The 144,179-nt window shown below is 35.6% G+C and overlaps 7 protein-coding genes across 8 annotated transcripts; 4 read left to right on the top strand and 3 right to left on the bottom strand.

Annotated features, from left to right (window-relative positions):
- Positions 1 to 41,651: 41,651 nt before the first annotated feature.
- Positions 41,652 to 45,086, bottom strand: LOC120637233. 2 transcript variants are annotated; one of them, XM_039908956.1, is made up of 2 exons: positions 44,644 to 45,086; positions 41,652 to 42,838 (listed from the first exon to the last, which is right to left on the bottom strand). In XM_039908956.1, exon 2 carries the CDS (start codon positions 42,833 to 42,835, stop codon positions 41,834 to 41,836), a length of 1,002 nt encoding a protein of 333 aa, XP_039764890.1. In that variant the 5' UTR covers positions 42,836 to 42,838; positions 44,644 to 45,086; the 3' UTR covers positions 41,652 to 41,833. The 2 variants fall into 2 exon arrangements, with proteins under 2 accessions (XP_039764890.1, XP_039764889.1); XM_039908955.1 differs by having other exon boundaries at positions 41,652 to 42,835.
- A 9,079-nt stretch (positions 45,087 to 54,165) lies between these two features.
- Positions 54,166 to 59,646, bottom strand: LOC120637422 (extensin). The gene is made up of 4 exons (XM_039909261.1): positions 58,797 to 59,646; positions 57,274 to 57,471; positions 56,535 to 56,732; positions 54,166 to 55,604 (listed from the first exon to the last, which is right to left on the bottom strand). Exons 1-4 carry the CDS (start codon positions 59,430 to 59,432, stop codon positions 55,089 to 55,091), a joined length of 1,548 nt encoding a protein of 515 aa, XP_039765195.1. The 5' UTR covers positions 59,433 to 59,646; the 3' UTR covers positions 54,166 to 55,088.
- Positions 59,647 to 61,263: 1,617 nt separating this feature from the next.
- Positions 61,264 to 62,975, top strand: LOC120637247 (probable 26S proteasome non-ATPase regulatory subunit 3). Its single transcript, XM_039908977.1, has one exon. The coding sequence runs from the start codon at positions 61,417 to 61,419 to the stop codon at positions 62,902 to 62,904; it is 1,488 nt and encodes a 495-aa protein (XP_039764911.1). The 5' UTR covers positions 61,264 to 61,416; the 3' UTR covers positions 62,905 to 62,975.
- A 1,521-nt stretch (positions 62,976 to 64,496) lies between these two features.
- On the top strand, positions 64,497 to 66,139 carry LOC120637326 (dynein assembly factor 6, axonemal). The gene is made up of 3 exons (XM_039909118.1): positions 64,497 to 64,584; positions 64,967 to 65,175; positions 65,881 to 66,139. Exons 1-3 carry the CDS (start codon positions 64,497 to 64,499, stop codon positions 66,136 to 66,138), a joined length of 555 nt encoding a protein of 184 aa, XP_039765052.1. The 3' UTR covers position 66,139.
- Positions 66,140 to 67,672: 1,533 nt separating this feature from the next.
- LOC120637220 (cysteine-rich secretory protein 2-like) lies at positions 67,673 to 82,682 on the top strand. Its single transcript, XM_039908939.1, has 6 exons — positions 67,673 to 67,780; positions 71,749 to 71,861; positions 73,538 to 73,671; positions 73,811 to 73,956; positions 79,898 to 80,092; positions 82,450 to 82,682. Exons 2-6 carry the CDS (start codon positions 71,771 to 71,773, stop codon positions 82,676 to 82,678), a joined length of 795 nt encoding a protein of 264 aa, XP_039764873.1. The 5' UTR covers positions 67,673 to 67,780; positions 71,749 to 71,770; the 3' UTR covers positions 82,679 to 82,682.
- A 1,285-nt stretch (positions 82,683 to 83,967) lies between these two features.
- Positions 83,968 to 110,220, top strand: LOC120637217 (protein phosphatase PHLPP-like protein). Its single transcript, XM_039908937.1, is given in 9 exon segments — positions 83,968 to 84,487; positions 84,748 to 84,938; positions 86,919 to 87,059; positions 87,947 to 88,185; positions 105,944 to 106,055; positions 106,895 to 107,017; positions 107,621 to 107,774; positions 107,852 to 107,977; positions 108,389 to 110,220. Coding segments are annotated over 9 exon segments (3,438 nt in total).
- A 1,054-nt stretch (positions 110,221 to 111,274) lies between these two features.
- LOC120637232 (LIM/homeobox protein Lhx3) lies at positions 111,275 to 127,892 on the bottom strand (the record flags this gene model as incomplete). The annotated part of the gene is made up of 7 exons (XM_039908954.1): positions 111,275 to 111,492; positions 112,294 to 112,464; positions 113,150 to 113,307; positions 122,130 to 122,313; positions 123,765 to 123,967; positions 125,349 to 125,523; positions 127,781 to 127,892. Coding segments are annotated over 7 exons (1,161 nt in total), but the record flags the coding sequence as incomplete, so codon positions are not given.
- Between the last annotated feature and the right edge of the window lie 16,287 nt (positions 127,893 to 144,179).

Raw genomic sequence — 144,179 nt, 5'->3', positions numbered from 1 at the left:
TAGGTGATTATAGAGATAATATTGCTTTAGTTTATGTTGACGATATTCTGGTTGTATCTGAATCCGTGCAACAGGGTTTGATAAATTTGAATCTCATTTTGACTAGATTAACTCAGGCTGGATTTTCTCTAAATATTGCCAAATGTTCTTTTCTTAAAACTAAAATTGAATATCTTGGTAACATTATTGAAAATGGCACTGTTAGGCCAAGCCCAAGGAAAGTTCAGGCTCTTACTGACTCTTCAACGCCTAAAAATATAAAAGAAGTAAGGCAATTTAACGGCTTAGCAGGTTATTTTCGAAAATTTGTACCCAATTTCTCTAAAATCATGGCACCTCTATACAACCTAACTAAAGCAAATGTTTCTTTTAATTGGACTGACCGACATGAAATTGCTCGACGAGAAATAATTAACATACTCACATCTTCCCCAGTTTTAACTATATTTGATCCAAATTTGCCAACTGAGCTACATACAGATGCCAGTTCAATTGGTTATGGCGCCGTTCTGATTCAGAGACAAGATAGGAATCCTTTAGTAGTAGCTTATTTTAGTATGAGAACTTCAGATACAGAGAGTAAATACCACTCCTACGAACTAGAGACTCTTGCAGTGGTAAAGGCTATTAAACATTTTCGCCATTTCCTTCATGGCCGGTCATTTAAACTAGTCACAGACTGCAATTCATTAAAAGCTTCGAGTCACAAACGAGACCTAACCCCCAGAGTGCATAGATGGTGGGCCTTCTTGCAAAATTTTCAATTTGAAATTGAATACCGTAAGGGCGATAAACTTGCTCATGCTGATTTTTTTAGTCGTAATCCAATTAAAAATTCTAATGGACGTCAATTAAAGCGCTGTTTAGAATTTAATAAATCAAGACCCCTAATTTGGTCCATTAATACCACTACACTTGATCATAACTGGCTCCTTGTAGAACAAAAACGCGATTCAACTCTATCTAGTATTGTAGAGCAATTGAAAGGTGATTCGATTCCCAAGAATATCGCAGATACTTACGTTATACTTCAGGATAAATTACTGAGACGTAAAGTACAGATTAATAACAAGACACATAAGTTAATTATAGTTCCACGTAATTATAGATGGAATCTTATATCCCATTATCATGATAATCTTCAACATTTCGGTTGGGAAAAGATCCTTGAAAAATTGCGAGAGCAGTACTGGTTCCCTAATATGACCAGATTAATCAGAAAATTTGTAGAAAATTGCGTCATGTGTAGAGTTAGAAAAGGAGTATCTGGTGCTAGACAGGTTACTTTACATCCCGTTGACAAAATAGCTGTTCCTTTCCATACCGTTCATGCAGATATAACTGGAATAATGAACGGAAAACGTAGTGAACCTGAATATGCTTTTGTATTTATTGACGGCTTTACTAAATATGTCCATATGATTTACACAAATGATCGTACTAGTGAAACTGCAATCAAATGTTTTCAAAATCTGATTACAATATTTGGCTCTCCATCGCGATTAATTACTGACCAAGATAAAAGTATGACTTCAACAGAGTTTAAAAACTTCTGTCAACGAACAATATTTGGCTCTCCATCGCGATTAATTACTGACCAAGATAAAAGTATGACTTCAACAGAGTTTAAAAACTTCTGTCAACGATATGGGATTCAACACCACGTAGTAGCAAAGGGAGCTAGTAGGGCCAATGGTCAGGTTGAACGATTAATGAAAGTTATAAAGGATAACATGTCTGTTATAGAACTGAGTAGGCCATGGCACACAGCTTTACAAGAATTACAATTAGCTATTAACTGCACAGTATCAAAAAGTACAGGTAAAAGTCCCATGGAATTATTATTAGGAAAAAGATGTTACCCACCTGCCATTAAAATATTGCAAATTGACGATGACATACTAACAGACAACTTAGAGGAAGTTAGATCGATTGCTAAAAAACGGATGGACGAGCGGTCCCTTAGCGATAAAACTCGTTTTGATAAAGGTAAAGCCACAATCCGTCCATTTAAAGTCGGTGACTTCGTCTTAATGCGGCGCCATGAACGACACACTACTAAGTTAGGCTCAAAATTTGAAGGTCCGATGGAAATTTTAGAAATATTACCAAATGATCGATATAGGCTTAGGCATGTTAACCTTCGTGGTTGTTCAGAAAAGATTGCAAGTCACGATGCCTTACGTCCCGCTCCCATAGCTCAATCAGACCCTTTCAATGATTCTGACAACTCAGACGAATTGACCGTATGGGCGGAGGAATCAGTGGAGACCGAGGGTGCGTCCACTTACTTTTCGGACAAAGTTAGTTCTACATGATAACATACGAGTGAATTGATATGGTTTATAATTTGAATTTTGTAATTATTAATGTGTTAATAATTGATATGATTTAAGATTGTAATTATTAATGAGTTTGCGTGAAACTTATTTTTCCTATCCAATATCCTTCCTTAAACGCTGGCTGGCCACCATGCGTATCCTTTTAAACCTGGTCTTGTTGGCTAGATCCCAGGATGGGGGATGCCTTGTGTGTTGGCTAGATCCCAGGATGGGTGATGCCTTGTGTGTTGGCTAGATCCCAGGATGGGTGATGCCTTGTGTGTTGGCTAGATCCCAGGATGGGTGATGCCTTGTGTGTTGGCTAGATCCCATGATGGGTGATGCCTTGTGTGTTGGCTAGATCTCAGTATGGGTGAGGCCTTTGAAATTATGTCATAAAAACAGCGCAAGGGACGCGCTGGAGTCAGTATGGCCGTATGGGCGCAAATCGCCACCGGTCGGCAATAATTGGCGACTATTGATATTTACGTTTTAGTTTATCGTTAAAGTGAATATTTTATTATAAAAATATCTGAAATATATCAGATTTAAATTCAAATAGTTATTTGTAAACATGAAACCGCTACTTATTAGGGCCTGATATTTAATAGACACTGTTTTGACTGTTTGAATGTTTTAAAGATGTTTGATGTTCCATTTATTGTTAAACTACTTTATTTACTGTGAAAATGTTCAAATTAATATCTTATAGAATTAATATCATTATTCTGTATCAAACTTTATTATTTTATGCAATAAGTCTTTCTTTAATTCATTTTAAATCTGGCCTGCAGCGCCATCTTTAGACTGACTAATGTTTGTTGCAATTAAATGAACAAATCTCTGTATTATATAAATGATTAATCATTTTAAGTCATTTAAATTGATTAAACATTTATTATAAATATTAAGGAATATTTTAAGGATTATTTTGCAGTACCTAATTTTATTTGTTTGTTTCAAAAGAAGTTGTATTTACTATATCCGTTTTAGCCATTGTAAGGAAACTATAAAAGCGTTTAATTTATGTAAATCGGCTCTGTTCTATACTAGCAATTGTGCGAAAATAAACTACGTGATATTTTGTGAGTTATTTTATTATAATGGACACAGAGCGTGAAAACCCTGGCGTATCGCCGACATGTACAACAGCGCATGAAACTTTGTATTGTACTTATCAAAGTTGCGAGGAACCACTCGTTATAGAGGACAAGAGCCTGCGTCCAACAGAGGTCGATTATCGGTTTTAATGTTGACAATTATATGATATTATGAGATATTATTTCGCAAAGTTACTTCATTAACTTGGCTCCACCTACAAAAACTCCATTATGTATTGACGGAATATTAAAGCAAGTAAAAAGTTACAAACTTGAGATGACGAGACGGATTTTTCTGTATCACTATAGCTTGATATAAAATGAGGTAATCTTTTTAAAGTTCAAATTTTGCGGGGGCTGTTAAAAGCCGCTGCTACTTTGATGTTAGCAAATATTTTAGGAAAAGGGAAGAGTTTTAACAAACTTAGGAGGATTTTACTAAAAGAGAATTCGTAGGATTTTTGCGTTACTGATATTTTGGATTTAATATTTACTCTACAGCGTCTTTCATAACATCTCAACTTCTCAAGCTTCCTTTTAGCTGAATATCATGCTATTTGCAAACCAAGCACGTATTTCCACCTGGAAATTATGATAATTGCTAGAAAATATCATAACGAAATGATGTTATTCTACTAGTTCATATTGTTGTGAAAATATTACATTTTAACTTCTAACTAACTTATATTATAGCCTAAACTAATTAACAAACAAGCCAAAAGCCCGCTTGGAATGTTGCCATTGCTGGGTGTATTTCACCGCTGGATTTCACCCAGGCTGATTCTTTGTGCATAAGAATAAACCCGCCTTCTTACTAGATATTTAGACACAAGACTCCATGGCCCTAGGGTAACGGAATTTATATGTTACTGCATGATCTACGCAAATAGTTATGCCAACTTGCGCAATACCTGATTCACTTATCGAAACTGCGGCTACCGGTTGACATACTGTCTAATTTATATTCATCAACATCACCATCTTAACAACCTATTACCGGCCCACTACAGGGCACGCGTGTCCTCCAACAATGAGAAGGGTTTAGGCCGTAGTCCACCATGCTGGCCCAGTGCGAATTGGTGGGCTTAAGACGCCTTAGAGAACATTAAGCAGAACTCTCGGGCTTGAAACCCTCACGATGTTTTCCTTAACCATTAAAGCAAGTGATATTTTAATTGGTTAAAACACACATCATTTAGAAAAGTTAGAGGTGCGTGCTGGAAGTGAAGCCAAGGTTCTAACTACTAGGGTCACCGCTATACCTACTAGGCTCTCACCGCTAACTTATATAAGACAAAGTTAATGTATCGAAGCATGTTGTGTTCCATAAATGCGCCATCCTCATCTTCAGAGAACCAGCGTCAATCCGTAAGTGTTCTTTTCATCTACACAACTTATTGAGAGCAGGAATATGAATGGTGGCAAGCAAGTCTTTTTGATAACGTTTACCAAAGAGTTAAATGATGATGGTATCTAACACTTCGTTCACTGCAGGACATATGACTGTGGTTAGGATTTCAGAATTACAAGGTATTGTGCCACCTGAGTCCAGTGGCTCCCCGCTGGTTGTTGGATATCGTTTGTCTACCTATTTAGGGTCTACCAACGCTGTGTTTAGGTATCTATGCAGGGTGGTCATTTTGGGCTCTGGAGTCCATCGTTTTATTGAGCCAGTTTCCCGCCCGTTATCCGTACTAAGATTTTTATGACCCACTCATATTTATTAGTTCTTCATCTTACTATGAAAGTCGCGTCTGTTTTTTTGAATTCGTTTTTACATTTTTCTTAAGAACTAGGTACTGAGAGCATTTAATGCAACATATATTGTGTTATCCTTCTGAGCAGGCTATTTTTAATTTTGGATACTCTATTTGAAATCACAATATAGAAACTTTTTTATAGTTTTCGTCCAATTATTTAACAATATTGTATCCATAAACGTCCTAAATTTCAAAATGATCATATTTTAAACTTCAAAAATTAACCTATGAGTAAAATTTACTGGGATTATTGAATCCCGGAAGAGCATGATGGCCGCATTTAGCAAGTTTGGAAAGTTTTCAAAGTTGAAGTTTCACGGCTGTGACGCAACTCGAGTGGGAATTCTATTTATTAAGCGGCGATATTGTTTTATTACTGTATTTCATATTTTGTTTTTAGGGGATGCAAGACCTTTTAAACTAAGCAACGGATTTGAATGCAGTTTTCAAAAGAAAAGCCAATAAATAAACATATTTTCGTAAACTTACATTGCGAAAAGTATTTTCATCATTCACATTGTATCTTCATTGCATCCGTCCGAAGCCGAGCGGGTCGCTAGATGACATAAAATGTATATTGGTTAGTATAAAACCTAAATATTATTTTAGTAGTGATGTGATTAAAAAAAACCTTTATCTACATTTAGTTTATTAATAGGATATTATGAAATATAATATTATGTGCTATTTATATTATTAAGCTAAATAAATGTTCTGATAACGAAATTAAATTTAATCATATGTTATCAAAGTATTCATTACATTAGTAAATTTATGTCGTTTATATATTATTTAAGAGTCATATGATATAATCCGAATGAATGTATCAGTGAATAGTTAATTAAGTACCAATTTATAATAATTATAGATCGCTTTAGGATAATGATAATAGATGAACGCGTATAGGCGACATTTAACGGTACACTGACGGTTCAAAATTTACAACTTGTATTTATTGCCAGAGTGAAATGCGCATTTATTACAACACCATAAATTTTTAGGAGAGTCAACAAATACATCAGCAAATAAACAATAATTGTGTAGTATAACTAAGCAATCCATGTGTTATTAAATATTCTTCTAAAGGTCATACTCTACAGTGCGTATTTACAGTTTACAGCTCAAACTTGGAATGTGTAACATAATAACACCTGCAAAAATTTAAAACCATATTAACGTAGGTACAAATAAATTACGATTTGCTTTCCACAAACCTATTCAATAGAACAAAAAATATCAGACAACCAGCAAAATATTGCTATCCATAAAACGTGTATGAACAAAGGAACACTATATTAACGTCATATTCAAGGCTATTCTTTAAATTATAGTAATTTGGCTTAGTAATACAATTTGCCTGGAAATCGATTGTAAGGAATTTACGTATAGTAACGTAGAAGAGTAGCAGATGATAAAAGAACATTATGTAACAAGTGTGATAAAATTCTTGACGACCGATTGGCACTGCGCAAATCGGGCATCGACCCTGCTTTCTGAGACCAAGACCGTGGGTTCGATTCCCACAACTTGAAAATGTTTCTGTGATGAACAGGAATGTATTCCAGTGTCTGAGTGTTTACCTGTTATTTACAAGTATTTATGTATATGACGGCGCCTGCGCCGTCGTACGCAGCTGGCAAGAAATCTGTAAACAACACGTGCACCGATCTCGTCGTTATGAACCGTATATAAGGACCGAAACTACAGTGGCGAGGCAGTCTTGGCTCTGGCGTAGCACGGTGCACATGATGTACCCTGCTAGTAGCTTATCCTAGACGCTTTGGATAATTAAATTGTGGAAAACGAATTAATTATTATTCTCAACTATAAATTTGAATTAAGCCACAATTTATAGTTGATAACCATCTCGCATAATTACTATCTTGATTGAAGTAGTGGTTAGTTATTATTAACTAAGTGATTATAACTTCACTTCATTTCATCGAATTAAAAAAGACTATTTTCCTGACTTATCCGCTTCTTTTATTTATCATGTCCGATCCCCTGCCGACATATATTATTCATAGAATTATTCATCAGTCATCTTAGTACCCATAAATCGATTGTAGTAGTTTATTTATTATTACATATTTTACAACGACTTTGTAATGATCAATGCACACGCATTTCATATGACGATTTTCATTACGCTTCCGGAAAAACATGCTACACATTCAAATGAGTTTCGTTGCCGAAACTCGCTCTAAGCTTGGCTATTAACATTTATTATTTCACGTGCATATAATTACTATTGTTTTGCTTTCCAGAGAAATTGAAGCAAAGGTTTTTATTTCTCCTTCAGTCATGCGCATGCAAGCCGTGAAACAACCCAACATACAACTTTTACTAAACGGATAATAAAGGGAGTTTTCGATAATAATAATAAAAAATCGCAAATATTTAAGGAACAAAATAAAACTTCTATCAACATTGATATTGAACTCCTTAATAAACATTTCTCTACTTCTGATACAATTGATAATCGCCTTCAATTATTGACAATCAGGAGGGAAAATAATTTACGAAGTACTCACAAGATGGCGGCGCAACGCACTATTCGATGGTAGACGACAACATTACTTCAATCAAATGTGGCAATCGCCTTTTATAGGAAAATTGCACCCTCTTTGTTGCTAGGTTGGAATTGATTCCTAATAATATGTTATTTTGACCTCTTTCTGACTAAATTTTCAAGATAAAGTATAATTTTCTTGACAGAAACCAACAAACTACTATACCACTAACGGCAATTTTTAATAGATAAGGTTTTCTAGATATTTATATTTATAAAATTTTGGGATGAAATAAAAATAGGTATTACTGATCATTTTGATTCTTTAATTTCATTGCAGCAAATATTTTTTTTACAATTCCATTTATACCGATTATATTATTAAATTATTGTTTTTTAATTTAATTTGAGCAATAAAAATATCAACGGTGAAAGTAATACCTCAATTCTCAAGCATGCAGCCTAAGAATACTCCATGACGTCCTTAAAGGTGTGTCAAGGTCTACCAAGTGCGGATTGCCGCACTTGACCAGCGTTGTGGACAGCCTTTTCATTCTGAGTGTCCCTGAAGTAGGCCGGTAATAAGTTGATAATGATGAACTAAAATTGCTAGAAAGGTGGAAATAGAATAGTGCACTGAGCGGCCACGTAGCGTTTTAGGTGAAATTTTATTTTGCAACGATCAACGAAGTCGAGGTAAGTACTTGATGCTGGATTGTTCCACGCACAATGTTATTTGGCACAAAGGTTGTTCTTTTACCAATTAATTTGAATAATTAGTAATATTCAGGATTGTTACAGTAATTTAAAAAAGTGGGTAAATAACTATACTTTTGATAACTATAAATTCATTTTTGCCAAAATTTTTATTAAATTTGGTAAGGATTTTACGAATACCCTAATAATTATTAATAAATTAATGCATATTTTTCAAATTATATTTGATTACTAACCAATGTTCATGACATTGAGTTGGTGGGTGTTTTGATATAAATACGACTGCATTATCGATATACTTCAGTCCTACATGGACTCGAACGATGCGAAGATGGTGTCGTAGTCGTTTATCAGGATATCATTAATTTCTTATACTTAATATTCATATTTCGCCATCATAAAAAAAAATAAAAGTCATAATTTTTTGGAGATAATTGATATTATGTTGTTTGTTATATTAATATGATATTGTTAAGTTAACAGTTGGGTATATAATTTTATCCAAATAAATAATAATACATTTCCCTCGAGGGTGCGGCGGAAACTTCGCAGCGTAAGTGATTCGCACTTGGTCGTTTTTTCAGGTAACAAAATGGCCAACGAAAAGTAAAATGTTCATTAAACTTTTTGTTTATCAAACTTTTTGTTGATCAAGCTTTTTGTTTTTATTTGCTTAAAGTTCGCCTCGAAAAACGACAGACTGAAAGTAGAGATTGTTTTAAAAAATATTAAAACAATTAGTATTTAAATAATAAGTTTGAACATTTTTAATTAAGGTTCTAGTTCTAAAATCAAAGATTTTTACTATTTTTTCAAACAACTTAACTTATAACTTTTATAACTTTTAACTAATTATTTAAATTAATCATGGTCCACATTAGTATTTTTGTTTCCGCCATAATTGTAGTTTTGCTCATTTTCTATTATCATTCCTATTCAGTTAAAAATTATTGGTCGCCGTATCAACATGCTTTCGTTTGAATGTAAGTTATATTTTTGATAGAATAAATTATTATTTAATCAGCTGTGTACAGGCAGGTTACTGCATAGTATAAGAATGCATAACGTTTTACGTTTAGGCCTTTAGTAAAAGTTCGAAGAAAAAAAACAGTGTTGACATAATATTATGTTACACACTTTTTCAGACCGCCTAGCGTGCTCTCCGAGACACGGGGATGGATAGCGTCAATTAGAAGGAAACACTTTATTTTATATTACTAAAAGTCAGCTTTTACCTCTAATCTCACCTAGTAAATTGGTGGTAAGTGATGATTCAATCTAAAATGATAGAGGGCTAGCCGGAAGAAGTATGGCAGTTATATCCCTAATTGGATTTTACGCAGCATCGTACAGGAATGTAGATAGAAATGTATTGTATATGTGTACAAGTATATTCCATTTGATATCGAAAAATATATCATGAAATCTGGATATACCGAACTATGTACCTTCTATCTATATGTATTTTCTACTATGTATATTCTATCATCCCAATTTAACTGGAAACTTGAGCTTAGTCTATAGGGCGTCTAATTAAATATCAAATAAGTTGTCCTCAAAGTAGACTGATATATAATTATATGTATATTTAGTTAAATAAATATAAGCTTTTAACGTCATATTTTGAAACACTCGCAGAGTAATGAAATACATAATAATACTTTATGTTCATATCTAACCTGTTGGACGATTAAGTATTTAGTTCTTATTACTGAATCACTGACGACTGCCGCGCCGGTAGCTTGCAAGTTTGTGTCCTTCATGTGACCAATTATAATACGCTCCCTTTTGAAGATTTCCAAAGAGTTTCCACTCACCGTGTGACGTAAAAGCCACAGAAATGCTTTTGCTCTGCTATTTTACCTTATCATAGAACCAATTATACGCTTAGTAGGAGAAGAAAGAGAATAATATGATCTTGCTTATTATTATTTAATAATAATCATCACAATTGTCTTTATCATTACACCGATAGACGTAAACTCCTGTGAACATAGGTCTCTTTAGGGAGTTCCAAATACCACGCTCTTTTGCTGCTTGGGTCCAGTGACTCGTCTGTCGATCTCGTCGAGGATCTACGAATGCTGCGTTTACTGGTGCGTGGTCGCCATCCCAGCATCTCGGAACCCAAACGTCCATGGGTTCTCCGAGCTATGTGCCCTGCCCATTGCCACTTCAGCTTCGCGACTCGTTGAACTATGTGTTTAACGCTGGTTCTTCTACCCATCTCCTCATTACTTTCATTTGGTCCTCGAGGTTAGTAAAAGATGTCACGGAGTTTCCTGAACGCTGCCCATCCGAGTAAGATTCGGCAGTTATACTCTTTGTTGAAATTGGATCTCCGTAACCGTTGCGTGCTGAAATTTCGAATGCAGAGCTTTCAACGATTACTGTTAGAAGAGCATGAGCATTAGACATTATTATCGTCTTGCTCATGTTCATTTGTAGGCCCACCTGTTAAAAAACTCTACCCAGGTCATGGAGCAGCGTATTAGGGTCTCCCTGAGTCTCTGTCATTATGAATAAATTGTCATCGAAGTTGAGTGATGTACTCGCCGTTCAAATTGAAACAACGGAATCCCACTTCTGAAAATAGGTCTAAGGATTAACATACTCCCCGGTACTGTGCCGCTCGTATCTATGACTCATTGCAACTCGCTTGATAATGCCTGTGAGCTCTGTGGCTCGAGGGTCTAATACCATTTCGCTTTTCAGTGTCTGTTGTGTGTTGAGAGTCCAGTTTGTGGAAAATCCAATGTCCATAAGTCCTCTGTGCTACAGGAAGAAGTTAATTCGAAAATAAAAAACAACCAAAACTTGAATTGTTTTGTATTTCAATTTCCACACTTTAATAAAATTAAGTTAATCGGATTAACTTAATTTATTTGCAATAGACACCGAAAATAAACAAGGTTGTACATTTTGCCGCGTCTTGATGTGGTGTAAAAATAATGCCTAGATATTCGCGAAAAACTATTTAATGCATTGAATATTCCCTTATACAATAAAGCGGCCCCGCTGTAGACATATTCCACCTACAAATATGACAGAACATATTTGAAAACTTAATTTATGCCTATAAAAATATTATAAAACTTTTAAAAGAAAATGGATTGGAACATTATCAAAATCACAGGTAAAAATAAACTCGTAATGCAGTTTACTAGGCTACATAAAATTAGAAATTCATTCAAGGAATGAAATTTTCGAGATTTCAATGTTTTAAAACGTAATCTTATAAAAATATCCTATAAGAATATTAAGATTTAATTAAACGACAAAAGGGTATGAATTGCTATAACTTCACTAAATTAATATTAATTGACTTTAAGATGGTGATAACAAAAAAAAAATCCTGCTAAGTTTAAGCTTCGTAGACCAGGACGCGTTTGGAACGCTCGTTTCTTTAGGTTTAAGTTGGCAAACGTATAACTACATTTAAACCTCGCATTAAATATGAAAACATATTATGCTGCGGTGATAGCTCAGTGGGTAGGACTTGGACTTCACTTTTGAGGGGGCGAGTTCGAATCCCGGCGTGCACCTCAAACTTGCTAATTAGCTCGTTCGGGAAATAACTATCACCATGCTTATTTCTGCCGCATTGTTGCAATGCTGTGTTCCGGCTTGTAGGGCGTGTTTGCCGGTGTAATTACCGCCTCATGCGACTTAACACCTACGCCTAAAAATTGATGGACACACAGTCGCTAGTCGCTATAAGACTGATGTGAGAGGCATATACTAATTTCAGCATCTACGGTAGGAGAGCCGTAGCTTAATTGGAGAAAGCGCTCAGGCCGCGATTGCCAGACAGTCGCAGGTTCAAAGCCTGTCGGTTCCGAAATTTTGATATGCATTTTAAATTTATAAAATTGATGGACACAGTCCTGAACACATGTTTCAGGACGAGCTCATTGCATGCCCTGGGAAAAGTTGCTCCTTTTAAGGGCGATAGTTCCCACTATATTATATGGATAGTAAAATAAAGTATTACTATAAAAAAGGAGTATTAACTAAATTATTTCATAATACACATTCATTTGCTTTCAGTCTCTCATTGATCAGTGATCAAAAAATTTCAACTGAATCTAGTACTAATACTAAACCTAACCACTATAACGTTACATCTCTTTGTTGTATTTCACATGTATAAGGCTTTACCTCCAATCAGGAAAACGCCGTGACTAGAAATATGAAACAGCACTTTCCTTTACCTAAATCAAATTGCACTGTGCAGTTTTTATTGTAGGTAGTATTTAGCTATCAACAGTGGCGTATATAGAGGGTATGCACAGGGTATGCAGATGATATAAAATGAAGAAAATCTCATGTAAGAGTCATAAATACTTAAGAATAGGCATTGTAAGAGTTATAAAAAAACTTTAAGTATTTATTCATCGTACTGGACATTTTCTTTATTTTATATTATCTGCATACCCTGTGCATACCCCCAATGCACGCCACTGGGTATCAAGCGACTCATTGCTTAAAGACCTTTGTCACTTCGTTTGATATGTAGGACCTCCTGACGCAGTGGAAAGCGCTGTGGTCTTATAAACGAAAAGTCCCGGGGTAGGTTCCTAGCATGGACAATTTGGCAATTTATAATTCCTTAATTTCTCCAAGTCTGGTCTGGTGTCTAGTTACGATCCTATCGACAAAGCAGTGGCGTGCATAGGTATGCACCGGGTATGCAGATGATATAAAATGAAGAAAATCTCCAGTACGAGTTATAAATACTTGGGGGTAGGCTTTTTATAACTCTTACAATTCCTATCCTTAAGTTTTTTTATAACTCGGTCTGGAGATTTTCTTCATTTTATATTATCTGCATACCCTGTGCATACCCTCTATGCACGCCACTGCTACAAAGATATTTGACCAATGTATTTAGCGATTACAATGCCACGTAGCGAATAATTAGCCTATAATTACACTAACAACCACTCCTTTCAGTCCGGAACACAGATCAATAAAAATGCTTGGTAGCAGAAATAAGCAAGGCGGTTTTACTTCCCCGGACGAGCTTTCACAGAAAGCTTTACTACTACTAATTGGGGTGTGTTAAGAGTATCATAACTGACATATTTCCCCTTTAATTCAGTTGCAAGAGATATTGTAGTCAAAGCTAGCGTATTGTGAAATAAAAAATAAAATATCTTAATGTTCTTTGTTTAAAAGCTTTAATATAATTTACAGCACTATACAGGACACTATTATCCACTAATTGCGTTAGATGCTGCAAGCAATAAGATTGGATCTGCGTTGTAGTTCTCGAACTTTCTGAAGTTTTAATATAGCAGATCCGCGGAAGGCGCTCCAGCCCGGCGCAAACCGCAGCTATTTTAATCCACAACTTTATCCATTCATGTTGTCTTCTTCAAAGGGGCTCCCAAGTTACGTGCTGGCCACGGGATATTCGCGTCGCGGCAAACATCGCGCGGTGCGTCCATCGAACCGATTGAAACTAATGTATAAAGCTCTGTTAGTAGTCTCTGTTAGTAGACCTTTTTGTAACAGATCTTGTCCGGGGAAGTACTACCACCATGCTTATTTCTTCCGCAAACCAGGTTATTAAAAAAAAAACTTTAAAAAATTAAAATTAATATAAAAAAAACTGACGCGACGCGATTTTTCTTGTGGCTGATATTTTGCAGAGAGTTAAGTAATGAAAAGGACGGAGAGTAACAGCTATAAATACAAGTTTTCACCAACGGCTTCTTATCTTCAGCCTAGCATTATTCCACGGCTGGCTTTCTCTCTTTTCGGAAAAGGAATTTAGAGCCACGCTGTTCAAATGCCATTTGGCATCCGCCACATATACCGCGCGGTACCTATGTCTATTTTCCCACGAGACTTTGAAAATTGTGCTAAAAAGTATGTTAAACATCCAGGACTATGAACCATCCGTTCTTACTGTGTGCTTATCACATTTGAATAACAAATATCGATACTGAATGTATAAATATGAAGTGTGTCCCTCTATTCTAGCATTGCATCGATTATGATGAAATTTGGTATATAGGGCATCTGGGAGATGGGCAAAAGTAAAGTCTTTGTTACCCATACACGACTTCAAAGCTAAATTGATCTTGTTGAAACATTTATTAGTGATAACTTGAATCCTGTATGATACATAGGATACTTTTTAACATGGAAAAACTACTTGACGATTCCTGCGGGCTATTTAAGACATTAAAATGAAAATCGGAAGAAGTCACGGGCAACAACTAGTGTATATTAATTTTACATCCAATCATCTTTACAATTTGTCACATTGTTTCCTAATAAATAGGTACATAAAATAACATTATACCTATTAAGAGGCTGTACTAAATGCGGGCAGTTACAAGAGGACCACGTTACGAAAGCTAAATTAAAATGACTTCTAATAAAAATCTAGATTTTCACTTGCTTTGTAGATACGTACGAAATAGAGCGAAAATTTCAAAACTCTATATTGATTATGAAAGCTAAACTTGCAAAGCAATAGTCTCTTAATCACATTACGTACCCACATTCACCAATATACGCGTACGTTATCGCATTATTTTAGATGGAAAATTGCTTTCTTCGTGGAGGTATATTTCGTATTTTTATAAAATATTACCTTATTTAATAGGTTATTACAACTACATAAAACAGGGTGACTTTTTAGACATACGTGTACTGTGCTCACCTATGTCATTACATAGGTGAGCACATCAGGTGAGTTGATAAGTACTTCTTATCCATTGATAAGAAGTACTTATCAATCAAATGATTATTTATCAAAAGATTACAAGAAAGTTACAGGTTATTAAGGTTAAGAAGCAATGGAAATATATGTATTATACGAATTTATTGATTCTTCTTAACCGACTTCCAAGAAAGGAGGAATTTATCAATTCAACCGAATGATGTATGTTTGTTACCTCAGAACTCTATCGTTTTTAAAAACCGATTAGAAAAAGTATTTTTTTTTAATATACTTCCCATGTGGTCCCACTTTCATCAAGTCATGACCTGTTGGAGGAATCCTGGAGAAATCTAGGGAAGTCTAGAAATATTATAGGGACAACAAAAGTGATCTGAGTATTTTTTAAAGTAACTTGAGCATTTGCTTGCGAAAAGGATCTAAAGGTCATGTGAATCTGATGATGAAGACCAAGGATGGCCACGGTAACAACACAACTACTAGTATGTAATAAGAATTGTACGGGTTGCGATTCGATTATGGTTTATGGTTGGTAAAACTATTTATGTTCGTCATAATAAAGGAGAGGATGGTAAAGTGCCGGATGAACTCCTCGACCAGAGCAATTACGCCCCAGGTTAAGGAAAAAAAATTTTTCAAAAGATTGTGAGGAGTTGTCATTTGGTTATTGTAACTTAATGTCATTCGGTTATTGTAACATAATTACAAGTCCAGCCGCTAAAAACAGAGATTTTTTTTTGTCAAAAAAATATTTTCAAAAAATATTTTTGTCAAAAAAAAAAAAAAAGTCGGATTTCTTGGATTTTAGATGCATAACAAAATTTGTTTTGACTGTCAAAAAGTTCAATTTAAGCTGGTTTAAAAGTATCGCATGCAGTTTGAAGTAATTTAAACATCTTAGATTTTGTCTTTGTTAGTTATAGGTGTGTTTCTTTTTTAATGCCTGATGCAGTAGTAGTACTTTTTGTGAAAGAGCTTGGCCGAGGAAGCCGCCAAGTTAAGTAACAACAACTCCTCAGGAGAAGTTGACTTAACAATTATTCATTGTAAAGTCAACATCTCCTGAGGATGCTCCGGTTTCGGAGCGAAACGTGCGTAGAGGTACATTGCCTAGGATCTGTTTGGTGTGGAGTATACGGATTGAAGTAATTATAAATTACACCATACAGATTCTGCTGCTGCTATTTTTATTTATTTTTATTTAAAAAATAATATTAGAAAATGTATGTGGCAATATAATTTTTAAACTTACCTGATTCCTGCTTTAATCAGTTTCGCTAACAATGATGTAAAAAAGCGTTCAATTTCAGAATTTTTACTATTCTCTACTTTTTACCGACAAGTACTTCAGTCAGTAGTCACATCAACGTTTTATATAACGGAGCGTTCGTTTGATATTTATTCGCACGTAACATCCAATGCGGGCGACCGACGAAATATTGTGTTAGCAGTCCGCGTTTTACTCGTACGAGCACTAGATTCCAACCATCTGTTTAGACACAAAAATCGAAAGTTTTTCACACAATTGCTACACCAATTTATGTGATAGAGTTTTCTGCATACATGAATTCTACTTTTATTTTGAAACAATCAAGAACCTAGAGCGGCGATAGCCTTACGGTTATGTTTCGTATGGTTACGACCTCCTGTTCGGTGGACCGTGTTTGATGCCTTGATTCATCCCTAACCTTTGCCCATATTATTCACTAGCGGGTAAACTAAGCTCGGCTGCCTACGCAGTCAGAAAAATTAGACAGATTACTGACGTTGAAATAGCTAGGCTAGTTTATTTTGCGTACTTTCATAGTGTCCTATGGAATCTTGTTATGGGGTAAAGCAGCTGATATCGAAACTATATTTATATTGCAGAAAAGAGCTGTACGGTCAATATATAAACTTAAATCACGCGAATCCCTCCGTGAGAAGTTTAAAGAAATAGGCATACTTACTGTAGCTTCACAATATATTTATAACAATATAGTATTTGTAAGACAACATATTAGTCTTTATAAACAAAAGTGGACACAACAGTCGACTTACAAGAAATGGTCATAAATTAGTGTCATCTGCATATCGTCTGCGTAAGGTACAGGGATCATTTGTGGGATTGAGTATACGCTTTTATAATATGATTCCTAAGGTGATTTTGGACCTGCCAATGCACAAGTTTAAAGAATTTGTTAAAATACATTTATTACAGCGAGGTTACTATACAATTGATGAATTTTTTAATGACAAGGTTGCTTGGAAGCATCCGGCTCCGCTTTCAGCTCTCACAAGATAGAAAAATGAATGTTAAAATGCAAAATGTAAATTGTTGATGTTGGAAAAGAGCAACTGCTGAGTTTCTTGCCGGCTTCTTCTCGGTAGAATCTGCCTTCCGAACCGGTGGTAGAATCACTACAAACAGACAGACTTGACGTTTCAAAAGTGCTTATATTAGGCCTACTTGAAATAAATGAATTTAAATTTTGAATTTTTTGAATTTTGGAGTTATATGCATTTTTAATTTGAGCAATTCAAGAATCTCTTGCTTTAACTAGAACGCAAAGGCTTGTAGAGTTTACTGATCTGCACCGCACGCAAGCGGGTTGGCCTACTAAATACTTCCAATTCAGAGAAGAGACCCGTGCACTGTTATGGGTTAATTTTGATGGCTATACGACCTGGCGCAGCGTGTTCGATTCCCAGCAGGAGCAATTTATAATTTCTGAATTTTCTTTGGTGACCCTACCAACAAAGACGCGCCGCAAAGAGATTGAGCGACCCAGTACGGTGTCGCGAACAAACAAACTCGGGTATGGTTTTAATATAACTGCCATACCATATCCCTAACAGGTTAACCTGTTACCATCTTAGACTGCATTATCACTTATCAAAAGGTGAGATTGCGGTTAAGAACCTTGGGCTCCTGTGTTGCTCGTAAAGGGTTTCCCCAGAGTGCTAATACTTGTGTGCTTGTTAATGATAAAAGTTGTTTTAATATCCCTACCATAGATAATGTATTATCTTAATTCTGTAAATAAATTATGTAACGAAGTTTCACAATATCGACCCTAAGTTTTCTTCTATTCGTTATTTTAAGAATAAATTGTCAGTTGATGCATAATTTATCAACAGATAATAATAGTTCCTATAAAATAGGAAAACGGAGAGGTTTCATAATTAACTTAATAAAGGGTTTCCAAATGTTATTCTGGGAATTCGCCAACCCCTTCATATGACGTAAATTAACGTTGTCTTTAAATAGGTATTGTACCTATACCATATTATTTTATACTGAATTTATATTTAAATTGGTTGGTATTATTGTTAAAGTAATAAAAAATGGTAAATGCGTTTATTAACCTAATTTTGGTAAACTGACTTTATTATTGAGTAAAAACCACTGATAAACTGGCAAAGCCAACAAAAGGAACATACCATGGTGGTTTTTAGTTTGGGTAAGCTCCTTTACAGAGGGGAGCCCCACATAACCTCCCAAGGGTCGGAGGTAGCAATAAAGCTTTTCCACCAGGCCAAAAAAAAAATAGTCACTAAGGGATGCTCGGCAGATGTAAAACATCAAACATGTTATTAGATTTGATGATAAAAAAACTAGCTTTAAAGCGCTAAATTATTTCGCAGACTATTAATTAAGAAGATTATTCTACAAAGTTTACCATGCTGACTATTCCATCGAGGCATTTATTTCGTAAGAATAAAACCTAAACTTTAAACGAGTGCACACATCATTGCTTAGTAACGCCTGCGTAGATCGATTTACGAGTAAGTAGGTGCATTCTCACTGGGCTCTTTGTTCTTTGTTACTTTTATTTTCAACATCCATAACAAAAATATATAATTTAAGCATGTCTGATTTATTGTCTCGTCTATTCGTGTCTGTTTCTTTGTAACAACACACAGATGGGCCTATTCTAATGCGATTTTGCGTTACGTACAACTTCTGCACTAGCTCTTGCGACTGTAGAGGACAAGGTAGCGCAAAACGTATATCCAAAATGTTACTGTTACATGCATTTAACGTCTGGGTAGGTTGTGCAGTCACAAACAACAAAAGCGCGTTGCCATCACAGAATAAAACATTTACCAAAAATACTACTAAGCCGATTTTATACGGGTTAGGCTTTACACAAATATCATCACCGAGCTGATTCATAGTTAGTTTTAAGTCTCAAATAGTTAGTAGCACTCAAACAAATGATCCATTCAAATGCGTACATTTAACTTATGGACTGTTTGATTGGCTAGAGACCAGAAAGAAGCGCTGCAATCACGAACAAAAAGGTTTTCCTAAAAAATGCTGGGCCGTTTATTTTATGCGAATCTTTGGTTTACACAGACACACATGTTGGAGCGAGAACGGTTTGTGTTATACTTAGTACCTACGTTGTGCTCATATAGATGGACCTATATGAAAATGTAAGTGTAAATGCGGTTTATGCATTAACTACTTATCTCATGTGGCTACAGCCGTACAACCTACCGAGCGCTACCACAGTGTTTATAATACAGTTTACTCCAAAACCTGCTGGGGTCATACTGATGCTGCGTTTGCACATCACACAGGTCCGTATCACCATCATGGGTATTTTAAATTTGAATTCACGGCTTTTGCAACGAAAACCAACAAATTTTTGTTTTTATAAAATTGTATGATTTTATTCGACCATAATCTAAACTGGTAAATCCATAACTACAAAACATTATGCTAACGTGGGAGATAAAAATATCTAGGCAAGGTCTTTTGTAGTAGCCCTCAATTATTTAACCCCAAGGAAAAGGCACCGATTTCAATGCAGGGTTTTTTTGTTCGAAGGAGTTTTTAATCGCGCTGATTCTTAGCAAAGATTGTTGTTGAGCCGTTCCCAGATTATGAGCTCTATTGTTAATCGGTGATTTCATTCGTATAACTGGTAATATCACTTCATACAAAGCCAGTTGGAAAGGGTCACTATTTTGAATTTGGATGGAGTATTTTATTATTTATAATAATGAAAAGCTTTTATCCCTCAATGTTTTCCTAAAATCAATACTTTTAGAGAAATAACTGTACAAAGTTGTCATAAAAGTAAACAGTGACAACCATAAAATCAGAGTGATCAGCTGTGCTTATATTTAAGGTTAAATGAGATTTCGAATGTCCAAATAAACCAAAATAATTAAAATATAGACGTAGATCATGTGAAAACATCGTTTAAAAGCCTATAACTCTCCACTGCTGGATTAAAAGCCTCTCCTAGGGTTTTTCCATTATCATTACGCTGGCCAGACGGGTTGGTGAGCGCAGTAGACGGTAGTAGCAGCACAGAGGGTTAGAATAGAATAGAAAAACTTTATTGCAACACAACACAATAAGAAAAAAACAAGAAAATAGTAATAGTATTTAGTGCTAGATGGCAAAGGCGGCCTTATCACTAAAATTGATTATAAGCGTTTAAGGGAAGGGTTATATATATATATTTATAGTTATACATATCATATTTTCAGGTTAATATATAGCCTATGACACTCAACAATAAAGTAGCTTTCTAAGGGTGAAATAATTTTTAAATACGGTTCAGTGGATCCAGAGATTACCCCTTACAACGTTCCAAGCTAACAAACGATACCTCTTTATAATGTTATAGTATAGATAAAATTACCTTCGATTAATAAACTAGATATGCTTACGTCAATAAATTCCCCATAAGGTCTTACCCACGGACTGGGAATCTATTTTCGAAAATTAGCTTAACCGCCGAATCGAACTCGGATGGGCAGCGTTCGGGAAACTCAGTGCCTGTAGACCCAACGAGATGGATAGACGACATCAAACGAGTCGCTAGGAGCCGCTTGAAACTGGCAGCCCAGGTCCTTGGATTTTGGACGTCAATCGGTTGAAATGATGAGGATGATGATGGTGATCTATCTAAGTACAATAATTGATCGAGACAAAATGCAATGAAGAGTATGTCACATGATTTAACTGTTCACTTTTTACTAATACCCCGTTTTACTAAAGGCTCAAATGTTCGAATTTCAGCTCTTAAACCAGTTACCCGGTAAACTAAGCTTAGGTTACTTGGTCGCGCTTAATTACAACGGTGAAATCAGGCCTTAGAGCCAATACTAAATAATCTTCAGTAATTATAACTTATTTGGTTTGTAGCTGTAAATTGTCAAAACAACTAATCAATAGTTTAATGAAGATCGCTTATTTTATTTTATCAGCAGTATAAGATCGCGTCACGTTAATTATGCCCCTCTACCCACTACTGGACTGATCTTCTCTCATAAAAGGGAAGAATTTAGAGCTAAGACCCACCAGTTGTTCCAATGCGAATTGGTGGGATTTAACTATTATGAATACATGTTAGTGAGAATAACTGGGACCCAGCTTACGACTCTCTGATGCATGTGACGGACATAACTAATAAACCTTAAGACTTTTTTTTAATTAAAATAAACAAAAAACCTCATATTACTTGTTCTGATCGGTTAACCGAAACCAAGAACTCGTTATTTATATATACGAACAAACTGATCACTGGAATAACTAGACAATTATATTCACACTAAGTAAAACCTATTTATTTGATTGGAGGCTTTGTGATTTCTCATCTAATCATTACCCATTAGACGGTCGAATGCATTGTTCACTTGGAGTCGTTGAGTTTTATCCTTTCATTTCATAAACAAACGATGAGCGGGGAAGCGAAAAGGGCATCGCATTGAAGCGTGGCATAGGTAGTTTATTCCACCGATTTATAAATCCTAATAGTCGCTTGAGCCTTCATACATTTAAATTCATACCTTTTTATCACATTGTGTTTAACTACTAAATCTAGAGTAAAATCCGTAATATCAGGGAAGTCGGAATAAGCTCGGAAGCTTCGGCAAAGATTATCGCACTATAACAAATCAGGAGAAACGTCAACCTAACTTTACCTTCTACTTACTTCTTCTTCTGATTCCCCTTCACTATTGCAGGTTGGCCGTCATCTCGTTATATAATTGTCGCCAAACAGAAAAGTTGTGTTACGTTGGCTATCCGAGTCCATTCACGGATATTTTGAGCCAAGACTTTTTTTTTGTACCGACACTTCTCTTTCCCTCAATTTTGCCCATCACGATGGTCTCAGACGTTACCAACCAATCATGTCTGGGAACATGCCCCAGACAAATGGTTTATTATATCCATTCATTCAACATAACATTCTATTTATTCACGACTTTGTTTATTTTATTACTACCTCGACACAAAACGGAAATGGGAAATGCATACGAGTATAATATAATTCCCAGAAACCAACACGTAGGTACATAAATAATAAAAACATGAATGCGTTAACAATTTCGTTAACACAATAAAAAAAGAAATTACTTTCCCTCCTTGCTCGGACCTTGACTTATAGTGACGTTGGTATTTTTTTTTATAATAATGATTGACGGACCAAGCAGATGACACAACTAATGTTAAGTGAAAAGCCTATAAGGCATATAGCCTTATCATTGTGTAGTTCCATTGGCCATCCGTGGTCTTCATCATCAGTTTTACTTGAAGGGGGCTTTTCGAAAGACGATGCACAAGTTATTTTAAAAAAATATTCAAATAGCTATAGTATTATATAATAATATATAATATTTGAAGAATTTCCTAGATTTCTCTGTGATGCCTCCAATTGATCTTGGCCTGATAAAAATGGAACCACTTGGAAAGTGTACCATTGCAAACCAAATAATAATTTTCTTTATCGGTTGATGTTTCTGTTCTGAGTTCCGGTACAAAACATTAAAAAACAACCGAATTGGGAACAACTCTTTCTATTTTTGAAGTCTGTCTGAAAAATGGAATTGTTGTTGGACAGAGATTAGTCTATTCAACCCCGAAGAGATTGATGGAGACAACGTCTGGATGACGTTAGAAATCGGGGACAGAGGTACTCACGTCAAAGCACTCATACAAAATCCCATCTATACAAATCACAGACAATACTTGTAAAAATATTCGTGTCAGCATGGTATGATGCATTGAAGCTCTGTGTGACGATACCACAAAGTGCGAGTGTGATCGATTTACGTAAAAGCTTTGATGCGAATCGTTCAAAGCGATTGGGATATATTACAGGAACCTTTCGTAAGTGTATATTGACGAATGACGATGGTTCAAATGTCTTCTTTCGTATCTAATTTAAATACCTACAACGATTTATAAACTTCGTGGAAATTAACCCAAAATGACATAATGAAATAATATTGTTATTTATTGAGTCTGAAAACAACAAACATAAGATCGAGTAATATGTAAATTTTAAATTTAAAACACTTACGACTTTTAATATCGTGTTCATTATTCTAATAGTCAAGCTATTTCATTTGATACGCGTTTTGAAGGAGGAGTGAAAAAAATGTAATTCGCTATTTTGTTATGTTAAGGCTGCCATTGAAATTTATCATCTTTATATATATATTTCTTGTGTGCGTGTGTATGTCACTGAACTCCTCCTAAACGGCTGGACCGATTTGAATGAATCTTTTGGAATGCCTTTGGGGGACACCCTGGATGGTTTAGATTCACAAATCAGCCCGACAGATGGCGCTGGGGTCCGCTAGTATAGTATTCTACCAGTCAAGCTCTTTCATTTGATACAGTATTTTGTGGCGGCGGCCATCTTGGTCCGACTTTCATCAAACATAGGCCCCGAATTCAAAATAAATTAGCCGGCAGTGCCAATGAAACCAAATTAAAAAAACTCAAAATCGGTTCATCCGCTTGCTCCGTTCGCGCTAAGATGCCACACACACAAACACAGACACGTCGAATTTATGACCCGTCCTTAAAACCGAATTGAAAAGCAGGTGTGAGGCTTCGGCCGTGGCTAGTTACCAACTTTCCTTAAAATACTATTATAGTGCTGCCAAGCGATTTAGCGTTCCGGTACTACGAGTATGTCGCGTAGAAACCGATTAGGGGTTCAATAAATCTGCCGTTACCCTAACATCTCATTACCATTTTAAACTGCACCATCACTCACCACCATCAGGTAAGATTGCAGTTAAGAGCTAACTTGTAGTGAAATAAAAAAATAAGGTTGGAACAAATAAGGGTGTAGACCCTTATTGTGCCCTATTTGTGCAATGTTAATAAATGTATGGGTAGATGAGTAGCGCAACGTGCCGCCGGTCGTCGCTACCTGTGGCATGCTTGGTATATTTCATACATTTGTTTCAGTCATGAGAAGCTACGCCATCGCACCGCGCGACTCTAAAACAACTGCCTGACAAATTTATAACACAGTTTGGCGATTGAAAAATCGACCCCAGACACATAAATTTAGTATCGGAATGTTCTCTCTGAACAAACAAAAAATGTCACGATCGACTGACAAAATATTTCAGGGATGTAGTTTACTTTTATGTATCGACTTTGTTGTACCTACTTATAGATTTTTCTAGGAAGTATAACTGGCACATAAATGAACAAAAGTTCATTTTTCGTGTAGTATTGCAAAAACCACTATTGATACGGACCGCCTGGAAATCCTTTCGCACATGACCACGTCTACGACAGGGATGTCTGATGTTTAGTATCTACCTCAGGCACTAAGTGCCCCGTTTCGCCTGTCAGAGAGGTGTCAGAAAAACAGCACCACAGTCAAGACAAATTTACATATACTGCATAAACCAATATTGATACATATATTTCCAAAGATACCTAATCTTTGGATACTTTATGTAGATATAATACTGTATCTGAAGTTTCAGCTAACCTAATCGTAGAAGCAGGTGACTTCAGTCAGTTTGATTTAGAGGCAAACTTCGGCGCGTTTCCTAAATTGCATCAAGTTGTAGAAACTAGATATTATTCAACTGGGTCATGAGATCCGACAACTTTTACTTTCGAGCGTCTCGTAACACTGAAAAAAGTGAACGTATTGTTATGGCCCAAATTTTCAAATTCGGAACGGCAATCGAGGTTGTTTCAAATTAAGCATTCCATATATCTATAAAAGTTCGTAATGGCTACATGACTTTTCTGTAGGTTAAAAATTATTGTCTTTAAATACAGTTCAAACAACTTCGATCTTGGAGAACTTTTTCCTTTTCATGAAAGTCGATTCTTAATTAAGCGTTTCACACTAAGAGGCGTTGGAGATTACTGTGTGATTCTGGCAAGACAGTGAGGAAACTCGGTGAAGACGCGTTGCCAACTCGGTGATGACGCGTTGCCAACTCGGTGAGGACGCGATCCCGACCTTGCGCTGATGTGGTAGAAGTGACAGTCGATGCCGAACGTCAATGTAGACTGGTTGATCATGCATTGTCCACTCGTTGACGACTGATTGATACCACAAATCAATAAGAAGATGGATTTGAACAACTTGACGTGACAACAGTGTTGAGTCGATACATGAGAGGAGGAAAAAAATACATCAGTTATTCTGTTTGCTTTGTGTAGAGATGAAAATAGACATCAAAAGCATTCAGTCGGGAAACGCTTTATTGTCAAGAGATCCGACTGGAGTTTTCTTTAATGTTTGTTTAGATATTTATCTAGCGCTAGTTATTATTTAGAAATATCGATAGAGTTATAAAGCTAATAATTATTATTAGCCTCATCATGAGCCTAATTTCACATTGTACCTTCTTAAAACATACAGACAAAAAACTGCCTCAACTGCTTTTCTTTGGAGGTAGGAAGTTGAAACAATTTATTTATTAAATTCAAATTCAAAATTCCACGATATATAATTTGTAATACTCCGCGAAAAGTAGAAGAATCTGTATGGTGTAATTTATAATTTCTTATTCTTCTTAACAATGAATGAATAATTATAACAAATATTCATTGTAAAGTCAACATCTCCTGCTCCGGTTTCGTAGCGAAACGTGCGTAGAGGGTACATTGCCGAAGATCTTTTTGGTGTGGAGCATAAAGATTGGAGAAATCATAAATTACACCATACAGATTCTCCTACTTTTCGCGGAGTATAGCAAATTATATATCGTGGAATTCCGCAAAGTAAAGCCTGCTTCTGTCTAACACAATTTAATTACTGATCTAGTTTCTATTGACAACGATATGGATATATTATTAAACGGAACCCTTTGAGTATCTTGCTGTCACTTTTGCTGCCGCAGCCTATTTCCTCCGAAGCTTCGGAACGGAAAAGTTGAAATTAGATACACATACAAAGTTAGCAGACCCAATCACGGACATATAGCGAATAAATGAGTTTCGATTTTTGGGGTTATTTTAGGAGAAAAATTAGAAAAACTTAGGGTTCGTTGAAAAATTACTCCCCGCCCGGACACGATTTGGGCGCTCCTAAATCATAATAACTGACGCTCAGTTTCAATTAACAAAACTAATAAAGTCAGAGTAAAACGGAATTTATATGTATATGCAGACTAAGATAGTGGCAAGCTTACCATGGACGTTCTACTTTCCTCTAGGCAGTTTCCGCACGTCGCTTGTCTAAATCCCCGCTATTCCATCCACCCAAGCTCGTTCCGGAAGCCTAGCATGCCTAGGGTCCTAAGATAGGGTAAGGTTGGGTTTCCGGAAATGTGGCTGGGGATCTCAGGTAGGTTTGGCCGTTATGTTGAACCCCTAATCGGTCTCTACGCGGCATCATACTTCAGAATCGCTTAACGAGCGACGAACGAAGCCTCCAACCAAATCAGACCGAAAAAAAAACCAGAAATTATAAATTCCCAAATTTTCACGGGTTTTATCACAAATAAACCATTACCTGTGATCAAATCCGTAGTGATTAAACTCGTGACCTCCCACTTATAAGACCACAGCGTCCGCGTCACTGACGTCTGAAGCAGGGAGGGTTGACAAAATTATTTGATAATGAGATAGTTTCTCATGTAATGTTATTGATTGGATGTAAAATTATTTGTGTTTACATGTCGTATTTCTTTTTCTTACTTATTTTTTTTTTGTACACCCTAACCCTATACTGTAACTTTTCTTTTGTTTCTGTGATGAGTTGCCTGGTAGAGATCGTTTGTTAGCGATAAGGCCGCCTGTTGAACCGGCCTAATATTTTATTCTTGTTAAACTATTTATTACGTATTGGTGTAAAATGAATAAAAATTAATAAAAACTAATGGGTACGTTACTTTGTGTGATTACGCAACTTAATTTTAATATAACAACGTTTACGTTTATCATACGTCCCCGGTGTGTAAGACAACTTCGAAAACTTGGTGCTCTTCAGGAAATGCGAACAAGTTTGTTTCTATGTCAGACATGTTCAGTTGTTCTAGTTAGGTACATACCGTTCCAAGATATACTGTTACGATAATATGTCGATTTCAAAATGTAATGTACTATGTAACAGTAGAAGAGGTCGCTTGTAACTTTATCCTCTTGGAATTCAATTTACGAAATACCTACTTAACCCTGTCTAAGTTTCTACTCCATCGGGAATTAAATTTCCAATAATCTTTTTTTCAGCGTTCAGTATCTATGCGATAGCAGCGATGCCTCACTTGGAGCCCTTACCAGTTTTATCTTTGCGATGGAGCGTTTTAGAATTTCCTAATTATAGACAAACTAGCTGTTGCCCGCCTCATTCGTCCGCTTTTATTGCTTTTTTAACCAATCCCGTGGTTTTTTAATAAAACGTTTTTTTTGGGTAAAAAGTAGTAGTAATGTTACTCTACGTCCTTTCAAGTTTATATCATAAATCATGTTGATTGGTTGCTTAGTTAGAGCGTAAAGGATGGAGAAACAAACAAACACACTTTCGCATTTACAATATTAGGAAAGGGTTGTTGATTTTTGTTATTGCGACCCCTGGGGCTTCCTACCATATTATTTTAAAATGACAGTTTATTTTTAGAAACAAAACATCTACAATATGAAAATAATTCGACTTTCAGGCTTTCAGCGATACTAGTAAGCCCCCTGTGCTAGTATTAGGTAAATTATAATAATAAGGACTTGCGATATTTTAAAACGTTACCTCTTTGTCGCAATAGATAGGTACACCTGCATTAGTGAAAGGGGCAGATCCTTAAAGAACCTCTAAGAGAAGAAATAAAGACATATTTTCTTTTTTTTTCTTAAGATACTCTATCTATAATCAGGCACGCTGAATGTATAGAATGTAGCAAATCTTTTTAAAATTTTCTTCACATCCATGTATCAAACAGTTGTAACATTTCGTAGCACATAGTTTAATTAAATTCTTAATTTATCGCAAACGCAGCCTGCGGCGCTAGCAAGACGCACTCACTTTGCAAACTGCTCTTGCCTCTTATCTTTATCTCATTTTAACTTTCCAGCGCTCATAATTTGTATATGTAAAATCTATTTTCATCGAATCGTATTTGTAACGTATGTTATTAAAAATATCTAATATTGAAATTGCAATGATTTGACAAACTACGTTATGTGTTCGCGTGAACGTACGAACGTGTAAATTATTAATATGTTTTGATTGACTGACTGATTAAAGTAATATGTTTTCTGATGCCACCGTAATTGTTAATTTGACATCAAACGTAAACACCGCTGATTTTGAAAAATGTTTCTTTATCATGAATACTTTAATACCCCATAGACATACAATAGTAGTCCCGTCTCCGTTCCCCTTGTAAGTAATGTAACTTTATTAAAATTAGCCAGAGTTTTGATCAGAGTAACGAAATTGGGTTGAGACTTTGGATTACAATTTGTAGGCACTCCTACCAATTCCGGACGATTGTCTAGGCAAACTAAGGTGAGTATTGGATATGGCCTATTAAATCTAATACTATATTCAGTAGTCTAGACGCGTCTATAATGTTTATAAGTACTTAAGTAGATCTATGTATATTTTCTTAGTAGATTTAAGAAATAAACAAATAAATAAATATACTACGACAATACACACACCGCAATCTAGCCCCAAAGTAAGCGTAGCTTGTTTTATGGGTGCTAAGATGACTGATGAATATTTTTTTATGAATAATGAATATACATAAATACTGATAAAATACATATAAACACCCAGACACTGAAAAACGTTCCTGTTCATCACACACACATTTTCCAGTTGTGGGAATAGAACCCACGGCCTTTGACTCAGTAAGCACTGCGCCAATCGGCCGTCAAAAATAAAACTTTATCATTATATCCAATACTATATTTTGATTGCAGAGGCTACACGATTGAACAATTAATTAAGTTTCCTTTTGATCGAATTAAAAATGATTTACGTATTCTGTCGTTTTGATTCTAAATATTGTGTGGTTAAAAAAAGTTTCACTGTAACTACCAGACTTGTAATGATTACAGGCGAGGGCGGGCAATGCGAAGCGGTGGGTTTTAGATCGAAAGTTTTTGGGGGTATAAATTCTGATAAGTAAACATATTTATTTATCACACTTAATACACGGACGACGTATCGGACCGCTAAAAATAATAACAGTTTCGCACGATACGTTCGTTAATATGAAAATACCCACCCACGAGTCTTCGCTTATAAAAATGATCGTTACCATAAACGGCGAATAATATATTCGATACAATTCACACTTGCATATCAGATGACTAAATAAATAGGTAGATAGCTAAAGTATGCCACATCAGTCACTCTCCCTCTGCAAGCATGACAAGATTGATGACAGTTTGATAAAATGGAAGGATAAAGTCGACATTGAGTGAATATGGTGGGAATGAACTTAGCATCACTACTAATATTATAAATTCGCAAGTATGTTTGTTTGTTGCTCATGTTGGCCTCAAACAGTACACTAATTCTGACGAAATTTAGCACACAGATAAACTGACTCAGGAACACGGACGGTTAGTGTACAGACGGTCATTGATACATATTTTTCGGGTAATATAGCTTAAACTAACGGCCAACTGGCACAGTGGGCAGCGACCCTGTTTTTATGAGTCCAAGGCCGTGGGTTCGATTCCCACAACTGGAAAGTTTTTGTGTGATGCACATGAATGTTGTCAGTGTCTGGGTTTTTATCTGTATATTATAAGTATTTATGTATATTATTAATAAAAATATTCATCAATCACCTTAGTACCCATAACACAAGCTACGCTTACTTTGGGGCTAGATGGCGATGTGTGTATTGTCATAATAGAGTATACCATTCCCGGTATATATATAACCATTCCCGGGAAATTTCAAAAAATAGTTTTGTTTTCTACGTACAATTGTAATAATTATGACATTTTACACACTGAAAGCGTGCATGGAGACCGATTTTTGGGAATTAATAGTAATAGAGTTTATTGTGTCAGAGTTCTGCCGCCAAACACTATTGTTTAGTTACGGTCTGAAGGGCGTGGTTACCAGTCTTATTACAGGCAAATGAGGACGACATCCTGCTTGTCTGGTTGATAGGCACCGGGTGGCACTTTTAAGGATGTGTTCTTTGCATGCTTCGCGAGGTTTTGCTCTTTTTATAGGCGGTGGTTGCTTGGTCCTTCAATTATCACTATAAAATATGACATAGTCCAGTCGACAAGTTGAAAATGGTACAAATACTGCTCTTTAATTGATGTGCGATAGCTCATTGGATCCGGAATGGCGCCTAGAAAAATGTTCCAAAAGCGTTATGAAAATTAAGCTTAATTTGCTATACTCCGCGAACAGCAGGAGAATCTGTATAGTGTTATTTATAATTTCTTCAATCCGTATACTCCACACCAAACAGATCCTCGGCAATGTTCCCTCTACGCACGTTAAGCTCGGAAACTGGAGCATCCTGAGGAGATAGATGTTGACTTTACAATGAATAATTGTTCAAATAGTTGTTGATACAGATTGTCCTGCTGTTCGCGGAGTATAGCAAATTAAGCTTCATTTTCATAATATATTATGGATTTCCGCGTTCTATCCAATATGTGTCAAAAGCGTGTATAAGCATAAAAATTGCAAAAGTTATAAACAATTGAAGATGAAAAAAATGGAATTTCGTATTTTGCTAATATTTCACAAACTATTAATATTTAAGATATTTCAAAAAAGATTCTGAAAGAGGAGAAAAATTTCCAATAAAAAACTCCCAGCTCCCGGAACTCTTTCTCCATTATTTATAATTTTAATTTAACGCTGAAAAAAGGTCTGCGAGGATAAGTACTTTTCAGCACGATTCCTGTGTAATTCAAAAAAAATCTAGCAACCGTGGATAAAATAGTCAGCAGCATCCTAGTGTAGATATAAATTGTGACCTTAATACGTAATAGCGTAACACTTTGTGGCGTGCGCGATGAGATCACGGGATTTGCGTGTCATGTCTTGTGTAACGGAAGTGACGTCAGCCCACGCGCCAAATGCAAACGGCTGCCAAAGAATCTGTTCTTATATTATCTCTCTTAAAATATTATGTAGGTATTTGATTATTATTTTATTACCACCTGACCCGCGCAACTTCGTCTGCACCGAATTAGAGGGTATAATATCTTAAAAAATTAGAAATGAATTGCAGCGCTACCTACCGGCCCACTGCATTTTTCTTGATTTCTGCGTTTCGATACCCGTCGCAACTTCTAAGCGATTGGTTCAATTTGAATAATTTTAAAAGGAATTTGAAGGTATATAATCAAAATTAATATTTCAAAACTATTTTTTAAAGCATCCCCCGATCAAAATTTTCAAAATATATTAAATGTACAGAAATCATCCAGTTACAGTTTTATTATAAGTATAGATATAGATAACTTGAGAAGGTAGCTACTTTCAAGGAAAGCGTGAATAGGCAATTTTTTTTTGCAAGCGCGCTCCAACCTAGATCTCATCAATACTTTCCATAATGATTTGTATTGAGGATTCTGTACCTTTCAGAGACACGTTTTATTTATTATTTATTTAATCAAAATAAAATATATCCCTTTTTTTTTTGACACAATAACTAAGTTGATGAGGATGTTTTAATTTTTTCACCTATCTACCTAACTAACAACTTTTTTGGTGGGTAGGCGTTAAATAAATAAGTCGAAAATTTTTCTGCTCCGTTTTTAATAATTAATTAAATTTACATTAAGTGCTTAGGAGTGCTAAAATATGTACCTGTGAATAGCCTAAGTCCAAAAGCTTGCTCACAAACATTTGCACAAAACTTATCCTTAACAGTGACCGTGTGCAATACTTAACCTAACTTTAACACTGACACGTACAATGGAAGCACTTAAAAGAAGCTTGAACGAGATCAATGATCACTTTAATGCAAGAATGGCGGAATTCCAAAAGGAGTTAAAGGGTGCCATCCCTGCCACTAGTCCAACTTCTAACATCAACTCGCAGTTTGGGGCGTTTAGATCGTTTGTTCTTACTGCCTTGGAGAATCTGCAGCTGCAGGTGGAGCTTTTGGCAAGACAGCAGGATGAAATAGAAATGCGGTCAAGAAAGAAGATTCTTCTTGTGCATGGAGTTGCTGAGTCAGACAAAGATGAGCCCAGTGCTTTAGTGTGTAAATTTTTATCCGGGCACCTTAAAGTGTCAAAACTGTCCCCAGACTCTTTAAGCCGCTGTCATCGCTTGGGTCGTATGGGTGGTAACAAGCCTCGTGCTGTTCTTATTAAATTCAGAGACTCGTCACTCAGGGATGCAGTTTGGTCGGCTAAGACTAACTTGAAGGGCACCGGGGTAACCATCTCTGAATTCCTTATTAAAAGTCGCCACTCTACATTCCTTGCGGCTCGACAGCGATTTGGTGTGGCGAGGTGTTGGACCAGGAACGGGACCATTATGGTGCTTGACTCCAGTGGGAAACGGCATCGCGTCACGACTATGACCGAGCTGAACGCTATCCCGTCTTCCATTCAGGATGTGCCTGTGCCTGCCGTTGCGCCTGCCGTTGCGCCTGCTACTTCGTTTGAAGCCCCCAAGGACACCAGAGCCGCCAACACAAGAATGAAGCGTATCATTAAAAAATGAATACAACTAGTTTCTTTTAAAATTACAGTTCTTGGCACTGTTCTGTTTGGCTCGCTTTGTATTTGTTCTGTTATGAAATAATTAGTATAATCTTTTTTGGTAGTAGCTTCTAATCAATTTATTATGTTCTTTGTTGTAGTTTACTTTATACTTTCATTTAATTATTTAGGTTTTGTTATTGTGGGTAAGAGCACTCTCAATGTCTGACAATGACATCTGACAAGCGGTGACAGATGACTTTGACTGACGTGTATTTGGTAGTTCGTTTAGAAACATTGAAGCATAGACTTTATAAGGCCTGCAACACACTGTTATGTTTTATTTTTATTTTGTTATACGCAGTTTTGTTAATTGTTTTTTTTTTGTTTAACTTCAATATTTTCTGTGCAAATGTTTTAATTGTCTAGTATTCTTATATTTTCAAGATGCAGCTGGCGGATTAGGAAAATCTATATATTAATACCATAGTTAGTATTCTTTTTTTTTCTTTTACTCTTTAAGTTTATATATATATTGCTTTATATTTGTTATTTTTATTGTTTTTTTTTTTTTTTATATTTATTATTTGATATATTATTTTATTCTATACAATGTCGTTGAACAGTATGGACAGTGATGTTTTTCTGTCTATGTCGTCTAGTGATGATAGTTTCCACAGTACATCTTTCCTTCCACTTGATAAAACTCTTGATTCTTGCTTCTCAGATTGTTTGAAGAACCTTAATGTCATTCATATTAATGCACAAAGTATCCCAGCTCATTATCCTGATATGCTTGCATCTTTTGATTCCCGTAACATACATGCTATACTAGTGTCTGAGTCTTGGCTTAAAACTTGTTTACCTTCTACCTCTTATTCGCTGCCAGGTTTTAGGCTTATTCGCAATGACCGTGTTGGTAAGGGGGGTGGTGGAGTAGCGATCTACTTGCGTTCTTATATTCCTTTTACTGTTATTAGTATGTCTTCACAACCCCCCTTACCTGATGCTGCTGAGCACCTACTTGTTGAAGTTCTTATTTCCCATACCAAAATTCTTCTTGGAGTGTTCTATTGTCCACCATACGTTTCTGATTACTTTCGTTCATTTGAATCCTTATTAGAGAAAGAAGTTCCTCTTTATAGCCACTCCATTATTTTTGGAGATTTTAATACTTGTTTACTCAAAAATGATTATCGCAGCAAGAAATTTTTGACTACAGTGGAATCCTGTAATTTGTCTGTCCTGCCCCTTGCTGCTACGCATTATTCTCCTGGTTGTACTCCTTCTCTTCTTGACCTTATTATGGTATCTTCTCCGGATTTCGTCTTTAAGCATGGCCAGTGTCCTGCCGATGCATTTTCTTATCATGATTTGATTTATCTTTCATATAAAATACGTCCACTTAAAGCAAAATCGAGGGTACTTCTGCGGCGTAACTTTGGAGGAATTGACAGCCGTCGCTTGTGTGATGATGCTAGTCATCTGGACTGGGCGGCTATCGCAGCTGTTGACTCAGTTGACCGCAAAATTGAGATATTTAATTCCCTGATAACGCAACTCTACGATACGCATGCTCCGTTAAGACCAATCAAGCTGAAACATCTACCGGCGCCTTGGTTATCAGAAGAGATAAAAATTTTAATGGACAAAAAGATTGCGGCGAAATATAAATACAAAACAAATAATACTGACGCTAACCGGGAAAAATATCATAAAGCACGGAATCGCTGTAATACATTGTGTAGGGATGCTCAACGACGCCATATTCATAAGTCTGTTGAAAGTGGTGACACTGCTAAAACCTGGAAGTTTCTTGAGTCTCTTGGAGTTGGTAAATCATCTCATAGATCTTCTATTAACGTTGATATCGAACTCCTAAATAAACATTTTTCTACTTCTGATACAATTAATAGTTCCGATAAAGAACGTACTCTTAGTATTCTTTCTTCCCACTCAACTCCTAACTTTTTACCATTTACCTTCGAGTCTTTTACTGAATGTGATGTTAAGAAGAGCATAATATCCATTGCATCGAATGCTGTTGGTGTAGATAGCATTACCCGTAATATGATCATTCCAATTCTTGACGTTGTTTCCCCTATTCTAACCCATATCTTAAACTCTTCCATTCTCTGTAGCAAATTCCCTGAAGAATGGAAGTTTGCTCAGATTATTCCTCTACCTAAAAAAAACAACCCTTCATCGTTTTCTGATTTTCGCCCCATTTCTATATTACCATTTCTCTCAAAAGTTCTTGAAAAACTCGTATCTCAACAACTTAGTCTCTTTCTTAATAAGAATAACCTTCTCAGTTCTTTGCAATCTGGCTTTCGTCCTGGTCATAGTACGGCTACTGCTCTTGCTAAAGTAACTGATGATATTCGATGGGCGATGGATAACAAGCAGCTAACAATTCTTATTCTGCTTGACTTTAGCAATGCCTTTAATACAGTTGACTTTGACATCTTGCTTAGTCTTTTACGCTCTATTAACATATCTCCATCAGTAATAGACTGGTTTCGGAGTTACCTCAATGGCCGTCGACAGCGCATTCAGATTGACGAGTCCTTTTCGTCTTGGTGTGATGTAGCGGCTGGGGTACCTCAGGGTGGCGTGTTATCTCCTTTACTTTTTTCTATTTTCATTAACTCTATTACTCAAAACATCTCTTCTCTCTATCACATGTATGCAGATGATATCCAAATATATCGCTCATCTACCCTTCAAAATCTTGGTTCTGCTATTGCAGCTATAAATAATGATATGGCTGCAATTTCTGAGTGGAGCAGGCAATATGGGCTAAAGGTCAATCCTGCAAAATCAAAAGCTATCGTTATTGGTAGCTCAGGAATGATCGCGAGGGTTGATTGGCTGAGCATTCCTTCTGTTATTTATAATGGCATCGCTATTCCTTTTTGTGACTCTGTGAAAGATCTTGGTGTATACCTCGACCGGGAATTGTCATGGACAGTGCATGTCAAAGAGCTGAGTCAGAAAGTGTTTGTGGCGATGAGCTCGTTGCGAAGGCTGCAATCATTTCTTCCAATTCCGACCAAAGTTATGCTAGCACATTCTCTTTTTCTATCTATTCTCGATTATGCGGATGCAAGCTTTCTTAATCTGACCGAGGATCAGCTTAATAAACTTAAGCGTCTTCAAAATCTGGCTATTCGGTTCATATTTGGCCTTCGCAAATATGACCATGTTTCCGTATTTCGACAAAAACTCAAGTGGCTTCCTATTCGTCGTCGCCGGGATATGCATGTACTTTCTCTTCTGTACTGTGTGTTATTTCATCTAAATACTCCCTCGTATTTAAAAGAGAAGTTCACTTTTCTTGGTGAGCAATCTGGTGTAAGATCGTGCCGTGCGCTGACGCTGTGTATGCCTTATCATAAGTCAAAATTTTATAAGCGTTCGTTTAGCGTACGAGCTGTGGAATTGTGGAATGCGCTTCCATTGAGCATACGACGATCCAAATCACTGGCGATATTTAAAAGAGCAGTTAAGGCCCATTATATTGTTAACGACTTTTAATAGTATGTATATATGTACTTACTCATTTATTGTATGTTAAAGTATTTAATTATGTAAGTGTTGTTATTATATATATTAGTTTATTTTTATATTTATTTATTTATTATATTATTTACTTTTTATCTATTTGTGCACACTAGTTTATGTATTGGCATGTAGTTATTTGCATGTATGTATTTTAATATTTGTACCACCAGCAGTCTATTCTCCTCTTCTTTTTTTTTTCCTAATTCTAAGGTTGCCTGGCAGAGATCGCTATTAAGCGATAAGGCCGCCTTTTGTATTACTACTTCTTTCGATGTTTCTGTTTTTGTTACATTTTAAATGTTGTGGTATACAAATAAAGAGTTTAATAAATAAGTTGGTCTGTTAATACTTAACCTGTTTATGAGCCCAGGCTTCCCCTCTCGATAGCAAAGCAAAGATTGATTTAGAACACAAACCCACCATGCAGATGCACGAGGGATAACGGGCTTCTACAAGTCGGTTTATGGATAAACAGTCAATCTGGTTTATTACACATTTTGTGGGATAGTTAGAAGTTGAACTATAAGCCCTGAAAAAAGTGACATAAAAAACTTACGTGAGGATCTACAAATCGAGCCCTTTCATTCTTATTAAGATAACTTGTCAAATTGACCTATTAACTAAACAGTTTTAAATGTTGACCCTATTTTTGGCTACACGGATATTCATTGGTTTTCATGACTATTGCGACGATTATGAGGCAGGGAATGCCTTCATATTTTAACGCCGAACACTTATGCCCGTTTTACTAAACGTATATCTATAGAAAATAGACTTTTCCCCAACTCTTAGGTAATAACTACTAGTAGATGTATGCCCAAGAATATCTTTAGATAAGGCGTTACCTATTTTGACATTGTCTTGTTAGTGAAAACGTGCATTACTTAGTTCTAAAGTTAATGTATGGTAAATGACATACATTTTTTTTTATTTCTATTATAAGTTTTCCCTTGACTGCAATGTCACCTGCTTGTGAGTGATGATGCAGTCTAAGATGGTTACGGGCTAACCTGCAATAGGCATTGCAAAAATCATGATTCAAAATCCATTTATTTCAAGTAGTCAAGTCAGTCTGTTTGTAGTGACTCTACCACCGGTTCGGAAGGCCGAGAAGACCGAGAAGAGCCGGCAAGAAACTCAGCAGGTTGCTCTTTTTCAACATCATTTTACAGTTTACAATTAGCAATATTAAACTCATCGGCCTATAATCGGTTTCTACGCGATGTCTTACTGGGATCCTAAATCCCCTAGCGGAACGTCTGTTGTTGTTTTATTACTAGCCACTTGTGTGGTGTACTAAAACCCACTCTCAATAAAAAGGATTTTAAGGATGATGATGATGACGATGATAAAGTACCAAAGCAGTGCCTACGTATATACCTAACAACAGGAATCCTATTCCTCTGATTTTCAATAGATCATCACTATCACTAAAAACTTAATATAAAACAAAGTCGCTTCCCGCTGTCTGTCTGTCGCTATAAACGCATAGATCTTTAATACGACGCAGCGGATTATAGTGCAGTTTTTTTAATAGATAGAGTGATTCAAGAGAAAGGTTTATATGTATAATAAATAAAATATCTTCAAATTTTATTGTATTAGTATGTAGAATTTTGTTATTATTTAGATATATTGAATATCCTTAGTAGTTATTATGTAGTAGGTATATTGTAACCATTTGACCTATACCACAATTAAATCACCGTACTCACATCCTGGGGTAGCTGGAAGAGATCTCTTATAGAGATGAGCTTTCCTTTGTACACTTCATGTATCTTATGATCAAAATCACAATTTATGGTACATACATAATTAATAAATAATATAGTAGAGAAACCAAAACCTCGTCAATGGTGGGTGCGGCTGCTACCAGTGCCGAGCAGGCCAAGAGGCGTAAATATGAAAACCTGGATAGCAGCTTCATTTTTGTGCCTTTTGGAGTAGAGACTTTGGGACCGTGGGGTCCGGAGGCAAGAGCTCTTTTCAAAGAATTATCGAAAAGGGTTATCGAGTCTACCGGTGATCCTAGAGCGGGCAGTTACCTTGGCCAACGAATTAGTTTGGCCATCCAAAGGGGCAATGCTGCCAGCATCTTAGGAACTGTGCCTCGCTGCGGTGGTTTCGAGGACGTTTTAGATTTTATTTAGTTTTAAATAGTTTATTTTAGGTTATATTTATAAAACAACTATTGTAGAGAAACACTGATAGTTTTAGAGGTTCCATGTGTGTTCGAGGTGTGATGTCGATAATATTTTTTTGCGCTTACATTGCAAACGCTGGCTGAACTCTACGAGATGTATCAAAATAATATACCTACTAAAAAAATCCGCGTTGATATATGTCAAATCAATTAGGGATAACCCAAACTAACCATTTCTTATTCTTTTCTTTTTGCGAGAAATAATGACTTATTTACGAAGCGATTTCAAGTATTACAGCATTAATTGTTATTTACGTAATTAAATACATTATGCATTTATTATGGCCTAATAATACTTAGCATAGCATCCGTGCGAAGCCGGGGCGGGTTGCTAGTAATAGGTAAATCGCAACGCACGCAATGTTTTTGTGACTTCTTTGATACATCTTCATAAAATTTTGAGATTTAAATGCCATATCAAATAAAGGTCAAGCGAAGTAGGTAGATAGGTTAACAAAGAAATTATTGTAATGTGACATCGGGGAATAGAAAACAAAAAGATAGAACTTTTTATCTATTCAAGTCAAGGAAGTAGGACGGTCGAAAGTTTGTGTGTAAGCTATACACCTATATCTGGGTATACGCAAACCCATTACCTAACGCTATCCTGTTTACTCATCGGTACCTTCTACGAAGCTCGTGAACACTTTGTTTACACAGATTGTTTGTATCCTCTTAAAGTGCTTATGAAGCATTGCTAATAAATGGCATCAGAGTGTTTACGACCCTATTTATACTAACATAAGACTCATTGACATTATTCGCATTGAGAATAATGTCTTTGTCAGGAAATAACCTCTTAAAATAACACGTAAGGCAGCTGCAATAAAATTTAATGACGCTCAATATACCTCCCGGATAGTTAATTTGTTCCCGATATTTGAACTCAGTGCTAAAATATAACGAGCATGAACCTCCGCAATAAGTAGAGTCAAACTATAGAAAGGAAGAAAAGTGAATGCCAAAAACTAATAATTATGCCTACCTAGTGGCGTGTACTTACTTCATAAATGCACAAAAGCCCTGCTTGTGCTCGCGCAAAAAACACTGGCTAGGTATGTGTAGGCGGACAAAAACTCATTTTTGTTGCACTCGTGCATTCAAGTATATAGTTAAAATTGACTTACTGGATCTAGGTCCTAGAATTGTTGATCATATGAAAGCAAACCTAACCTTTAGGTGATGATATTTGTTTATGCAAAGGGAATATATAAACTCTACGTTGTTTGTTACTTTGGTAATTTTCTTTTTTTCCAGTTTATTAAAAAAGTGTTTCTTTAACATTCATTTATTCCTTGATGTTTCAAATAACGTAGGTATAGTCCGTTCACTTGACGCGTGGTCTAAATCAAAAACCCATATATTTTAAAACCCACCTATTCTATTTTCATTTACGGTATTTGTATATAAGATTCTATTATTATGATTCTATTTTTTAGTCTATTCTATGTAAGTATAATTTTGTTTTAAGAGTTATTTTGTCTTTTTTTTTAAATAATTTATTGTATTTACAATCAAAATAAAAACTTTTGATCTGACCCGGGAATCGAAGCTTAGACCTCAAATAAATTTCCTAGCAAATGAAGTAAGAAGCAGAGTGTGTACCTAAATTCAGTAATAAACCCATTTTATCCGAGATTGTTATCACCCGAGCCAAAGGCGAGGGTTGATATTTAAGTGGAGTGGCATCTTTTAGAAAATTGTTTTGTATTATTAGCACAACCGACTATTATTTTACCCCCCTTTTTTAATTTGGTGTAGAATATAGTGTATTTGATTGATTGATTGAATTCTGTAATTTTCAAATTTTATTTTAATTATTTTGTGTTACAGCGGCAATAGAAATACCGAAATAGGTTTTTCTAAAAAGATGGTCAGGAGCTTCCGGAACAAAATATTTCGTTTCTGATGCGATTGGTAAGGTTTATATTTTAAATCCGGATAAGTTGTCGTCGCAGAACCGGATAAGTTCTATCAGGCAGGAAAAGTGTGGTTTTCTACTAGCAAAGGAATATTGTTGAATCTGTGCTGTGTTTGCAGAGCTGCCTAGTGTTAGGAACTAACAAAACAAAACCTTTTCATCACTGGATGCATAAATGTCCACTGTCCAGTAAAAGCAACATAGGTTAAAGCAACATAGACTCGGGAAAATATTATAATATTCGATTACAAAATGATTAGGTTTGAAGTTTTCGTCAACTGCTGGATTAGACTGCTATAAACCGAGACAGTTTTATGGCAACTGCTTCAATTTTAAGTCACTGTGAAGCCGAAGTTGACCTAAAACATAACTATAAGTATTATAAAATAAAATTGATGATTAAATGAGCTTACCTGTAAGTGAAATTCAATCATAATTATACGAAAGTGCCTTGTCCGAAGGGGATTAGTTAACCTAACTTATATATATTTATATAGATGTAGTCTCACATTTGAGGCGCCACCACTGAACACTATTTTGAGAAAACATTTCATAAATGTAGGGTAGATATTTCTTAATTTTCTTTGTGGGTAGGACGTACTTTTGCTCGTCGGTCCCCAATTGGGAGAGCTCATTCCTTTTAGAGTTATGTAATAATATTTTCGGAACATCTCTAGGGTATCATGGGTGGGAGGGAATGACTAATCCCCTTCGGACAAGGCACTTTCGTATAATTATGATTGAATTTCACTTACAGGTAAGCTCATTTAATCATCAATTATACATCAGTGCCTTGTCCTCGTGGATTAGTTAACCTAACTTATATATATTTATATAGATGTAGACTTTTGGAGCTAGTTCCGAAAATATTTACTTACAATGAGGCTAGGTTAATGTTGTACTTAACCAGCTTCCATAAGTTACTTATGTAGGTAATACAAGGAAAAAAAAAATTAAACTTGACTGTATTTATGATAATAAAATTTTAATAATTTTTAGTTCCTCTTATAATAATTTTATCATTATGAATAAACCTTATTATTAAAAACAAGGTTCAACAATGAATCAATAGCTAGTTAATCACCTGTATTTTCTTGAAAATAAAGTTTTTCTTATGTTAATTACCTTTATTGAAAAAAAATTAAGTATTAACGCCTGTAATATTGCAATCAATCTATAATTATTGCTCTGGCTAGAGAGTTACATTCCTGATTTGAAATTGTACCTTTATTATAATATTTCCAAAACGTATTGGAATTTTGACTCCACCCAGCAGTTTTGCGAATTAGCTCAATACTAATTCCTGAACTATAAGCCTTTGAAGTAGACGCATGTCTAGTACTATGGGCGGAGAAGATAGAAACATCGATACCAGCATCTCTTAGTGTGGTTTTGATCCAGCGACTTAATGTCTGGGTTGAGACAATCTTAAAAGGCTTCTTGAAACTTATAAATAAGTAATCCTGACTCCGCAAAGCTGCTGTTTTACTAAGGTAAGAAATAAGTGTGTGAGCAGGACACACAGCTGGCTTTTCTGGGAAAAAAGGTAAGTCTAATGCAGGTTGGTTTGAGCCTGGCCTAGATGACTTAATTAAATCTGGAATCTTAATAATTATTTTTGATGATGAAATTTCAATGTTGTTTACTATAATTTTTGATAATGTTTGTACCCGATGTGTTGTTGTAAGAGCTAACAATGTAACACATTTATATGACAGTTTCTTCAGAGATAAACTTTCATTAGGGTAATTTTTTGCTAAATAATCTAGAACTCTAGAAGTATCCCAGGTCACGTTGTATCTGGGAAGAGGAGGTCTTAATCTAAAGACGCCCTTGAAAAATCTTTCTATCCTATTATCTCTAGTTATATTTGAATCTAATATAAGTGATAACGCTGCTCTGCAGCTATTTAGGGTGCCATATTGACTTCCACCATTAAATAATGAAGTCAAAAAATTTAATACTTCTGGGACTGAAGCTTCAAACATATTAATTGAATACCTGGTACAGTGAACAAACCATTTCTTTATGGAAACGTCATACTGTTTGATGGAACTTTCTGCCAGAGATGCAAGCATTATGTTTACTGTTGCTAATGGGACGTCTCGTCGTAGTAACGACCGCCGTATAATATCCCGGCAACCAGGGTAAGGTTTTTCTGTACGTTCCATCTGCTAACAAGAGATATTTTTATATTTTCATGCGGTTTTAAAATTAATAAATTAGATATTAACAGTGATTGAAACAGGGGATACCAAGGTTGAGTCGGCCATCTAGGCACGACTACAATTCCCCTGGCTCTGTCAGTAATAATTTTTTGAAGACATCTTAGTATTATTGAAAAGGGTGGAAAAGCATAGAAATAGAATTCAGACCACTTCATTGTGAAGGCATTAATTTGGAAGGCATCAGGATCCCTATGCCAAGATACGAATCGATTACACTTTTTATTAACGCGAGTCGCGAAAAGATCAATGTTAGGTTGACCGAAGGCATTGGTAATTTGATTAAATGCGGAATCACTGAGTTCCCACTCAATATCTGGGTGGGTACGCCTTGATTCAGCATCAGCAATTGTATTGTCAGACGAACGTACATAATAGGCAAATATATAAACGTTGCGTAACTCGCACCATTGCCAAATATCTTTAGTTAACCTCGTTAGATGTGGGTATTGAATTCCCCCCATACGGTTAATGTAACTGATGGCAGTCGTGTTATCGATTCGTAATAGGATCTCACAATGTTGCAAATTGGCAGCAAAAATTTTAAGTGCGAAGAATGCCGCAAGTAGCTCCAGATAGTTAATATGTTGATTTCGTTCCTGTTCGGACCACTGCCCACTAGTTGATTCAGACCCGCACGCCGCACCCCATCCCGTAGTTGAGGCGTCAGAGTATATCTCTATTAAGTAATCTTCGCTTCTTATCTTGCGCACAGAACTGCCAAGATTTCTTAACCACCACGAAAAATCGCTATATAAAGACTCTGAAATATGGATAATCTTATTGTAATCTTTATGTCCTTGTAGTTTTAAGTATTTAAATCGTTCAAATTGTTTCGTGTATAGCCAGCCATATTCAATGGCTGGGCAGGCAGAGACCAATAAACCTATAATCCTTGCAAATGTTTTAATCTTACATTGGTGTAAATTCATAATCCTAAGTAGTTCTGTGCGAATACGTGTCCTCTTCTCCTTAGGTAAACAAATTTGTAATTTATGTGAATCAATTATAAATCCAAGAAATCTACAAGAAAAGGATGGAGTCAGATTACTTTTATCGTAATTTACTATGAATCCTAACGCAGTTAAAAGTTTAATAGTCATAGTTATATTTTTAGTACATTCATTAAAAGACCGGCCCATTAATAATAAATCGTCGAGATAAATAGTTGATATGTAACCAGCCAAACGTAATAATTGCACAACGGGTTTCATTATTTTTGTAAATATGTATGGGGCTGTATTAAGACCGAACGGTAGGACATTAAATTCATATATCCTTCCCTCAAACAAGAAACGAAGGTATTTTCTCGAATCAGGATGAATTTTTAATAAAAAATATGCATCCTTTAAATCAACTGTGGCCATGAATGTATCTATTGTTATTAATTTTATAACGGTTCTTAAATCTTCCAATTTAAAATGATGCGTTTTTATGTATCTATTTAAGCTCTTTAAGTTTAAAATAAGGCGATTTTTACCGTTAGGTTTAGGTATTAGGAATATACTCGATAAATATTGTGTTGCGCACGGTTCACATTGTGTTACCGCCCCAGATATAAGAAGGCTGCTAATTGCCGCGCTGTACGCAGCCCTTTCTGTAGCCGTGTATTTAGCAGTGATGGGAAGTACTTTCTGTGTAACCTTCTGTGTAAAGGTTAACTTATAACCTGTAATCCTAGAGAGAACAGACTGATCATCGGTTATTAGTGCCCATTGTTGGGCAAATAAGGAAAGGCGACCAGCGAATTTTACCTCGTTTAAAATCGGCGCGTGTTCCGTTGCTGATGCTGCTGCTGCTGCTGCCGCGACCCTTTCGATGAGTAGTCGGGCTTCTGCGCGTGAACAGGCGGGCGGCTCCTGGTTTGGGCCGGCTGCCTGCGCGCCGGCGGAGCTTTCCAGTTTAAACCTCTTGAGGTTGACGGTTGAGGTTGTGTTTTTCTCTTAATTACTGTTTTACTGTTAACGTCTTGAACCCTTATTTCTGTTCCCGACTTCGAGACTATCTTAGCAGTCTTTAAAGTCTCAGCTACATTTTTACCAAAAATATACTTATCTATTTTTGTTTGTGAAAGATGATCATTCACTTCTTTTTTGAGGCATGACGAGATAAAATATCTTCTTTTCATTGAGTCCGTGTATTGAATATCGCAAAGCATCCTTAATCCTTCCATAATGTCCTTTATTATTTTGCTATCTGCCTGATTTTTTATTTGTAAGTCCATTACTTGAGCGAAACAAGAAATGGCTGAAGCGATTTGTTTTTGTCTAGCTTCCATACCCTTATCGCGTTTTAACACGTGTTCCGTCAAGGCGGCCTTGATTTCAAGATTGAGTAACGGTGCCGCGATTTGCTTGCAGTTGCTAGGAATGAAATATTTTTTGTTTCGAAACAATTCCTTGCGCGCTTCCTTATCAAGACCTGTAGTGGCTATATGGATTAAGAGGTCGGCTAACGCCTTACGAATTTCTGAACTATATTCGGAAATGGATGTTGGGTCTTGTCCCAAAATTTCTATGATCTCGTCGGGCAGGTTCTCATTTTCCAGCGTAGGTACTTCTACGGGTTCCGGTACCTCATTAATAATTGCAACATCATCAGACGTTATAGGTACCTCAGGATGCGGTATGTCCATCTCCGCATTTTCCGTCGTAATTTCAACTTCTTCTATTGGACTGGGTGGCCTTGAGCAAACCACAATTTCCTCGCCTGAAAGCGGGTAATTTTATCATTACAATTCCATCGAATTGTGCGGTCTTATAATTATTAAGAGTATGCATCAATTCCTTTGAAAAGATCGTACTCTAATGACTTTTGAACCATGAAAGGCTCCTGTGAGCCTATCGATGTTCATATCAAATGCTCTGTTGAGCGATATATATCATGATTTGGGTAAATAAATCCCAATTCTAATGTGAATTGTATAAAATCTTACCTTTATTATATTGTAGTATAAGGGACTCCGATGATGACGAAGAGGTCGACGATTCTCTACGTGTACGTAATACGTCCAATTTTCGTTCCAATTTTCTTATTTTATAATTAATATAATCTACCTCACTGTCCTTAAACTTCCTTTTAGGCATTTTTTCGATAAATTTACGCGTAATATTTGAGAAGTGTTAGTGGTTGAGCACTAAAAACGTGAATGAGCTCTCCCAATTGGGGACCGACGAGCAAAAGTACGTCCTACCCACAAAGAAAATTAAGAAATATCTACCCTACATTTATGAAATGTTTTCTCAAAATAGTGTTCAGTGGTGGCGCCTCAAATGTGAGACTACATCTATATAAATATATATAAGTTAGGTTAACTAATCCACGAGGACAAGGCACTGATGTATAATATATAAAATTTAGGACCAACAAAATATCTTTTTGCGAGTAAAGTACGTGCCTCGTTACTAGAAAGAAACTTTGATTTAAACGTAAAGTTTCTATCTTTCCAACAAACTTAAGAACTTCGCCATCATAAGAATTTAGCTGTGTATACCTAGGTATCTACCATCTTATAAAAGCAGATTTTTCAAGTCATTATTAACGGATAAAGCAGTGGGCCCACCTAACAGCAAGTGTAAAACCACGAACGAACATAACGAACATAACCAGAGAATCACTTCGCAGGGCATTCAAGGAACACCTAAAACGTGCCAACCTGCGTTCATCAACCTAAGGCGCAAGGTCATATGCCTGCCATATCACCGGCACCAACGCTCCTCTTACACCTGCCTAGCTCGGCGTTCCATGGAATCCAATGCTTTTTGCTGATACCTGGCAGAGCCATCCCATAAATGGAAGCAGTATTTTACTACCTTAAAACTTGACGTTTTAAATATGGTAATAATACTAGAAATTCAATAAGTTAAAAAAAAAGATTCCGACGAATTGAGAACCTCCTCCTTTTTAAAGTCGATTAAAAAAAAAATAGTTCCTTTTTTAAGGTTGAGATTACCTACGTTTATATACCGCCATCTTGTGACAATACTATTTCCGAGTATTGTAACTAGATGGCACTCTTTCAATGGCACATTAACGACAAAAGCCGTAACTAATGTTTATCTGACAGTAAGTCATACCAATCATATCAACTGAATAGTTTTTTGGTCAGAAGTAGGATGGGTCCCTAACGACCTCGAGAGATGTCGGGATCTTTTAAAGCACGCTCAACACGTTTGCACGGATGAAAGGTACGTATTATAGCCAGAATAAAATAAAAAACTCGATTGAGATTTTGGTTGTTTATTTCTCAAGAAGCAAATGATTCACAGCATTGGTGGGATACAGAGGTTTTAATAGCGGGCCGAACACTCGTTTTCCTAAATGCTGATCTTTATGTTATTAGAAGATAATAGGTACAACAGAATAATAAGTACCCAAATACAAAAACTGTGGGGAAAACAATGTTACAAACACATCGCTGTAGAGTACAGTACATTTTATTTAGTAAAGCGACATTTTTTTATAATAAACTACACACCTTACTAAATCACAATCGCTAATTAGGTATGTTAAAAATTATTTATCACATTTATAACATTCTGTACAAAGTAAAAAAATATTTTTATACTCCCAATAGTACAAAATAAAGCTGCATAACGTGGCAATAATTACTGTTCCATTTGTAGTGTCAACAAACACAGATAAATATAATATGAATTATATTTATCTATTGAAAAATGTACTTATTGACAATCATCCCATACCTACATAAGTCTTAACCACACGTACTTATATAAAATAATAGTTACGATTCGTGATCAACAAACATTTTAACACTGGTGGACGGGTTTTAATTGATAAAATAATGTCATGTAACTCTGATTTTTTACAAACAGCTAAAAACTAGTAACTATTTTTTTATTTTCTTTATTTATATTATCGCTAAATTTTCCTTTTACACCATCCGTAACAAATAGTAACTATAAAGTTCTTAAAAAAACAATCTACACAATGGTGGAAAATACTCAAAAACATTATTTGCAAAAACAGAAATTTCCGTGAATATTAATTTATAAATGTTATCTAGTTAGTGAATTTCAATTAAATTGTAGTATATGGCTTTAATCTGTGCCAAACTGGCCACTGGACACATACTTCCCTAGTAATATAATTAAATTTCAATACTTTTGATTTAAAGGGTCAATCATGATTTTGTATTGACATCACTAAAAATAGTTTGCGTAAACCTAGCAAAAGTACAATTTTACAAACGAGTTTTTTGTGTGTTTTAAGAATAAATCTAGTTTGCAATTTATAAAAAATCAGAGTAAGTATATATACACAGTAATGTAAATTTGTTATTAGTACTTTCATTTTGGAGATACAAAAATGCATGCAACTTCACTGAACCGAGCTAAAACAATAAATGCACAAGACACCTAATTATAACAAAATAATAATAATACATGAATATTAATAGTAATTTAAAAACTGATAAATATTTTAACTGTAAATTGCTTATTAGCTATAATCCTTACATTATGATTGTGTAGATATCATATGTATGAATGCAAAAATACGGTAAAAAAAGAATTAAAAAGCCGATCCAGAGTTAGCGTAGCCGATTTTTAATTATTTACGCCTACGTCGAAATTCCATATAAATATTTGTCATCAACAATTTCTTATTAACTACTAAAAGAAACGTACGTAACGTTGCCAATCGTCGTTAGTACAATTGTATATAAGTTGAATAAATAAACTGTTGATAACGACGATTTAAGCTAATCACGATATGGAATTGTACTAGTCCATACTAATATTATACATGCGAAAGGGTGTCTTACCTGTATGTGTGGCATAGTCTCGACAAAGATCTCGACAATTGTATGATAGGACTTTATATCTTCAGAAAGCACCAGTGTCACTGCAATGCGGGAATACATAAAAAAACCGATCTTGACAAATTTTTGCATGGGATAGCTCGCATCCAGGAAAAAGACTTAAGGTACAATTTTGCCACGGAAAATATTAGATAACTTAGGAATATAAAAAAGCCAAAACACACGCGAGGTCACGATTTGTACATTAAATCGTATGGTGAACAGGACAATGCTTTCAAATATTATTATTAATCTTATAATCGTACGCGTTGGTTGAGGCTTACGTCGTAAAAAAACAAATAAGATTATGATATGCCATTAATAAAAGTACTCCAAGGAACCTATGGAGGTATGATTTCAAAGATACAAACGTTAAATTACCTTCTATGTTTAATCTATACTTTAAACTTGTTTTAAATATCATAATAAAAATGTTAAGATATAAATAACACAATATTAACGTTACGTGGACATACAACCTTCATAAGGAGTGATATAAAGTCCAGTCAAAATACCTGCTCAATTTTTTTTTTTGCCGTTATTCATGTTACGCTAGGTTTGTCAGGTAAGAGCAAACAACTAACTCACATTTAAAGAAATAAGGCATGTTTATTATTTATTAAACAATTGTTTTACTGCCCCGCTTTCGTCCCGATGTGTGGATTTTTCTCAATAGATTCGAAGCTAAGGCTAGTTTGCTCACGCTTCGCGCTTTCGTGAGGACGGCTTTATACAAATTACATACAAAACTTTAAAATAACGAGAAAGTCCATCGTTAACTTGATTTTATAAGATTTGCAAAAAAAAAAGACGAATCTTATAGTTATTAAAAACTAATATCTTTTTTAATTTAAATAATATTTAAAAATTCAATATTTTACAAAAATAGTTATGAAAATATTTCACTATGTTTTCGTACCTAATGAGGTGCAGTTCCTTGCACTACTTTAATTTCAGTAATAAAAATATTAACTTTTACAAACACCGTAAATAAAGGCTTTCAGCGCAAGTTAAGTTACAGTGTCGATGCGGGGTTGTTAAGGTTGAGTTATATATTAAACACATAACCCACACATATTTCAAATGAATAAATATTGTCCTTTAAGTTCACATTCAAAAATGTTGCACTCTCTTCTTTATTTTATAAAAATCTTTATTTGCCTCTCAGTGAAATATCTTTTTTTAAGAAAATATATAAAATTTCAAAATATTTTCGTGAGACGGTATTTTGACGGGATTATTTAATTACAGTAAGTAATAATCCCTTACGGGTCAGCTTAAAACTGGTAAAGTCACTTTTAAGGATAAAAAATGATTTTCGATTTAATTCTCAAATACTATTACTAACAATTATTATTATCAATTTATAAAATTATACTACTATGTACATGTTTTATGAACTCCATTTTTGCGAATATACATTTGATTCGACGTCATACATTGTGGCTACCAGATGATTAGTTAAAACCAACTGGTTAAATGCAATACAGACCACTAGTAGACTCCGAAATAGCCGCTCTGTAATGTAATGTATAAAACTTTAACGTTTTTAATTAGTCTAATTTTTTATATGACTTATATAATGTTAACAATATTTTCTAAGTAGAAACGACGGGATTCGTGCAAACGACTGTCTGGCTATCCAACTCACTATCTACTCAGCTAAATTGGCTCGAATCCAGCCGAACCTAATTATTTTTCCTGCATTTTGTATGATTGTAATGTTTTGAACATTTTTTTTAGAAAATTTCCACATATTTAAGTTTTAGACTTTTACACTAATACATTTTAGTAATTTAAAAAATTTAACGTGTTTTTGGATAAACCAGCCGTAAGACCGCACCCACCTATGCACGTGACTCATTTGCATCAATTAAAAAAAAGTAATAATAAACCAGGCACACTCGCAACACACACACCACGCCACGTGTGTTGACCCAAATCAAGTTAATATTCCCATGACTGACACCTGATGTAAATGTCTATAGTTTTTAGTTATGGTGGGTATATAAAGTAGAACTATTTTATTTGTCTCAACATTCATTACGTGGCGTAGTGTGGGTGCTGATGCGTTTTTACCATTACGTAATAATACAACCCATCTAATTTGAACTGTTCTCCCAAACGGGTATTTTTTAATAAAATGCAAAATTGTGATTTGTGACAGTGAGCATATAGAATCAATCAAATATAACTATATAGGTCACTCAAGGTATAACGTAATTTACAAATATAATCAAACTCTAAATATCAACTAATTATATTTATATTATAAACGTGAATATTTACAAAATATGATCACACACGTCTCGCGAAATGTCAACTCTTTAACGCATTTGTAATTATTTACAATGACTTTATATTATAAACATTAATTTTATTATTTTAAGAGCATTGCCTTTTATTGAACTTGATCCAAGTTATTCCTTGTTCAAAAACATTTTGAATATTTCATTTTAAAATACACACTTTTATGGCTATACAATCATGAAGATTCATATATCATTCTGTCTGACCAAAATTCTTTTGTTAGAATTTCCAGTATTAAAAATTTCCAAAATGAAAATTCACCATCTGGAACTCATTATGGAAATTTTCGAAAACACTGGCTACTTTAAGAAATCAGTCTTGGGTCAAAGGAAACTTTTATATAATTCATTATCAGCATTCAGTCAGTTTAAACTGTAGTCTTTAAAATAGCCTAGGGCTTGTATTACTAACATATTACGTACACTGATACAGAAGTGATATTGATATATGATAGAATTACAGGGAATTCCATAATACAAAAATACAGTTAAGGTCATAGGAACATTTTTATTCGACTCAGATCAAATTGCAAAGTTCGAAGCTATAGGATTTGTACATTAATAACCCACTATCAGTTTCATTCAAACTATCATTAGAAAGATTAGGTCATGTCAGAGCATAAATATTGCTGTCAAGAGGATGTCAGGAAAGACGAGATGGTGCTGATTCTATTGTTTACAAACTCTCTTTTTCTAATCTGAACTGAATTGGCATGTCTAAGCAGAGTTCCATCCTTTTTATTTTTGTGTTCTTTTTGGAATAGGGCTGTTTTTTTATACATGCCAATTTAGTTTAGTTAAGAGATTGGTTTGCAGCTCAATGTGTTCTTGAAGCATGAAGTTGTTCACAGGGAAAATTGAATATTATTCTTGACCGTATTTCTGACAAACTTTTTCAGCGGTTATCCGCTGTACACGACAAATAAATTTTCACGACAAAAAAAAAACAGCTATCTCTAACGAAAAAATGCAATAAGGTTTTGCAAGACATTCATGAAATTGTTTATAAAATAAAAATACTTTTATGTTATGCCTGTGTTCCTGATTATTTTGGTTATAGTTAATTTTAATTGCGAAGATAAAAGGAATTGAAAAACGTTCTGTAATCGAATCCGGTCTGTACAAAGCAAATATGGCAAATCACACCACATAAAATAAGGCAAGTGCGAGTCAAACGTCGCAGGATGTCCTCTGATGGGCAGGTATTCATTTAATTAAATAACTATTCAAAGAAAACACTGAGCCGTATGACTAAGTTTGTTTGTAAAGAGTTATTGATGATTCTATGAAAACTTTGCTAGTTAGAGAAATTTAATTTTCCTCTAACAGCTCCTTAGTAAATCTCTTTGAACACTATTTTTTGATAATGTTTTGATGGCAGATTTTCTAATTCGGCGATATTAGAAAATTTTAAAATTGTAATTTTACCTTTATGTAATGAAAATATTTTTACTCTTTTTGCTCTTTTTGTAATGAAAATATAAATATTAAAATGAAGACGGATTAAAAAAGCGTCCCTGACTAGTCTTATCATAATTTAATATCAAGAATTTCTTTATAAGAACTGATGGAACATTAAAACTGCTATTGTAGTACCGGTGAAGTCTTTAAATTTGCTTTAGTCGTTACTGTAATTTAAAATATTACATTCGTCACTTTCGAACGCTCATTGTGCACTGTGGCTTCAGCTGTTATCAATGTGGCATTTAAGAGTGGCCTGTGCGCGTTGATGCACGTTAAGTTTTAAAATTCCCATGGCATTAGTAGGGTCCGATTTGCCACTGGCCGTTTAGGTAAATTGCGAAAACATAGTGATATTAATATTTTAATGCGCGTGGTAGTATGGTGTGTTCAATAATTTGTGTGATGAACAATTATGTTTTTCAGTGACTGGGTGTTTTTTTGTATATTGTAAGTATTTATGTGTTTTATATTCATAAAAAAATATTCATTAGCTATCTCAGTACCCATAACACAAGCTACGCTTACTTTGGGGCTAGATGGCGATGTGTATTGTCGTAGTATATTTATTTATTTAAAATAATAATAATAATAATAATGAACGCATTACGCGCAAATTTTTTACTTAACTTTATCAAAAGGGATCTATTTTTTTTGATTGTTCAAGATCAGACATCTGTTCTGTATTAATACCTACAGTTCTTTTATCTTGAGTTGATGCGACTCAGCTGCTTAGAATTTGTTGACTTAGGATAAGAGCAATCGGTGAGAAAGTTAAACAAAGGGTGGTCCTAAATCCAAGTAGTACTTAATGCTTGTTTATATTATAGATCCACTAATAAAACCACCTTAAAAAGCTTATTTTACTGAAAAAATAAGGGTGGCTGGAATCTTTACTTTAAAAACAATCATAAAATATTCAAACTTATCTATTAATTATTTATAAATTAGAAATAAGATATACAATAATAATAAGTATTCATCTTCCAGGGGTACCAACTTGATGAGAAAGGGAAGCTTTGCGACTTTTTATCGGCATTTCAGCATAACACATTTGTCATAAGCAACAAAGTATAAGTTTATAAAAAGTTGTATTTAATATTTATGCATACTTTTTCGATACTATACATAATTAAGTATTAGCCACTAATAACCCTTCCAATTTTAGGCACTGAAAGCTACATTCTACTATTTTATTTAGTCTGCTGTAACAGTTAATTTAAAGAAACAATGAAATAAGAGTCACTTTTAGCGATTGTTTGTTTGTTATGAATTTGGATTTTTAGTAGCAATTTACAACTGATTGCTTTAACTTTAAAAAATTTGAAAAAAAAAACCGCAGACTAATTTGAGTGCATTTAATGAGTATGGCACCAGTGGTGTGCACCACATACTTGCATAAAAGATTGCCTACCTTAGAATATTGGAGAAGTATTTTATAATATTGCCTACCCAATATCGTATGCACGCCACTGTATGGCACTATGTTTTACATCACGTAAAGACAATAACGAATTCTTAAAATACAATAAATAAATACTAAACAATTTACATAATATTCTTTTTTTTTTAACTTGAGTGATTTCGAGTTTCTTTTTAAATTTTTATGTTCAATTTTCTTATACCTAAGTAAAATATTAATAGAATTATTCACAAAATAAAAATAATTTAGATATTAGGTTTTTTTTCGTTATTTAAATCTTGATGAGAATGTACTGGAGATATTACGGAATTCCCTCAATTCTTTTAAAATCTGTGAGTTTTTGAGACCTGGTACCTTTATCTAAAACAAAATCTAAATACTAACCTTTATATTCGTGTTTGAAAAAGTTTTTGACATCTCATTAATCCTTCAGTTTTTCAAAAGTATTTATACTAAAATGAATATGTTTTAAATACTCTAAGACGGATTTAATGGTTAAACAAAGCCCGTCTCAGAAACTCACCCTGTATAACTATTGATGTTGAAGATCTGTTAATAAATAACCACACTTTCAATTCAATAACTCGCGTATTATACACATTAAGTATAATTAAAATTATTTGTACAATCGAACGATGCATTACACCTTTTTACATTTTTTGTACTTGTAATTTATACATTTACATAATTAAATCTAAGCTAAAAACAAACAATGTAACCGATTTTGCAGATTCGTTGAATATTACAAATTTGACCACAGAGTCGATCGAGCCACTAATTCATAACAAATTACCGTCAAATTGAAAGTGCCATTACCGCCGGAGTGGGCAACCCTCCGCATATGGCGGATCAACGACTGCACTTTTTCACTACGACACAGCTACTCATAAGGGTATTTTAATAATAAACGTTTACATTACTTCGGATTTACTGTGAACTGTTTTGTCAAAATTGTGAAAAACACTGCCTATTTCGACGTTATGCCACGTTTACTAAAAAAGAGCCCCTATTGAATAATGAAACTCTTCTGAACCGACGGACTCAACTCGCGGGCCGAACGGCCTAGTGCTAGCTCGAGCCGATTCCGTGATGCGATTCAGACTGGGAGCTCGCCCCGGCGGTCCGCGCTGCGGGACCGAGGGTGCACTGACCGGCTCACCTGCCGCGGCGCAGCTCCGGCGCGGGCTACTTGTCGCTCGTCTCAGGAGGCGGCACCCCACCGAAGTCGAGCTGGTAGCTGCCCGCACGCGTCATCTCCTCCATACTGGGCTCTTTGCACTCGTGACCCGCATGCCCCGCGCCACCGCAGTTCCAGCACGACAATTTGGGCGGCGCGTACAGCACGGGAACGTAGCCGGGGTACGCGGCCGGCGTGGAGTAAGGCGGCGGCTCGCCGTTCGCGAAGGGCGGCGGCGGCGGCCTGTACGCAGGCGGCGGTGTGGGGTAAGGGTAAGGGCGCGGATACTGCAGGTAGGGCACTGGTGGCGGACCCGGCGGTGCGGACGGTGTGTGGCGCCGTTGCGACAGCGCGGGCGTGCCGGGCGGTGACGACGCCGCGCTGCTACCGCTATCCGACGACGAGAGCGGCGGCGGGCAATATGCGGCGCGCCGTCTGACGCCGTTCAGCTTCTCCAGCGATCGGTACTGCTGGTGGACGGCGGCGATCTCGCGCAATCTCTCCTCCCCGATAGTATGTCGCATCTGAAATGATCAGCTAGTATAAGAAAAGTCTATTTTTTCTAACCTGTTACTTTTTGGACTAAAGATTTTTTTTAAATTGTTAAGAAAATAATAAATACAAAATCTCTTGTTATTTTGGTTGTTTTTATTTATTTTAGCTATAAAAGATTCTAGAACAGTAAGCTTATTGCCAACATTAAAACACCCATGTCATAATAACCATAATATCATACAGAAATCTAATTATTGGAATAGATAAAGTCTTGTAAGCAACTGATGATAATTAGGTATTAAAACTCGTGATATAGATTCTATTAAATCTACATTCATAATTACCCTTATTATATACAACAGTTGCATAAATTAGCTATTATACCCCTTGACACTAAGAAGTAATCAAAAGATTGTATAAAAATGGTTTGTATGTCAACTCGGTAATAATTATACAGGTTGCTTTTTTTCTTACGAATGTATTCATAGAGATACATAAGATAATACAAATTTTATACTGCCCTATAAGGCATAGAATATCAAATACATATATGTATGAGATTATGAAACAATAAGCAGTGTCAACTGCTACTATTCATATCTATAATAATATTATAAAGAGGTAAAGTTTGTGAGTTTGTAAGTGTGTGACACTAGTGGGGTAATCTCTGGATCAACTTAACCGATTTTGAAAAATCTTTAACTAATATAAAGCCACATTATTTGTGATTGCCATATGCTATTTATTAAACTGAAAACTGAAAAGAACTTTGCGTAGTAGTCAGGTTTGATAAGTTGGAGAAAAAGGTGATGGATCACTCATAAAAATATGCCAAAACGAAACAATAGGTATGAAGATGGTATGTTGTGCTGACCCCACACATAGTGGGCTAAGAGACTTACAATATATATCAAATATAACAATAAACAGGGCGATGACATGATTAAATGTTTACTGACCTCAGCAACTGCAAGGTTCTCAAAGTTGGCAGCTAAATGTGGTATAGCTTGTTCAGGAGGCTGGATTGGTACGAGAGGTGGGGAGCGATCGCGCGACAGGCGGCGCCGTGCTCGAGGCGACGCGGCGCGACTGTCGTTCGGCGACGATACAAGAGGTGAACCTGGAGTTGCCACTCCAGCTGGTTGGTAATTTAATACCTGGAAATCACAATTTTTTATTATAGACTAAAGTTACCGTAATCGTAATCTTAAGCCATGCATAATTTCTATTTTCTGGGTATAAAAAACAATCCTCTACTTACTACTGCTTTTTAAGTTGGGTAGGTCAATGCAAAAAAATCTAATAAAAATAAAAAAAAATCTAAATTGGTTCATTAAATAGATTTAATTTTGACATACTTACAAACACAGTACATACAGTTTATTAATGTACTGATACATTAAACACCCAATTTTTTTCTGTATCAAAATAAAAGAATTTTTTTTTTTTGCTTTTTCACACATAGGGAATGTGTGAAAAAGCAAAAAAAAAAAATGACCCACAAATTCATTGATCTAAATGTAAAAATAATCAACACCAAACAAGTTTACATGGACAAACACACCTCTGTTTGAACTTGATAATCTCGAGCTTCTCAATCTTAATTTTATTAAATAATATAAGCATGTTTACATTTAAGTATTAATACAAAAACCAGAGGAGATCCATTGCTCAATAAAATAATTATGAGATACACACCTCTAGTGGCTGATTTAGTGTTGATACAATGATGTTTGCAGGCCAAGCATGTTGGCCCAAGTATTCTCCTACATTATACTGTGGGATTGGGAGACCAGGGGGAGGATGGGGCACCTCACTGAGGATAGGCACCATTCCACCCGCAGTAGCGAGCACTGAAGGGCTACTTAATTCGGGCACTGCATCAGAACTTGTAGGCTGTAATAGCAATAAATAATAAAATTAATAATGTTAATTGTTGGTATCCAACTAATAGATAAGATAATTCGCAAAACATTGCTTAAAAAATTACCATTTAGAAGTATACATATAAAATGTAACTAAAAGTCATCATGGTTATTATTGTTAAATAACAATGTAAGGAAACATGATGATCCTACAATAAGTTAATAGAGTCGACTGATTTGAGCTGGTAAATTTTGATGAAAATGCTTAAATTAAAAAACCATTGAGAGAGCCCACCAGCCCACATTGGAGCAGTGGTGATTCCCTCTATAACCTTCTATGTAATGATTAAGAGTACATCCTCCTAACCCAAATTAGAAGAGTTAAATATTTGTTTTATTTTGCTGTTGAAAATCTGAAAAACTTTGTACACTTGATATTTTTTCAACATCATCATCACCATCAGTCACTAAGCCTCCACAGCAGGACATAAGCCTATTTTAAGCAGTTAAGCAGCACCAACTCTACTTTACAAACAAACTTAAATAATAGAAAGTGTTTTAAGAGAATCCTTCATAAGGTACATGAATTTCATGAATACAGTTATCATAACAAAATATCAAAGTTTCATTAACAAATAATAGACCTATAGAAGGCATTTTTAATAAGTACCAAAAAAATCTGAATTGCAGTTAAATTATGGTGAAAGCTACTTTCTTTAACTTAAAGCTATAACAGTTCCAATGGCATCTTAGATATTAAAGTATATTATGCATTAGAATCAAGAAATAGTTGTCCACTGTTAGGTCGAGATTAAGAAATTCTTGTGCCATATATGTCTAGCGAGGGAGGTCTAATAATGTTGAGTTGTCTAGTAAAGGTTGCGATTCCAAAACCCCAACATATTGGAATTAGGACTATAAAGACTATATCCAATAGGTACATAAACATTAAATATACATGCTTTATCTGTGTGTTGCTACATAAACATTAAGAATACATCTATACTTAAGATTTATGATATAAATGGTTAGTGGTCAAAAAAACATAACCAAGCAATTTTACACAATAAATTAAGCTAAGCTGAAGTGATTCCGTGCCTCCTAATTTTCATCCTACACTTTTTTGTGGTGTGGAATATTAAAATCCAAGATTTTTTCAGAGTTACTGTAATAACTAGTTAAAAGTTAGTAGTGTTATCACTATTTCATTTATATAGTATATTTAGTAGGCAAAATAGATAATAATTAATGTAAATCAAATTATACCCTAAATAAACATATCAAATAATCCTTTTCAAAGAGACACTTTATAATAAAGGTTATGAGATGAGATTAAAAATAAAATTAATGACTAACCTGTACAACGGAAGCCTTTACAAACATTAGGCCAGGAGGTGGGCCCAATCCAGATAAATTAGGTGGTGGCACTGACATATTGGGAGTTATACTAGTCTGGCTATGACATGCACTCACTGGCGCCACATTTATGTGCTCCTGCTGTTCCTGATACTGTATTCTCTGGTCTTCAATTTTTAATTTTTCTAGTATATCACCAAAATGAGACTTCTGATCAAACGTAAAAGCTGGATGATGTAATGCCATTGTGTACAATAGAAGAATTTCTTCGAGTAGATCACCGTATAAGCCTTTCAACAGACCGCTCTGTTCTAAACTGACCATGGCATTGTACAATGTGGTGGCACAAACAAAATTACACGATCGTAACAGTGACACATATAAAGCCATTTTTCGCCGCGTTCTCGAGTCTGTGTCTGCTCCACCGATATCCGCGGCGAGGTCTGCGGGGTTGTTAGCCCTAAGTTCGGCACCACGCAACTCCTGGAAGTCCCGCTTGCCTAGCTCCTCCAGGTACGTGCCTATAAAGCGTAATTCAAATGGCAAGCACATATTTAACAGTGTACACATAGCATCTATGCGTTTATAGCTTTCCAATTCTTTAAACCATGATACCACGTCCTCTTTGCAAACCATTTCCAGAACACATTGAAATTTTATGAAAAGAATTAACCGGTCCCCTGTGGCCGTAGCGCCTCCGTGCCTTATAATTTTTGGCACACACCTTTTGTATGGTGTGATGATTGTAATCCAAGATTATTCAAGTGTAACATTAGTAATTAAAACTGTTAGAACTTAGAAGCTTTTTATCACTATTTCGCTAGTACAGTATATTGGTTAGGCAACTACCTCTAAGAGCATTTAGACTTGTCTATGGGATAAATGAACAACATAGACAACAAAACATAGACGAACATCCAGAAACAAAGCATTCAGAACTCAGAGTAAATCTATAATAATAAAAATGTTATAGTTTGAATGGGTTTTTGTTAGTAATTATCTCGGTTGAACAGATCTGAATAAAATTTAGTGCAAAGATAGATTATAGTTTGAAATAACGCATAGGCTACGTACTTGTTATCACGAAAAAATGGGAATTAGTGAAAAACATACTTTCTGTTTGTCACATACACATTATTTCTATCCATAGGATAGAATTGTTTTAGCATACACAATAATGTTACGAAGCAAACGGAGTTACGAGCAACTACTAGTATGAGATAAATATCGAACGTTGCCACTATAATAGTAGTTTTATTTTGTTGTATGGTTAACTTGTGCTGGCTGGGGCTGGGCTGGGGCTGGCTGAAAAACAGTGCTGCGCGTTTTAGTTTGCAGCTATACTGAGCCAGCTCCTTTGTCACACTTTTTTTTTTTAATTTTTATACTTTAACAATTATTTTATTACACAAATGTAACATTTTACACAAATGTGTGACAATAAATACGATTTTTATTTTTTATTTTTGTATTGTTTTACTTTGAGCTTACTTTGATATATTAAAGATAGTTATTAGATCCTTTATCTCAGTAAAATATAAAAGTATGAGTAGAAAAAGAAGAAGAAGAAGAAGAAGAAGAAACACTTTATTGCACGTAAACACACAGGAAAAGAAACATTAAGGAGTATACAGTAAACGATGTAGACATGCAAAGGCGGCCTTATTGCTGTAAGCAATCTCTTACAGGCAACCTTTGTAGAAGGGACTTACAGCAAGAGAACGGGATCTTGTAATGAGGCCCGCTTCAGCGGATGCACTTCAACCCTCCAGGATTTTTTGTGCTCAAGAACGAGAAAAACGGGGAACAAGAGAACGGGATAGTGCCAAGAGTGTTTTAATATATACATAAATACCAAAAATGTATATTGTATACAAATACATAGATAATTTAAATAAATAAACGTAATATATAAATATAAAATATACATAATATATATAAATATATAACATACATAATATATAAAAGTAGGATTTAATACAAAATTTACAAATAATAATAAAGCAACAACTTCTAAACCTCTAACAATTTATGTTCTCTAACCAAAATATCGCTGAGATGTTGTTAGTTATACTTCATTACATTTTTTTTATTGTATTTCTTTTTGTCTGGAGCTACATAACCAGAGCGTGAAGGCAATGAGATATCCACCCAAGTCTTATGGAAAGGAGTTAGAAAGTGCTGAAAAGAGACGGGAACGTGAGCAGCAGGATTTGGAACTTGCCAAGGAAATGGCTGAAGAGGATGATGATGGCTTCCCTTAAATAACATTTTAATCATACTCATATTTGTGTATAATATAACATAAGTATTATATAACTTTTCATTATTTTCACCGATTAATATCTTTCGTGCCTTCTCTATCTACAAGACATTGTCGTAAAACCTTGGGTCCAGTTGGCACTTTGAACTGAAAATAAAATAGTTCTGTTTCTGGATTTATTTGCCAAGTTAGTATTTATTATCAATTTCCGAACGTAACCGTTGTTACTCGGCATATTTTGTTGACTTTGACAGAACCGATAATTTACAATTTGCGTCTGATGACTGATTGAAATGAAAAGCTGAACTTAATTCATTTAAAAATATTGAGAAGAATCTTAACTACTTTAAAGCGAATATGGCACCGGCTGAACAAGATGTCGAAATGAAAAATGCGGACAGCCCCGCTGCTGCAAGTGACGTGGAAATGAGTGAAGTAAAAAAAGACGCCGACGTCCTCGCTGTCCAGGATTTGAGAGAACATGTAAGACAAATTGATAAAGCTGTTTCCTCGAAAGAGCCAAGATTTGCAATGCGTGTACTCAGGTCTATTCCTAGCACTAGGAAGAAGCTAAATGGTAATGTCCTTCGTGCGATTATTAACCAACTGTTTCCAGCAAATGCAGATAAAGAAGCGTTGATTGCCTTCGTTGAGCTGCCTGCGCCAGACGCAGTTGAGATAGAAGCACCGCGTTCTAGAAGCGCTCCAAAATCTCCTGTCCCTGAAGTAGATGCATACATGCATCTACTGGTGTTACTTCGTTTATTGGACACTAACAAGTTGGAAGAAGCAGTGGAATGCTCTCAACTGTTGATGAACAAGGTGACAGCACAAAACCGGAGAACCTTGGATCTGATTGCTGCCAAGTGTTATTTCTATCACTCAAGAGTGTATGAGCTGACCAATAAACTTGACCTAATTAGAGGGCTTCTGCATGCACGTTTACGTACATCCACTCTCAGGAATGATTATGAAGGTCAAGCGGTATTGATAAATTGCCTTTTGCGTAACTACCTCCATTACGCCTTATATGATCAAGCTGATAAATTGGTGAGTAAATCAGTTTTCCCAGAGAATGCTAGCAATAATGAATGGGCGAGATTTCTTTACTATCTTGGCAGAATCAAGGCTGCTAGATTAGAATATAGTGATGCACACAAACATTTAGTGCAGGCTTTGCGTAAAGCACCTCAAACTGCTGCCGTTGGATTTAGGCAGACAGTACAGAAGTTGGCTATTGTTGTCGAGTTACTCTTAGGAGATATACCAGAGCGTGCTATCTTCCGTCAAGCTCCACTCAGGAAATCGCTAGCCCCATACTTTCAACTCACTCAAGCAGTGAGGCTTGGTAATTTGCAAAGATTTGGAGAAGTATTGGAAAACTTTGGACCACAATTCCGAAATGATCATACTTTTACACTAATTTTACGTCTTCGCCAAAATGTTATCAAGACAGCCATTCGCTCGATTGGGATGTCTTATTCCAGGATTTCACCTAAAGATATTGCTAGAAAGTTAGGATTGGATTCAGCCGAAGATGCAGAGTTTATTGTAGCAAAAGCTATCCGAGATGGTGTCATTGAAGCTACCCTTGACCCAGAAAAGGGATATATGAGCAATAAGGAGAGTTCAGACCTGTATTGTACAAGGGAACCTCAGCTTGCTTTCCATCAGCGTATTTCTTTTTGTCTGGAGCTACATAACCAGAGTGTGAAGGCAATGAGATATCCACCCAAGTCTTATGGAAAGGAGTTAGAAAGTGCTGAAGAGAGACGGGAACGTGAGCAGCAGGATTTGGAACTTGCCAAGGAAATGGCTGAAGAGGATGATGATGGCTTCCCTTAAATAACATTTTAATCATACTCATATTTGTGTGTAATATGTAGTTTTCTGAAATAAATTCTATTAAATTTTTACCATTTCTAAGTTATTGTTCTCCTTCTCTTCTTATATTTATATTATAATTATTATGTTGATGAATTAACAATAATTGCCACAAATGTCTTTATCTGCTAAAGTTATGAATTACCAATTTTGATGTGGTATTTATTGATTAGTGATTGCAGTATAAAAGAGAAAGGGCTTTAAAAATATTTTAATAATTATGAGCCTGGCTTACTTAAGATTTATCCACCCAAGGTGCAACATATATTATAGTGCTGATTTGTTATCTGTTCAAAATTGCATATAAATGTTTGAATTTTTGTTAACAACCTCTTTGGTCAATGTTTAGAGCTGTGATTTTAAGTGAAAGGTCCCAGGTTCAATTCCTGGCAGGGTCAATCTGGGAATTTATAATTTCCGAATTTTCTTGGGTATGGCTGTGGCTTGTTACCACCCTACTGAGCTAAGCGATTTAGCATTACGATATGATGTTGCGTAGAAACCGATTAAAAGTATGGGTTTAATGACTACCATACCCCTAACAGGTTAGCCTGTAGCCATCTTAGACTGCATCATCACTTACCAGCAGGTAAGATTGCTGTCTAGCTTCTAGTGTAATAAATAATAATTTTTTATATAATTTTTTGTTTTAGTTCAAATATGACATATGCTTTAATACGATTTTATTTTTTAATTTGTAACTATTTGGGAGCTCACTGTTTAAATAATATTGCACGCCTGAAATGGCAAACTGTAAGCCCCAAACTTTTAGCTCATAAGACCATTATATGTAGGTACACAGTTTACTGTTTATACAATAAATAAATTATGAATTATGAAATATAAATTAAAAAAAAAAAAATATATCTTTCCTGTAGGATAAAAATATTTATCTTATTAAATCAACCTTCGGACTTTAAAGATAAATCTAGACTAGAATAAACAGAAAACTATTAAAACAACCAATTATTTGTGGGTACATAATACCTATGTTTAGTCTTATAATCATTCTCTGATGGGGCAACTATGATAAATAGGGTAGTACCGTATTAAGACCTATGACATTTTGTAATACAGGTACAATTCTTATTCGTGTTAGTTCTAGCTATTGATTAAACACCAACATAATATATTTTGCGTAGCCATTCTATGAATTAAAAATAATAGTTTAAAAAAAACTAAAAACAGGCTTTTTATAGAAAACCGAACTAAAAAATAGAAAACAAATTTTAATAAATATAAATTAATAATAGTGTGAATAAAAAAAAATATTTTATTGTAATAAAAGCATGGGGGTTATTATTATAGCTAGGTCGTTATTAACAATCTTGATTTTTCAGAAGAGTTTGGATAACTTTGTTTTAAAAAAGAGGTCCTAATGTTATTGTGTAATGTGTGTCCTATTATAACGGTATCCTAGCAACCTTGTTAAATCGTTATCAATAGTTTTCGCCTGTCATAATAATTTTTGTCTTGTAGGCAAAAACTAAGGTGGGTATTTTGAAGGGAAATAATCAGTCTTGATTGTACAATTAAAATTGTCAAGAAGCAGGATGGAGACGTCACACATTGAAAAGTTGGCCGATTTGCTCAGACCACCTGAGCCTGAAGTTTTACAGGGAGATGATCTTCCTTCCACTAGTGAGTTATTTTTATTGTTTTCGAATAGGTTTAAACTGTCTATGGGCTGTCAACTCTTGTGTTCGATTCCCGGGTGGGGATCGCAGAGTAGTACCTAGTGTAGAAGGTACGAGTCAATCTGATAAAAAATTTCATGCTCTTTGCCTCAAAGAGCATGCTGAATCGTCGTTTGTGGTTATTTGTCTTAACATGTAATGATACTTAAAACGTTATAGCCAACCTCACTTAGGTATATATATACTTAATTAATCTCTCTCTCGTAAGCCACGCAACTCCAGTATAGCGAGTCCTTTAAATGAGGCAGGAGGTCTGTGTCCAGCAGTAGGACATTAATAGGTTAAAGATGATACAGAATGGATCTTCCTATCTATGTTTATTGCAGAATATGATATAACCACTACGAGGCAAAACAAAAACTCTACTGCCTTAAACACAAATAATACTCCTAAAACAATGGAAGAATATGAACAGCAAGAGGCCCAAGAAGCCGAACAAATGGGCAAGGTGGGCTTTGGTGCAGGAGATAGGAAGTCTCCTGTTTACACTATGAATTATCTACAGTCTGTCAGTGCGGAGGATGTTTTTCTCCAGGTACGTTTGCTGACTTCTGGTGCAGCTCTTTTTGCAAAATAAGTAGGTGGTATATACGTGGGTCTCCTCATCTGTAATGTAATTCAAGGTATCAAAAGCTGAACTTTCCAAACACATTTAAATTTTTACATGGCAAGCCGTCGATGCGACCGATAGCAATACGTCATATCTGGCCATTACCAACTCCGAGCAACGTAAAATTGCATACGCTAGCTTACTGGAAACGCTTAGGCCTGGCCTGATAACCGGATTGTTTGTCTACTTGTACCTACTACCCTGTGCAGCGGTGAGCGCTGTGGATTTAAGTTTGAGGTCCCGGGTTCGAACCCAGTCGGGGGAAATTTAAGAATTTATAATTTCTGAGTTTTCTCCGGTTGGTCTGTTGGCTTCGACCGTTTCTATATACCACCCTGCCGACAAAGACCGGCTATAAGCGGTTCAGCGTTCCGTTACGTTGACGCGTGGAAACCGATTAGGGTTGTGGTTTTAATATTAAGCTGCCATACTCCCAAACAGGTTGGCCCGCTACCATCTTAGATTGCATCATCACTTACGGCCAGGTGAGATTGCAGTCAAGGGTTAACTTGCAGCAGAATAAATAATAACATACCAAATATCGATAGAAAAAAAAGGAACCAAATGGGTTAAATATTAATAATATTATTAAGGTAATTAACAATATGCAAATTGTTCTTATTTCCAAAGATAGGTCCCAAAACGCCATCCTCAGCGAGTTGTGAAAACCTCGTCGTGAGAGTTAAGATGCCAGGAGATAAAAAAGAGAACGTAGATTTGGCCGTTGATAACTCCAGCGTCACGATCGACTCTTCTCGCTACCATCTGAGGCTTCCCTTGCCTCACGAAGTCAACCCCGATACATCGAAAGCAACATGGGACCCCGCAGAGGAAACATTAGTGCTGACACTAAAATTAGAAAGAGAATTTGACTTCGTTAATTTTTAAGTTACCTAATCAATAAACGCAATAATAAAGAATAAATTTGGTTTGATTCTGTCCTTGTTTTATTGCATACCAATTACTGAAAGACACGTTGTTTCGCATCATCATTATTATCGTATGAGCAGGATCTTACAAGTAAATGCAGTGGTCTACTCTATGCTATAGCTCGCCAAAACACTACTACTGTATTCATAAGCGGTGATAGACTAGAGCTAGTGGGTAGGAATTCGGCTCTGCTTTCGGGTCTACCGAATTCGACCTTCAGCACGCACTTATTTATTTCGTTGTTTCTGAAAAATATCTTTTGTGACATGACCGTATGTTTTGGTCTGCCGACTCCAGAAATATTTGACCGCTTCAAAAACACTGCACCGTGTTATAAGTTATGGAACTTAGTTAACGTAAAAAGGGTTTTTTCTGGTTTCTAAAAAACCTTGGTCAATAAAGAGAATGTTTTATTTACTTTATACCTTATAAAGTATTATTTCTAATTTTAAATTTGCAAAGCCTTAAAAAAGGGGCTTCTTATGTCACAGTTAATAACTTATATTACTGTGCTTACCTACGAACTTACACTATATTTTATTAAAAAATTATATTTATTATAATACTTATTATAAATTCTACAGTTTCTTATGACTATTGTTCTAGTTATTATTAGAAGTAATCAGTGCGTGAGCAAGATTCAAGGCGTCAATTCATATTAATCAGTTCTTTATTTATTAATTGACTGGTGTGAGAACATTTGAAGATGCATGAAGTGTTTTAAAAAAAGTACTGCCTACTTTTTAAAACACAGCATAGTCGTTTGAAATAAAATAAACTCAGATGCGGATTTGATTTGTTTGTATAGTCAGACAAAACCGTTTGCCTATTTTTTCAGCTGTAACAAATTCTTCTTTCAGTGATTTTGACTTCATGGAATAAAGATACTTACGAAGCCCCTCGGAGCACTTGTTTTACACATTACCAAATAGGTACCTACTTTAAAATCGTAACAGAAACACATATTTTTTGGCGTTGTTTCAGAAATTAGTTATTTAGAATAGTATTTATATTAGAACTAGTTATTTTTATTCCACTACCACTATCGTACCGCATTTATTGAGTAGGTAATAATTTGAAAACTGTTCATTGTGTTGAAGTTAAAATTTTAATGGGGTGATACGCTAATTAAAATATTTCATAGGTAGATGAATGAATATACGATTTTACATAAGCAGACATAGGGCGTGTCAGTTTTATATAACACCACAAGTTAAACTTATTCACGTGTATAGTTTCTTATTCCATTAGTTTTTGCGCGTACTATACCAGGTACAACTACATGTAAAAGATAATTTTTATATGTAGGAGCACTTTGTAGCAATCGGTACGATCAGCCAGGCGACTCAATTTTCATTTATTTCAATTCCTACACTCGCATGGCGCGGTGGCGAGCTCAATTCAATTTAAAAGTTATTTTAATTATAAAACAGTAGCTATAGTAAAGTATTTTAAAGTTTTGAATAAAACGCATTGATAAAATTTATAATAGTGCTATGAATTAGGTGTGTACAAATTACGGACCTGTCTTTTCGATTTAAATAATAATAATTTTCCTACCAGGATAGGTAGTCCACCAACCAACTATACACAATCAAGGGTAAGTTTTATTATATCGTACTATTAAACCAAAACTAGGGTAAATTAATTGATATTTATATTGATTCACGTTCATTATACAGCTTGCTTGCGACTAGCATCTCAAAACAACGTAATCTCATTATAATTTGAGACACGACAAACCTTTATTACTTCATGCGTTTTTATTTCGTATGATTTTTGGGCATGTTAATGAATTTTCAGTAGAACAATTAATATCTTAATTTAGTTAAAAAAAAAGAAAAGCTCTACATGCATTTCTTAGAGTCTTCCTATCTCTAACGGTTAGGCCAAATAATGCCCGTCTAATAAATACACTCTGTTTTAATAAGTATTAATTAGTAGAGGAACCGAAGAGTGGCGAATTGATTTGTCAACGCTTGTAGGTATTCCGTTTATTGTTCCGAGTATTCAATCGATATCTTTTATTAATATTGTTAGTAAACTAACAATTTTAATTAACCGGTTCCGGGCACTGACCTCTTCTCTCATAATTATGAGTATTTAGAGCTGTAACCCTCCACGCTGATCCAATGTGAGTTGGTGGGCTATTAACGATTATTATCACGTGTTAGTATAATAGTTAAAGAGCCAAAGGGAAGGGCGTACTCACCTCTGATAGCAGCACGGGATAGGACAACACAAATTTTTTGATTCTTGTCTATTGCGGAGATTTTTTTGTGAAAAAGCCAATACTTGAATTTTTAGGGAATCCATAATCAAAAATACTAAAAACTAGACCAACGAGGTAGTATGTATAAGCTGCAGACAAGTTATCTCATATTTAGAGAAAATTCATCAAACAAACACGGTACTTATTATCAACTTATGGTTGTAAATTTTACATATCATCAGACTACCGAGCAACTTTCACAGCGCTAAGTCAAACGAAGTATTAGTGAGTATTTCGGTTGACCGTTTCGGTTGTCGATCGATCCTTCATGGTAGCATCATCATCATCATCACCAAGTCTGTTATCGTTACATTAGGAGGAGAGGGTTCTAAGGCACCGACCCACCACGCTGCTCAAATGCGGTTTGGTGAGCTTTACTATCACCAAAATGAGCATTACCGATTGCGAAACGCGTTCTCTGGACGTGGATAATTTTTAACCTAACCTAACCTCGTGATGGTCGGCTGCTGTTTTAAAATCCAATAATTACCAAACAATCCTTGGACCCAGGATCTCGTCATCCATTGTTCTTCATGGTAAACCAATGAAGCAGTTCATGGTAAGATAGAAACATATGAATGCCTAGCAACTGATTCGAAGAAAAAGCTACGTACGCATAGAATCAGCTGATACGTAATGGTACACCATGGGAAGTAGATTATGCAAGTTGCATAATTTTTGCCTGCCTCATAAAATTTTATAAAACAGTTAGCTAAACTATTTAAATGCATTTTCGTGTTATTAATTTGATATGTAATTTAAAAAGAGTGTACATAGATTATAAATGATGATAAATAGTCTATAGTGATATAAAGATTACAGTAACGTATACCTAGAAGTTAGGACACACAATCGAGTTAGGTAGGTCTAATTTCGAGAAAGAGATGAACCGCCGATTCCACCGACGAATGGGCAGCGTTCGGGAAACTCCATGACATCTTCTCGTCCAAAATATCTCAGGGCCTAAACACCAAAGTCTTTGAACAGTGCTTGTTACCAGTGATGACCTATGGCTCTGAAACGTGGTGGCTAACTGTGGGCATCAGGGTCAGCAGACGATGGAAAAAGCTAAGCTAAGCTTGCTAGATAATCAAATCAGGAATCAGGAGGAGATCCATAAAAGAACCAGAGTAGTCGAAATAGCTCAAAGAGCTAAAGTGGCAATGGACACATAGCTCGGAGAACCGATGAACGTTGGGGTCGAAAGGTGATGAAATGGCGAACTCGCTACAAAAAACCTATGTCAAGCAGTGGACGTCCATTGAATGGCATGATGATGATATAGTTGTGAGGGTAAAAACCTTCTCTCCTGTAAAAGAACGAGGCCTGTGCCCAGCTGTGAGACAATTGACTGAAGATGAAGCCATCATAATGAAAGCTAAGATAATATCTATAAGTGGTCATATATATTTTTAACAATCTATATTTTGCTACTAACCCCATCAGCCTAAAAATTCCCACTTCTAAGCACACATCCCCTCTCTTATAACTTATAGATATAACTTATAATATTATAGAGCTTTGACTTAGTTAGCCGCGCTGCTGGTCCTAGCTCTAGTTGAGTCGTAGTAGAGCTTTTTGAGATGAAGCTCGTCCGGGGAAGTACGATACGGCCATGCTTTTTTTCGGCCGCTAAGCAGCATTGCCGTGTTCCGGTATGAGGATATGGTTGGTAATTTTACAGGCTCAATGCATATGCTCTAACCTTCGGCTCAAGTTGACGGACATGGGCGACCTTTTGTAGGTAGTGTTGCATCTATGCCCTCAAAACTGATGTTCTGTTGATGCAACAATGTTTTCTATAAAAAATAAAAAGTTAAGAATTTTATTTTTAGTTGTACCAATGTTTATATTCTGTACATGCCAAAAACAAAATCAATAAAAAGGAAGAAAGAAAAGTTTACTTAATGAGCTTGCATACGGATACCTATCCTATGCATGTATTTTAGTAATTTTTACGCAAACTTTACACAATCCTAAATCTCTCTTTCCTTTAAGAAAGGCTGTAGTACCTACTTATTAAGCTCATCACTGGAACTTTAATAGGCTGAGAGAGATAAAGAAGTAGTTTGTTTTGTTAGTTATGCTATGGCAAATTGACTTAAGTAGGTAAGAAATGAAGAATGGTATTTTCTCGGTGCTGAAAGTAGGTTAGTAGGTCTTTCTTAGGTAGGCGGAGCCGAAGGTTATTTTTATTTTCAGAGAATCAGTCCAGCTGTTTATACACTTTGTATAACCTAAGTATACACTATATCTATTCTTTTTACAAGTATCTTCCGCAAGGGCTAAAAATAGGGTTATAAATTAAATTAATGAGTTTTTTACTTTTGTGCTACTTCACCATCATTATCCTAAGATTATTTCTTAGTGACCCATTGCTGTGCCGTGTCCAGTAATGGTGCGTAAAATAGCTTATAACAAAGAAGAAAAAAAAAGATGTAGAATTACGATCCTCTAAGCGCAGAGCGGATACTCCTATTTCCGTTGGCAGGCTGTAACGAGTTCTACCCGTTTCTTCTGGTTCCGATGATTAAACACACAGAGATAAATTGTGCGACAGTTTAGTGCCCTCTCTGCGGACTGGGGCTGAAACGATTTTCCTGAAGGTTCAGAACTTTTAACTTTAAAAAATTTGTTGTGTGTTCTAAGCACTTTTTTACATACATAGACACCGATTAATAAGTTGTAGCAATCACGGAAAAACGGTAGTATTGAGTAAGAACCAAATTTTTTATCCAAGCAATATTTTTTATTTTAACAATTTTATTTAGTCCACCAGTCGAAATAAGTCCCAGTGCCCAGTAAATTAAATTGGTAATAAAACCACTGTTACTCTTACTTATTTAATTTAATTAAAAGCAAAGATAAAAAGTTATAGTACATCGGAGTAAATGCAAATTAGTATGAGATATCTATCGATCTACTGTCAAAGCATATATTGACACGTAAGGTCAGGAAATCGTCAGTAAATAAAAGACCATGATAAGTTTTCCTTCTTTAAAAGTTTGCTGGGAATAGTAAATAGGTACTAAAGACTCCAATCTAAGAAGTATGTAAATACTTCAAGATAAAAATTGTCATGTCTTTTACAGCGGGAGTATAGTACACCGGAATCATCGTAAAAGTAGTTATAAATTAACGTTAACTTGATTTACCTCCCTTATTTAGTAATTTATATAAACGGTTATTACAGCTTAAAGCCAATTTCGATTGTCTTTCATTATAAAGTAGGTACATTGTTCTAAAATGAAATTATTTCTTTATATATTTTACTTACATAATTTACGTTGTTTTAGGTTTGCGCATAGGTACTGAAGGATGATATCTGGCACCGTTTGTTGGATATATTTATTCTTTACTTTTAATGTTATAATACAATTGCAGAGTCTTACAACATGGGGAGACCAACGTAAGTAACTATAATTCGGCAGCTGCAGGAATGTATCCCTGTCAGTTGGTTATGTAAAACGTGTATAACAATTAAGAAGAGTTTATTTATTTATCTATTTATTTAAGAGCACTAACAACATGCATATTAATACTGCCTACCAGCGTGGGGTGCAGCTGGTAAAACCTACTTACTCAAACTTGAACGTACTCAAAGAGCCGTCTTAAAAACTGCGTACAAAAACCTTTTCGGTATCCTACTGACAGCCTTTATTCAGAGTGTGGGTTATTGCGTGTTAGACAGTTATATATAAAATCCGTTATACTTCGATTTCATAAGTCCGCAGCCTTAACAGTTATAACGCGCTCACGCCTTCAACGGTGGAAGTTTCCTTTTTTGAGAACGAAGTTTGGACGTAGATTTTACCTGTTTCTGGACCATTCCTCTATACGAAGGTTAACAGAATACTAAAAATTGTAAAAATGTCACCATATAAATGTAAAAAGACACTTGATAAATGGTTAATTGAATCAAGCTACGGAGAAAAAGAAAAAATGCTCACAATATTAGAATAAATATAACATACAATAAACACACAGAGAGACACACGCATGCACACGCATGCACACACAAACACAGTCATACACACACATCAACACAATCATACACACGCACACACATTGCACCCATTAAAGAACAATTTTTTTGTCATTATTGCTTTTTTTGTGTTTTTGATTTTTTTTTTTTTTTTTGATTATTAAGTTACCTTTATTGTATTCAACCTGGAAGGAAGTGATTTCCACGACACAGGGAATCCTAGTGTGGAAATGACAGACTTTATCTGTATTCTTTGGATTAAACATAGCAAGAGTTGTCATATCCTTGCTATTGCACAGTATATTTATAGATAGGATGCCAATGTATAGGAGTTCGACTTTACTTTCAGGGGGCAGAGTTCAATTCCCAGCTCCTCTAACTTTTTTAAGTTATTTTATGCGCGTTTTAAGTAAATAAAATATTACTTGCTTCAACGGTGAACGAAAACATCGTGAGGAAACCTGCATGCCTGAGAACTCTCAGTACATTATGTAGAACTCTACATAATGTTCTCAAAGGTGTGTGGAGTCCACCAATCCGCTCTAGCCAGCTTGGTGAACTACGGCCTTAACCTCTTTTCTTTCTTCCTAATTGTGGGGGAAGACCCGTGCCCTGTAGTATGCCGGTAATGGGTTTATACGCTGTTTGGTATATGGTTTAATGATCAAATCATGCTTAAATAAATATAAAAAAAAAATTTTTAGAGTTCAAAGTTACGTTATCCATTAATTCACGACCTGTCATGAATGAATTCTTTCAACTGCCTAACAGTGTATTTTAAAGCAACTAAGTACGAGTTGAACCTGCACCCGAAGGGTTCCGAAGAACACACACACTTTCTGTGATAAATGCAACTCCAACATATTATTATAGTTAACAAGATATGTCCCGGGTTTCGCTCACGTGCACTTTATCTAGTGTTGTATCATAAGTATTACTTCGATATAATATTGCCTATATCACTCTCCAGCCCATAATCAATCTCTTTATACACAAGATCACGTCAGTACGTTGCAGCGTGATCAAACGATCAAAACTTTTTGATTATATTATGTTTAGTTGTAAAAAAAATGCTAAAATTACTTTAACTACTATTTCAGAACTGTTTCCACCTAACAAGATACCTGATGATGGATTAAGCCCCCGACGATCTGTAGTAAGACGTAAAATCGTGTTGTACCACAATTTTTTCCGCACGAAAGTTCGACCTACTTCTTCTAATATGCTTTTAATGGTATGACTAAGAAACTTTAAAGAAATATAATTTAAAAACAAAGATTTCGTTCAAAATCTGCTTAAAATTTTCTTATATACTTTGCAATTTTACTATGTGAAGTACTATAATTTAATTTAAAATGTTCATAATATTACAGTCATGGCATCCACTTGCTGCTCAAAAGGCACAAAAATACGCAGAACAGTGCATTTTCCTAAGGCACAATGACCCTAAAGAAAACGCGGTACCTTATCTTGGCAATTGTGGGCAGAATCTCTTTGTATCAACGCATAAAACGCCTTGGTAAGTTTTCATCTGTGTTTAATTATAATATATACTATACACGTTCTTTAATGTAATTGGGTAATTTTGGGCCTGGGTAATTTTTGTTAGTATACGTTAAAATTTACTAATATTATACGAAAATAATTAAAGTTTCGGAAAAGTTTGTGAACTTTAATAAACTATTTCTAACCTCTTGTTTTGCTCTTGTTTGCTTAGTAATTCGATTTTTCGATCGAATCTCTGATATATATAAACGCTTATATATATCAGAGAATATATATATATATATATATATTTATAAAACAGTACTTTTATTATTTGGAATGCATTGTAATGAATCCATAATAATTATTATTTTCTTTTATTGTAGTTCTCTTTATTTCCGGTTTAATATCTACCTGATATTATTAGTTTACCTGCTAGTCTTCCGGTTTACATAATAGTTATATATAAATTACATTACAGTAACTAGGTCTCAATAACATAATTATATGTACAGAAACTCACATAATAGGTATAAAATGAACAAATAAAAGCCTGTAAGTAGGAAGTCACATAATAAAGCTAGTAACTGGGCAGCCAATTTGAATTAAACTATTACAAAGGGCAAATTATCATTACCATGTCAGTCTGTGAAATCTTTAATAAGGTATTCACGAATCCCTCATTATCCTCGAAGCAAAGCAAAGAGGTCGTGACGTGAGAACTTGAACACAACGGACGGACGAGGAAATATGCGAATATCAACAAAAAATAAGAACAAGTACGTACACTGCGTTATAAATATAGCTTTATATCGTTCACAAGAACATATATTTAGCTTAGGTATTTAGCCTTGAGGTAATTAACATTATAACCTAAATGGTTGCTTGTGTGTTGGTAAAACTTTATGAACTCCAGTGAGATTCAAAAAATAAATAACCCAGAAAAATCTCAGTTAGTTTTAAAATTAATTTTGGTGGTTGATTAGTTCGTCTTAAGTTCTTTCTCTTTCTATACACAAACAATTTCCTAGACCGCTTTCGTGGTCAATCTCCAGAGAGATTTTCCAACTATATGCGGGTGATATTTTGGCAAACTGACTTGACGTTTAACGTTTAAAAGTGCTTATAAACTAGCCCTACTTGAAATAAATGAATTTTGAATTTTTGGTTTAGAATTTGGGTATTATAGTGCACTAGTGTGTGCGCAAACACAGGTGTTTAAACAACTCATAGTCCGATGGGTCAGCAGATTCACGAGCACGATCTTAAGGGAATCAGGCGGAGACGGATGACCAACAGCTCTCAGAGATACGGAGGGGTGGATCACCGCCAATTTGGAAACTGCGGGCTGGAATAAAGAATTTTTTAGAAGATTGTCTTTATTGTGTCTCATTTATAACGGATTCTTATAATAAGGAACGGTAACAACAGCATTAGTTAAAAGCTGTGTTACGGCTATAAACGCCGACCTCCGGGTTTGCTTTAATACAAAAAGACTAAAACAAAGAAAATAAGAAAATAATAGAACTAGCTATAAAAATTAATACTTTCTTACAATTTTAATGAACGTGTGGCTGTGTATAATGTAAAATACTGATTTATACATGAAATAAAAGAGACAATGCAATACTGCACATGTGCGTTAGGTGTCTTTTTTCAATAGGCGGCATATTATGTTTGTGGTCGACAGATATGGTGTTGGCAGCGAAGTTTCTATGTATTCGTGTACCCTTATGATTAATTCATATTCGCATTGTGGCGAACATTTCTAAGTAATATTCAAACGCAACTTGTATTACCATGTTATACCCACTTACAAAAAAAGCTTCTTAATTTACATCGTGCATTCAAAAGGGACAAAAAATAATTTATAAAGAGGTAAAGTTTCTGACACTGCCGGGGGTAATCTCTGGCTCTACAGAACCGATTTTGAAAATTCTTTCACAAACATAAAGCCACATTCTTTGTGAGTGTCCTAGGCTATATATCAACTTGAAAACTGAGAAGACTTTTCGTGGTAGTCGGATTTGCAAAGTAAGTCGGAGAAAAGACTGTCGAACGAAAACGTTTCTTACGAACGCTGCCTTAACGATGATATACGATTGAATTCTATAGATAAGTTGTAGAGCTTGATAATGCCTACAAAAAAGACCACAACAGCATAAGTATAACTTTTATATTTAAGTAAAAAAAGTGATTTTTTATATTTAAAAAACAATTAAAACGTTAGGTTATTTTCATTGGGCATATTATAAAAAATTATGAATTCCTATCAAAATATGTAAACTTATTGTGTCAAGTATTGAAACAAAAGAATTTTCCTTTTACTGCGTATAATTTGGATGAATGGTTAAAGAAACAATACGAGATAGGTACAGAACCGAAATGTCGTAATATTTTGAGTGGTATTATTTCTATGAGACTGTTTTTGTTATATATTTAACATGTCAATCTATTTGGAAATAATATGTTTGGTTTATATTGGGTTGGAACTCCTGAAGGACCGTATAATTTTTTTGTACCGAATAATAACATTACATATTGGATAAAAGGCGGTGTTACTTTGCGGAATTCCGTGATATATTATGAAAATAAGCTTAATTTGTTATACTCCGCGAAAAGCGGAAGAATCTGTGTGGTGTTATTTATGATTTCTAAAATATTATTATATATATATATATATATATAGTCTGTGTATCTATGTAATCCATAATTTATAAAAACAGTAGTTACTCAGTACTAAACGAACCACATTCTTAATTTTAACACGAAAAAAATATCAATGAAGTGGGCACGGCTAAATTATAATAGGGGAGCGGGGGGCACGTTGTTACAATTTTTAGATAATTACCAATATCACAAAAACTATCAAATAATGGATACATTTGATTGCTTTTACCGTTAGTATGTCTATTCAGCTAGTAAAATATTATTGGAAAAATATTAAAATTTACGTAATTTTTTTCACAATGGACAATTAATCAAATAAGTCGATTGTAACAACTAACCCCTGACTTGGGGCTATTTGTTACAGCTTCGGGGCACGATGTTACAGTAGGTAAATAAACAAAATCATCGATGATAAATCAGTTTTTTTTAATTATTTCAAAACGTTATGAACAAAAGAGATCATTTTAAACAGTCTTATAACATTTATGAGTAATTATAATATCTATATCGTAATTTTGAAAATGATCCAAGAATTTTAAAAATTCTACTTCTGTCATCCATCCTGAAGAATTGCCTGCTCCTATCGCTTCTGATAGTCCAGCACGAAGAAATAGATCAGTGTATCGTATTCTGGGAAAAACGAACATCGGCGGCACTGAATTTCCAGCAGCATTTATGGCACATGCAAGCGTTACAAGTACTCCTCTTTCGGCAGATGTGATCGCACCGACCTGTTTTTGACCACGAGCAGCAACTATTTTTTTAGGCTTCTGTACCGTTGTGACACTCGTTTCGTCAACGTTCCATATGCGTGAAACAGTGAATTCATATTTTTGGAATAAGAATTGCAGTTTGTCAAAAAAGTCTTTAACGTTGGTTCTGTTGAATGACGTTGCTCTACTCAAAGATGTAGCTTCTGGTGTTCTTAGAGATAGTTGAGGATTTCTGTGCATAAAACTTTTAAACCAGTCCGGCCCAGCCATATTATTTTGGATCCGGCTGGAGAGAATATTTTTTAAATCGAGTTTTACTGCACATTGGTAAGCTAGTTTTCGGACTTCAGTTGGTAGTAAACCAAAATATATTTCTGAACTTTTGATTAGATAAGAAGCTAATTTATGTTCGGCTTCTTGTGAGAATACCAATTTAGGTTTAACGTAACCCAATGAACAAGATGTTGTTTTTGTTTTTTCTGACATACCTGGATAAGGACATCGGACACAAATTAAACATTTCGCTTGCTTTACGAATGCTCGTTTTATTCTGCAGTACTTCTGCCGCAGCAGATTCATAAACTTCTTTACTAGTTGTACCTCTTTCCGTTTTTCTTTTGTAGTTTCTCATTCTTAAAAAAAAACAATGAGTATTTAAAATTTAAAAAATAATTTAAAGATGAACCATTGTTTTAAAAAGCAAGGATGCGCCCGTCGGAACGAAAGCTTCAATTTTTCGCCATACTAAAGAATACTACCGCCTTTTATTAGAATTTTTAAGTACAACGTAGTAATTTCTAAATGATAGTCAATGAGATGAAAGGTAATACAAGGTCTGAGGCAAGTTGTTACATGTAACAACTTACCCCGAAAAATTGTAACCACCTGCCCCATGGTATGTTTTTCAATTAAAATTAAAATCGCCATTAGTGGATATCAATAGCAGAATAAAACGATATTGCAAATTAAAATTAGATACATTATGAACGTTCGAGGTTAAAAAAATTTAGAGAATAACAAATATAGACAGCAGGAATCAAAAATTTCGTAAAGGATTTTGTTACTTACTTGATCGAAATCGAGACACGTTCACACAACCTAGCTGCTTGCCGCTCGGCGGGTCACTGATTGTTTTTATGCAACGTACGATGTTATAAGGAAACAAATGAGTCCACTTACGTCTACCAAAGAGTTCATAATCCCGGTAAAAAATGCGTGTAACTTGCATGCTTCTTACCCCTGTAACAACGTGCCCCCCGCTCCCCTATAAAGCTTTCGAGTTTGTTTGTTTGAACGCGCTTATTTCAGGAACTGCTGTTTAGAATTGGTTTTTTTTTGGGTTGGTAGTTTAGGCTTAAGTTTATATAATATCGCGGTACAACCAATAGCTACCACGACCACGCTACGGTCATCAATGAGAATTGTTGCAAAAGCAGCATAAAAATATCCTTTTTGAGAGATTCCGATACGTGCGATGCGTGGACGGTAAACGTTACGCTAAAACAACATAACAACGCTCTAAAAACAGTCCGCGACAACAAATGGCTATTTTTTAAGGTTGACTCACACGCGCACAAAGTCGCGAGGGACCGCTAGTAATTCAATAATTTTAAAAAGTTAGTATTATTCCAGTTCGCCCAGTTAAAATCGGCAATGGCAAAGTGGGCAGTACTGCAAATTCATTTTCGGAAGGCGGATTTCGAATCCTGGCACGCATCTCTAACTTTTCAAAGTTACGTGAATTTCTAAGCAATTAAAATATCACTTGCTTCAACCGTGCAGAAAAACGTGAAGACATCTGCATGTCTGAAAGTTCTCCGTAATGTTCTCAAAGGAGTCCACCAATCCGCACATGGCTAGCGTGGTGGACTGCGGCCTTAACCCCTTCTCATTGTGAGACCCGTGCCCTGTAGTGGGCTGGTAGTGGGGTGATATGATTATGATAAAGATTATTTAAGTTTACCCTTGATTTCACTCTTACGCGGGCTAGCCTATTAGGGTGTGGTAGTTATACTAAGAATAGTAACACTAGTAATTTATAAAAAGTAAAACTATTAATTTATTTAGACAAGGGTTTTTTTTAAATGTTATTATAGTTTTTAGGTTACTTTAAAATTAAACCATAACTAACATTTCGTGTAACAGTAAATGTAAAAAAAATGTAATCCCCTCTAATTACGTGTATGTGTGTGCTTTTATTGTTTTTGGTTAAATATATTTTAGGACCATAAACTTTTTTTCGTTGATATAGTAATCTTTGTCCTAAATAAACCTGAAAAATGTTAACACGGCTGACTTCTGATTATTGATTTCTTCAAATAAGATCGTGCAACAAAAAAAAAACATTTACATGAATACCACGGACTTAATATTCCCGTTTAACTGGTTTTTCATATTATTTGATAAGTGAAGAGAGCTTTGTATTTTAACCATACTAAGCGCATAGTTTACAAGTAGTACAGAATGCCTATAATCGTTTGAATTTTGATCACTATGTGACCTCTAATCTACTTAAAAGCAAAGGTATCGAGCGTTTTGATTTCCTTTTTTTTGTTTAGCATCTTAATTCATTGGTTGTGCTTGAATTTCTAGGTTCTTTGCGCTTAAGTCGTGGTTCCTGGAGTATCAGAACTTCACTTATGGATTACCAGTTCGTGACCTGAAGGCTGTGGGGCATTACACGCAGATGGTTTGGGCCACGAGTCACAAGGTTGGCTGTGGAGTGACACATTGTGCTGGTGGACCGTGGGGACAATTTTATAACTACGTGTGTCATTATTGCCCAGGGTATGTTATATCATTATTATCATTATTCTATTTTTATATAATTTTATCCATGCCTTGGAGAGCGGTTGGTCCCGGTTATTGTTCCTGAGATGCGCTTATTCTCTCTGTCTCTCAGAGGATCATGATGCTGATGATATTTTTATCACAGACAAATAATAAAATAAAGAGATTTTACTGGAATATCGTTTCAGTTAAATCTCTCTATTTATATATATATATATGCATATATGCATAACTTAACATCGTTATTAAAACTGTTGCTGTAAAAAGCGTTTGTGTAGCTAGGCTTATCTTTTGAAACGCTGAACCTACATTTTATTTGCATGCAACAGTATTTTATTAAGAATGCAGTTTTTAATGAAATACAGCATACGCTCTAAAATAAGTACCTGTTAAAATTAATTCTGTAACAAGAGCATCTAAAACATTTAAATAAAACCGCTTTGAGTGATGGTACTAAACTACCTGGACTCCCACGAATCGGCATTTTCTATAATAATATATTTAATGTTTAAATAAGTAGGGAGGTATAATATCAACTGCTTTTCAAGTTTCTGTGTTTACAAGTAAATTATGCACGATTGGCACCTGTCGAATCTTGATGGTACATACTTAACTATTGTTGTATGCACCTATTTATTCAAATCTTTTGTCAATTAAAATATAATGTTTTGTATTATTGAGTACTTTACATTAGGTAAGGTGTTACAGCTGGTCCCACTATAAAATATGTCCCTACACTTTACGTTATAAAAGAGCCCACATATAGGCCCACATTGTTTCTTGATATAATTTGATTATTATTCAATTATTTCAATTGGCAATACAAAATTGTAATAACTAGTAACGTTATTGTGCCACATCATATCAAATTCCAAACAGCGTCATTCAGCGTCATTCAATTAATCATTTGTCACATTAATATTCAATCGCCAAAGAATCTCTGAAGCTATGAAATAAATTAAAAGGTTTGAAAGTTTTTGTCTTAAGAATCAGCCCTAAATTATAACAGGACTCAGCAGAACGTTGATAAACATTTTTTTATTTTCTTAATTTAAGTAACGAAATTATCACTTGGTTTAAAGATGAAGGATAATCATCTTGGAAGCCCACATTTGGCCAGCGTGGTAGCGACTAAGTACGGCTAAAAATCTTTTTATTCTGAGAAGAGACCCGTGCTCCGTAGTAGACCGGTCATGGATTTATAATGATGCTGATGACGATGAGAAAATTTGTCATGTTGGTGACGCACAGTTCAGTAAGAGTGAGCTGGTCGCGAAATATGCAATGAACTTATCGGTAACATAAATCTTAGTACCTACGCGATACTGAGATCTTTCTAATTTTTATTCAGAATGTTTGTTGTTTCTTTAATATAAAGCAATAAAATTAAATTGTTAATAGTAAATTTCATGAATGATACAGGTTCGAAAGTAACATATTAAATCAATGTACTTACAGGTTTATGAAGTAATATTCTACCGCAACACATATTATATATGTTTCATTATTGGACGTAGACTAATGTCTATGTCTTATAATTCGGCTCTATCTAAATTTTTAAACTTAGAGACTTTTATACAACAAAAGCACGTAATAAACCGATTGAACTACCTACCCAAAATAATGTTATTTTACCCAGTTCACCTAATTAAATTAACCTGCTCTATAAACTCCAGTTGCGACCAAATAGCAGAAGATGACTAGACGACTAGAACATATTACAAACACTTTGACATTCTACGTTTCCTAAAATTACATTGATTATTGTGCTATTTATTCCATTACCGACTTGACTTTGTCTTATTCCTCAATCTGTGAAAAGTTATTTCGGAGAAGGCTCAGCCCTTCAAAAGACTAGCCTGTTAGTGTTACAAGCCTATTATTTCTAAATCAGAGACGTACTGCATTTAGCATTTTGATGGTCTTCATTTTTATTTATAACGTAAATATATACGCTCTAATATTTGTTTTTTTTTATACTACTTTTTTAAAAGTAGTATGCCTGTTTGATGCAACTCTACCTCATAAAATATATTCTTTAATATTAAAGAAAAAGTTTATTTTTTCTCTGTATGGGAAGGACAGTCTATCTTTCTAAGATAGACTTTGATACTACAAATGGTTCATATTATAAAACATAAGTATAACAAATGTTGCTTAAACACAAGGTTTGTTTACCTGAAAAGGTTCTGAAAAAAAGTTGAACCTTAAAAATGCAACAATTATTTGGTTTATATTAAATCTAACAATTTGCGGTTTCGTCGGCGTATTCGTCAAATAAAGTTTAGCTTTACCATGACAGTTTCAAGAACACCTAAGACCCAACCTCTACTTAAGAGTAACGTTCGTTTCAGAGGAAATTACGACACCATGCTCCAGTACCCCTATAAAACGGGGAAACAATGCAGTGACTGTCCAAACAACTGTATCTCCGGCGCCCTCTGCACGAACTCTTGCCCTGTCAAAGACCTCTTTTCAAACTGCGACTCCTTGGCCAAATTGCCTGGAGTTTGTAAGCAAGGAACGTGTAATGCAACCTGTGTTTGTGGTGATGAGAAAATACACAAGAACTACCCCTGGTAGTAGGTACTCTAAATAATAATGTAGTTTATATAATTATGTAAGTCTGTAGTATTACAGAACTGTAAATAAATGTGTAGTTATATTGTTTTATATTTTTCTTGTCGATTAAACAAACCTTGCCCATTATTGCCCCTCGTAGCCTCACGATGATCGACTTTTTTATTAGTATTAGAAAACAAGGCACATAAAAACAATACATACTAGTCTATAAATGCTCTATACTACTGAATAAATGAATAAATGAAAACAACCGCCTCGTTGGTTTAGTAGTTCAGAGTTGGTATGTTTAACTAAGGATCACGAGCTTATGGGTTCGATTCCCGTATCGAGTCAAGGACTGTTAGACCATATTTGATATTCAAAATATTAATACCAGCCTGGAGTAAGGAAATTGAAGATGTCCACTGCCGTGCTTCGGAGAGCACGTTAACCTTCCCAGTTACTTACTATCACTAGCATGTATTGTGATAATAATGGTTGAAGCTCGGCAACTCGCATTGGAGCTGTGTAGTAAGCTCTAAAAATCTCTGTCCTGTGAGCCTGGCTCTCCTGTGACTAACAATATAAAAATTACTAAGTGTAGGTACCTACATCAATATAATAAAAATAATCTAAACAAAGAAGGGATTTTCAGTCTTGTTTTCCTAGTTTTGGTAAATGATGCCGTCCGGGCCTAGTGGACCAAATTTTTGACTCAGTAATACAAACACAATCTTACAACGGGCCTGAACTGTGCGTATTTATGAACTAAATTAATTTGACATACGCGACGGCTTCTTCAGAAAAATGTCCTATCAATTCAAAGGAAAATTCGCAGCACCCATTGTGTTCTAATATTAGATAATCATAGGTGAACTTTAAGCAATTTGTGACATTACGTTATATAATTTATTTCTTTGAAGAGAGGGGCGAATAGTCTCGAATACAACAGGTGAGTCAGCAGGTGGGGTGTGTGACGGCGCGGAACCAAGCATTACGCTTGACGCTCTCTTATCCTATTTTATTTCATAAGCATTTTAACTTTGGACCCATTATAACGGCCAACGGGATAGCATTTAAAAGAATAAAAGTGAATTCAACTGAGCCAAAAAAATTCTCAATAAAGATTAGGTAAATTTAAATTTCGATATGTAAATTAGACTTGCATGTCGTATTCCCGACTGACCGAACGACATGTTTCCCACCCCCACCACTGTCGACCCAATTGTAATGCAACGGCATGCTTCGGCTGGCGGACTCGGGCACGGGCATTGCGGCGTTGGCCTCCGCGCCTTGCGTCCATCCGCGCCATGGTCTGTGACGACGGCCTCCATGCCTCATCGCCTTCCGCGCCCCGCAAATCGCTTCGGAGACTCGCTTCCACAAGAGGATTCAAACCACGTTCCGATTTTACCTGGATACGCGTTTTCGATGGTCTGGAGCCCTACGCTATAGATTCGCCCAGCAAACTCATCAAGATATCCCCAAACACAACTGTCGAAGATGTAAACAAGAAACTCGGGTTCAGTGAGGAGTTAACGCTTTGGATCCAAATTGGTGGAGACAATTCGCGGCGTTTGGATTTGAACGAGTTCCCTTTGCGAATCCAGGATCACGTTTTGGCTAAGAATGGATGGACATCGGAAGCTAGGCAGCTACGACTGGCTGTAGATCCGGAATTGCGCCATACACTTCGTTGGTGTGCAGGCCCTGCTAGCCGATCCGGTGGAGTGTTACGTTCGGGCACTGTTTATGTTCTTAAAGGTCACGTGTTTCCGCAATGGAAGCCAAGAGTGGCACATATTCTGGGATCACAACTTCATACCTATGGTGAGTAAAACACCTGCATTCTTAACTTCTAAATAGATGCTTTTAAATCTAATATCGAAAAACGATAAGTGTTCGAATTCAATGAAGTCGACCTTCAGCGTATTTTCCGTTAAGCTTTTTCAAGCGGAGTTGTTTTGTTAACTGAAGTAGTTTATTTTGAAGTTGTAGTATTCACTATTTTCATGGTTCTATAGTTATTTTCAAAACTTTTATCAACTTAACCTTGAATGTTTACCTTAGTATATATTTGTGCGTTACAGGAATAGCGTGGGACTTATTAGAGCTAAGTGGCGGCCGCATTGAGTTCTGCCAGCCAAAGGCTCAAAAGCTCGTTCTTTGTGTGAAACCGCGTCACCAAGGGAACAGCTTGTTGGATGCTGGAGTAAACCATCTCTTCCTCGGGTTTAACACCGTGTGGGAACGTAATATGTGGTTCTGCTGGTTGACAGAGGTAGGACTTTATATAATGTTGGTTTTCATAGTACTTTAGTAATAGAATCTTGCACTTGACTACGTTTTCAGTTAGGTAGACAGTTAATCAAAGATACCATATAGGTATAAAGTTGACGGCACTTAACATAGAATCAAAATTTGTTGTTGGTAAAGCTATAAAATGGGATGATAGGAATGAGAATAATGTTGCTAAAGCTAAATTAGTGTTGATCAACAAACATGTTTCTAGGAAATTTTAATTGGGGAAAACTCTATAAACAGAAGAACTTATTCAGACTGTAGAGTAATTTGAATGAAACCAAGTTCTTCAAAATAATCGGCTCTACAAAATGTGCTTGCCTATAAAATTGCTTACCTTAAGCAGATTGGGCTTTGATTCCGGTACACTTCGCAAACTAACGATCCATCAGCAATCGCGACAAATTGCTAGAAATCTGCTCACTTTTACATCTTTTTGACATTTTCATGAATATTTTTATAAGTACTTAAGTAGGGTTGTGTAATCTCACATTTTGCTCTCTAAGACGCATAAAACTTAATTACGAGCACAATTAAGAGTTATTATTTACATAAACAGAGACATTTACACATTTACGTGCTTTCTATTATTTTCTGTTTATATAACTAGAGTTTAATATGATAAAGGCCGGAGATATTTGACTTTACGAGCCATTATTGTTTTTTGTCTAACAAGTGTGGGAAGTCAACATCGGCGTGCAATTTTTAAATTATAACCGTAGGCAACCCTTTTAATAACGGTGAGAGTTTAAATTTTATCAATTCAAATATTGTGTACCCTACCATGTTTTCAATAAATTAAAAGTTTTTTGGGTAGTTTGTTGTTTACGTACTGAACGGGACGAAAATATTTTTCGGCCCTTCTGCTATTAATCAGGGAATTTCTTGATCGCGAAGACCTAGAAAGTGATTTTTAGTACATTTTCAATGGAAGATTTATATATTTAAATATTGAAGAAAATATATTATTGTAAATAATCATTCTTAGAACTATACCACTTATATGAGGATAATATTTTAAAAATGTAATAAAATATAGAAAAGAATTATTGACATGTTAAACAGGCTCCCCTTCTAGCTCTCCGTCCATATGTCGCAGGAATTTAGGGAAATATCTATTTGTGGCGAAAACCCTAGGATTGTTGCTAAAGACCGGGAAATGTATTAATATGTTAGCCACATTCTAACCCATCTTTTTTAGATTTCGGGAAAATACAAAGTGAAAATATTTCAAGAGTTTACATATTTATTGTTAGTAATTTTAAGTTAAATTATTTTAACATTATCGAGGTATCTAAAATGTATTAGGTGATTTTAGCATTAGTGTACAATATGTGCATCACCCTACAACCATTGTCACGGTCGACATCAGAAATGTCTACGGCGTGAGCGTTTCCGACCTCCTTCAGTCACAGCAGCACTAAGCATTAACTCAAACGCGCTCTTTTGTAACTCCAATAACGACTCGTAACAAAAGACAATATCTTTACTTAAAAAAAAAAAATAACGTCAAAAAAAAACTGAAAGAAACATAATGTGTTAAGTAACAACGGCAAATTACAAGAAGGCATGCGTTCTTACTCGCATACAAATCAAAACAGTGGTGTTCATAAAATCCCAAGTTTAAGTTCAAGCTTATAACGACCTAAGGAGGCGTGCAAGGACACTAAAATTATCGAGTGAATATGGACGTGATTTGAATATTAAACTTTAGAATGTTTCGTAGTCTTTGAGCATAGCACTGGTTGGGTTCGTCAGCCGCTATGTAGTTGCGGTTATAGCTTAAAAGTTACTTACAAGCAGTATTAATCTTGTTTACGTTTTCTGAATAACAATATTATTTAAATAAGTATTTCTGATACGCTTACTTAAAATGCGAAATAATAGCGCGAGATTCTGCAAAACAACTAGCATTCATTTGTAAATAGATATTGCTATGTTTTTATTATTTACGTGCGAGTAAAACTACATTGTAATGGTGGAAAATAATAAAATGAAGTGCGAAGAGGAGGAGATTGATAGTTTAGATGTGTTTTCTCAACAGAGTGTTGTATTTATGGACAGTTTAGAACCTACGTTCAAAGAAAAGTGTGAAAACTCGGTACGTTTATTACCTATACTTAACTATATATTATATATACACACAACAGACAGCAGTAGAGAAAAAAAAATACAACGTATATTTTTCTCTACTGCTAACTGTTAGTTTGTTTAAAACTTTCTACCTGCTGTAATGAGAAGCTGACATTGGTTTAAATTTCATTTTCGAACTGTCTTATCAACTTTATATAGACCTGAACGGTACAAGTGCCGTTCGTATACCTATGAGTATGAATAAACTAAACTGAGATGCAGAAAAAATGCCTTTGAAGTATTTCTTTTTCACTTAATGGGAAATAGAATAGCAAAGTTAATTTTTGGTTAAATGTGATTTCCTAAACAAATAATGAAATTGACAATTTTACCTAAATCTACTCAATCTACCAACGCACCTTCACGATAGGTGTATTAAGAACTCTTATTCGAATAATAATTTCGATTCTAAATTCGAATCCGAGTGTAGTAAGAGCAAATTCCCAATCAATCCATTATCGAAAGCAAGATCAAAAGCTTCTTAACTTTAGAAACAAAGGGTGTGAGTAACCAACTCGTTAGGTATTTTTTATACGAATACTTTGTAAAGACTGAAAAATTAACATAAATTTTAAGAAATCATTATGTTTTTTGTTCACTTTTCTTATAAGTAAAAATCTAATTAAGATTCGTTTTATTTACAAACAGTGTAGGAGGTAAGCTCTGGAACTGTAAAACCGATTAATTAAATGAATAGATAATAAATATTATAAAACACGGTATTTTTTTTTAACGCGCTGGCGAAATGTAGGTATGTCTGGAATCTAATAAAATCCAGACCAAAGTCATACAAATATATTATTTGGTAACCTTTAATATCGAGGTATAATTATTAAATTTATATGGTTTTCATAGGGTACACAAAGCACCCAGCCACCAAATGTCCTGGACCTCAGCGGAGGCGGTCGTTCCTGCCTTCCTGTGGCACTCACGCAACATGCTTCCGACGGGTTTGCGGTACGCGTGCTTCGTATGCGCGGGAACTCCCTGCCTGCCGTTCCTCCGCAAACATGTACGCTTCAAGCACTGACGCATCTGGATATTAGTAATAACAGGATCAGCGAGCTGCCCAAAGATATATGTCAACTCACACAGTAAGTGTCTTAATATAAAAATCGATAAAAAACGATCTTGTTGGCCGGATTGAAGTAAAGCGCCGATACCATTTTCAGGAACACTGAGTGCTCTGAATCTGAGATTATGTTCATATATTTATTGTAGGTAAATTAACGTCTCGAAGTGCCAAATTCAGCCCGGCCTAGGAAATAAATCCAGCTGGATTGTCCATTTAGCAAAACAATTGTTTAAGTACATAGCTCGCAATTGTAGAGTCGTTTTCGAGTAATGAAACACTGTAACGTCAGAGTAAAATAGAGTATTGACATCTCATATTAAAGCTTTTATTCTTCAACACTTTACAGCGAATAAAAATGTTGTTGTTAAACGGAATATTTCTAAAAAATATGTCCAGGAATTTAATTAGTTCAAAATTTGGGATCCTTTGAGTCCCAAATTCTGATTTGAGTTGTACAGAATTTGGGATTCGAAGCATCTTTGACGTTAGGTTTTATGATACTTCGTCAAATGATTTATCATTCATTAAAACTAAATAATAACTGAATATGCGTTCGCGAAAGATAAATTTGCTTTTACGTATAGTTCACCATACCTACTGTTCTATTTACGAACAAATGTGCTTGCGTGACCAAAGCTCGCGCAATGAATGCTCACAAACTTAACGTGCTGGACAGGAATCTGCTGTGGACAGGGAATCTATTGTGCCTATGGTCTTCTTACATAACATAATCTATATATATAAAAGAAAGTCGTGTTAGTTACTTCACTTATAACTCAAGAACGGCTGAACCGATTTAGCTGAAAATTGGCAGGGAGGTAGTTTAGAGCCAGGAGAAGGACATAGGATACTTTTTATCCCGTTCGACATCATTCCCGTGTGACTTGACATGTAACGTCAGTCACTATAAAACGTGGTATAACAAAAAAGAATCAGACTTGGAATAACAAAATTGACGTATAATGACAGCTATGTAATGACGTATGGATGACTATTTGATATTTGTAAGAAATCAATAATATAACTATTTCTATTAAATAAATAATTAACATTATTGCCCAATTGCCCATTCGTATAAACAGTGAAGTGAACTATAAAACTCGGTATGGTTAAAAATTTAAGTTTTTAGGTGAAGTGAAGTTTAATTAATAATGCCGCGACCAAGACGATCGAATCTTTCCCGACAAAGCCGTGATGCAAGAAGAATACGAAATACTGCAAATGAAAGGACTGAAGAAGAACAAGAAATTGCACGTGAACAGCGCCGCGATAGTATGGCTCGACTTCGTGCTTCTCAATCACGAGAGCAAAGTGAAGCAGCCCGTGAAACAGCTCGGTTGGCAATGCAGAATCGTCGAGCGAACAACAGAGGTCAACAAATAGATAATTTGCGACGCAGAACAAGATATTTATCAAGTGCTGATTTGAATCGAGCAGCGTTTCAATACGATTGCAGCAATGATTACAGCTTGCATCCTAGCGTTTGCATTGGGCAAATGGACGTAGTTTGCGAGTATTGTGGTGCATTAAAGTTTTCCGGAGAAACGCCTGGATTATGCTGCCTTAATGGTAAAGTGAAATTGCCATTGTTGACTCCGCCACCTGAGCCATTGTATTCATTGCTTTGTGGCGAAACACAAGAATCACGCCACTTTCTTGCAAATACTCAAAAATACAATGGTTGTTTCCAGATGACGTCATTTGGGGCAGATATTATCGAAGAACGGGGATTTAATCCGACATTTAAGGTATTTATTTTTGTACTTATATAGAATGTAGTTAAAGAATAACTTACTTTATCTATTGGTACCTATGTAGTATATTTGCTAATTCTGAACTCTACTCTCCCACCGAAAAAAGTGTTTATAACCCAGTTAATACTGTCTGGTTTTTATTTTGTAGATACAAGGACAGATTCATCATCGAATTGGATCATTACTACCTTTCGAAGATACACAGAATAAATTTTTACAAATATATTTCATGGGCAACATGGAAGAACAACTTGATCGACGCCTAGAGATCAATGCAGGAATGAAGCGAGCAATTCTTCAAGACTTGCAGTGTCTGCTTCATGAACATCATGCGTTGGTCAGGTTGTTTAAGAGTGCTTTAGAGCGCATGCCAAGTGATGACTATAAAGTTGTTATCAAAGCAGATAAACGACCATCTGGAACACACGAAAGGACATTTAATGCTCCAACAGTAGACGAAGTTGCCATCCTGATTGTTGGTGAACAATTGGAAAAACGCGATATTGTGCTTACACGTCGCGATACTGGGCAACTGCAACAAATATCTGAAACTCATCGATCATATGACACATTGCAATACCCGCTGATGTTTTGGCAAGGAGAAGATGGATATTATTTTAATATTAAAATGAAAAATCCATTGAATGGTGAGTATCAGTATCATAATTTATTTCATTTATTTGTGAAAGACACTGATTTAAAATAATGCTTATTAAAAAAATGGTTAATGTCTGTATTGTTTGCCTTTAAAATTTGCCTTTGAAATGGTTAATTATCAAATTTTTAATTTCAGGTGAAGAAACTACAAAGAAAGTTAGCTCAATGAATTATTACGCATATCGTTTGATGATTCGTCAAAATGCTGACAACTATTTGCTGCGGTTTCGTCGATTGTTTCAGCAGTATTGCGTTGACATGTATGTAAAAATAGAAACGGAACGTTTAACATTCATTAGGTTGAACCAAGCCAAACTGCGTTCTGAGGAGTACATCCATTTACGTGATGCAGTTAATACTGAAGGAAATGCAGCTAATATTGGTCGATTAACTATTCTGCCGGCGACATACATTGGTAGTCCACGTCATATGCATGAATATGCACAAGATGCAATGACATATGTTCGTCATTACGGTCGGCCCGATCTCTTTATTACTTTTACCTGTAATCCAAAATGGATAGAAATTACTCAATTGCTGCTTCCCGGACAAACATCAAGTGATAGACACGACATCACAGCACGTATATTCAGGCAAAAAATTCGGTCCCTGATGAACTTTATTGTTAAACAACGCGTCTTTGGAGATACTCGATGCTGGATGTATTCAATCGAATGGCAAAAGCGAGGCCTGCCGCACGCACACATTCTTATTTGGTTAGTGGAAAGAATTCAGCCTGACCAAATAGATGATATCATATGTGCTGAGATTCCTGATTATGAAGTCGATCCAGACCTACATGATGTTGTTACTACTAATATGATTCATGGACCGTGTGGTGCCATCAATCCCCAATCACCTTGCATGGTCGATGGAAAGTGCTCTAAACGATATCCACGGAAATTAACGGCGGAGACTGTCACTGGCAATGATGGTTATCCGCTGTATCGGCGTCGATCACCAGATGACAACGGTCGAACTGTCACAACGAAAGTGAAAAGAATGGATTTCGTTGTCGACAACAGTTGGATTGTTCCATATTCGCCACTTATTTCTAAATCGTTCAAGACACATTGCAACGTTGAATACTGCAATTCAGTTAAGTCCATAAAATATATTTGCAAATATGTCACGAAAGGCAGTGATATGGCGGTTTTTGGATTGCAATCCTCGAATACCAACGATGAAATTTCACGCTATCAAGTTGGTCGTTATGTGAACTGTAATGAAGCGATTTGGCGTATATTCGCATTTCCCATTCACGAACGTCATCCTACTGTTACGCATTTGGCGGTGCATCTGGAGAATGGTCAACGAGTATATTTCACGGCTTCGAATGCTACGCAACGTGCTGAAACACCTCCAGCAACTACATTGACCAGTTTTTTTGCAATCTGCCAAAGCGATCAGTTTGCACGAACTTTGCTTTACTCGGAGATGCCACGTTATTATACTTGGAATGCTTCATCGAAGAATTTTCAAAGACGGAAGCAAGGCGATGCGGTTCCTGGGTATCCAGATGTGCGTTCTACTGATGCTCTTGGTCGTATGTATACAGTTCATCCAAAGAATAATGAATGTTTCTATTTGCGGTTGTTGCTGGTAAATGTGCGTGGGCCAACGTCATTTGAGTCACTACGAACTGTTAATGGTGTAATATTCCCAACATATCGTGCTGCATGTGAAGAATTGAAGTTATTAGAAAACGATAGTCATTGGGATACGACAATCGCTGAAGCCATTATCTGTGCATCTCCAAGTCAGATACGCACATTATTCGCTATCATAATTTCGACATGTTTTCCATCAAACCCATGTAACCTGTGGCACAAATACAAGGATAATATGTCAGAAGATATTTTACATCAAATTCGTGTCAGTTCCAGAAATCACGATATTGAGATGAATGAGGAGATACATAATCGTGCTTTACTCTTGATCGAAGATATGTGTTACCTCATGTGCGGTAATTTATTAATCAGGTTAGGAATGCCAGCACCATATCGTGAAATGAATGACGCATTTAATCGAGAATTGGAACGGGAACGTGAATATGATCACCAGGAATTAGATTTAGTAGTTCAAACGAATGTACCCCTGTTGAATTACCAACAAAAGAAAGTTTATGATACTTTAATGAAGGCAATCGATGATGAAAATGGTGGTTTATATTTCCTAGATGCCCCTGGTGGAACTGGCAAGACATTCCTCATGTCATTAGTTTTAGCAACTGTTCGGGCGAGATCTAACATAGCGGTTGCAGTTGCTTCTTCTGGAATAGCAGCCACATTGTTAGAAGGATGCCGTACGGCTCATTCAGCATTCAAATTACCGTTAAATCTTCAAACTATTGAAGAACCAACGTGTAATATTGCAAAACACTCAGCAATGGCCAAAGTTTTAGCGGTATCGAAAATCATCATCTGGGACGAATGCACAATGGCGCATAAACGTGCATTAGAAGCACTTAACCGAACATTAAAAGATTTACGCAATGACTCGAGATGTTTTGGAGGAGCAATGATTTTACTTTCTGGTGATTTCCGCCAAATACTGCCAGTAATTCCAAGATCTACGGCTGCCGACGAAATAAACGCTTGCCTCAAATCGTCAAATCTATGGCGCCATGTGAAGAAACTGCAACTGACAACAAACATGAGAGTTGCATTGCTTAATGATACATCTGCTGAAGATTTCTCGGAGCAATTGCTGACTATCGGTAATGGTCAAGTACCTGTCGATGAATCGAGCGGATTAATATCATTTCCAAATAATTTCTGTAATTTTGTCTCATCAAAAGACGAACTTATCAACAATGTATTTCCAGAAATTATTTCTAACTACAAAAATTATGAATGGATGAGTGAGCGAGCAATTTTAGCGGCTAAGAATAAAGATGTAGATGACCTAAACAACATAATTCAAAATAAGATCATTGGAACAATGCATTCATTCAAATCTATTGACTGCGTCACAAATGAAGATGAAGCCACCAACTATCCAATTGAATTTTTAAACTCTTTGGACGTGCCTGGCTTACCACCGCACAATTTACGCCTAAAGGTTGGCTCCGTAGTAATCATGCTTCGAAACATAAACCAACCAAAACTGTGCAACGGTACGCGTTTGGTGGTTAGAAAATTGATGAACAATGTAATTTACGCTACGATAATGATAGGAAAATTCAAAGGTGAGCAAGTTCTCATTCCGAGGATACCGATGATCCCAACCGATATGCCGTTTGAATTTAAAAGACTTCAATTTCCGATACGTCTTGCATTTGCCATGACCATCAACAAATCACAAGGCCAATCCTTAAAAGTTTGTGGTTTAAATCTAGAACATTCATGTTTTTCCCATGGTCAATTATACGTGGCATGTTCACGGGTCGGAAGACCATCTGCGTTGTTTGTTTTTGCGCCTGATAATAAAACAAAAAATGTCGTGTATCACAAGGTACTTAAATGAAGAGCAACCTATGTACTAAAATACAGAAATAATTATGAATGATTGATGTAGAAATTTAATTTTTTTTGTATTTTTTCCAATAAAAAAAAAATCTGCTTATTTATTGACATTAAGGCGGAACAAAGTTCGCCGGGTCAGCTAGTAAAAAATAAAGCAAAAGGGAAAAAACCAAGTCGAACAAATACCATCGTTGTGTTTGGCGCTTTTTTGGATACAGATAATCTTAAAGATATTTTTACTTTTTTTAGTAAATAAATAATTAAAAACATTGAATTGCTTAAATTAACTGGACGTAAATCTAAGCTTGTATAACACCTCATTGTGTAAATCATTATTCTTAGGTTATCTGTTGATAAAAAAGAAGACGAGGGCAAGCGTTCAGAGTTTCAGACACAACTAGTAGTACACTACTTTGTTAAATAGAGTTTTACATTGATGATCTACAGATCATCAATGTAAAACTCTATTTAAAATCACATATTTTAAAATTATGAATGAACGTATACACTTTTATTGTACACCACATAAACATATAGTAAAATTATAAATAAAAATTTAACAAAAAGTTTACAATTTGGCGGCTATTATATGCTTCTCTTACTTTTTTATTTTATTTTATTGCCAACATTTTCTTTAAAGAAGCGTTTTTTAGTCAACGTCTTAGTAAAATGTCTCTATGTTGTATCTGTGAACAATGAAATTGAAAGTGCATTCATGACTGAAATCGATCGCTAATCTTATTAAGTATGCTTTTGAATACAAATCACAAGAAACAATAAAAAATCAGCTATTTTCCTTAAAAATATGGTTTCCATTCGTTTTAGGTGTATAGGATATCTTTGTTTGTACTTGTTTGTGCTGATTCATTTTCTCTACTCTTTGTTAGGTAAGATACTTTTAAAATGAACTATTCGAAGAGCATCTGGCGCACAATTCGAGTACATTAAATCGGTATACATTGCCATTACGGGTCTATTTCTTAACGCTCCGCTAGCGAAGCGTGGCGCTCCGCATCTCAGTATCAGCCTTCCTGGCTTTGATACTTTTGTGAAATATGCTTTGGTAGCTTATTGGTATGTTGTACTTTTTCACTGTCTTCATAGTTGATGCTTGTCTTTAAAACCGGATGTACAAATAACCAGTGAAGTATCGAATGAGCACCGAATATTCAGGTGTATGTTATTTATATTTTGACTTGACATAGAAGATTGATGGTTAATCGTGTTATGAAACCTTTGTGTTATTATATACAGGTACGAGCTAAAGGTAGTATTAGTACATGTAGTAGTATTTTCATCGACAAAAACACTCTCAGGTCAAAATATTGACCAATGTAGTCAATCAGGCAGCAATTTATTTACGTAAAAGTTTACAAAAAATACTTAAAGCTAGCATCAGAAAACCACCCAGGTGTAAACTATTGGCTGAAATAGGTGAAAGAAAATTTTACAGGAAATTTTACCTAAATTGTACTTACAGTTTTTATTTTTTTAACATACATTCGGCAAAAACTGACTAAATAATACATTTATTTTTTTAATTTACTTAGAGCCAAAGATAATTATTATCTGCATAGTGCCGCCAAAATCAGTGTTCTAATTGGGTTACTTTAGAGTTACTATGTTTTGGGAATGACCCTTCCATGAGCTCCTGTAGGACACTCCATAGAAATTGTTGGATTTTTGAAAACATATTCAAAATAAGAAATAATTTTAAAAAATGCGGCAATTGCTAAGGCAACTTTATATGCCCGTGTATAAAGTTCGGTTATATTTGTGTGGGTGTTTTTGTCAAAAAAGTTACGTCTTCTTTAATATGCAATTATGTTATCGCTAGCTCGTTATTGGACACACAGTAAAAAAGAAATGTCCCGTCTCATTTACTGACGATTTAGTGAGTCATTAGAAAATAATAACTCATACGGGGCAAAGCTATAACTAGTACTTCCAAGTCAAAACTCCATCTGAATAAAAACCGGAAGTTGAAAAGCGTTTAAATTAATTATACTTACACCTACCCATTAGACATCTAGTTATAATAACCGAGCAAATCTCACTAATGTCTGTCTAACACGCACTGTCTACAATCAAACCTAACCATGTGATCTGTCGATAACATAAAGAATAAATGGCTAAGTTTGTTGCATTCTTCTTCTAACCCGAGGGCGCGTTTGGAACCCGTAGCTTTAGTTTTAACTTTATTAATCTAATTATGACTATCACCCATCGTACATGTAGTCAGAATAACCGAGCAAATCTCGCTAATGTCTGTCTAACACCCACTGTTTACAATCAAACCTAACCATGTGAGAGGTCGATAACATAAAGAACAACCGGCTAAGTTTGTACCGGAACCCGTAGCTATAGTTTTATGTTCATAAATCTAATTAGGACCATCATCACACTACGATGTAAAATTTTAAAGTGTCTATGCTTTGCCTATGTAAATACAGTAATATACGACATAATCTTTAACCTAAATTCTTAGTTTTGTATAATACTTTTACAAATACATGTTATTCTCTACTTGCAATGAATTCTAAGCTTGTGAGTTGTGACCCCAAAGTTGTGAATGTATACGTGCCACTTGTTTATATTTCAGATGTTGAACTTGCATTCATTATCTGTACTGGAAGCAACGTACATTGTACAGTCAAATGCTTTGCTTCCTCGGTTGCAATGCGTACCTCATAGATCTGTTCTGTCCTTCCAACTGTCCTTCTTCTTCTTCGCAACGTACCTATAATAATATTACTATCATCATCATTACGTTCCCTCTTTGAAGCGAAGTTGGATGGTCAGCTTATAAAAAGCTTTACTAATATTAGCAGCTTCGTTCCAGTTTTTGGTAACCTAGTCAGGCCCATCTCCATATAACATCGTCCAAAAATATTTTGCCTTATATGAAACGGGTGCCCTTACCTAGAAGGTAATTATAAATAAATAAAAATAAAAAGCCTTTTATTATTCCTTGATTCAAAATATAAACAAAAAAAACCAATAAATATAAAAATAGATAACAATATAAGCTTTTTCAAATTTGTTACGTTAAATAAAAAACAAATTTTTTGACTAATTGAGTTATGATACCAAGGACCCCTTGTGGGTAAAGGCCTCCTCCATTTTCTGCCACTCAGCTCTGTTTAGCGCTCTTTCAAGCCAGTTCTCGCCAGCCACACTCTCTAATTCATCTGCCCATCGTACCTTTGGTCGACGCCGTTTTCTAGTAGGTAATTACTTACCATTAAAATAAGTCTGTACTTATCTAGGCAGGTAGACACATTCCACACAAAAATACTTTGTCAATACTAAATTACATTGAGGGTACATTGCCGAAGATCTGGTTGGCGTGGAGTATAAAGATTAAAGAAATTATAAATTACACCATACAGGTTCCCTGCTCTCAAGGAGTATAGCAAATGAAGCTTAATTTCATAATATATCATGGAATTCCGCAAAATAACGCCTGCTTCTATACAATACGAAGTTAACAAAAGTTTGTAATCCGTAAGATATTTTGGCAAGCAGATCCTAAGTAGTTTCAAGGTTCTAATAACAAGTTTAAAAGTTAAAGAGGTAAATACCAACTCAGCGTTCTTCGCGTAGAAAAACACTTGATTCATCATTAAGCTAACAGTTTGTAATGTTAATTGGTTAGTTTTCCGTTGTGTGCCAATTTTTGAACCGAGTGCACGTCGCACGGGCGTCGTTCTATCTACATCTGTGCGCCGGACCGTGCCGGTTACGTTCACTTTACGCGCAACCCCCATTAGCTGGCGGCCTTGTTTGTGTCTTTATCAAGTATTTTATTTACGTGTTGCGTGATCACTTCGTACTTTTTAAAGTATTGTCTGTTGGCAACTACCTTGATGGATATATTGCTTTATATTAATTAGATGTTCTCTATTTTCAAGTAATTGAATTTTGTGTTCATTAATTATTACATTGATCGTAAATAAAGTCACTTTGTTACATATTTGTTATATGATTGATGTGTAAAGGTACGTTTACACAAAGTTTCATTGTAAAAAATATTCATTTTATCGCAAATATATGTATCCTACTATGAGATTCTTTATAATTGTAAATACTGTTTGACATTCTTCTTAAACTGCGACAATTTCAAAGATCCTATTTTGTACGCACTATCATAAGCACACCTTCCTGACTCCTGTGCATCTGTGCATCTATGTGCGAATCTTTATAGGTAGTTAAGTAATTATATATACTCATAGTTTAAGTACAGACATTGTGATTAAATTCCTAATTAACAATTATTTGATGCTATCGACTTCAGCCATGACTTGCGGATGGTTTTTGATGGAATTACTTATATTGTAGGTATCTACCGCTTCCGCTCATTCTTTAGTTCCGCGAATTAACTACATACTGATCAGATAAATACTCATAAAGAACATTTTCTTTATCATATTCGTGTACTCGTATTATGCACGATTTATTGTATGGATGAAGAATTTGTTGTTTTTTGGACGTTTTGTTGGAACAAAAAAGAACATTCACTCCGAAATGCACTTTATATAAAAGTAATTGACTCCTAACTAGCACAATAATAAATTATTAAAATGTTACGAAAGAATATTATACGCTGGTGCGAGGTAAATATTTGTGTGGCATTTCAGTGGAAGTTTCCAGGTACTTATTATATAGGTATTTGGGATTTGAAACGTCAAGAAATTCAACAGTTGCTCTTTGCCGACACCAACATTTTTGTAATTATTTGCGAGTCTTAAGCTGCATTATCTTTACCATTTGGTTTCTGATTCTTTATATTCATTTTAACTACACATGGATTGTATTTTTCGATTCTTGACTACTCTTAATTATAAAACTCTCACAAGAGATAAATCCAGGTCTACTGGGATTGCAGTAACTGTGAAGCTGCATTAGTACTCTGAAAATCTTTCTCCTATGGAAGGGAATGCCCGTGTTCAACATTGGGACAATAATAAGCTGACGATGATGATGAAAACAGCTATCATCTCTATTTGTAGATCTGTCCACCTTTCCCGCAGCAGTAGAGCTACGGATTTCCATATTTTCCGTTCCAGGACGGAGAGTGACAAGGGGCTTTTTATCCCGCAAAAATGTATATTTCATATTATGCGATTGTAAGTTTTTATTTTAACGGTCATTCTGTTATTTCCTCACCATGTCTGAGGCCTAAAACGATTTTGATGGCCTAAAACGAACTTGAAATAATAGACAAAGATATATACTATTTTTCTGAAAAGAGCACAAAATAGTTTAGTCTAGTAAGCCGCATAATTTGATCAGCCTGGCTGATCAGCGCGGAAATACTGCCATCATTTTTGGAACCATCAAAATAAAACCCTGAGATTAATATAAAAAAAAGGTTATAATAATTGAGGTCGACATATAAATAACATAATAAAATTAATAATATATAAAGATAAATAAAAAATATTTTATTTTGCATTGACTTGTGACGTAAATAATTTACTCAAAGTTAAAAATACAAAGTTTAAAATAAGATATAGAAAAAGAATTAAATAAGATAGTTTGACAAAGTTTATAATAAGATATAGAAAGAAAATTTCTTTTTTTATATCTTATTTTAGTATTTATCTCAATTAAGGAAAAAAATTAGCCTTTTTATTAATAATGATACCTTTAATTAACCATTGAATTTATAACATCGGTTGGGAATAGGGAATACAGTATACACAAATGGAATACGCGGGCAAACCTCGTTGATTAATAAAGAAAAGTTAAACAATTTTTTCACGTAGGTTTGTAACAAGTGGTTACTATAGTATGTGTAGTATTACAGGAAATAGTGACGAAAGGGGAAATCGAGAGTGAAAAACTGAACGATTGCATAGATCGACCATAGATAAACGGTACAATAATGCGTGTGTATTGTAACATCGGCTGAGTCCATTGCGTCTTGGCGGTGTTGCCAAACTGTGGCTCAAGTAAACTTAAGACAAGGTATTTTGTGGATATAAACAATCCACTTACTAAAAATAGTTATGAACTAGTAACGACTGCATATAGTCTGAACAAAGGTAGAGTACTCATTCATTTAGTGTAGGGTAGAGTAAATGTTTTATAACATGATGCCTAACATACCTAAGTTTTAACAATAATTAAAATACTGCGAGGTTATTATAAAATGAAATTCTTAATGACAAGGTTGCTTGCATGCGCACCACTCAGCTTTCATCTATCGCAGGATTATATGAAAAATCAGCCCAAGAAGAGATTATAATTTTAGTCTCTCAATAAATTTTACCGAAAAACCAACATGACCCAAAAATGAAACCCTAACTATTTGAAATGATTTGAAATAACATTTAAACGTGTATTATTAGGACCACTTTGTTTCTATTATATAGTTAATATATACCATTTAACCGTATAACACATACGATAACATACCATCCCCTGTCCCTATCCCTATCCCTACTAATATTATAAATGTCAATGTAAGTTTGTTACGCTTTCACGCGAAAACTACTTGACCGATCCTCAAGAAACTTTGAACACATATTCTTGGAAGTGTAAGTAGTAATATAGGATACTCTTTATCCCGACATTAAGCTCGGCTCCTTTAGGAGAGGGGATGAGTGTTTGACGATTTTACACCATAACTCCGACAAATTATAATCGATTTAAATAATAATTTTTGTATTATAGAGGTGACAATATGTGTTTAATTTTGCCCAAACTGTGGTAGGAGATAGAGGACAGAACTCCTCAGCGAACAGCAGCAAACCCCTCATTTAAGGCTTAGCGATACTGAATACTTTAAATTTTTATTAGAACTGCAACTAAATTTAACGCCACATCAAAAAACAAAATCAAACGCAGACGAAGTCGCGGGCAACAGCTAGTAACATAATAATCAGGGATTATTCGACCTTAAATGTAAACATAGTTGTTATGGATCTCGTATCTCTGCGTATTTTAAGCGAACTTTATAACGTTATTTATGTAGAATTATGAATTTCCTATTAAAACCGTAGTACAGAAGCTTCTCCTTATTTATTTATTTACGAGGCACTCTTACAGCATACACATTTTACATTTAAAAATACCACATACAATATCATGAGCTGATGTGTATGTCAATAACAAGTGTAGGTACCTTAGCAGCTATTACATGTGTACAAAACGAAAAAATAAAATAAAGAGTAGGATCAAAACATAAACCTAAGCAAGGTGAATGATTATAATCAACCATCCACAATAGCACGATTCCGAGGAAGGTTCAGATATTTCTTATTATATGTATCTTATTATAAATACTATAATTCTCCATGGACTTGGTACCACTTTTATAACTAGCTTTGCATAAACGACAATTTCTTGTAGTTACACATTGTAGGTACCCGTATGATAATGCATAGGAACCATTATCGAGTGGGCACCCGAACGTAGGTTAAAAGCGAATATACAAAAACTAAATCTCTATTTTTTTTTTATTTCCATCGATATCGACTCGCGTTCTATCATGCCATTTTGTAAAATAGAACTACCAACGTCAATTACGAAGTACAAACAATTTATTTAACATGTTACTATAGCTAAGCTCACTGTTAACAAACATCATAATATGACATCTCTATTTAAGTCGATGTGTTAGTGCTAAGTTTGGTGGGCTGGGAGGTTTCGGCCGTGGTTACTACCCTACCTCCGAAGACGTGCCACAAAGCTATGCCGATGCCGCGTGGAAACCGATAAGGGGTATGGATGTAATAGAACTATAACTGTACTCCTAAATGGTTAGCCCACTACCATCCAGTGGCGTGCATTTCATACATGCACAAAAGCACTGCCTACCCTGAAATTGATATATAACTCCTGTAAGAGGAGAATTTTAGCAGTTTTATGCAATTTTCCTGCTGTATGCATACCCTGGTGAGAAACCCAGTGCACGCCACTGCTACCATCTTAGACTGCATCCTCACTTATCAGCAGGTATGACTGCAATCAAGGGCTAACTTGTAATGGAATAAAAAAATACTAAAATAAAAAAAATACCTATTGGTCTATCCACTTTGGTTCACTTGCAGCTTACGACACGTAGATCAATCAAATCATCGTCTAAACTCTACACTGAGTTTATAGAGTAACTTGAATTTCGTTGACATAGTTGACATATCTGATGTAGCGCAAGGTTTCGTAACGCCTCCTCTACGATGCTACGGTTTACCGTTTGACTGAATATTTTTGGAAGTGACTACTACGTTCAGTAAAAAAAAAACATCTTAATAGATTTAGTTTGATAAAAATCCTTAAAATACTAATATATGCAGTGGCGTGCACTAGGTTTCTTACCAGGGTATGCATACAGCAGTAAATTGCATAAAACGGCAATAAATCTCCTCCTATACGAGTTATATATACATTTTAGGGTATGCAGTGCTTTCGTGCATGTATGAAGTGCACGCCACTGAATATATGTGGTGGTGTATGTATGGTGTATCAATTAATCATGATCGAATACGGGTTGTGAGGTCCTAGGATCGATTTATTGCACGGGCATTTTTTATAAAGATTTAAAAGAGCCTAAGTTCTACTAAGTTTTTGATTAAAAGGTCAGTAATGGGGTATTGGTGTAAGCAGAAAACCCCATTAAGCGCAAAAAAAAAGATATAAATTTTTTGCAATATATTATCCACTAGGCGACCGAGTTAGTTGCTCATATTTTTATTTAGTTTTTTAAACGATATACTTACCGCATTACTATTTCACTTTTAGATACATACTTAACCAAGCTTCAAAAACACGTCTTGACTGATGTCTGTAGTGGCTCAAGCACCGCAGTGGGGCGCGAACCTACCGCGGTCAGTTAGAATATATTCTTAGTGATGGTCATACATATTTACCTAAAACGAACTTTCTGGAGTTTTACATTGTGCTTAGGTGTAAGACGATTCTGATACATAGTGATAATAAGTGACTTCGAAACATGGCTTTGCATCCAGAGTGTATGTCCTTAATGCATAATGCGGAATTTAAATTCGGTGAGCTTAGTAATGATTTTTTATTAATTAGTGTTAATTAGCAATTATTAATATATTCGCATGCTTCTAGACAAAACGGGTGCGAATATTAACGCGACAAATGAGTACGCGAGTAATGTTTGTAAGGTTTAATAGATGGATGTGAGTTTCTTCGTTCCATAATAACTTCTAATTGTCTGAACAGACATAAGTATAAGGAGGGAGCGTTAGAATCGTTAAATAATCTCAAATTTTTAATTTATAAAAAAAAATATGGTGGCTGTATGAGGTTATTTTTAAATGTGAAAATTTGTAGACGTATAGGTACAGCAGTGTACGGCAGATGTTTTTTTTAATAACGCGGCAGTTGAACGTACTGCAACTAAATAGTAGATTAAAAATGTATGCTTTATATGTTAGTTACCCTCTATATGGATATGGTTTATAAGCGTTTTATTTTGCGGAGTATTGAAAACACCTATTTTATTCCCAAAATAAAAAAACAAACACTTTTCGGGATGTCAATAAATCTTATACAGTAAATAACGTCTTGCTAGAAAACACTAATTAAGTAAATAATTCTTTGTTCATCAAAATTAAGTAATTAACAAATAATTTAAGTTTCTCGCTGCGTAAGTTTTAATTGGGAACCTACCTCTACCTACTACAACTTACTTTCTACTTCGAAGTAGATGTGTATACGTTATTCTTATTTCCTAGTTATTAAAAGAAAACACCAAAAGGTTGATTATAAAGAGCCATGATTTTCTTTAAGTAGGCACAAAAACGTTATATTTATCATATATATATCAGTCACGGTATGTGATCTTGTGGGTCAAAAATTAACATACGGCGAAACTTCACTATAGAAACTATGAGCATCCAATAAAATCTATTGTTCAAGCACTTACGTATTATTAAAACTGTAGTGGTTATCTACGAGAATATACATTGTACAAGGTTAGTCCTACAAAATGTATACAACTCAAGAAAATATATTATTGAAAATAAATCAATTAAGGCGAGGCATTAACTTAACGCTAGTTAATATTAAAATGTTACGACCACACCAATTAATTACTTTTAGACAAAAATGTATAAGGATATGATATAAATTGTAGGCAATTTTAAGCATTCGAGAGACAAGCAGTCTCTGTGAGCAGAGAAAGTTTGTAAAAATCTTTAAATATTATTACCGGATGTTACCAAACTTACGTTACGAACTACAAATATTTCATCGTAAACGAAGAAAGGATATCCATACATACGTTTTAGAAACAATTTGGATTTCAAATCGGACTAGTATTTTCTGGTAGGTTATTAGTTTTGTGTTTACGTTCATAAACAGATGACATCATCTCTATAGTTAAGAATATATTGAAAAGACGCAATGGTTTATATTGCGCTTTCTTGGCGGGCTGAAATCTCAAAGGTTAGTTTAAATCCCACCAGCAGGCCTATTTACAGCTAAAGCTGATTGTTACTAAGTAGGGGTAATAATAGGTCGATTGTATTTCATATTTGTAAATACATAATTGGTATCATGTAGATAAAATCCATTATATCGATTTCACATAATAATTTAACTGAAGTGGGTAGATATTACTTTTAGCACGCATTGCTTATTAAATATCTGTGTGACTACTTAATTTAATTAATTATTTTTATAAGACACTAGCGCTTACCCGAGACCTTGTCCGCGGCATAAAGTAAAAATATTTTCAAATTTTGTTTTAGTCAATCAGACCGACTTATATAAAAAAAATTAAAAGTTGTTTGAATATTTGTTTTGGTTTGTTTGTACGATCGTTGAGGTTATAATTTGTGATAGTTTGGTAGCTAACACTTTAGCCTCCCCTTGGAGAGACCGAGTTCGAACCCCGTTTCTAACTTTTCTTAGTGAGTTTTTGAATAAAATAATTAAATAGCTCATTTCCTTTGACGTGAGGAAACTTTCATGCCCGAGATTTCTCTGCTCTTTTTATTCCGAGAGGACACCCGGGCCCTGTAAGTAGTAGGCTGGTAATGAGATGATTATAAATATTATGTTATACAACGTGTAAATGAAAACCGAAATAATATTTCAGGCGTTTTTAAAGTAGATAATTTACTGTCTCTGAGACTTATCTGTGAAACCGAAACGCTAATAGTTTTTAAGTGAACCATTGACATAATTTTTACTGAAAGAAATCAGATAACATCACATGCAACAGTAAAATCAAGTCATTCTTGTCACTTTATAAATACGCGTCGCCTAGCGTAGGTACCATCTATGAAGTTTCGGTATTTTATCTTCAATAGGGTTGTCACAAGTAAACACTTAGAACTATTGAATTAGTTTGTTTAGGAAAATAAATATGCTGTTTAGATTGAATATTTATTACAGGGTGATTCCCTATGAAATATACTTATGCATCCTTCAACAGTATTTCGTAATTTCGTTACACGTTGTATATATTTATTTTCATACTGGGGTTTCACCGCGACCCCTGATATGTAATTTAGTAAGCAAATAGTATTTAGTAATTTAGTAAGCATTTTGATATTAGGTACAAACTAGTATCAATATGGTACTAATTTTGTTATTGATTTTATTGTTATTGATTTTGTACATCAATTACTGCAATTCCGCTTAATTTTTAATAAATCGGACTAACACTCTTCCAACGCTCATTTGATCGCAATAAAACATATGTTACTGAACAAAAATTTTAGCCATGTTGAAAAACTGATAACCTGTGCGGGCAATTCGAGGGAATATGAAATAAGTGAAGTTGTTTCAAAGAATATTGTTACGTATTTAAATATTGTATAAGTATTTTATATTATACATTATACGGGAAATTTATTAAATATATCTAGAAATGATATTGATAAAACTAAATCACGACCGAATTATGTTCCAGATTAGAAGAGATCAATGTCAGTGATAACGAAATACACTCCCTCGACTACATATTACGACTACCCCGGCTGAGGACTCTTGTAGCAGCGCGGAATCTGATACAACATTTTAGTGTAAGTTAAATAATAATGAAAGAAAATAATGAAAATCTATTAAATCAAAGAAGCCTTGGGATTCCGTTGGTGTTCGTTTCAATTTGAACTTGACAAGACGAAATTCTAAATTTTAAAATCCTAAATAAATTTGTTTCCAGTAGGCTCACTCTGTAAGCACTTTTGAAACTTAATTATAGCTATTTGTAGTGAATCTACGACCGGTTCACTAGTCAGACTACCGAGAAGAAGCCGGCAAGAAACTTAGCTGCTGCTCTCATCCAAGTGATTATTTCTGATTAGATTAATGAGTAATGGCCCTGTAACCAATACAATTGCGGAAGCTAGAATAACTATCTCGGTTAACAGATAAGAATTTAATGATTAATTAATCTGCTACGTAAATCTTATAAGGGAATCTTATATTTGTTCGTTACAAACGAATATATTCAATTATTTAAACAACACCTTAAAAAATTTGCTACTCAAACTGATTTACAGTTTCTGTAGTGAAAGTTATATAACTGCGTTGTGCGATTTTTGGAGGTTGCAAAACTCATGGATTTGCGACACCGATACGCGACATGCCAATGTAACAATTTAATGCACCAAACGGGCGTCGCGCAGTGGCCTATTTAGATGTATATGTATATAAACATTAACACATTGTACATATTTTTAAAACACTTCTGTCGACATTCACCATGACTACCCTATTTAACTCCTTAAGATTATCAGAGATAAAACTTAAGCGTGGAGTAATATTTTGAAACCTATGAAATCAACCAATGTGTTAATTTAAATACAATAATCAAACAATAAAATTCTAGTAATAAATAAGTTACATTTTATATTTTCAGTTAAATAATACAAATCAAATGGGTCCAGGGGAAGAAACTAAATGCGAATATCGCGCACCACTAACGAACGTCGACCTCCGTCATAACAGATTGAAAGGAAGCATTATCCTTGGAAATTATGAGGTAAGCTTTGACCTTACCGGCTATTACGTGTACACAAATATAAAATTATCAGTATTTAATACATCCATACTAATATTTTAAATGCTAAATTCTGTCTGTTTTTTGTTACGTATGTTCAGCTCAACCGTTGCGATGAGCTAAATGAAATTTGGCACTGATATAGCAAAGCAGAGCAAAGAATATTTTTATCCCCAAATAAGGACTCCGGGATAGGTCCCGCGAACCATTTTACGGAGGAGCCTATATTTACATAGGAGCTGCTTGTATTCTGGTTACAGAGATAGAATAATTTTAATCCGGGAAAACAAACTGTTACCGGATTAAGAAGTAATATAAACACAGACAAAGTCGCAGTCACAAACTAGTTACTCATCGTTCCTTACAATAATTTTATCTGGATAATTCTGAAATTTGAAAGTGAGTGAAAAACGTCATAAAGATACCAATTAGGTGCACAAATCTCTGAACAACTGTATTATTTGTAGAACATGATGAAATAATGATATACTGGTCAATTTAGTTCAGGTTCGAGTGTTTGAGTTAAATTTTAAGTCCTCTTATAGTTTGGATAGGAACGAATAGTAAATTGATTTATTTTTACAGCATTTAGTTTCTCTGGATGTTTCATTCAACGCAGTCGAGGTACTGGTTCTGTCTGCGTTACGTGGTCTTCGCGAGTTATATGCAGCCCACAATGTCATACAACACCTAGCCTTACACGGTGCTTCATTACGAATTTTACATGCTCCGTACAATCGTAAGTTTAACTTTTTGAAATATATATATTTTTAAAAATAATCCTAAATTTCAATAAAATTGATTATTTGGTTACAGAAATGGATAGCCTGACGACTATGGTGCCACCTATCAACTTAGTGGAGATCGATGTGTCACATAACAAATTATCGTCCTTGCCACAATGGCTTAGCGGCTGTTCTGACTTGACAAAACTCTTTGCCAGCAACAATGAACTAACGTCACTTCCTGATCACTTATTCTGCAGCGAACTCTCAAGCCTTAGCCATTTACATTTAGCACATAACAAAATAACTAACTTTCCATCAATGCCACGATTAAGATCACCTTTAAAAGAGCTGCTCCTCCACGACAACTGCATTCAATCACTTCCAGAAAATTTCTTCTCAATTTGTGACAGATTAAATATTTTAAACCTATCAAACAATAGACTGAGCCGTTTGCCTCGTGTTAGAGGTGCTTCGCCACATTGTTTAGAGCGTCTTTATTTAACAGCAAATTGTTTAACAGACGAAGTTATAGATGTAATAATAACATTTCGTGGTTTAAAAATACTCCATATGTCCTACAATTGTTTAACAAGCTTACCAGAAAATTGTTTTAGCTTTTGGCCGGAAGTTGAAGAGATAATTATTTCAGGTAATTCCTTGACTAAGTTACCAGATAACTTGCCACAGTTAAATAATATTAGAGTTGTACGTGCCCATTCAAATAGGTTACGCAGTGTTCCGATGTTTGCATGCAGTGCTTCAGTTAAAATATTAGACTTCGCTCATAATGAATTAGATAGTATCGACCTGCGATTGCTTGCTCCAAAACAGTTGAAATTTCTAGATATATCGTGCAATAAAAAGTTACAAATGGATCCATCCCAATTTAATGCATACAAATGTCAACGTCCGCTAAGTCTTGTAGATGTTACTGGCCAAAATGCAACTACATGGTCTCAGAAAAGTAATTATCATGAAGAATTAAATGGTGCTACCCCTTGGGTGACAGGGTTTTCTGAGTGTCCCAGTAAGAGCTTGCAACTATCTTGTGCCCAAATACGTCTTCCATCATTTTGCAATAAAGAAGGTCTGTTTGCGATAATAGATGGTGAAACAGATGTTGAAGTACCTAAGATTTTACAGTCAAGTTTGCCAGGATTACTTCTTGAAGAGAAATCTATTAAAGAAACTGTGAATGAGTACATGAAATATGTAGTCCTTTCGGCTCATAGAGAATTGAAACAAAAAGGTCAAAGAAAGGGCGCCTGCCTAATAATGTGCCACTTATCTCCTATAATTGCAACGGAAAATGGGTTTGGCCAGACAACTCGAAAGTATAACCTAAGGTTAGCTAACGTTGGCAATACGAAAGCTGTTTTAAGTCGTCGTACCGGAACTTTATGCTTAGGGATAGAAAATAACAAACGTTTAGGTTACTCTTCCCGATATCCAAATACAGTACCTGATCCAGATATAATACAAACAGTTATCAAAGAAGATGATGAATTTTTGATATTAGCTAATGGGAAATTCTGGAATGCCGTAACAGTGGATGCTGCTGTATCAGAAGTAAGGGCTGAGAGAAATCCAGTGCTAGCAGCAAAGCGATTGCAAGATTTAGCTCAAAGTTACGGAACAGAAGACTGTATTTCTGTTGTTATTGTAAGATTTGACACAGTACGCCCGGACGTTGATTTGCTTATGCGTGAGCTTCGAAACACAATTACCACTAATAAGAATATATGCAGGCCTGATTGCTGTTGCTCTCGTTTGGAACCCTGTTGCCATTCGATTACACCTCCCAAGTCAACTAGCGATAGATCATCACCAAGTGGACAAAGTGATAGACCTCCAAGTGAAATAGTAAACCATCAACATTACGCAAGTGTTAGGTCTCATATTCGTGCTTCTGAAAGAAGACCTCGCGGCGCTGTGGCTAGAGCAATACGAGTTCGAGTTGAAGAAGAAAAAGACGATGAGCGGAGAAATGAGGAGGAACCATCTTCTGATGAACAATTTAAATGCTGGGAGTACATGCTAGAACAAAATACTCAAATGCTATTTGATAAGGAACTCGATAATCTATCAAAAGGTATTAAGACGAATAGCAGCCTAAAAAATTTAAAAGGTTTATCTGGAAGCAGCCCTCAGCTTCATTTGACAGGGCAGCCGGAGATTCAGAAACAAAACAAGTCTAAAGTTCCATTCCTATCAAAACATTTTGGGAGCGCTAGATCTTTTGGTAATAACTTGAAACCTGAATTGAGATTTGGGTCGGGTAGAATGCCAAATGGTGGACCAAATGCTGCATACTTTGGTTCGCTTCAGAGACTTATGCCTTATCATTTAGAATATGATTTTGCTGTTATACAAGAAAAAACAGCACCATCCCAGGATTCATTGGACCTCGAAGGTCGAATGCAGCAGTACTGGGGAGTGGCTACAACGGAACTGTAAAAATTGTGAAAAATAATTACATACGCACTAAACAACTTGTAAATAAAACAAATCGATTACTGCATTAAGTGTTATTATTAATATTCCATTTATATCTCGACTAGATTTTTTTTGCACAAAGTATGATATCACTATGACCTTATATGAATATGTGAGCTATTCTAAACAATAATTACATTCATTTTATTTACAGAAATATTATTATAACGATTACACAAACATATAATATTATATCGCATTGAAATTATATAATATCTATGAAATTACGATTAATTTAAGAGATTCATAATAATTACAAACATTAAAATATTATCAGATGATGGTGAAAATTCTGTTGTAGATTTGTAGGTTTAACTTAACAAAATTCACTATTCTTAAAATAGTCCTATCCTTTTCCACATGGTAAAAAAATGGCACTACTTTTAAAAATGTAAATTTAGTGTACAACCGAATTAGCAGCATTTATGCTAGGAACAGCGAATCAATCGTGTTTTACAGTCAAATTGTATTTAAAACTATATTTACATATGTATACTGCATTATGGATACAAGTTTTATGCATTCACAAAATATTTAAGGCTTCATATTTACAATTTTCAAAGCTTTGTTAGGTATAATCTCCTAAGTCTCCACGTATTACCACCGCTTCACCAAAGTGAAGGTGTCATGAATGCTAAGTTGAAAATGAAGATTTATGTCAAGAGAATAAATATTAAGGCGGATTCAGTAAATAATTTGCAAATTCTTTTATCTATTTACAATCTCACAGGGTTGTCTGATGACAATTGGAAAATCATTTCTATTTTACATGTGAAATTTCTAATTTGGACCTTATTAGAACTCACTGACCAATTGACTTAACTTTTTTTTTTACAGATAAACACTTTTAATTGATCAAAATAGATTATTCTAAGTAGTCAGTTCTATTTACAGTGTATCTATTTATAATGTTTTGTCTGTCTGTGTCTCCTGTTATGAATCGAGACGATTCCTGGATAAATCACAGCTCTCGTTTTACTACGAGTTCGAGAGGTTGTACAGCAAGAACCTGAGCAGGGCAGGGTGCGGGGAGCGGCGGGGGCGCGGGCTGCGTGTGCGCCGGTGGTGGCCGCCGCTAGGGATAGCCTCGCGGGGAGTAGTGGTGCGGCTCTCCTAACCAAGAATCTGGTGACGGGGGAAAGTCCGGGTACCCTCCCGCTGCTGGGGAAGACGAGCTGCTCATGTCAGATGCACCGCCAGCTCCAGCGAGTCCAACGCCGCTCATTGCTTGACCTAGCACAAGGAAATTATTGTTCATTGTATGCCTTTACTAATTTATACTGATATTTACTTCAAGTGCAGGTAAAATGACTTGAAGTATAAAATTTCATTTAACTGAAATGGAATCCGGTCATCTCAAGCACCATTATTAAACCATAAAAGGCCCACTACAGAACTTTGACTCCTATTAGAATGAGAAGGGTTTAGGACGTAGTCCACCACGCTGGCAAAGTGCGGATTGATGTGAAGAAGTTAACGGCGAAGGAGAACATCGTGTGGTAACCTGTACGCCTCAAAATTCTCCATAATGTTCTCATGTCTCATGTTGACGGCAGATTGGTACAGTGGGCAGCGACCATGCTTTCTGGGTCCAGGGCCGTGGGTTCGATTCCCACAACTGGAAAATATTTGTGTGATGAACATGAGTGTTTTTCAGTGTCTGGGTGTTTGTCTGTATATTATAAGTATTTATATATATTATTCATAGAAATATTCATCAGTTATCTTAGTACCAATAACACAAGCTACGCTTAATTTAGGACTAGAAGGCGATGTGTGTATTGTCGTAGTATATTTATTTATCATTTATTTATGTGTGTCAAATACATGAGAAAACTATAAAACGCCATTGAGGTTTCCTCACAATATTTCCCTTCACCATTAAAGCAAGAATGCTGCAAAAATTAAGAACGCCCATAAGCCCGAAAAAGTTTGCTGGAGATCAATTTCGCTTCCCCAGAAAGGTAAGCCTTAACTAGGCTAGGAGGCTATCACCTCTTATAGCTATTATTTTTATGGGTCAATAGTATTTACCAATGTTGGTGTAAACGAGGTGGTCGGGCGGATAGTGGTAATGCGCATGCGGTGGTGAATGTGCTCGAAGGTACGGAGGTGTGGCGCCAAACCGCGTCCCCGTCGCTCCACCTGCGGGAGAACCTTCCTCGCCTCCCAACGCCGCTGTGCTGTAGCTGTCATTGCTTAGCTCTGCACGAAAAAACATGAACACACATAATGTACACACATCTCAAACTCATGTTAGAATGGTACGTACTTTTTTTAACTAAGGCAACGTTGAAAAAGATACGTAATAATAGTTACGTGATCGCCACTCTTCAATAGAAATACTTGCTTATGTCATTGAACTAAAATTCAATTACTTATTGTTATTATTATATAAGTGCCACATAGGTAAACCGCAGTGACATTTGGTTTTACTGGCGCGATTCAATTAGTTTGTGCTCTTAGCTAAAAACTGCCAACCTTAGTATGAAGCCTTAGTATAAGTTTTGATGTAAAAATATAGCCTTAAAATGTTAGCCTAATCTGTCATTTTAAATAGGCCAAACGTTACGTTAACGGTAAGTTGCGGCCGCTATACAGTTGGGATAACAGATTTACTTAAGTCACGTCCCACTACTGCTCTTAGGCCTGTTATTTCAAACTATCAAGGAAATAAGAGCATTCCAACCTACCACGCTGCATCAATGGTATATAACCGATGGCTTAACTTGCTCGCCAGGCTGAAATTCAAAGCTACTAGACGGTAAAATTTCTATAATGTACGACCCGGAATTCGAACCCAGGACCTAGTGAGCCGAAGTCGAACATGCAAAGAGTGCCAGCGATATCCAATTTTATATCAGAAAGCTACAATTCATAAAATGCTTACCGTGATGACTAAAGGAATCCAAGTCAATTTTAAGCTCATCCTTGTCCAGGAGCCGGTCGTGTCTCGGCGAACCACTGCCTCCACCTTTCATGGACCTGAAGTACTGCGACCAGCGAGTTCGTCCGGCGTCCTTTTTTAACCGCTTCTCTTTTGCTCTCCTTTAAAACAAATAAAATGATCGTCTTAAACTTTTACTCTTAAACTTACAGATTATCCTATAAGCCTTAACGGATTCCTATCAAGTGTCTTCCTCAGCATGTGCTTCCAGGGGAGCAGGCAGATGAAGAGAAACCTGGTTAAGTGCTAGTCAGTACAATTTAATACACTACAATCAGGCATAAAGAGTTCCGTATAAACTTGTATGCAATACGATTTTGTTAAAATTGTGAGAATAGACAAATTATGAAAAAATTCTGTAATATAACAACATTTTAATCACTTTTTTAATGACTTATTTTAAGAACATAACTTTCCTTATTCATTTGACAGTATATACCTACTGACGTAATGTAAAGCGAGCAAGGCTTCGGCTTCATTCGGGGGACCGAGTTCGATCCCCGGAACGCACCTGTTACTTTCCAAAGTTACGTGCGTTTTCAATTTAAGGAAATAAATGTCACTTGCTTTAACGCTGAAGGAAAGCATCGTGAGGAAACCTGCATGCCTGCGAGTTGTCCAAAATGTACTCAAGGGCGTGTGAAGTCTACCAATCCGCACTTGGTCAGCGTGGCCAAAACCCTTGTTTATTATGAGATGGAGACCCGTGCCGTGTATTGGGCCATAATGGGTTGGTGATGAAGACTGACAAAATCATGTCGTGTTCGGCTTTGTGGTTAGATTAGTATTCACTCATTGATTACATAGCTTTATATTTTTACCGTTCAAACAATTTTACAACCCAGTGTCGAAGAATATAAACAACTAACACAACCGATTCATGAATAAATAAAACAAATATACTACGACAGTACACACATCGCCATCTAGCCCCAAGGTAAGCGTAGCTTGTGTTATGGCTACTAAGATGACTGATGAATATTTTTATAAATGATATACATAAATACTTATAACATACAGGAAAACACCCAGACACTGAAAAACATTCATATTCATCACACGAACATGTTCCAGTTGTGGGAATCAAACCCAAGGCCGTGGACGCAGAAAGCAGGGTCGCTGCCCACTGCGACAGTAAGCGGTCTAAAAATGTTCATGACATGGCGTATTCACAGTTACGTATTGACGACAGTACACACATCGCCCCAAGGTAAGCGTAGCTTGTGTTATGGCTACTAAGATGACTGATGAATATTTTTATAAATGATATACATAAATACTTATAACATACAGGAAAACACCCAGACACTGTAAAACATTCATGTTCATCACACGAACATGTTCCAGTTGTGGGAATCGAACCCACGGCCATGGACTCAGAAAGCAAGAAAACGAACCATCGCCGATGAAAAACAACTCCGCAGGAATCGATTCAAAATACCTAAATACCCAACATGGCTGCACCCTATCGCGTATGTTTAGCGTGTGTTATTAGCGAAGCGGCAGGGAGTCCGACAAAGAGCGCGCTTAATTAAGCTTCCGCCCAGTCCTCCGGGACTCCGTGCTGCGATATCGCCGCGATGGATTATTGGAACAATGTCCGAAATTACTTTCACCGCTGTTATTGTTATGGTGCTTTATTGATTAATAGAACTACAATAAGCCATATCGACGTATGTAGAGCCTCTTATAAAATTCAAAATTCAAAATTCAAAATTCATTTATTTCAAGTAGGCCTAATACAAGCACTTTTGAAACGTCAAGTCTGTCCGTGTGTAGTGACTCTACCACCGGTTCGGAAGGCAGATTCTACCGAGAAGAAGCCGGCAAGAAACTCAGCAGTTGCTCTTTTCCAACATCAAAAATTTACATTTTATATTTTAACATTCATTTTTCTATCTTGTGAGAGATGAAAGCGGAGCCGGATGCTTCCAAGCAACCTTGTCATTAAGAAACTCATCAATTGTATAATAACCTCGCTGTAATAAATGTGTTTTAACACATTCTTTAAACTTATGGATTGGTAGGTCCAAAATTACCTTAGGAATCATATTATAAAAGCGTATACTCAATCCCACAAATGACTTCTGCACCTTTCGCAGACGATATGCAGATGTCACTAATTTATGACCATTTCTTGTAAGTCGACTGTTTATATCCACTTTTTGTTTATAAAGACTAATATGTTGTCTTACAAATACTATATTGTTATAAATGTATTGTGAGGCTACCGTAAGTATACCAATTTCTTTAAATTTTTCACGGAGGGATTCACGTGATTTAAGTTTATATATTGACCGTACAGCTCTTTTCTGCAATATGAATATAGTTTCAATATCAGCAGCTTTGCCCCATAATAAGATCCCGTAAGACATCACACTATGAAAGTACGCGAAGTAAACAAGTCTTGCTGTTTCTACGTCAGTAATCTGTCTAATTTTCCTGACGGCGTAGGCAGCCGAGCTTAGTTTACCTGCTAGTGTATCTATATGGGTACCCCACTGAAGCTTACAATCCAAGGTCATGCCCAGAAAAACTGTGGAATCTTCCATTTTTAGTGATTCTCCATTTATTATTATATTTTTATTAACTTTCTTTACATTTGGTAAAATAAATTCCACACACTTAGTTTTTTTTGCATTTAAAAGTAAATTATTGACAGTAAACCAGTGCGACACATGCGACATAGCACGGCTTACATCGTCAGAGTTGTCTCTACCTCTATCAGTTTTAAAAATTAGAGATGTATCATCAGCAAACAGTACAATGTCACAGGTTTCACTGACATGGTGTGGTAGATCATTTATATACACCAAAAATAGAAAGGGACCCAAGATTGAACCCTGTGGGACACCCATTGACGTAGCCGACCCCTGCGACTTAATGTCTTTTATGCAAACCCTTTGGGTTCTGTCACTGAGATAAGAGGCAACCAAATTTAGTGCAACGTTTTTGATACCATAATGGGCTAGTTTAAGAAGCAAGGTTTTATGATCGACACAATCGAATGCTTTGGATAGATCACAAAAAACACCAATGGCATTCTGCGAACGTTCCCAGGCATCGTACACATGTTTTAAAAGTTTAGCGCCTGCATCCGTGGTGCTACGACCTTTAGTAAAACCGTACTGCTCCGGATGTAGTAAGTTATTTACATTGAAGTGATTCAAAAGTTGATTTAATATAATTTTTTCAAAGACCTTACTAAGAGCTGGTAAGATTGAAATGGGTCTGTAATTGTTAATGTCGTTTTTATTGCCAGATTTAAATAGAGGTATAAGTTTACTATGTTTCATTAAATTTGGAAAAGTACCTCTATCAACACATTCATTAAAAAGTATGGCTAAGTAAGGGGCAATAACGTCTATAATGTTAGATATTACCATTACAGACATACCCCATAAATCACCGGTTTTTTTCTGTTTCAACAACTTAAAATTCTTTATTATATCATATGCAGATATATGTTTAAAATTAAATAAAACGTTGCACTCATTAACGTTGTTCCTCAATAAACTCTGAGCTGCAGTAGGTGAAGAATTAAGTGAATCAGTCAACAAAATAGGAACACTCTGAAAAAAGTTTTCAAAGGTACTTGCAACCTCACTGTCAGCGGTAACTTTATTATCATTAATAATTAATTCAAAGTTTACGTTGCGAGATTTAGCTTTCCCAGTTTCATTATTAACAATTTTCCAGGTTGTTTGTACTTTGTTATCCGATTTTATGATTTGATCCTTAAAGTATAGCGACTTAGCATGAAAGCAAACGTTCTTAAACGTTTTAGAGTACATTTTTACGTGTTGTAGGAAAGCTGGAGTATGGTTATATTGTTTTTCACCATAGAGCTCATACAAATTATCTCTACTTTTGTATATGCCAATAGTTGCCCAATCGCTAAACTTTATTTTTTTATTGAAATCTATATGTTTGAAATTGAATATTTTGTTAAATTCATTTTCTATAATATTAAAGAGCGTACCATAAATGCTGTCAGGATGACCGTTCTTAAAGACAAGGGCAGGAATTTTGGATGATATTTCACCTTTGAATCGCGTCAATTTGCTCTTAGTTATCGGCCTACACTTGACGATATGTTTATCTTTGTTTATATTATTCAAAACAGTAATTTGTTGGCCACAATGATCTGATCTTAAGTTGGTTATTATCGATTTACCTAAGATATCACAGTTGTGAAAAATATTATCTAAACACGATGCTGAGGTTGCTGTGATTCTAGTAGGTTCACTAAAAGCATAATTTAAATTAAAACATTTAAATAAGTTTAGCAACCTAGTCGTAGTTGCATTACTAAGTAAAATATCAACATTAAAATCCCCGCATACTATTGCTTTTTTTGTGGATACAGACAATCGCTTAAGCACATCTTCCATTACATCCTCAAAAAGGCTAAAATCACCTGAGGGGGGACGATATACACACACTATTATAAATCGCTCCAGCTCCACACAAGATAGTTCTACAGTGCGTTCAACAGAAAGACTAACTATGTCTTTTCGCTCCTTACAAGTTATATTATTGTGTACAAAAATTAAGGACCCACCATGAATTGCAGTCCTTCTGAAGAACACACTTGACATTTTGAAATTCCTTAAGATAACTGCTGGATGTGCACCAGTGAGCCAATGCTCAGTAATACACAGAATGTGTATATTGAGTTTTTCCACAAACAGTTCTATTTCAATTTCTTTGCCGGTTAAGCTCTGTATATTTTGATGTACAATGTTCATATTGGAGAGCTTCTCCGTTGTCTGGCTATCTAGTTTAAATAATTATAAGAAATTTTCTTAGTACTTGAACAAGTACTTGGGTCATTATCAGAAATATTGGTACCTAAAGTACAATTTGTAAAGTTGTCAATAGACTTAGTTACAACACTTGTAACTGTATCATTTAAATTGTAAGCTAATAATGAGGCTATATGTTGCTTACATTTTTTTGACAGATAAAAAGTATCCCTAGTCAATAACAGTGGTGAAATAAATTTATTCACATCAAAATAAAAAACTGCCTCACTATGACGGCATGTCAAGTTATAAATTAATAAATTTAAATTATAAATTTGCTTATTTCGCTTAGAACTAAGTGTGCCACAGTACGGAAAGGCACACATAACAAATCTACATTTAGATTTTTCATGCAAAGCCAGCAATTTTTCTACACATCTTATAATTTGTGTCTTTTTTACATTTAAGCTGTCTCCTAACAAAAATATAACATTTTTATTCACATCTAAACTGTCTATGTTCAAACTATCAATAAGATAGTCTAAATTAGCCCCCGGTGAACATCTATTAGTCACTGAGTGATCTAGGTAACAGTTCATAATAGGACCAAAACCTTTACCTAGGTTGTCTGAAATTACTATAACTTTTAACACTGTTATATTTTTTCGTGAATCATCATTATCCGCAGCCTATTAACGTCCCACTGTAGGCCACCGGCCTTGTCTCTCATAGGAGAGACTGTTTTAGAGCATTGAACCACCATGCTGCTATAATGTGGTTTGGTAGGCTTCAGCGAAAAGTAAGTGATAATAACCGGGACGTACAGCTTAACGTGCTTTCGAGGCACGCGGGTTGACACATCCAATTTCCTATCTCCGTGCTGGTACTGAAAATCCTTAACTGAGAAAACAATAACTGAGATAACAATTCTTCGGGATTCGAACCCGGGACCTCGAGATCCGTAGTTGAACATGGTCACCAGTAGACCAACGAGACTTTTTTTTTGGTGCCTTACTGATTAATATAAAACCAAGTCATAACGTAGGCAAAGGACGAGAGTAAGCTATTTCTACGTAAATAGACTATAGAGCCTCAAATTTTTTTTACGTAAAATTTCTAGCCGTGTTGTGGTGCTTTATTAATTAGTCTATGAACTCATAATTACTTTCGTAGAGACAGAGAGTAAGTTATGATTCCTTCATTAAAGATCGATATATACAGTCCAATTGCATGTAAGGAAATTGACGTATCAGTGATAAATAAGCATAAAATGAAGAATGAGCAGCAGCAATATGTCGACTTTTAAGAAATTTGTTTATCCCTTGCACAGCCAGAAATCGTAGTTACGAGTTGGAAATTGAGTTTCGGACATTGTTCTTTGACATATAAAACGAAAGCTTTTATAAAAATAAAAAGCTAAAGCTTTTATAAAAATCCTATTATAATATTAAGGATTACATGTATGATAAAAAAGGTTGGGAATGAATGGCTCTAACTTCATAGCAAAACATGAACTCTGTGAGACGGTGATAACAAAAAAAAACCTGGCTAAGTTTGTTGTGGGCTCTTCTTAGATTAGAATGCATTTGGAACCCTCCTAGCCTTTGTTTTAAGTTAACGAATGCAGTTTTCACCATCACCTAACATTAGTGTTAACATGTTTGATGTATGAATGCTTCATAAGATCCTGTGATAAGGTCTACATGAATAAAACATAATTGTTTTTTTTTTGAATTTTTACTTAATTTATGGCACCTATACAAAAATTTAAGAAACAAGGTAGTGTCTTTTCATGTGCATGAGGCCAGTAGCTTTATTGTATTTCTTTTTATATTCATGGAGCGTATTGGCCTCAGCCTAATCATTATCTGCCTTAAAAACATGTGACTTTATATGTGGCGTGCACAATAGGCATTGCAAGTCAAGCATTGTGATAACGTGTGCGATTTACGAGGCGCGGCCAAAGCGCAGGGCGTGACGGCCGCCGTAACGACAGCCGTTCGCGCGAGACCAAACACTGTGATAGCTAAACGACTGCACATGGGTAATGCTATTGTGTACTAGCCATAGATATGCAGGCTCGGATACAGGATCCCACGTCTGATCTCTATTCTCTACCAGTCAAAGATACAGTATAGTAGATATACATTCATAGACATAGGATCTCACTTCTGATTTCGAAACTTATCATCTGCTCCTACTTTTGAGTGGTAGGATCATTTTGGTATCTGATTTCTCTTTAAGGTTCGAGTTTATGTCAAATTATGAAACACATTGTTGCCGACCGAGGCTGCCGTAACAACTACATGAAGATGCGTGATGTTCAGCAATTCTGTTAACACACCTACCCTGACTAACTATGTAATGACCCGCTATATCAAGACAGCGTTTTAACTATTATCTTAAACACAAACTAGATAAAAATATATTATGGCCTCTGTACAAAACATTTCTAAAGCGTTACCTACTTGCGACTGCCTGTTGGACGTCTACGGACGTCAAACAAGCAGTCGTAAAAAAAATTAAAGACCCCACTATCGCGTTTATCCTAATACCTATTACAAAAAGGAAGGTACTATGAAACATAGATGCAAACAAACAAATAAACCGATTTTTGTTGGTTTATTTGTTTGCAAGAACTTTGCAAGCAAGAAACACATCCCACAAAGTACCGCTTTGTGCCCATCAAACTGAATCCTCACGTGCCTGTTATTACAACGGCATTTACACCATTCAGACTGAAACACAGAAATTCTGCTTGGTCTCTTGGTCTGTTTGAAATCAGCATGGCGTTAGTACATCACCGAGCATCCTCTACCACTTAAAGCTCTACTCTTACTTCTCTTTAAAAGGCTAATGATAATTTCCCATGATACGTTATTTCACTGATATATGATCATGAATACATGGAAGGTATATTATTTTTAACCACGGAAAATATGTTTTGCGTTGAAAAAAAAATTACGTGCGGACGAATTCGCGGACGGAAACTACTATTCTGATAAAAATCATCCTTTTGTATCGTACTAAGGTCGCTGCTAGCTCGCTAAACGTATTGTATTGAATAATCCCATTGAATTTCCAGTAGCTTTGTGTTTAATCATTTTAATGCAGAAAATAAGTTATAGCTGACTGAACATACCTAATCTTTTAGCATGGCAATTTCAGTGAAACCTAACGACCAACTTCAAACTATAAAATATTAATCTTTGTTTACATCTTGTTAACATGCTGGCCGTTTTTAAATCACTAGTGCTAACTCGCCTTCCCGCTTAGCGTATATGCAAAATCGATTATTGATATCTAAAATCGATTTATCAATTAATATGGTGGTGGATACGGTTGACGCTTCATTAGCCGCTTTTAAACCTTTTGTTACTCGCATCCGTACATTTAAAAATTTCAAATAGCTATAGAACTTAAACATTGTTGCCAACCTACTATCTCTGAAAACCTGCCAACTATATAGCATAGTTCTCCGCTCAATATGATATTTTAGACAGCAGACCAGCAAACTGGCCAAGTGCTGATTGGTTGACTTCGTTCGACGTGCCGAACAAGAAGCCTATATATAAAAGGAGCGTCTCAGTCTCATATCCGCGAGTAAATACATACCTGCTCAATTTAGTTAAAAGAAAATTTAATAAAACGTACCTAAGTGTAAATATGCCTTATGCCTATACATGTACACAGGCCGAAGCCTGTTCCAGTCACATACGCGTGTCGCTTTCGGTGACGGCAACCCCTGAGTTCTGACAACCTCTCTGACACAGTGCACATCACACTGCACCTAGCACATTCTTTTGAGCGGAGGTCCCGGGTCAGATCTCCAGGGAGAAAATTTGGATAATTTAAAATAACTTATTAATTTTTTGAATTTTCTCTGGTCTGACCTGGTGGGAGGCTTCGGCCGTGGCTAGTTACCATCTTTCCGACATTAAGTGTTGCCAAGCGATTAAGCGTTCCCCTACGGTGCAGCGTAGAAACCGATTATGGTTGTATATAACAATAGCCCTTACTAGCCACTAGATCATCACTTGAACGGATGAGTCAAAGGCTACCTTGTTGTGGAATAGAAATAAATGTTACATGAGCTGTAACACAAGATATTTTTTCGTAAGAAAAATGGCATGCGGCGCAAAAAGTTTTCACTCAAAAAGAAATATCTTACTCACCTATTCTGGAACCAGACTTGGACAACACGCATGTCGAGGCCGGTATCCTGTGCCAGCTGCTCTCTTACATGGCGCGCGGGCTTTGGACTACTGCTGTAAGCGCTTTTAAGCGTTTCGAGCTGCTTGGCAGTTATTGTGGTACGCGGCCGTTTGCTAGCGGCGTCCCCGTCTATGGACCCCTCACCTGCCAATGAGAAATTACCTATAAATGCATATTATATACGACTTCATAGCGATTAAAATCTATTTATATTTAATTTTAAAAGATAGGTACGCCTACATCTGGGTCGAGATACATATTTTAGGCTTGTATCTACTACAAGCTAATTTTTAACGGTGTTGGTGTGAGCCCCTTAAAGGTTTACACAGCATTAGCTACTAAGCGACTTTATCTATATAATGGCACTCCTATCAAAACTTTAACATGCTGAGTTCCGCCCAGCTGTTTAGCACCTAAAGAAGAAGATCAAAACTTTAACTGCCACACATAGACATACATAACGTATACAAAAACAAACATAAAAGTGAATAGGTGCAGTGTTTTGTCTCAAAACGCTGCATAACTATTTCAACGTTCACATTCTTTTGACACACTTTAAATTAGAGCGTGCAAAAACAATTTTAAAGCCTAAAAATTAAGTAAAGTAACAATTTAAGCCTGTCACTCCACCGCTTCTAAGTTAAACATAGGTAATAAATAGCCTATAACAGCTGCTGGACTAAAAGCCTACACCGAGGAGACCAGTTAGTGATGGCAGTCGATGGTAGTAGTAGTACAGAGGAGGCTGCTGCTCGATCTTCGTTAGTAAACATATAGATAGATAGATAATCTTTATTGCACAAATTAAAAGCGAAAACAATAAATAACAAAACAATAAAAATATATATATAAGATGCGCAAAGGCGGTCTTATCGCTCTAAGCGATCTCCTCCAGACGACCCTTTATGGTAGAGAATTAGATATATCATGGTAATGTATTTAATATTTAAAAGACAAGGAACCAGACAGTGAAACAATAATTGCAGTGCTATTTAGTTAAACTACTAATACTGCAATGTTTTAATCTAACAATAGGTATCGATGTTTTAATTGAAATCCAATCAAACTATACGAGCCCGTGTAATTATGCCCTCAGGCATAAAAGCCTTGGGTTTGAAGAGCAGCGCCGAGGTATTTCCGAGGGTTAAGAGGCCTCCAGGAAGATTCCTCGTTGTCATCAATGCATAAATTATACTTAGTCATCAATATCAACCCATTACCGGCCCACTACAGGGTATGGATCACCTCACAGAAAGAGCAGGGTATTATAGGACATAGTCCACCACGTTGGCTACGTGTGGATTGTTAGACTTCACTCGACCGAAACATTATGGCAAACTCTGCAGGTGTCCTCACGATGTTTTCCTTTAATGTTGAACCAAGTAATATTTCATTGTATAAATTAAAAACGCACCTAACTCTGTACGGGGTAGTTACTAGTGCGTACCGAAGATCGAACTTGGTCCCCTGAAAGAGGAGTCGAATCCTAACCCACTAGGGTCTAGGCTTACCACTTTAGCTTAATTATTGTATAAAAAAAAGAGTGGGATTGTTACCCCTAAACAGTTCAATTTCGATACGGGTAAGTTGCTTACCTTTCGCCCTCGCCGCTTCATAGTCCGGTTTACAAACAAGCTTCCCGTCCTCCATTAGGTAGAATTCGTCTCCGGTGTTCAAGGTCCTCGCACACGCGGCGCAAGCAAAACACCGGAGGTGGTAGACGTGTGACTGCGCCCGTCGCACCACCTGTGTTGGCGGGATCCCTTGCCCGCAGCCCGCACACTTCGTGCCGAAGCGCCTGGGACAACAGCCGCAACCAACAACATTATCAAAGTGACATTATATTATTATCGATGATATTAACTGTTGTTACGGTGATTTAATGGCAATGGCCCACACACGCGTCTCCTTTCAGGAGGAGTGCTGGCGAAGTGCAGATTTGTAGACTTCACACGGCCTCGAGAACATTATGGAGAATTCTAAGGCGTGCTTCCTCACAATGATTTCCTCCACCGTTAAAGCAAGTGATATTTAATTGCTAAAATTAAGAACACACATAACTCAGAAAAGTTTCAGATACGGGGATGCCATACCCATTAGGCTATCATTGCTTTTTTATCTTACTATTACCGATATATAATCGTCAGGGATTAAAGTTAAGGAATACAGTTGACAGTTTTAATATTCAACGTGTCAATGAAAAGAGGTAGATACATTAATTGCTGTCTCTGAGACTTATCTGTGAAACCGAAACGCTAATAGTTTTTGGGTAAACCACTGCCATAATTTCTACTGGAAGAAATCAGATACAGCCCACATCACATGCTAAATTAAAATCAAGTGGGAGGTACTATGCACGTGTCGGTCTTTTATCTTTGCCAGGGTTGTCACAAGTAAATACTTAGAATGTTTTGAATAAGTTTGTATAGAAATTAAAAATGCTTCCCTTGATTTAGTATTTTTAGAGGGTGATTCCTTATGACATATACTTATGCACCTTCCAACAGTATTTCATAATTCGGTTACACGCTGTATACAGATGTCAAATCTTTAACTCAGGTGTGTTAACTAGCTTTTCTCTAACAAAATTAAGATTCAAGTTCAATGCGCATATTTTTAACATAATAAGCAGATGAATTTCTCGGAGCCTTTTGGTTTATTTTTACCAACTAGAGAAAATATTTTGCACAAATCAAATGTAAAGGGATTCAGGGTTCAAATCAAACATGTTGTACTATATAAAGATACACGAAAAAATTAGCAACCTTAGCTAATTGTAATGACTTGAAATCGCATTTTATTAAACTATGTAGAACCTTTCTCTTTTTTCTTTTTCCGTAGAAATCCGTGACTAAACTTTATTTAAATATAAACACAGCTGATATTTGATTGTTCCGCATTTTAATTTCATACAAACTTTTGAAGTATTTACCAAATCTATTATCATATGAACTGTAATACTACCACAGCAGCATAGGACTATTTCTTTTCCAACTTGCCTTGACCGTGTACAGGTAAAAATACGGATTACAGTCTACTCATCTAAAAACCAAAGGACACCACAGACACTTAACATTCCCTTATTGAGTAAGCAAACTTGCAACTTAGCTTGATATTAAAAGCTTTACTTATCACCAATGCCTACAGAACTAGTTTTACAGTTACAATAAGAGGCTTACTTGAAGAAGTCCTCGGTACAATACAGCTGGTTGTTCCTTGCGAAGCATTTGCCTGATAGCATTGCTCGGCATTCAACGCACCGCAGACATCCGGCGTGCCAAGTTCGGTCCGAAACCTTCAGCACGTACCGATCCACTATCATCTCGTGACATCCCCCGCACTTTGGTATACTGGCTGCACAAAAGAAAAAATTGTTTATCTTCCTTGATTTAAAACTGTAATTCTTGCATGATTTATTTTAAAGTTCATTTTCCCTTAACTTAAGGTTAGTCTAGTTTGGCATTTTATTGCATTATTGACAAAGGATCACGGGATCGTTGGTCCTTGGGTCGGAAAAGGTATTGAGTTGTGTGCCAAGAAAAGCTTATTACTTTCCCGAAATTAGAAAACTAGCGTTTGCTATCCTATGGCTCATACTGTTTAGCCATCGATCCTGGTAACTATCATTAACATGGATTATAAAAGCTAAAGCTCGCGAACATTGGAGCTAAGCTCTCAATTATGTTTTAAGCAAAACGAGATCGAGCTGGTTAATTAAATTAAACTACAATGTATTTGTCACCCTACTAAGATTTCCGTTTGTTGTACAACAATTGAGTTTATTTCGAATGAAATAAAAAAATAAAAACACCATGAACTTAAATTTGTTTATGTACACTTCACATATCCTAAGTTTGAGTTAATAACATGGATAACAAATTAAGTACACACTCTACATAAACGATGTTTACAAGCTGAAGTTTGCGTTAACTCTAAATTACTAAAGCGTTTAAGTAACCTAATATACAGTTTCAAAGAGGGAGGTGACTATTTTCTTCTTATCTGTGAAAGTAACATAATGTAAAGAAATTAAGTTTGTTTACTCCACATGAAAAGCTGTTTGAATTTAATTACAATTCAGGTGACGTTTCTTATATTAGGCCTACTTGAAATAAATCTTATATCTTTAAACGAGCAATTCTTGTATATATATATATATATATATTATATATATATTATATATATATATATATATATATAATTGGAATCTCGGAATCGGCTCCAACAGAGATTTTCATGAAATTTAATATACAGTGGGTTTCGGGGGCGATAAATCGATCTAGCTAGGATTCATTTTTAGAAAATGACATTTTATTTGTGTTTTTTTCATTGGAAGAAAAATAACAAAAAGGTGGCGTGTGGGTAGTCCCAATTTAAACTGAAAAATATGACTTCCTGACATCTATTGGCGAATAATAATCCGGTTTTTTTTTTAATTGTGATACATAATTATTATGCGAATAATAATTATATATTAATTACGAAAGATAAAAAAATGTTTGTCAAAAATCTCATGTATGACTATAGGTGTAGACGATGTAGCAATACGCTGCATTCGAAATTTACGCGGGCGAAGCCGCAGGGCATATCTAGTAAATTTTAAATTTTTGTAGGATGTAATCCACCGCGCTGGTCAACTTATTGGTAGACATTACATGCCTTTGAGAACAATATGGAGCATTCTCAGGCGTGCAGATTTCCTGTAGCATGCTGCATTGCTGCTCAACAGCAGTAAGCGTTATTTAATTGCATAAACTAAAATTCTCCATTAATCTGAAAGTTAATAGTGCGTGCCGAAGATCAAACTCGGCTCCCAGAAAGGTAGGCCAACCGCCAAAGCCCTTTTTTTTCGTGGGGAAATCCTCATGGATACCACCACACCACGGGGAGGCATTGCGGTTATGTCGAACTCGTACTAGCTAAAACCGCACGTTGTTCTAACCAGTCGCCTAGCCCTATCCGAACTAGATTGGCAACGCTTTTTCAGTTTACTAGTTATTATTTATACCAAAAGTTTCAGTTTAATTTCACTCCATATACTTAGATTGTTTATGTTTGAGTTTATTTACAGAGAAATAAGGAGACTAGGTACCTAGTCTGATTGGATTTTTACACAGAAATGCCATGATTGCGATTAACACAATATTAACTATGTACCGTAGAATGGTATTAAGTAGGTAATACACTCGTACAAGCAGTTAAACACTTCAATATTTAATGAATGAAACGCCGAACAGAGCAGACTTGTCAGATTTGATTGGCAGACAGATATACCTACCATCTTTGGAATTAACACATGGAGTAATTACTATCCCCAAAAAAACCTATGTAGTTAAAAGCAGGTACTTTAGTCTAAAAAGTAATCAGTTAACCATGATTTAACGCCGAACAGAACTTTACTGATAGGTACTATGTCAGATTTGTTAATTTGATGCAATGTCCTGGAGGAACACAAAACTATTGTGATACTAACTATCCCGGAAAAATTTACATTATTTGATTATTGGTTTGTATAATCAGTCCATCAGTTAAACATTGAACACAAAGCCCCGCATTCTCTCGCACTCACAAATAACAGCGAAGCACACACATCACGTTTTGAACTACGTACATAGGAGCACTTCGGGTAGGTGTTCGAGTTGTATCGGCGGTACGCGCATGTCACCGAGCTCGTCTTCCACACCGGGGTACATCATGGCACCCAACATGATCCGCGGCCGCCCTCAGCCGCTGCGCCCGGCGTACTAACGCCACCCCACGAACCTACCCCAAACCCTCTTATCAGTACCATCGCGCCATTGGCCGTCTGCTCTGTGATGATAACAGCCAACACGCCTCTCGACCAATCCTGGTATCGGGTCCACCCAGCGATCGATTGCAATGAAAATCCGCGTTTCAGTGCGTATTGAACGTTTTACACTTGGCGCGTTTAGTACACAAATTGGGTCTTAAATGCTCTGAGCTTTTGATATTTGTTTCATTACACTGATTATCTGCGTTAAGCCTAGATTATTTGTTTTAATAAGAATAGTATTAAAACACAAACTTTGTTCGTGATATTTACCTATTAATATCGTGCACCCTCACTAAAGCTAAGGTATCCATTTAAAGTGGCAAGCACTAAGGACCTGCATTGAAAATCTTTTGAACAATAAACTATGTATTACTTAATGGGAGAGAATTATACTGATAACTAAAATATTGCACTAATTGTGAGTGACCTGCATTAGTCGATGGAGGATTTCCGTACCTACAACAATTCCAAACTTTAACAAAATTTTTTAACATGTCATGACTAAATTAATGTCCACATAATTATAGGTGTTGGGAAAAAAGCCGGGTTCTGACAGCTCTAAACGAAGTAGCAATAAGCGCTTCGCACTTGTCCATCGAATATCAACTTAAATAATAAACAATTCACTAGAGAACAAAAATGTTAGGCGAGATACTTGGTTTGAAATACTGATGCTCAAACAACGATGCTTACACAATCGACTTATGATTTTTTCTTGGGTGATGTGTGCGCGAAAAATAAGCACTATTGGACAAACTAGGTAGGACAATGCCAATGTTAGCGCCAATGTTAGCGGCCAACGATGCCAAGTGGATTGCCGGCGCAGTATATTTCGTTACTTTAAATCAAAGGGCTGTTTTAAAAAAGAGTTAGCACCCTGTTTCATAGATAAATAAAGATTGTGTAATTTGTATCACTATCATATCGTAGCATACACCTTGCTACGTTGCTACGATTTGAACCTAAATGAAAGCAATAAGAGCTATTTATATCGTCTGCGTAGAATTTCTAATAACCACGCGCGGTACCTAAATCAAAATTATAGATTATACATTAAATAGTTTTCTACAAAACTCAAATCTAGTATTTAACTCTATATTATTTAAACACATACTACTTTATTTTGCTTGTTCATTTTGATAAATGACTTCAATTTCTCCAACAAATAAAACATTCGCTTTTGCAAAACCTTTAAAACACAGGTTAATATTTTTTTTACAAATACCCAAATACTAAGTTCCAAGGATAGATCAAGTTAGGTATAACTTGATCTATCCTTGAAACTTAGTATTTAGTACTTAGTAGATTCATTCTAGTAGGGATAGAATTCTAAAAAAAACCTTTCTTCATACTTACACCTTTTTACTTTAAGAAACCTAAAGAATATTAAATTTAAAATTCTCTATATTTGTAATTTTAAACCTTCAGACTGTACCTATGGATTGTGTCTGAGTCAGTCAAGTCTTATCAGATATAAATAGTTCTAGATGAGAGGCTGCGTGTTCTAATTCGCACAATTTCTGATTTCCCGCGAGATTAAGAGATGTTGCTACGATAGCCTATTCCTGTCTGCAGAAAGAAAGCTATAGACAAATGCCAAAGTTGCCTGAATGCTGGCTACTATTTGCGGGATAAAATCTCACAGGAAATCAGAAATTGCATGCATGAAGTCGCGGGAAAAAGCTCATCTATTTAATCCCTGCCTGTATATTGTTTTGTATCTAAAATTTAGTTTGTTGGATTTTCTTTTTTTGCGCAACACAAGAGTAACGGGTCTTTGAGATAATTAATTTATGAAGAGAGTGACATTAGCCTCTTATTATCTTGTCAAAATGCTTGCAAGATGTGTAAGATAAATGTTTAAAGCTAAATTATACTATTACATCTGTATGTGGTGGTATAATCATTATATCAACCCATTATCGACCCAATACAGGGCACGGATCTTCTCCCACAAGTTAATATGAGGAGATGAGAAAAGGTTGAGGCCGTAGTCCACCACGCTGGCCCATTGCGGATTAGTGGACTCCACACACCTTTGAAAACATTATGGAGAACTCTTAGGCATGCAGGTTTCCTTTCGATGTTTTTCTTCACCGATGAAGCAAGTAATATTTTAATTGCTTAAAACGCACATGACTTAGAAAAGTTAGAGGTGCGTGCTGGGATTCGAACTCGGCTCTCCGAAAGTGAAGTCGAAGTCCTACCCACTGGGCTATCACTCACATGATAGCTGAAAGAAATATGAAGTAACTTGGCATTATGGTATCTTAGGACTTAGAATGATAGAAACACAAGAAAATCTTTACCCCGAAAAGCCTTCAATGATATTATGAATGGGAAAGGTTTCTCCTTTATGTATCTATCCATTTTAGCATACATTAAATTATATTTAAATAGCAACATAATTTTGCTTTTAAATATCTATTTAATTTTACATGAATGAAAACACTTTTATTGTACACCAAAGAAAAAAATAGTTATAGAAATATACACATAGAGCAAGAGAGTACAATTTGGTGGCCTTATCGCTACATAGCGAATTCCTCCAGGCAACCGAAGACGCAAAAGGAAAAAGCATATAAAAGAGGTAGGTGGTGCAATGAATGAGAAATAATTACACAAATATATATGTACTTAAATATAATATATAACTAATCATTTTTCCATGATAATATATTTCCATTATCTACAGCATCTATTCGTGGCTTAGCCGAACATAAATAACAAACAAACTGACAGACTTTCGCGTTTAAAACTTTACGCAGGCACGCTCAGTGAGTCCTGCCGTGATTTGTATTGGAACTACAAATCACGAGGTCTGGGTTTGACTCCCAGGCCGGGCCCAGAATTATTAGGTTTTGGGATTTATTCTGTTATCGGCTGGCTATGTACCGGTCCGGAAGTTGGAGCATGGTTAAGCCCACCGACCTACTATCCTCTTTCTACATCTACATTCTTAGCTCTATTCCTCTATAAAAGTCAATAGGCTGATAATGATGACAATTAATTGCACTGTGTATCTTAAATGAAGATTAATCAGAACTCCCTCGACAAATAGGTATAGCTGCAAACAATAAATCTGCAACGCAATCCGGCCTAGACCGTGGTCAAGCGTGTCCCGACGCAATGAATTATACAAGTGAGCGCGAGGGCACCGGCGTGTGCGACTTTACGAGCACATAAATCACTGTGCACCGACTCTCCTGTGCAATCCCTTCGGGATCGATTTGCAGCCCTAGAGTTCCAACACTCGTGTTTCTATCGCAAACCATAGCTATAAGAATGTATTTTCATTTTTTATTTCACTACAAGCTAGCTCTTTACTGCAATCTCACCCGCTAGTTATGATGCAGTCTAAGATGGTAGCGTGCTAAGTTCTTAGGGCGGTAAGGTGTGAGACACGAACAAAGCCTAAAAAATCAGATGTTTATATTTCCCAACTTCGAAGAAGATCAAACCCGAGACCTCCCATATATATGTACGAGGACGACGACGTACAATGTATGCGTGATATATTGTATATTATACTAGCGTACCCAGCCCGCTTCGCCGGGCTAAATTTTGCTTTATTTTATTTAAACAATAAACTTACATCATTAAATTTTTAATTTAAGTCTCATAATATATTCATTATTCAATCATTTATTTCTCTCTGTATTCATTCTCTTCTATTCTCTACTCGTGCGGGTGAAGATAATGATCTACACCCATGTACACCCAACAATAGAATATCATCATAGTAAATAAAAGCTGTATTTGACAGTTTAACAGTTCAAAAATACGAGTGCTCCGATCATCACCAAACTCTACAGGATTACTCGCCAGGTCAATCCGGAGATTCCCTGAAAATTTCATTGAAATCGGGCCAGCCGTTTCGCAGCCTATACGAAACATACCCACACACTTTCTCTTTTATATATATAGATGGAAGGGGTGATAGCCAAATGGTAATGGTTTTGTATTTAAAAATTATAACTTTTAAAGTTACTGGAAAAACATCATGAGCAAACCTGCATGCCTGATAGTTTTCCATAATGTTTGCAAAGGCGTGCGTCTACCAAACCGCACTTGACCAACGTGTTACACTTCAGCGTAAACCGCTTTAAGAATCCCTGTGTCCTGTAGTGGGCCGGTAATTGGGTGACAATGATAATAAAATAGACCATTCCAATGCAGCGTCGAAATAAAAACTATTGTAGCCATTTCCTTTTAAATCCAACAAAAACACCTTACTTTTGAATCCATTGTAGACGATTCTTTCACATCTTTCGCTTCACTTATGCCAATAAACATACCTTCGTGCCAAATTACAAGATTCTAGGTCAATCGGAATTACCTAGTAAGTTTTGTTTGACACATTTCGTGGGAAATTTAGTAGGAAAACACGCTTTCACCATTAATAGCCTATAACAGTCCATCGCTGGGCTAAAAGACTCTCACAAGTGAAGGGTTTGCCCATGATCACTACGCTGGGCAGACGGGTATAACCTTTCCTTAGAAAAAGTATCGTAAAATCCCCCTATTAAAAAACCTTTCTAGATCAATAACCCTAGAATATTCATTAAAGTTTCTTTGTTCAGGGAAAGCGGTGACCGGACGTGCAGTGTGCGACGCCATACCCAATATATTTACATCTACCTATATATTTATTCAAATCGCGCAAAAATACACACGACACGATTTGTTCCATGGCCAGTTTTTTACGTTGGTAGAGGTTCCGATATACATATCGGAAAAAGGATACATTTTCCTTTCAACATTGGTTTTATAGATTCAAAATACCTACCTACATGTTATAATCATATCGTGCTCATATTTAGTTTTGTAATTGTAAAGGGTGGTCGCGTGCTTCCCTTGGGCCGAGGCGCGTGCGCGTGTAGTGAGGGTCGGAGCACTGCAAGAGCTTCTTGCCGCTAATCTGCACATCGGATGCGACAGCCGCGTGGTCAACTGGAATACAGTTAGACCTGTCGAGCTTTACATTGTTCTTATACTTTTATTATTCTTACAAAGAAATATTAAAACGTTAAAAGACTTGATAAAATGTATTGTGGTGTGAATTAATGGACGCTTGTTCAGGCATCAACTTGATAAAATTAATGGATTTTGATAAAACTTTGCTGCAATATAGCATATTCATCAAAATAGCACATAGGCTATAAATAGCCAAATTATAGCAAAAAGTAAATTATAGCCAAAATTATAGTCAAGTAAGGCGGATTAAATTCTACCATCTGAGCCCTGAGAGCTAGCTATTCTGCCGTGAGCTTCAAAAACCGTTACAGTCAGACGAAAATAATGTACCAACAGTAGGAGGGTTGCTCTTTACTAAAACAACTACAGAGTTCTAAAATAACTTCTTAATCTCACGGGAAATCAATCTATGCAGACGAAGTCGTGGGCATCCGCTAGTACTTACCTAATCTATAATCTTCGATTTTAATTCAATAAGTATGGTTGTTAAATTCGTTTGCATAAGAAATAAATAATTGAAGCATGTTATAAATCATTGGAATCGCATAGTCTTGCGACTCAATTTCGCCTCTTTAGGGGTAGAAATTGAGTCGTGAAGTAGCCTATTTTATCCCTTGTGTAATCTTCTACCTACATGCCACTTCAAAATTAGCCGGAATATACAGACAGACAGACAACATTTCTTAAGCTAAAAGAACCATTCAATTTTATTTCTTTTTATAAATATTTAATAATCAGATGATTTTTAAAACTTAAACTCACATAATTTTACGAATATTTTAAACCGCAGGCTTTAAAATAGCCAATAAACTTAATTTATGCGAAATCACCTTTTTGTCAGAAAATTTCGATGTGATGGTATCTGCATATAACTGGATGTTTAAATTAACCTTAAATTATTCTCCATGAAGTAAAACCTCAGCCAGACAAAGAAAATTTGTTCCATAATTTTTGGTTTCCCCAAAGACATTATTTCTATCAATAAACGCGTGGCGGCCCTCGATTATAGTGTTATGTTACTATGGGAAAATAGTTATCGTATGAGAACATCGCACATAAACCCCTCGAAACATTTGCGATTGTGTGACTTCAAATATAGAAATATTGTTTGTTTATCGTTGTCAAAATTAGTAGTACATTCACTGGTACCAATTTTAGGCCTTATTATCTGTTCCCAATTATTTAAGTAGACGTGAATATTAAAATACGCGTTGGGCTTAATTGCAAAAAAAAAGACTAAATTTAAAAAGTGCAACTGCTGATCATCTTTCTTTTTTGATAATCTGCTTTCCTACTGCTAGTAGAAATTTCAAGGAATTTTGTAAATGAGGCAAAAATTTAAATAATTTTAAATTTTAACTACAATTTACCCCAGGACTCCTACCTTACCTGCGAGCAGTAGCGTGCATTGCATGCATTCACAAAAGCATTGCCTACCCTAATTTATATTCAAACTCGTCGTACTCGTACGGAGTATGATTTTTCCATTTTATGCCGTCTTCCTGCTTTATGCCGCCGCTTTATAACTTATTATGCTACGGCCAAAGCCTCACAACAGAACATACCTAAAAAGCAAGATAAATTATAAATTCCCTAATTTTTTCCGCCAGGGATCGAATCCGGGACGTCCCACTTCTAAAAGACCACAGCACTCACCTTTGTGCCAGGGACGTCGTCAAAAAAATTATTATTATATATCAATACATTAAAAGTGACGCTTCATGTCGACTAAAATATCAAAAATAGTTCGTTACCAGATCAAACCCAATTCTTTAAGCAACTTCCGCCTTCAGGAAAGGCAGGCAATACGCAGGTGCAATAGTCAACATAGTCCTCATTTAAAGTTCTTTGCTTTTGGCCATGCATCAAAGAATATTTAAAATAGCAACATTAGAATGAATAATTACGCGTGTATGACACGGCCGGGCACTCCCGCCCAGTGCGAATGGGACTATAATTCGATAATGTCTCTGTTATCTGATTATGTTTGAACCGAAAAATTACATCGTCCTGTTATTAGATTAAAATGCAATTTAGAGATGCGAGACAGGCGCGGCACGCGATGCCGTCTGGGGCTTATGGTGCTTTAGCAGTGGGGGGTAAACTTAGTGCTTAACCTAATAATTTCACGAAATACTTTTTGTTGCATTAATCGATTTTATAAAAATTACGTTATGCCTGCGGTTTTCCAGTTTTTAATAACTTAGTTGAAACTAGGAATAAAAAGGTATGTCAGTGTAATTCCTGTCCGTACATACGTGACAAAGGTTTTAGGTTAGCATAAGTTTAAATGCCACGGGAACGGTTACAGTGGGTTCCGGTATAAAATCTTAATTCCGTCTGCATCCTGTTAGCTATCTCATTCTTATATTGTGGCAAGATTTGTACCTTCAATAGTGGAGCCGAACATAAGTAACAAAGGAACAGACATTCTTTCGCATTTTTAATATAAGTATCGACAAGTGATTGCAGCCGACTTTTCCGAAAATTTTCCCATACAAACTTTTATTCCCTATTCGATCTTACATAAACCCTTTTAGAGATATTGTATTCAAAACTGTAGCATAGTGATAGCGGGTGATGGAGAGAGATTTGCTAGGCGTATCTTCATGAATCATAAAATGGGATTGAAGAAAAATCTGAGTTAGAATCGTGAAGCTTAAGTGGCAATGGGAGATCCGCTAAACATCAGGGTTCGGAGGTGCACGCATAATGTTTACATTGCCTAAACGCCTTCCAAATGTATATAGCAATACAGTATGAAGAGTATTAGGTATTCTGGTAACAACTGTTATTTCAACAAGTTAAGAAAACCTTATTCTTTTTATTGAACTTTCGATTTATTTCACTTTATGTACCTGGAACATTTATTTACAAATTTATAAGATGGGTATCAACGACTTCAAATGACGAATTTATACGGTCATTTCACATCATTATCATCATCATATCGAGCGATGAACATCCACTGGATATAGACTCTTTTGTAGTGGTTTGAAAATTCCGCAGTCTTGTGCCGACTACCTGTGAATCGCTGAGTCGTTTTTCCACCCAGATCGGGGTTTACCAACGCTTTGTTTCCAATCTGGAGTTGCCCGCACTCTTGGTACTCAAACTTCCATCGGTCCTCCTAGGCTCACCATATTAGCTTCTTAGATCTTTCAGCAAATAGAGGTAAACAATGTTCTTCTACGGATCGTTTTATGTCAGAATTGATCACGTAGAAGTACTCCGAGCATATCTCTCGAAGTCGCCTATTGAGCGAGTCTGAACTTTATTATGAGTCTCTAAGTTACCTAACATGCATGTAAAATAATAAACAGACATAGCGTTTAGAACCCGTTTATTATCACAAACTAGTGATAATTATCATTAAAACCCACAAAGCTGCATTGGAAACGCGTTATGGGTTTATGCTCTTTAACCGTCTTTCCTGTGAGAGAGGAGCCCTGTACCAAGCAGAGTGTCATTAATAGGCTGCGGATGATTGTTATATGTTTATGTTTTTGAAATTATATACATTTTTTTTTCTATGTTTCAAAACCAGTGACGGGCACTTCATATATGCATAAAAGCACTGCCTATCCTAAAAAGTATACTTTTCGTATCATTGAAGCAGGATTATTTCTATTTTGTGCCACCTTCCTGTATTATGCCTACCCTGGTCATGTGCACGCCACTATTCGGCGCCACAAGTAAGCATTAGAAACACGCACTGTTAAAAAAAGAAGTGAAATAAAAATACTTCAATCTCATTCGTTGACTAACGAAAAACCTTTATCGTTGACGGAGTCACCTTATTCTATATTTATAGGATACAAGCGTACCCAGCCCGCTTCGCCGGGCTAGATTTTGCTTTATTTTATTTAAACAATAAACTTACATCATTAAATTTTTAATTTAAGTCTCATAATATATTAAATCATTTATTTCTCTCCGTATTCATTCTCTTCTATTCTCTTCTCGAACGGGTGAAGATCATTATCTACACCCATGTACGCCCAACAATAGAATATCATCATAGTAAATAAAAGCTGTATCTGACAGTTTGACAGTTCAAAAATAGGAGTGCTCCGATCGTCACCAAACTTTACAAGATTACTCGCCAGGTCAATCCGGAGATTCGCTGAAAGTTTCATTGAAATCGGTTCAGCCGTTTCGGAGCCTATACGGAACATACCCACACACTTTCTCTTTTATATATACTTAGATAGATAGATAGATGTGTGCAGTTAACCTTTATTACCTTTTCCCGCAATAGAGATTTAAAACGACGGATAAACACAGTTTTTTTTTTTTTACTTTACTTAATTATCGGACGTTAGGAATGCTAAAAATTATAACATTAAGTTACAATTAAACACCCCCTCATTCTTTGTCGGTGTAAATAAACAGTATTTTTCGAGCGGGTAACTGAATGAAGGCAGCAAAAACCATAAAATCAAAACTAATAAAACAAACACAGCGAGCTGTCATCGCTCCCTCCAAAACCGGTCCCCCCACTTATTAAAATTAATAAGTGGGCCCTTGTCTGTATTAATGATCGCACTGTGTCAATAGCGGAGTAATATATTTATCAAACAACATTAACCATGCTATAGTTAACATTAAACCAGACAAGGCCCGATATTGCATCTTACCTATTATTACAAGTGGTTCAGTCAATGAAACTTTACTATTTTACAGTACAGCCCACCTACTCGCATTGGAGCTGCATAGTTGGTACGGACGAAAATGCTCTGTCTTATTTCTAGTTATCAATAAAACACTTATAAACTGGTGAAGTAGGTTTGAATATGATCACGAGCTTTTGGTTTCGATTTCACCTTCTTGGCACAGTGGTGAGCACAATTTTCGAAGTGCGAAGCCCCGTGCCCCGACAGGAGAAATCCGGGAATTTATAATTTTTAAAATTTTATCTAGTCTGGTCAGGTGCGACGCTCCGTCTGTGGTTGATTACAAAAACATGCTACCAAGCCATTTAGCGTTTATACATGTTATAATAATAGTAAAAGCCCACAACCCTGAAATTGAGCAGCGTGGTGTCCCAATGCTCTTAAGCCCTCTCTTCTACAAGGATTAAGTCTAAGGATCATGAAACTACTTTCCAAATAAATAATACCAATACAAATGTAGGTTTGTTTATTTGTTACGCAATACCAATCTATAATATGAAATTAAGCATGAAAATGACATCAGGGGGTATGGAAGAGATACCTTTCAGACAGAAGTAAAGTAATGTTCCAAATGAAAAAATAACTAGCCCAATGAATTGACAAAATCTACGTTAACACGAGACAAAAGTTAATGTTTTATAAAAAAAGAAAACTGCCGAAAACTTACTTATTTAACCGTATTTTCACATTTCCAGTTTTAAACCAACTCCAACGCTTTGATCTAGTTATATTTGCCGACCACTACAGCCCCGTGTCTGAGGGTAACCGACGGAAGAGGGACGATTGTTTGCTGTGCAAATATTTTTAATAAGCGTACCGCATTATTTGTCTTATAATGGATTACTATGAACGCACATAACGAGAGAGCACGAAACTTCTCTCATTAGGTTATTGTAGAGAGTTATTTCGCGTATATCGAAATATTTAGCTGCAACTGTGAGAAATAAGAATCAGGTTACGTGTTGGAACGCAGTGCACATTGTTTTGGTGCGAACGAGTTTTCGGTTAATGAGGTACATTAAGAAGAAAGCGGTGGGCGTGACGCAACCGTAACGTCTCGCCACAGCAACACGACGTTCGTTCGCTGAAATTGAATCTCATACGCATGCCGTGGGCTATACTCCGCATTTAGTTATGCTTGCTCGCACCCGATGCCCTAATAAAACAAAAAGAGGACTTTATAATTTTTTTAATATAAAGTTATTTTTACTCCACTTTAAGTTAGCCTATGTATTCAATCTTACTTTGTGATTACGCTTTTATAATATGATTCCTAAGATGATTTTGGACCTGCCAATGCACAAGTTTAAAGAATTTGTTAAAACACATTTAATACAGCGAGGTTACTATACAATTGATGAATTTTTTAATGACAAGGTTGCTTGGAAGCATCCGGCTCCGCTTTCAGCTCTCACAAGATAGAAAAATGAATGCAAAATGTAAATTGTTGATGTTGGAAAAGAGCAACTGCTGAGTTTCTTGCCGGCTTCTTCTCGGTAGAATCTGCCTTCCGAACCGGTGGTAGAATCACTACAAACAGACAGACTTGACGTTTCAAAAGTGCTTATATTAGGCCTACTTGAAATAAATGAATTTTGAATTTTGAATTTTGAATTTTGAATTTTGATGATGCAGTCAAGGCTAGTAGCGGGCTGTTAGGGGGTCAAGCAGCAACATCAACCCTAATTGTTTTATATGCAACATCGTACCGAAAAGCTTCATCGCTTGGCTGTAGGTACGTCTTTGTCTGTAGGTTAGTAACTAGCCACAGCAATTTTCAGCAAACAGATAGTAGACAGAGCTCTTAGGATAAAAGAAATAGAAAGCGATGAGGAGAATTGGTTTCTACGCGATATCGTACCGTAACTTTATCGATTGACGCGTCTTAACGAGCAATGGCCAAAGCCTCTTACTGGACCAGACCAGAGAAAATTCAGAAATTTTTAATTTCCAAATTATTCCAGCAGGGGTTCGAACTCATAAGCCATGAACGCTCGTCACTGCTTCAGGGGTCGTCCAAAATAACTGTGTCAAAACATGTATAGCATGTATAATTCGTGTAACTCAGTTAACCGGTACTCAGTGGCTACTACGTTCGAAAATAATTGACTCGTACAAGGATATCAATTCAAATCTTATTATACGGTATCGTGCGCACAAATGATTGTACATGATGCAGCAAAAATTTGAGGTAGAGTTCAGAACTTTGAAAATATTGGCATAAATCTTGTTAATATACACATATTATTATATATGTTAGAGTATATTTTTTTTTGTTTGGGTAATTTAAGTGTTACTTGGTTTATCGGTGAAGGAATGAGTGCATGCCTAAGAACTCCACATAACGTTCTCAAAGGCGTGTTTACCAATCCACAAAGGGCTAGCGTGGTGGAGTACGGCCTAAACCCTTCTCATTGTGAGAGGAGACCCGTGCTCTGTAGTGGGTCAGTAATGGGTTGATAATGATGATGATGATGATGAAATTTTATATCTCATAATATAATAATATATTTATAATACAAGTTGCGACTTGTACCACTAGAAGTTTGGAGTTTTAAAGTGGTATGCGAAGAAGTTTACAAAAGACACGAAGACGTTTTACAAAAGCCGGCCTTATGGTTTTTCTAACGAAGATATCGTTAGAAAAACCATAAGGCCGGCTTTTGACCGGGCAACCTTAGGAGTTAGGTCTAGTACAACTAAAATTTAATAAAAATCTGAATCATTACATACTTACTAATATATAAACAAGATTACAAATATATGAAATATACAGATAATAAAAATAAAAAGTAAACTAATTGCCATATATAAATACGTATCATAAGTAGGTATGTAACAAATAATAAATACTTAACAAGGCATACAATTTTAACTCTCTGCGACTTAGAAAGTTTTCATTTCTTTAATTTTTTTAAAGTTACCAACCAACATCATGTAGTGACGTTATTCGCACGATTTCGAATATTATTGCAATATTTACGCATACAATTATCTTTGCAACGTCAAAAACGACAACGTGAAGATTGGTGTCAGAAATTGTGTGAAGATTTCAAAGCGACAAAGGATCGGGGCCCTGTTACCTAAATTCAATAAAACTAAAAAGCTCGCAGTTATTAATTTACCTATAAAGTGTACCTACGGAACCCGCAAAAAACCAAAACAACAAAATGTTTTGAAGCTGGAACTAACCGATTATTAACCATTGCTTCCTCTTCACGTTCACAACAAAAAAAAGTTAGCGTAACGAACGGGACAGTTCTAAAAAAACTTTACGCCGGTTTTTATTTACTCTTTTTGTTTACCTTTGTAGTGAGACACATTCACTTTCGGTTATGACGCCTATGACATTCTTCGGGGACCTGGTAATCATGTCACTCGGTCATTTTTATCAAGATCTATAGGTATTTTAATAAATAATAAGGTTTTAATAAAAAATAAAAACACGTGAAAAGCCCAATGTCACTTAATGGTTGACAAGTAAGTATATTAACGTATAACCACCATATACATAACTAGAACACGTTGTCAGTACACTAAGACCAATACGACATGATGATGAATCATTTTGTATAGGTAGGTAGGTACGCCAGTTTTTTGTTTACGCAAAGCTTAGTTGGTATCAATCAGAACAGTAATTATTTTTATTCTTGTGTAATGAAACTCATCACTTATAATAAGACTAGTCGTTAGCTGACGTCAAACGTTAGCTAACGGCTGTAAAAATGATCACAATTACATTGCCCAATAAAAATTGAATAACAAAGAAATCGCCAAAAATACTCGCTGAATTGAGAAACCAAACTATCAAAATTTTCGATATTGATTAAAAATAATATCATTTTGTATCTTACACTTGGTAAGCCTTCTGTTAGTTATTTATTTTAACCGTATAATTAAGTCTCATATAATGTTATATGCTTACATGGCATGCTTACAAACTCATCGTTACCTACCGATGACTGTGACTTTGCGACGCCCTTGTAACCTTTTCGATGAAGTTGCTTTGCGTGCGCATGCGCTTATTACCCTAAGTAGGATAATATACCGATGTTATTGTTGCATTTAAATATAACTACTTACCAGTCATCACACGATCTATGGTAAAGCGAAACACGCCACTCACAATAGCGGAGCAAAGCAATTTTTATTTTTATGTAATGTTCAAATATTTTTGAATCCTAAGTTAAAACATTATTAAAAGCGAACAAGTTTATTAACGGATCGCAATGTCAGTTCTCATGGGCCACACCACCCCAGGGCATCTACCTTGAAAGGCACAAAATGAAACTGCAGCTATCAAGGTTCACGCTAGGACTCTGCCTGCTCGGCACTGGTAAAAAAACTTCTGTTTACAACTAATAACACACAACAAAGAGATGTCGCATCCAGGATGCAATACTTACTTACTTATTTCATCTGCCAAAGAAGCTTTTGTAACAATATTATATTAATACAATATACATACAATGAACTACTAGCTAAGTAGACAGATATATGAATAAATCGCTTTTAATCGACTTCAATAAGATACCTTACAGGAATTAACCTTTGAATATATTATATCATATTCGCTTCATGAGCCGAGCCACTGTAGTTTTTGGGAGCTTCAACGAATTGATGATGAATTAAGAAACTTTAAAGATAAAAAGCGTTGATCTAATCCTTGGTTGGAGTGCGGTTTGCAGTAGTAAAATTCCGAAAGTAGTAAATTGCCTGTATCCATCAACCATCGGTTTTCTGTGATTATGAGATGGTGTCCTGTGTCACTAACTAAAAAGTTCTGAAACATTTCTACTAAGTATTGCACAGCGGTTATGGGAAGCGTAGGCACTAAGAGTACCCTAAAACTTCCTGCGAAGTAGAAGTCACAGCAATTTTTCCCACATTAAATATTACAGTAGTAGGTACATGTTTCTTGAAATATTTCCAGCATATTACGAAATGTATTTTCATATGTATACTGAAATATATAAATGTAATTTATATTGGTTTTTTTTATTGGAAATACCTAACTTAGGGTAGGCACCTAGGTTTATTAAAAAGTAACTGTTGCTCCTTATTTTCTTCGGTATTTAAAAATCCCGCGAGAACCATAAGTTTTTCCAGGATAAAAAACCAGAAACAAACGGTTAACGGTTCCTTTGTCCGTCTTCAAGAAATAAGCTAGCTCTTTGTATAATTTCGACAAAATTGGTGGAGTGGTTGAGCTAATCATAAGCCAAACAAACAAACCAAGCACACTTTCGCATTTATATTATGATTCTGAAGTTTGGATATTATTGTTTAACGTAAACAAATAAATGCTGCCAAACATATAAGTAGGTATTTACTTACATACGCACGAACCTTATAACAGTGTAGTGTATTTGTTTTACTAGCCGGTATTTTATAACCGGTAGGAAATCATAAAACGCAAGAGGTGCAAATCAGGATGGATCAGCTGTCGTGGGGAGATGCGGCGGGCGCGTGCCGAAGCCCTGCGGGGCTTCGTGACGTCAGCCGCATCTGCCCGACAGATGGCGTCGTCGCCCCCGCCCGTCCGAACGCCACAGATAATATCGCACGCACGCTAACACTCCCTGCCAATTTGACATAGTGTCTATGACTGTATGATCACTAATTATGATCAAATGACCAATCTGAAATTTTAGTGGGACGCAGAGTTTAACTTTGTCAATCATTTTTTAAATTAATTTTTACATGACCGGTCTAAAACGACGAAAGAGTTTTCAGAGTTCATATATTATGTATGTCTTTATTTGTTCCACGATAACTTCTAAATTCTAAACTGATTTTGATGTATGGGGTATCGTTTTTTAGTTTGCTTACTCAATTTAGGTTTGCGGACTTTTATGTGTCTATGTAACTCAACCATGTTTAAAATGAGTGCTTGAAACTTAATATTTGGCTTGCTGATCAAAAATAAATAAATATGTATGTAGGTACTTATATTATTAGGTTTCAAAGAATCAAAACTGTTATGAAGAATTATTACAAACTTTAAATTAGAAAGATATGTTTCTTTGAAGACGCATACATCATTTCTTAGATCATATAAGAAATTATTTCATTTAAACAGATAAAGGGTAAAATGTGCATTTTGATAGAGCTAGGTTTATAAGTCAGAGTATAAATAGGTAAATCCCCTGAGAAAAATGTTAGGTCTGTATCTTTAATTTAAAATACGATCAAGAATTAGCTTTTGAATAATGAATATTACCTAACATTTTTTATACTATTATAGCTGAGGTGAAGGTTAGATGTCAATGGAATGGAATCCTACAAATTCTCACGAGGTGAAGAAAATCGCGTGCAGACACTGCATAAGTACTTAACTATGTTCTTAAGTACTTCTTAACTACGACGTAGGCATTGAATAGGTTACACCATAGTTACGCAGCAGCTTTTTAAACCTACATCTGCTGGCGTCACATAACCATAGTATTGTGTAAAAGTGGCTACCAAAGCCCGTGACTCTATTCGCGTTTAAGTACTTCCTGTTCGCTTGTTCTGTTTCCCTACTTCGACTGAAAACGATGAGAGGCTAATGAAGCCTATTT

Source organism: Pararge aegeria, chromosome 3, assembly GCF_905163445.1.
Source record: "Pararge aegeria chromosome 3, ilParAegt1.1, whole genome shotgun sequence".
NCBI classification, from domain to species: Eukaryota; Metazoa; Arthropoda; class Insecta; order Lepidoptera; family Nymphalidae; genus Pararge; species Pararge aegeria.
This window is presented reverse-complemented; position numbering and strand designations above follow the sequence as displayed.

Excerpts from the sequence above, each read along its gene's own strand:
- LOC120637422 (XM_039909261.1), bottom strand. The coding sequence starts at position 59,432 with ATGGTTTGCAAAGAGGACGTGGTATCATGGTTTAAAGAATTGGAAAGC. Across the intron at positions 57,472-58,796 it reads TAAAGGCTTCCGTTGTACAG|CCTACAAGTTCTGATGCAGT; the intron begins GTTAGTCATTAA and ends TTGCTATTACAG. Across the intron at positions 55,605-56,534 it reads AGAACCTTGCAGTTGCTGAG|ATGCGACATACTATCGGGGA; the intron begins GTCAGTAAACAT and ends TGATCATTTCAG.
- LOC120637326 (XM_039909118.1), top strand. The coding sequence starts at position 64,497 with ATGGAGACGTCACACATTGAAAAGTTGGCCGATTTGCTCAGACCACCT. Across the intron at positions 64,585-64,966 it reads AGATGATCTTCCTTCCACTA|AATATGATATAACCACTACG; the intron begins GTGAGTTATTTT and ends TGTTTATTGCAG. Across the intron at positions 65,176-65,880 it reads CGGAGGATGTTTTTCTCCAG|ATAGGTCCCAAAACGCCATC; the intron begins GTACGTTTGCTG and ends TTATTTCCAAAG.
- LOC120637220 (XM_039908939.1), top strand. The coding sequence starts at position 71,771 with ATGATATCTGGCACCGTTTGTTGGATATATTTATTCTTTACTTTTAAT. Across the intron at positions 71,862-73,537 it reads TACAACATGGGGAGACCAAC|AACTGTTTCCACCTAACAAG; the intron begins GTAAGTAACTAT and ends CTACTATTTCAG. Across the intron at positions 73,672-73,810 it reads CTTCTAATATGCTTTTAATG|TCATGGCATCCACTTGCTGC; the intron begins GTATGACTAAGA and ends ATAATATTACAG.
- LOC120637247 (XM_039908977.1), top strand. The coding sequence starts at position 61,417 with ATGGCACCGGCTGAACAAGATGTCGAAATGAAAAATGCGGACAGCCCC.
- LOC120637233 (XM_039908956.1), bottom strand. The coding sequence starts at position 42,835 with ATGGAACGTACAGAAAAACCTTACCCTGGTTGCCGGGATATTATACGG.